Source organism: Coptis chinensis, chromosome 2, assembly GCF_015680905.1.
Source record: "Coptis chinensis isolate HL-2020 chromosome 2, ASM1568090v1, whole genome shotgun sequence".
Classification (NCBI taxonomy): Eukaryota; Viridiplantae; Streptophyta; class Magnoliopsida; order Ranunculales; family Ranunculaceae; genus Coptis; species Coptis chinensis.
This window is the reverse complement of record NC_141457.1, coordinates 102,365,626-102,485,187: the sequence shown is the minus strand read 5'-3', so window position 1 is coordinate 102,485,187 and position 119,562 is coordinate 102,365,626. Positions and strand designations below refer to the sequence as shown.

The following is a 119,562-nucleotide window of genomic DNA, read 5'->3' as shown; positions in this document are numbered from 1 at the left end:
TACCATTTTTAGTCGTTTTTCATAGTTAAAACGTTACAAGTGTTAAAAACGACTTTTCTGTTGTTTTTTGGGTTGGGCGTTTTGGGGACCCGACCGAATTGACCTGGACCCGAATTTGGCGGTTAAACTTAAAACTCATAATTGTTAGGATGTCTTAACTGTTTTTCTCCTTTTCTTTAGGTGTTTGAGGGCCCGACCCATTGACCCAGACCCGAATTTAGTATTTACTAGATTTTGAACCCGGCCCGAGATCTTTTAGGTATCTTTGGTGATGTAAAAGAAATACTTTATTATGATAGTTTTTATATTTAAAAAATTTGTGGTCTAATTCAAGCACAAAATGTGTATGGCTCTTTTGCGTAAGACTCCTAAGAGTATAAGCAACTAACCCAACCAATGAGGCAGTGACCCACTACTAATTTTACTATCATCACTTGAAATTTCCAAGTTGAAGTAAAGTTAACAAAAAAAAAAACTTTCAAAACCATTATACTTATTCTTGTGACTTGCATTGCTTGGAAAGATAGTCTGCAGCCAGATATGTCATCCATCCAAACCCCAAAAACATTGCATGAATATATTGTTCCAATTGCAGTTTTTTAGTACTGCTAACTTGTTTCATATGTTTGAATTGAGACTATTGAGAGTCATACCGGATTCGACTTACATATAAACCGACTTTAATAGCTGGCTTTAATGGGCTTTGGGCTTGGCTATTGTAATTGGTCCAAACTTAGTTGTTATTAGAGTGAAGAGTACGTGTCTCTTGAGTTAGAGCATGTGTCATGGTGTCTCCTATTTCGACCTTTTTTTGTGAAACCCGTGTCTAATTTTTTAGTTGAAACTTGAAATTGAGAATGAAGTTATTACTTCATTTCTCTTTGGATTAATTTGAAGTTATTATATTCTTTTTGGATTTTTAAATTCCTTTTATATTCTTCATCAGTTGCATTCGTCTCCTTCAACAGTTTTTCTTCGTTCTTGACAGTGTTATTGCAGGTATTTATTTGATATATTTGTTTTTAAATACATTTTTTAGTGCAATGAGTAAATCCGTTCTAGAGAATTGGTAATTGATTAAATATGTAGTAATGTATATTATATTGTTGCATTGTTTATTATTTCCTTGGAAATGTTCATTGACCATCCCACCTCAGCACCTCTTTAACTTGTCCAGTATTTTAGTCCACAGTAATGTGATATATGTAAGGGTTCGGTTGTGGGATTGTTTAAGTAACATTGGTGCTATGGGATGTTCTGATAAACCCATTCTTTTTTTTTTGTTGAGATTTTTAAACTAATAAGCCAGATAAGTTGTTTCTGTTCCTGTGTGCAGTGGGCCTATTATATTAGAGAAAGAAAATTTTGTTCTCCAATCTTTATTGTACTTGGTCATGTGTAATTGTGTATCACTATATTAGTGTATATCATTGTATATTTGCATGTATGTTGCTTTGAGTAATCAGTATACATGCTCGAGTTTCTACATTCAAAATAAGGTCAAATCATTAATGAGGTCTTATTCTCATATTTGAATGATTCAACTATATTGTCCAGATAATTTAGATATATATCTCAATCCCTGTTTAGATGTTGTTCTTAAAACCGCCACATACAATTGCCCATGTGTGAAAACTATAATAGATTCATATGAATTTCCAACCTGAATTTCCTAGTACCTTGGAAAGCAGTGGAGGGTGGTCTTTATGATTTTGGCAAATCTCATGCTATTGGTATTAGAATTTTTTTGTCAAAAAAGTTGGGAGATGTAACGTCCGTATTTTTAAAATACGTTTTTATCTATTTATTAATTAATTAAATTAATTATTTATTTAAAAATTCGTCGGATTGGACTCGGGGATACGTGGGCCTGGTTTTGGGCCCGAGTCTGTGTTGGGCTTGGGTTTCGGACCCAAGTATATAAACACATTGTTCTGGAAAATAGGGTTCAGAGAAAAATAAAATATTAAAAATGGAGGCAGAGCTTGAAGCTTGTTTGCTGGAGGTTGGAGCGCGACGATTCGGACTAGGAGGATTCGTCGAGCTGTTCATACAGGTGAGTAGCTATTTTGCTATTTCACCGGATTTATGTTTTTCGGTATCGGTGTATACTGCCTAAGATTTATGCCTATTGATACTGCTCATTTTCCTGTTGTATTGGACTTCGTGCCATTTGTATTATTAAACCTTGTTAAATTTCGGATTTGTTATAGAACTGTCGAAACTTTGGTAAAATTGGTTTTTGGAACTGTTCAAGCTTCGGAAGCTTGAAACTCCGACAGACGCTAATGGCGTCTCGTTTTGTTTGTTTTTAAATTTGTCGGCTTGAATGGGTTATTGTTGTTTTGTTTTGATTGAAACTTCAAGGACGCCAATGGCGGCGGTCGGATCGAGGGGACGACCGCGATAATTGTCTGTTGTTGGGCTGTTTTTGGATTGGTAGTTGTCTTGGTTGGGTGAGAATGGATGAGTGGGGGGTTGAGTGAGTGTTGGAGGTTGGTTGTTGGTGAATGGACGAGCTGCCAAAGCTTTGAGGGAAGCTTTAATGGCGCCGAACGCCATTACTGTGATACTGAGGGTTTGGTTTTTTTATGTGATTTTCGGGGTTGGTATTATTTGGTATTGTTGTGGGTTGTTTGATGATGTTGGAATGTGGATGGGGGCTGTTGAATGGTGGTGGAAGCCATTGATGGCGGCAGTAAACTTTCTAGATCTAGTTTGGAGGTAGGAGATGGAGTCAATAAATCGAGTTGGGGCGTTAATTAAAGTTGTGGGGTTTTTCACCCACACCATTTTCGATGTGTTTGTTTGGGGTGGCGTGTGGAGGTCGACGGTGGTCGATCCGGTGGTGGCAGTTGGAGAAGATGCACTGTTCACCGATTTGGGCCTTGGGCTTAGCTAGTTTAATTAGTTGGGCCGGATTCTATTTTAGAGGGTTGGGCCCGATTATGTTCTAAAGTATTGGGCCAGTTCATTTCTATTTTTGTTTGGGCCCTTTTCCTATTAGTTGATAACTTGTTATGGGCCAGTTATAATTTTTGTAATTTTGGACCGGTTTTCTCTTATTTTTGGACCGAATCACTTAACAGCTTTTGGGCCCGTTTCTAATATTGCTTGGGGCCAGTCCATTGGACTTGAAATAGATCTGTTTGGGTCTTTAAATGTTTAGACTTCCGGGTTCTAAGGTTTGGGCTTGGCCAGTTGGGTCCGAACCATTACCTTGGTCATGAGCCCATGAGCCATGCACCTTTGCCCTTAGCCATGAACCATGGCTATGACCCTGGACCTGTCAAACACGGAAACGACAGTTTGACTTTGACAATGATAGTTTGACTCTGACCTTGGACTGTTGACTTTGACTTTGACCATGACATGTTGACTTTGACCAAGACAGTTTGACTTTGACCATGACATGTTGACCTTTGACCATTGACTGTTGACTTTGACTTTGACCATGACATGTTGACTTTGACCAGGACAGTTTGACTTTGACCATGACCTGTTGACTTTGATTGTTGACCGTTGACTGTTGACTTTGACCGTTAACATTTGACTTTGGAATGTTGACTTTTTCCCATTTTTCACATATTTAAAAATATGGACAAATATAATAATAAAATATTGTCGAACATCATATAACGTTGTTTGTCATTATCGAATTAAGATTTGACGTGAGTAGTGTGTAAAGCTTATATATATTGGGCTTTGATTGTGGACTGTTTAATTGTGCTGCATTATATGTTGTAAATTGTATGGACAAATCAAATGCTAAAATCTTTATGGAAGCTTGTATAAATTTGGTGGTCATTATCTAATTAAGAATTGACGTTGATATTGTGACATTATATAATATGTTGGGATATATATATATAATGCAATATGTTTGGGAGAAATAAATGTATAAACACTCCATTATTATATATGTGAGATGCTACTATGAGGTAGTATATGATTGGTGAATATTTGCCTACGGGATTGTGGCTTAGTGCAATAATATATTGGCACGTGAAAGAATGAAAATAGTTATGAGATATATTCGAGACATTTCTAAATATTGTGGCTTAGTGCAATAATATATTGGCACGTGAAAGAATGAAAATAGTTATGAGATATATTCGAGACATTTCTAAATATTGTGGCTTAGTGCAATAATGTATTTGACATGCACGTGATATAGTGAAACGTTTATGAGTCATAAATGTATGACACCGAATAAATTACGAATCGAAAATCCTAGAACCCGACTACCACAACTCATGTGATCCATACCTGTGTGGTATTTAATATATAAGATGTTGATATATAAGATGTTGTATATATATGAGATGTTGATTGACCCATGTGTTGGGCAATCGTGAGCGAATAGTGGCTTGATATATAAGATGTTGTATATATATGAGGCGTTGATTGACCCATGTGTTGGGCAATCGTGAGCGAATAGTGGCTTGATATATAAGATGTTGATATATAAGATGTTGTATATATATGAGATGTTGATTGACCCATGTGTTGGGCAATCGAGAAATTTAATAGTGGCTTGATTATTCCGTTAAGAAAAATAGAACGATGATGCATAATATTTTATGCCGAATAGTGGCATTACTTACATAATTGCTTCCGTGTAAGGATTTACCTGGTGTGCGGCATCCCGCTCAGGGTGGTTATGCACGGAGTGGTTCATTATGTAAGGGGAGGCATGTGGATGTACATGTTCGGCATGTGGAGGAACTACCTGCCTTAATTATTGTATTTGAGTATGTTATATTAGTCATTGAAAGTTAAAAAACACCGGTGGAGGAACTAACTGCCGTTATGGATTATGTATATATTTGTATAACTATATGTTGTTTTAGAGCTACTCACACCAAAGCATTTTTATAATCTCAACCCGATTTGCATGTTTGCTTATCGGGTGTGTTCATTCAATGAACATAGTTGATAAGTTTTGACAGGGGTTTAGTGTTGAAGAAGAGTGGTTCTTTGCTTGTGGTTTCGCGTTAAGCGTTGCATCTCGTGGATTTGTTTTGTTTTCCCTTGAGCTGATATAGAATTTCAGTCTAGACAATGTTTTTGTATTTTCATTTGTAAATTTTATTAAAGAGTTATTGAAAGGAGAGTTGTAACCTAATCTTATTTGTGAATCTTTGTCATGAAGAAAACTGTTTAAGTAAAAAAAATTTATTGGGTTTTATTATCCGCATATTTAAACTGTTTATGGGTTTTTGGGAGTTGAGAGTCGTCACACCTCGGAGATCGAAGAGTCGGGAACAAATAAGGTTTTTTCCGAATTCTGTCGAAATTCGGGGTGTGACAGGAGAGTTTTTGGAAGTTTCAAGTCTTGCTGTTGTCAATCAGGTGGAATGCCACCCAGCTTGGAAACAGTCTCAGTTGCGTGCCTTTTGCCAATTGAACGGAGTACACCTATCTGTGAGTTATACGCTTTAAGAAACTTAAGCTTCTAACTTTAATATTATACCCCTCTTTGCAGAGCTTTTTTCTATATCTCATGGCCTTCACTTTGCAGGGATATGAACCATTAGGTTCCCCTAGTTCAACATGGCTAAAGAGTACGTATTGTGCGTAAGCATCTAAGATTAAGTATGGTGTCAAAGAAATTGTTGAAGACTCACTACACCAAAATAGGAAATCAGTAACGCTCACTTTTTTTAATTAGTAACAGTTTTTTACCGTGAGAGAGTTCCTCACACTTTATTACCGTGAGGAATGATGATAAACTGTTACAATTATTTTTTATTAAAATTGAATTAATTTGTAACGGTCTTTAGTTATTTTCTTACGAAATATATGCGCTGCTAAAGTGTGAACGGTTTAAAAAAAAATGGGAATTTAGGAAACAGGAAACAGGAAAAATATCACGCTCAAGTGAAGTTTTTCGCTAATTCACAACTCTCCTTAAGGAAAGAAACTCCCTTTCATTGATTCTCTCTCGAATAAATCTTTCTCAAATCTCCATCAATCGCCTCTTAAATCTCTTTCAATCTCTCACTGTTGTTTTCTGCGGCCGCTGTAAATACGCCTTCCTCTTCCGTTCAATTACCTAGGGTTTTCTAATTGGTCAGTCGCACTCAATTCTCTCTCTCGATTTTACTCCACTACGATGTAGGGTTTGCTTGGTCCGATTCAAATCCAAGTTCGATTCGAAAGGTTTTAAAAGTACGATTTTTACTTTTGGTTTGTGTGTTATTCGACTGAAGCTACCATCTTATGCACTCTATTGTAATGTGAATTAAACAACCCTTTATATGATTGGAAAGCAATGGAGGCCGATGGGTTTTTTGGTGGGTAGAAAGGATAAAGCGTGCATATAATCTATATCTTTGAATTCGGGATAGATCATTTTAAAGGATTTGCTGGATTCTGGGCGGTTCCTTCTGGTGAGAGCGTCTTGATGGCTATAGTTTTATTTATTTATTTTTTTTCCTGTCACATCTGTGGTTATTGGTATTTCTACATGCTATTAATTATTGTCGTCGTAATTGCACCAAATTGCAGAATCAAAGGTTGCTATGTTCTATCATTGGAAGGTCATATCTACATGTGGAAGGTGTAAGTGTTTCTTCTTTGGAGATATCAAAAATCCAGACTAGATTCTTTTTTTCTTTTGGTGGTAGGTTGGACCGAGGAAAGCCGTGTTTGATGCCATCTTTCAAGCCGTTGGAAGGATCAATATAATTGCGAAGACTTGGTATGTGTCTTCTTTGTATTTGAGTAACTAGAAAAGGATACTTACAAGGTGTCGAGGGATCCAACAATGAGCTATATGACTGGGCATGTATTCAAGAGTTGACACACTTGGATTTTAAAGAGGGGTTGTAACTGGGATGGGCAGTACTTCTTGTAGGTTATGTAGCTCCTTGCTACATGGCCTATTTATTGGATTATTATTACCTTGATCTACTAAAGAATTAGACTTTACCAATAGAAATATGATATAAATTCCACAAGCTGCTTCCACTGAAATTGATCTTATATTTCTCTTGATCATAATATGACAGGGAGTGATAACTGAGGATGTTGTTCAACTTAGGAAGGCCATCGCGGCACCTGGAATGGATGTCATTCAGTTTGGTAGTTATTATGTGCTTATGAACCCCCCCCCCCCTTCTTTTTTCCGTGTCTTGAAAGAGTTGAATCAATAATAATGACTTGAAGTTCTGTGTTGCAGTCCTCTTGTGCAACTTTTGGAGACGGCGAGTATAACATTAATTTGCCTCATAATCATGAGCGTAATCAAGTAGTGTACACTAGAACTCATGATAATGACACGGTGAGGTTTATTCTTATTATGATCTTGTTACCAAATTTCTGTTGATTCCTATCACTATCTAGGGGGGTTGCAGCTAGAGAGGAATAGTCTTTGGTGTAATATTGAACATGCTTAAGATTCTTATGTTATTGGAAAAGTTTAGAAAGGAGGTGAGTGGAATTCCTTTCGAGAACTTGGTAATCTAGTGCCAGTAGGCATTGTTTTCTACGGTGTTGATTTAATATCCTCCCATTTAAGGTAAGGTGAGCTATTGAGAGTGTTTTATGTGTCTTTGTGTGGTTCCTCTATTCTTTGTTCTATAGGTTGCCTTGCCCTACTTTTGAATGGTTCAATAAACTATCTTCTTTACTAAGAAGAAATGCTTGAACCCATTGGCCAAAATACCCAATGAATTTGAGTTTGGCTATCTACCTCAAACAAGAAGCCACAAATTCTTTATTCACAGAGATAGATGCAACTCGGTAGAGTATGTATAGTTACTCATTCCTCATTAACTTTTGTTACTTTAATTTGGTAGGAAATATTAATATGTTTTATTGTTACCACCACTGATTTTTGTTCAAGTCTAAACAAGTGCAATATGTTAAGGTGTGGTTGATACAATCTAGACTTTCTTATGAGAGGTTCATAGAATGTCTGAATGACCTTATCTGTGCTAACCTACCCCAGTAGTATAATCGAAAATGAATTTCCTCTATTCTTTTGGTGCTTAAGATATAGTCCAAGGCTAAATTACATTGACATGGACACGATGAATTTTCAAAAATCGAGGTATATCACATACATTATGTCCAATATGTGTCCGACACGGACATGTGGATACGTATCCAACACGGATTATTTTCAAAATATGGTGTGTCCATGTAATTTAGGTCTAAGGTTGATTGTCGGTTGTAGTCATCTTTCTTTCTGATTTATTGGTTGGAGATTTGTGTCAACTATGTAGTTCTAACCTTGTTTACACCATTTCAAGTCTCGGGGTTGGTGGGAAAGCTTGCAGCCTTAACATAAATCCATTGTGAGTATAGTTCCCATATAAAATAGCAATCTTTTCTTATTTAGTTATTACTATTATTTATTTATTTGATTTAATGAAGTTTCCATCATATTGATTTTATCCTTATAAGTAATGAAGTATCTCTCATTACTAGATGGGGATGATATATCTTGAAAATTGATTAAGGAGGCGGTATCTTCAGTGGCTCAAACTGCTATTGTTCCTATGCAAGATATCCTCGGATTAGGGAGTTCTGCAAGGATGAACATTCCAGCAACACAGCAACACAGGTAAGACTGTTGATGAAAAAAAAGAGCAAGTTTAGCATCCAAATATCTTTATGAAAGATTTCAAAAGAACATACAATTTTTAGCTATGTATATTGGTGTATATATATTCGAAGTGTGGTATCTCGGGTTGGAACTAATAGAGGTGTATAATAACACTGATATAAGTGGAAGTGATGTATATGTTGTTTTCATTTTAATTTTGGTATATAATTTATAATGTCTTTTTTATTCGAGGATTTATTATTTGACTTAACTGGCATTGGTCGAGATGGTTAAGTAGCTGCTTCTACGAATCAATATATATTTGAGTAGTTAGTTCTACAAGTCAATATATTATTTGATTTTCAGGTTATGACAGGATTTATGTATATGAAATGTTGAAAATACAGAGGAGATTCTGCCGAAATTTTTATGTCTTTCATTAAGGTGTCTGACAAGGTTATAGGGTTTTGGGGCGTTACATAAACTTTCATGTCTATACTATGTTTCTATTGCTACTAGTCTGCTACCATATTCTCTTTTCTGAATTCCGTAGTTTGAGTATAAGGAGCTACTACTTAATAATAGGATATAAGTATATATCTATACATGTTTGTTTTCTACTGCCTGACTCCTTTTTATATATTTCTATTGGTGTATAGGATGAAAGGGACTTTTCTGATGATACCATCCCAAAGTCATCCTCTGATGCTTGCAACTATTGAAGGTGCTAGTTCTATACAAATGACGTGAGAGTTTGAGTTTAAGGACAAGTCTCATTGATTTGGAAAACAATGTGTATTTTATTTGTGTCAAGTCCTATTTATGAAAGACGTTTTGGTGATGCTATTTTAATAAAAGATTATGTGATTGGATGTACTTGTGAGATTTCTTGTTTATGTTATGGACGATTGTATAATACCCAATAAGTGGGGGCATCTTTATGCAGGTTCAGTAGTCTCCCAAAAAAGGTGGTTTTGGGGAAAATTAATTTTTTTACATATGAAATAGTTTTGTAACGGTAGAAAACCGTAACTAAGCTTTGCAATGAGTAACACTTACGAAATAGCAAAACCATTACCAAAAGAAAATTAACCGTTACAAATTCTATAAATCAGTAACACAAAAAAACGTTACTAACTTTATAAAACCGTTACCGATGTTAGAAAATAGTAACATAAAAAAGCGTTACTAATTTTATAAAAGTGTTACTAATGTTAGAAAAGAGTAACACAAAAAAGCGTTACTAATTTTATAAGACCGTTACTAAAGAGTAATATAATTGAACAAAGAAAACTGTTAGCAAATATTTTCAGTTACGGAAAAAACCGTTACAATAAATAATTATGTAACGGTTCTAAACCGTTACGAATATTAATAACGAATTAGAAACGCCAAAATTGTGACGCAAAAAAACCGTTACAAATATTTTTAGTAACGGTTTCTGACCGTTAGGTATATACTGTTTTGGTATAGTGACTCCTGCACAAATTGCTCTTAGTTGGGGACTCTAAATGGGTATAGTAACAGTGTGCTACCTAAAAGGCATGGATGATGGAGAATCTTTACTGCTTTGATTGGTCGATTCCTGAGGACTCTTTTGTGAAGTTCTCTGAAATTGAACAGACAATAACTGATCTCTTGTAATACTTTTATGGAATTGTAGGTAGATTTTGTTCTTTGCGTGCTCTGACTACTTTTAATTAATCATTGCATGTTGTCCACTTATGCATATGAAGCCATTTATTATTTTTTATTATTCAGAAAATAGGATCCCAACATGTTAGTTATTCACTTGTGCTTATTGACTCGTCTTCTACTTGTTCGGTTGTGCTTTTGGTGGTGTTGTTCATAAAATTAATCTATAATTTCTAGGCATCAAAATTACGTATGTCATAGTAGGTAGTACTATTTATGTCTTGATGTGGTGGTCAGACACTATATATTAACTTTGTTTTTTGTTTCGTAGTAATTGTAAACTACCAAATGGTTGCATGACAATATTTTGATGCATTGAGTGAGAAGGTGTTGCAAAAGATTGGTTTGGGAATTGATACGCAAGGTAATGTCCATAAGGAGTCCAATTCAACAACCGACTTTATAACTTAGTTATCATTAAAAATGATTAAAAGTTTGGCTTTTTGTGAACGACTACCACGATCCTCGATTGACTCTTCTTTAGTTTCCAGTTCTTCAAAATCATCAACCAATTTGTATGACTATCAAGTCGGGTTCTTCTCCTACCTGTATCGAATAGAATATGCTGAGCAAAATCTTCTTCATTTCATATAAAATGAGCAAAATCCGTAGTCATCTGTCTCCCTTAGCTTGTTTGATTTCTGTTCTATTTTATTACATTTCATATATTAGAGGCCGGACCTATATTTGTATTTAGTCCAATAAAAAATGATTCTATCATTGATGTATCCGCAATTCAATATGGATGGATATATACCACATATATATATGCCTCTCTTACTCTCATTTTTCCCTATAATTTTTTTACTCACATTTTTTCATATAATTTTTTATTACTTGAACGATATATATATATATATATATATATATATATATATATATATATATATATATATATATATATATATATATATATATATATATATATATATATTTGCCTTATCCCTAAAGCTAATAAGATTTAAACTTTCCATATATATCAAGAGTTTCCTAATAGGAAATGCTTCATTTTGATAGATTTTACATTTAAAATTTTTACGATCTAATTCAAGCACAAAATGTGATGCTTTAGTTAAACCCTTCAATATACAAAATGTTTTAACTACGCATTTGGTAGCAACTCCTGACACCACACGCCCCAACTAATTCATCACAATTAATCTATGTAGGTACAAACTATAGCAAGCACTTATAGTAGTAATAACTTACAAGTTATAAGTACAAAATATTCAAGTTTTTTTATCTCCTCTAGTCCCCTTAATATTAAACTTGATAACTTAATTTGAAATTTTTTGGCCATCTTAACAATTAAGAGTCTCCTTGTGTATTTGCCCTACTCAATTTATCTTCTTTTTTATTTCCTTCTTATAGATTTTGAATAAATTATGGTCTTTTTCCAAATTACTGATGGTTGATCTCATCCCTAGCGGTATTCTGGCCACCTGTCAATATTTCAAAATATGTATTTATTTGGACCAAGTGTGTTCTATGCTCCAATGCGCCTATCATCATTCTATCCCATATGTCCCATTCCCCAAGCCCCTTTGAAGTCCAAGCAAAACCCCCATTTCCAGTCAAGGTTTTTGTGATGTTATGTCAAATGGATTCTATGTTAAGATGGAACCTAGACACATACATAACATAGTTTCTAGAATTTTTTTATGATTTTTTGACAAACGTACAATTACTCTGAGTCAATTAGAGAAATTATATAATATGAAAACACAAAACGGGACTCAATCATACGCTAGGCAACACAACTTCGTTTGCTTAATTTTTCTAGAGGTGATGATAGAAGCAAATCTAGGGGTGAAGCTAGAACTCCTAAGGCAGAGAGACAGTGTTATTATTGTGCCACCAAGGGTCACTTTAGGTATGAGTGCAGAACACTGAAGAGGGATAAGAAGAATAACTGTGTACATGAAGACATGGTAAAGAGGAACGGAAATGCAGGCCGAGATACTACCGCACTAGTAGACGATGATTTAGTGGGAATTGTGTCAGATTGTGGCGAGTGATGTCTTAGTACCTCATGCCAGGATATAGAGTGGGTGATAGATACAGGAACATCCTATCACGTCACACCGCACAGGGGATTCTTCACTATCTACAGCTATGGTGAATTTGGTGAGGTAAAAATGGGTAGCAGTAGCGTCTCAAAGATTGTAGGCATTGGGGATGTTCATGTAGAAACCAATGTCGGCTACACCTTGACACCCAAGGATGTAAGACATGTCCCTGACATTCGGCTAAGCCTAATTTCCGCTGGGAAGTTAGATGATGATGGCTTTCTAAACTCGTTTGGCAATGGGGTATGGAAACTGAGCAGAGGTTCCATTGTAGCAGCCAAAAGAAAGAAAACTTGCTCTTTTTACAAGACATAGGCTAGTTTGTGTAAAACAGAAGTAAATGCGGCAGAAGAAGAAGCTTCCTCTGAACTATGGCATAAGAGACTGTGTCATATGGGAGAAAAAGGCATGGAAATTCTTGCCAAGAAAAAGGCATTGCCAAACATTAAAGGTACGCATTTAAATAGATGCACTCACTATTTGGTATGAAAGCAACATATGGTATCTTTCCAAAGATTCCCGTCTCACAGAAAGGACAGTGTCCTTGAGCTAGTTCACACTGACTTATATGGTCCTATGAAAGTAAAGTCCCACGGGGGAGCTTTGTACTTCTTGACTTTCATTGATGATGCATCAAGAAAGATATGGGCATATAGTCTGAAGACCAAGGATGAAGTACTTGGCGTGTTCAAGACATTCCATAACATGGTGGAAAGAGAGACAGGGAAGCCTTTAAAGTGTATTTGCTCAGATAATGGGGGTGAGTACATAGGGTCGTTTGAAGAGTATTGCAAGAGTCATGGGATTCGTCATGAGCAGGTCGTTCCCAAGACTCCGCAACACAATGGTATACCCGAGAGGATGAATCGTACCATTGTAGAGAGGATGAGATGCATGATTTCTCACTCTAAGTTACCGAGAAGTTACTAGGTAGAAGCAATGCGCACAGCCATACATGTGATCAACCTATCGTTGTCAAAGTCTCTGAATAGTAATTATCCAGAGAGAGTATGGTCAGGCCGAGATGTTGATTATGGATACGTGAGGGTATTTGGGTGCAGGGCATTTGTTCATATTCCCAAGGATGAGAGATCCAAGCTTGACGACAAAGCCAAGTAGTGCATTTTTCTGGGTTATGGGGATAAGAAGTTTGGCTACAAACTCTATGATCCGATTAACAAGAAGGTAATCCGAAGTCGAGATGTTGTGTTCTTGGAAGACCAAACCATAGCAAACTTTGAGGATGGTGAGAAGCTAGAAACTTTCACTAATGATCTTGTTGATTCAAAACCAGATGTTCCTATTGTGGAACGTGCAGAAGACATTGAGAATGTAGAGAACTATGAGTTTGAAGCTCATGATAATGATCCTATTGCTCATGATGGGATAGAACCTATTGATATAGAAGATGCAGATGAAGTGCATGAACCACCACATGAGCAAGCAGAAGTGCATCCTCCTGTAGCACAAGAAAATGGGGCAAGGAGGTCTGACAGAGAGAGACAAGCTTCAACCAGGTATCCACCACATACGTATGTTTTACTATCTGATGGTGGAGAACCTATGTACTATCAAGAGACTCTTAAAGGTACAAACAAAGAGAAATGGTTGAAGGCCATGCATGATGAGATGGATTCTTTGCATAAGAATCACACTTATGACTTAGTTGAGAAACTGAAAGGAAGAAAAGTTCTCAATAATAAGTGGATCTACAAAGTCAAGCATGCGGAGAATAATCCACACCCAAGGTACAAAGCTCATCTTGTGGTGAAGGGATTCAGTCAAAGGAAAGGTATTGACTTTGATGAAATTTTCTCTCCTGTAGTTAAGATGACTTCTATCAGAGTGGTATTGGGTCTGGCCATAAGTATGAACCTAGAGGTTGAGCAACTAGATGTCAAGACAGCTTTTCTTCATGGAGACCTTGAAGAAAATGTCTACATGGACCAGCCAGAGGGGTTTGAGGTCAAAGGCAAGGAGCACCTAGTATATAAGATGATAAAGAGCTTGTATGGGTTGAAGCAAGCACCGAGACAGTGGTACATAAAGTTTGATTCCTTTATGGTTAAACATAGCTACATGAAGTCCGCTTCCGATCATTGTGTGTTTGTTCAAAAATTTCTAGATGAGGATTTCATAGTGCTCTTGTTGTATGTGGATGATATGTTGATAGTTGGCCAGAACATCAACAAGATATCCAAGTTGAAGAAAGACTTGAGTAAGTCCTTTGAGATGAAGGATTTGGGTCAAGTAAAGCAGATTCTTGGGATATGGATCACTCAAGATAGAAAGAGTGGGAAGTTGTGGCTTTCTCAAGAAAGCTACATTGAGAAGGTGTTGAAGAGATTCAACATGGATCAAGTGAAGCCAGTCAGTTGTCCGCTTGGTGGCCAGTTCCATATGACAAAAGAGATCTGCCGAAAGGGTGAGCATGAGTAGAGTTAGATGGAAAAGATTCCTTATGCATCCACAGTGGGCAGCTTAATATATGCAATAGTGTGTACTAGACCGGATATTGCTTTCGTCGTTGGTGTTGTAAGCCGATTTCTGCCAAATCCGGGTAAGGAGCATTGTGAAGGTGTTAAGTGGATATTAAGATATCTCAAGGGCATTTCCAAAGCGTGTTTGTGTTTTGGTGGAAGTAAGCTCTTACTTGAAGGCTACACTAATGCAGACATGGCAGGTGATGTTGACTCGATGAAATCCACCTCCTATTATCTGTTTACTTTTGCAGGGGGAGCAGTTTCTTGGCAATCTAAGTTACAATAGTGTGTTGCCCTCTCCACTACAGAAGTCGAGTATATTGCAGCCACAGAGTGTTGCAAAGAGATGCTATAGATGAAGAAGTTCTTCGATGAACTAGGGCTAAAGCAGAAACAGTTTGGAGTTCTATGTGACAGTTAAAACGCCATCCATTTGAGCAAGAATCCGAGTTTTCATTCTAGATTCAAGCACATACATGTGCGTTATCATTAGATTATAGAAGTACTCGAAGACAAATATTTGTGCATTGAGAAGATCCATACCGACAAGAACGGGTCGGATATGATGACCAAAGTCTTACCGAAAGGTAAGTTTGATGTTTGTTGTGCTACTGCCGGAATGGTAGTACACTACTCCTGTTGATTTGGAAATTGTATGGAGGTATCCACCCTCACTGTTCGGGAGGGGGAGATTGTTGGAGTTATCCCTCACATGAGGAAGAAGGAGAAAATCCAGAAGTTGATGTTTGCGGGAAAAAGGTTGAGCGCGCACGACGCTCAAATTGGCTTAAGCACAAGGCGTGCCCACCCTCATATTATTGGACTTTTGGTTTGAGGAAAAATCAGAGGGAGCGCGCGCTCGATTTTGCCTTGACAAGGGCACGCCTGCGCTTATGTCTATTTTCATAGTTTCTATTTTGCTACAGTAACCGCGAGATTGCAGAGAGATTGCGGTTTACTATATAAATAGCGAACATGGTTTTTGGGAAAACCTAACACGAGAAGTCTTACAGAGAAACCCAATTTTGAAAGATATTAAGATTGAGAGAGAACCTTTGCAGAGAGAAAAGCCTGTAAAGAAAGAGAGTGATCTAGTAAGGTGGAGAGACTTGAGAGGAGTGATTGTAATCTTCTTTCTCACGTTATAAAAGGATTAACTCTTGTAGAAGTAGGCACCATTGGCCTAACCACAGTACATCTTTGTGTTGTGGTATGCTTTAATTTTCTTAGCATTATTATTTGTTGTTGATAGTTGTTTAGAGAGTTGGGCATGCTAGTTTTAGTTGTAGTGAAAGTTTAGATACTTTGTCTGGAGATTGTTGTTGGTTCAAGAACAAGTTATCTTAGTAGTGGGGATCGATTGGTATCGTTATTCCCCAACACTTGGGACCTGTCCAATATTGTGGTCTGCCAAAAAGCAATCTACAATAGCCAGATAATCAACAAAATCTGATATAGATCATTTGCTCATACATCTGCTGGTTATGTTTGGTTGTATCAAGTTCGAAAGTCTTTTTAAAGGATCCTCCTCTGTTGTGGTGTGACAATTTAAGTGCTATTGCACTAGCTTCAAATCCCATATTTTACGCCAAAACCAAACATGTACGTGCGTGGAGGTAGTGACTATCACTATGTCAGGGATCAAGTAGTCAACAATGCCTTGCAGGTCAAGTAATGTGTGCACTCAAGACCAAATAGCAGACGTCTTCACCAAAGGTCTATCTACAACAAGATTTCCAGCTCTTCAACAGTTAGAAAACTTGATCTTTAAGTAATAATGTCAAACCGGTCAAAGTCTTCAGTGTGAACTGAACGGCTGAGCTGGATAGTCAGAGTCGGTTACTATAACTGTACTTAGATTAGTTTTTTATCCGTTCATATAAACACATGTAAAAACTTCAGTTTTCAGTAATGAGAATTATCCTCAATTCTATTCTTCTTCATGCAACAGTGAAATAGCATATTTTCTAAAAAAAAGATGTATATAATTTTAAACATATATTGAAAAATTCGGAAATTTTAGAAATCTGTGAGAATGATCCGAAGTATGTCAGAAAACCTTTCATTTAAGTATACACAGGTTTAACAAAATACAGTACATGCAAGATCAACATGTTTTCTTCATTGACAGATGTTATTTATTACATTTGTAGGCAGTAGGCACCATTGACCAATTTGATTGTTTAACCTGCCATCATTTGCTAATAAATCTATAAGATAATTTTGATATTAGCTTCATCTCGGCAAAACAGAAGTCACACTAGCTGGTTTCTCAATTTAGTGGTACTTCTCTGTCATTTGCCTTGCTAGTGCACTTACTGTTTTCCGGAGAAATCTTTCTCTGCTTCCTCACCCTCTGCAGTTGCTTCACTAGTGGCTTTACGTTGCCGTGCAACGGCTTTCTGCTTAGCATCATTTTCAAACTGCGTTTGGTACTCCAGCTGCTCCTCAAGTTTTCTTGTCATCTCGTCCACTTCCTCTGCCTTTTCCTTCAAGTCATCACCACCCGAAGTACCTACATTCTCCATATCTGGATGAGCATCTGAGGCCATATGACTGCATGATGATATAGGCAACAAAATCATAATAAGAAACAGAAGCATGCAAAGGACTTGAAATAGTAGAAAACGTGCGATTAAATGTCTTATAAAAGAGAGACTCTTACACTTGTTCTTTAGTAATCTGGTCATGGAGAATATGCTCATTATCACCAGAGGTCTGTGAAATTACAAGAAACGTACATTAGCCTGCATTGGTCGACCATTGAGAGAAAGGAGCAAAAGAAGAAGAATTAAAAATTAAAACCTTTAGCTGCGTTGTGTTTTTCTCTTTCTTCTTCCCCTTATTCTTCAATTTCTCTTGCATTTGTTTCAACAGATCCTTTCCCTTGGTGCTAGTCTCGTCGGCATCAGGAGTACAAATAGCTTTAGTTGCTTCCTTTACAGCATCAGATTGCTTAGATGCGTGTTCGTCCGCAAGTTCTTCTAGTTGTTGCTGGAAATATTGAAGGATGGAAAACTAATTAAGTCTGTATCGAAAGGTAATAAGACATGATAAAAAGCAGCGGCCAGAAAATCAGGGCAGGACCAGAATGCATGACTTCAGAATAATCAACAGAAGTAGACGCCAATCATGAGCAGCGAAAGGGGTGATCTTAAGTTCCAATTTCTCCATATCCTCTGCAGTTCGATTGATGCTTGTATCTTTGTTAATGAGCTGCGTTACAAGATAAAAGCACATTTAAAATGACATGGAATGTGCAATGTGCCTTTTGTTGGTTTTTGTTTAACAGAACAAAACTAAGTACCAAAAAACCCACCTTTAACTCAATATTTTTACTCACTCTCCTGACTGCTTCTATAATGCAAGTCTCTGCTTTATGGAGGGTGTCCTGTCTTGCTGCCTCACTATCTTCAATAATTTCCCAGTCACAAACACCAGCAGTGACACTATTCGGAATTTGCTCCTCTGCGAAATGTAGCGATTGTGCTTCTTTTAGAATATCGGTTATGACCCTCGGCTCAAAGTTAACTGTTTTCGGAACATCACTACCTGTCTCAAGTTCAGCGTACGCTTTTTGCCACTTCTGGAGTATTCTTTCATAACTTTGAGGGACATGTTCGGTGCTACTCTTCCTTTGGTTCTGTTCATTAAGACACACATCCCAAACTTCCTGCAAAGCTTCCTTGTACAACAAGAGGTCCCATTTTTCATCACATAATGCCTTTAGGCTGGCAATTTTCCCCTCAAGAGTCTGATGAAGTTCGTCTCCCAGACTTTTTCTTTCGTTAGTATTATATACCATCAATTCAAGTTGTCTCTCAGTGGACATCGTGATCATATCAGTTGAAATCCACTTCAACAAAGTATCACTATTTTCTTGTCCCGTGATTGCTTTATGATCACTATCGAGAGAAAATGTTGCTGAAGTATCATCTTCATCAGTATAGTTACTCTCCTCACCTTGTATTGACTGCATGTCGTAAAGTAAACAGAGTGAGTCGTCTTCAAGAACAATCCTTATGATCCTCACTTCAGTATGAAATCCCTGGCCGCTAGTGTTGAGTAATTCAATGGTGTCTTTCAAGTCAATGGTTCTAACAAACCGCAACATCTCAGACAGAAATTTAAAGATAGCTCGAAGTGAGGGAGTGTCTAGCAAGCAGATACAGAGATGTGTCTGGTCCAAGCCAATTTCCAAAAGCCTAGAACCAGGATGTAGACCCTTCAGCTTGTTCATAGTGTACTCAATCACTTTATTAACAAGCTCTGCAGTGAGAAAATCTATATCCATTATCATTTTAAACAGGAACCAAATTTTGCGAAGGAGAATCCCACGTTCAGAATCTTCAGTTACTGGCCATCTCTGTGAGACGAAATATCCTCTTGCCCACTGCTTGACATCATACTCAACTAGTTCAAACTTAGAATCATCATCGTCGCCACTGCGTCTTTCCTTCATATTTGATTCTTTCTCTGCTGATTGTACCCCAGACTCAAGTGCGTCTTGTGAAAAACTCCTGTTACTTGATCCTTTCTTACATATGGAAGATTGCCACTGCGACTGCTCTTCAAGTATCAACAAAACAGCAGAAGCATCTACAGGTTTCCATTTTCCATCTAAAATCATTGACCGCCAATCTTGGTCTACTGAAGATGGTAATACCTGTTGTGTTTTGCCGGTAGTCTTCCACCCAAGTGCTTCTTGACATGCCAAAAATGCAATTCAGAATCACCAAATGATTCATGACAGTACCAACACACCCAGAAGTTCCATGTCTGGTGATCTTTAGCATGAGATAAAGAATTTGAAATAATATCATGTGCCGTCTTTATAGAACTGAAATGAGCCTTGAGATCACTAATACCAACTTTAAAAGAACTCCATTGTTCATCAAGACTCAAAGAATTCCAGTAGTCTCTTATCCTTTCATTCCTCCTGTTCATACAATCTGTAATAAGTTTATTTATATCATTTCTCACAGATTGAATTCTTTCTTCAGCGGTAACAAATTCTTTATCATATAACAAACTTTCCTCAGCCGGATCATTGGCATCAGACATCTCACGTGCTCTTACACATTCTTGAATCAGTTCGCGACAACTTGTATTACCATCATTCGCAACCTCCAAGAGCAAAAAACATAGAAACCAAGCAAACTCTATAGACTTGGGAGACATTTCAACAGCCTTTCTTGCACTTCGGATTGCATTATTCATATACCTCTCTTTGAAACCAACGTCCATAGTATTAGAAGTCGCAATAGCTTCTTGAACTTCTGCTTGCATTCTGTAAAGATAAGCATTCTCCTCATCGCCTTCTTGTTCACGCAAGTCTTTCATGATTTTCATAGCTTTGTTGTGGCTACCTTCTTTTGCAAACTTAAGTGCACTCATTATCTTTGTAGCCTTCCTTTCATTTGGTGTTGGTTCTGATGATGTAGGATTAATTCGATCGCGTTGTGAAGAAGACTTGTTCTTTTTCTTCTTTCCCATTGTTTTGTTTTCTTGAAGAAGTGTTGATTCAGTTTTGAGGACGTGACTTGTTATCGTTGTCTTTTTTGGGTAGTTAAAACCGTTATAAAATTGTTAAATCGGTTTTTTCTGTTATTATTTGGGTTGGGCTTTTGTCGACCCGGATTTAGTAACTCTTATCACTCTCTGCCACTTATTTACAGTGAGCTTGAAAGCGAGAAGCTGTAACAATGGCAAGCTCATTTTCTGTCCCATTACCTATTATTATAAACACTTGTACCAGCTCAAATTACTCTTACCTCAATCCCCTTTTTGTCATTTCATCTTGCAAGAAACCGATTCGTCGAGGACAACTCATCATTATCTGCACTTCTTCTACTTCAAGTAGTAAGTCAGACATTTCTTCAAACATTTCATGTTCTGTTTTTTTCAACTCAAACTAAGAATATATTTGTTGTTTTAGGTGCTGTTTCTGGTGACGGTTTGTCCAGCAAGGACAAGAAGCTACTGTTGGAGAGATATGGGTTTGACTCCAAAGAGTTATTGTCGCAGTCGTCATCTAAGGTTTGGATTTTTAAGTCATTTTATATTCCATTTTGTGATTTTTTTTATTGTATTTGGGTGATTTTGTAGACAAGGAGAAGAAAAGGGGATGAGAAGAAAGGGAGAGGTAGTAGTGTGGTTCCACTAGAAGAACCGAAACCGCCTCGTACGACTCATAAGTTGCTTCAGGTATACTATTTTGTATATTATTTGTTGTGATTTTTTGGGACTACTAAATATATCTGTTTTGGTCATCAGTGTTTGCAATGCTATGACATATTTCTCTTGGTATGCAATGTATTAATATATTTCTCTTTGTGAGGTAGAGTGTAAAGATATTAATATATTGAGTCCAGTCAGCATAAATTTGGCAGGATATAACGATTTTGGTGTGATGTAGTTCTGGTGTAACAGTTTAGGTTGTAGAATATTAGAACAGAACTATGGCTTCTAAATGATCAAATATTAAAATTTAATGTTTTTTAAATAATTTTCTTATAATTTTTTCACGCACATACAATACGTACATACATGTCTAAGATCATTGTTCAAAGCAGCTCCCAAAAACTCAGGGGGATATCTTTGAACTCATCATCCAGTTCTGCATACTTCTTTGAAACTTGTAACCAATCCCAAGTATGTGCTAGTGAAGAAGCAAAGTTGGCAAGGGCATCAGCACCATAATTTGCCTCTCTGTGATTCCTACATACTGCATACTCAACAGATTGCAGAAGTAGTTTTATATCTTCACATGAGGTTGTGATGCTTAACAGAACCTTGACTTCTTCCTTTTGACACGTAAGAAGAAGGTGCAAAGTTGAGCAATCAATTTAATTCTGCTCCATTTTTTTATTTGTACTGCCTGAAGTCCAGTCTTAAGAGCAATGAATTCAGCTTCAATGACCGTAGCATTTGAAATTGGGAGAGCAATACCCAACAAAAAACGGCTTCATCGCATACCAAACACCCATCTCCCGCAGCACCACATCCATTTAAAGCGGACCCATCTATGTCTAACTTCAACGAACCTTGTGGAGGAGGCGTCCATCCAATAGCAATCTTGGTCTTGATGCCTCTTGCTTGTACTAACGTCCCTTCATGCATTAATCTCACTGTGCTTCTAATTCCTCTAAGAGTCCTCCTTGGGTCTTGACTTTTACCATTGAACCTTGCATCATTTCTAGCAATCCAAATGTACCACAATACAACTCCCAAACAGGTCAAATTCTGGTTTGGCTTCTCGGCAGTTTCCTCCAAGCAAGTGAGCATTTTTTCAAACCCCTGCTTAACTCGTGTGACTAGCCATTGATTCTCGCAAACATCTAAGTCCAATACCAAACCAAACTGCTCTAGCATAGTAACATTCAGTAAATAGATGGATTGAAATTGTTACACAGAGAGCATAGTTCATTAACGTAAAACCCTCGACTCAGTAGATGGTAGCACACACTGCATACACTGCCACAAGAAAAAAATTACTTAAAAAGGTAAATTTGCTTTCCAAATTCTGGGGAAAAGAGGAACTATATTCAAAATTAATCCACTCCAACATGCAAGTATAGGCCGATTTCACAGTGTATTTGGCATGTTTTTATTTATTTATTTTATATTTGTTTTATTCTATTTGATTTATTTATTTAATCGTTTTATTTAAAATTTAATGTTTGAGAACAAATATGCAGGAGTGTGAACAAATACTGTTTAATGTTTTTTGGGTATATTCATGGTTGACACTTTTGGATATTTATGTAGGTGTTGGCAGGAACGGCCCGAAGAAAGAAACTGCTATCACCTAAAGGAATGGATGTTCGGCCTATGATGGAAGTTGTGAAAGGGGCAGCTTTTGATATTTTGCAGGTATGGACTATAGATTATGGCTAAATATTGTAGTATCTAGTATGTAGGATCTCAATATTTTCATCTCGCTCAATGCTCAAAATCGATGGGAAAATGAATAAATACTAAAAAAAAGAACCGGTAAGACATAATTTAACTCGTGTCATTTCCTTAGGTTTCTGATTATAGGTGGTTTGGTTTATTTTCTTGTTCAGGTAGCTGGTGGTAATCCTGCTTCTTTAAGGCCTGGTCGCTGGCTGGACTTGTATAGTGGAACGGGATCTGTTGGAATTGAAGCGATCAGCAGGGGATGTTCTGAGGTGTTTTTCCTTAATCCACATTAGTATCTTCTTTATTATTTAGTCCTATCATGCTCATATCCGACTTTTTTTCATGAAATATTATTTCAGTAAGCAATTGAAGAAACAATTTAGCTATTATTGCTTCCAAGTTTTATTCTTCTTATTACTCGAAATCTGTAGTTGGCCTATTTTTGTCTGTTCCCTTGTGCTTTGATTCTAACAAACCTTACTTTGTCAATCCAATTTCAAAGTAGAAGTTTTTCACTTCATGTCATAAGCGAGATAAACTTAATAGAGTTCGAGTAATTTGGTTTGATAATAACTTTTGCGTAGAATATATGGATGTTTGCTTCGGTCCTTGACATTTGGCCTACTCTGACGCATGAATTATTTGCTTGCAGGCTCACTTTGTCGAGATGGATCCTTGGGTTATCTCAGAAGTTTTAAGACCGAATTTGGAATGGACCGAATTTCTTGATGCTTCAGTCATACATACACTTCGTGTTGAAACATTTCTGGAAAGAGCTGATAAATTTGTAGGTAAGTATCATTCATTTACATATCTCTTCTGATTCATACTGCACCAAATTCATGCATGACAAGTTCCACCCTCCTACAAAGAGGGGGTTAGCCAATATATATTGTCTGTAATTATCTAGTACAGAAAACAGAAATAAGAATGTAACCAAACTTATCAATCGAGGATCAAGGCCGGCACAATTTCTTTAAGACGAAAACGCCACCGGTATTGGTGTCCCCTCAGCCGTCCGCCTCGGGATGATACAACAGTGGAAGAGCAAGTCACTAGCAAATGACCAGCCCTGTAGGAACTCTCAGTACTCCAGATATGGTTTTTTGGAAGAGGAAAGGTTTTTCGAAATTTGTGTGTTTGATAAAATAGAAAGACTTTCTTTTATAGAACTTGCACTCGTAACTGAAGGCGAGAATCACTCCAGCAATAAAGCACGACCCTACTGGCTAGTTTTAATGTGCGAGAAAGAAGTGGAAACAGTTTTGGAAAGAAGACCAAAAGATATTTTCCGCAAAAACAAGCCCAGTACTTGCACCCACGCGAAGCCCAAATGGGTGGATTTGCACCCCCCCTGCGCGTGCGCACGCGCACTAAGGTTTTCTGGAGCTCCCACCTCCCAAGAGCAATGTTGCACGGACGCGGAGGCGGATACTGACGCGGTGACTCAGTTATATTTCAAAAATATAGGACGCGGACGCGACCTGGACGCGGGAATTAAATAATATATATTATTTTATTTTATTTTATTTTTAATAATTGAATATTATATAAACTAATTCATTTGTATAATAAATACTTGAATATTCAAAATAAACCTAATATGTAAAATTATGGCATACATGTAAAATCTAACTTAGCACCACTATGTTGAATGACCAAAATGGTAATTTCCCAAAAGTAAGGTCTAACACATATGTGAGAAACCCACATGCTTATCATTTAGCTCAAAAGTCAGCCGCCACACTTCAAACCTTCACTGTATTTCTCCTATATTCTATAGCATTTCTTAATGAGGAAAGATCGATGCAGTCCATCAACTCCATTGTTGTCAAAATTTTGTTCTCATAGCTAGATTATTTTCTTATTCTAATCAAAATATTCCATTTACTGATTTTATAGTAGCAAGTCACTCTTGAATCATCGACCCAACATAATTTGGATGAAGATTTGTGTAAATTTCGGTGCTTTGATTTCACTTGTAAGACTAAAACAACGATCAACACATGAGAAGATGGTGGTATTCTTTTTCCTAGTCATTTGCTCCATTTCTCTTTGGTTGACCTGCGTCTTGCCTGTAGTTGACCGCGTCCCAAATGTGTCCTGACCCGCGTCCAATGCAGTTGACTGCGTCTTGACCGTGTTGACCGCGTCGGACGCGGACACAACTCTTTACCATGTGCGTCCGTGCTTTAGAGCCCGAGAGCCCCCAAACCAAGGCAGCCTTGTGCACGCGTGAGCACCTCCTTATATCTGTCTACACTATCTCTCCATAAGGACACAAAGCAATATAAACTTAAGAGACTTAAGTTTAGAACCAATGTGGGACTAAAGTCCCCCACATTAGAGAGTAGTAGAGACATAAGGTCATGGGTTCAAACCCATAAGGACACACTTTCATTCAAGTTTCCAACATTGCCATCTATGCTTAGCAAACTAATAGCTACATATGTAACAACAATCTTACTTGAGGGAATAGACATTTTATGGATCAATAAAAAGATAGAAGTGTGCTTAGCTACCTAAACCAACGCAACGTCCAAGCGGTTACTGGAGTTTGATTTTATTTGTGGAATGCTCTCCTAATGGGCTAATACCAGTGTTATCAAAGTCGTACGATTCTCGACTTGAATCGTACGACTCAAGTTGAGTCGTAATCAAAAAGATCAAAATCGTACCAACAAATCATTAATAACAGAAATCGTTACAAAATCGGGATTCAAATCACAAAATCGTAGGAATCGGAAATAATAACGATTCCAATGATTCAAAAAGACAACAACAGTACAAATCAAGAACAGAAGAAAAAAGAGAAAGAAATCAAAGAACTTACAGGTAAGTCTTCTACTTCTTCTTCTTCTACTTCTTCTTCTTCTTCTACTGCTACTTCTTCTTCTTCTTCTTCTAATTCTACTTCTACAGTAAGTTTTTTTTTTTTCGGCAACTCTCCTCTTCTCAATCTTTTTTCTTTTGTTTTAACAAAGCCACTGAAGGGTTTTGTTGGTTTCTTATAATTTTATAAGACCTGGGTCAGGTCCATATAATTTTAGCCCATATTTTATTCCGAAAATTAAACCAATTTCAACGAAATTTCAGCTTTTTTTCAGAAATTTCAACCATTATGTCTCTATGTTTTCAGAAATTTCGAAAGTTAGAGTATTATTAGTGTGGAATAGAGATTTGGGGATTTCTCTTAGGGTTTCTACTTTCTTATACTCCAAAGCTTTCAACATTTATCTTAAGGTGAAATTCAAAGTTTCTTTTCTTATATTTCTTTACTACTTTAGTTTTCTATTTGAACATGACTAAGAAAAAGAAAGAAACCCAAGATGATGTTACATGGAAACATTGCACTAAAGTGGGTGATGGGAAAAAGGCAAAGCTTAAGTGCAACTATTGTGGGAAAGAGTACTCGGGAGGTGTTTTTAGAATTAAACATCATTTAGCTTGTACTCATGAAAATTGTTGTTGCATGTGCTAAAGTTGAAAGTGGTGTAAAAGAGTTTTTCTTTAAGTTGTTAGAGGAAAATAAGATGAAAAAGCAATTGTTAGGTGATGAGTATGATGGTGGAGATGAAGAAGGGGGTGCGGAACTTGTAGGTGAGAAAAGGAAACTTGCTTTAGATGCTTTTGCTCAAAGGTTTCAACCATTAAAAAAGAAATCAAGTGGTACTACAACTACCTTGAATTCTATTTGGAAGAAGCAAGATAGAGATGATCTTTGTGTGGATGTAGCTGGGATGTTGTATGCTAATGCTCTTCCATTTCATTTGGTCAAGAATCACTATTTTATCAAGATGTTGCAAAATGTTGCTAAGTTTGGGAATGGATTTAAGCCACCTAGTTACCATGAGGTGAGGACAACATTCTTAGTGAGAGAAGTGAATAGAATTAAAGTGGACTTGATGGGAAAATACAAGAAAGAATGGAATCTAAAAGGGTGTACTATTATGTCAGATGGGTGGACCGATGGAAAGAATCGATCAATCACAAACTTTCTTGTCAATAGTCTCAAAGGGACTTTCTTTCTCAAGTTTTGACACCTCGGATGAGACTCATAGTGGGGATTATCTTTTTGCACTTTTAGATGGTGTTATTGAAGAAATTGGAGAAGAGAATGTTGTACAAGTGGTAACCGATGGTGCTTCGGCTTATGTTAGTGCGGGTGCAATGTTGATGGAAAAGAGGAAGACAATATTTTGGAACCCATGTGCCGCCCATTGCTTGAACTTAATGCTTCAAGATATTGGTGAGTTGCCTACACATGTTAATACTATCTCAAAAGCAAGAAAAATAACGGTGTTCATATATAGGCATGGATGGGTTCTAAACAAGATGAGGAAGTGTACAAAAGGAAGAGAGTTGCTTAGACCCGGAGTTACAAGGTTTGCAACTAATTACTTGACTTTGAGAAGCATCCATACTTGCAAGAAGGGATTAAAACAATTGTTTACATGTCAAGAATGGCAAGATAGTCTTCTTTCCAAGAAAGGTTCTCTTGGGTATGATGTCCAACAAATAGTTCTAGCGGATGCTCGTTTTTGGGATGCCATCAAGTATTGCCTCAAGTGTGTGCTTCCTTTAGTGAAAATATTGAGACTAGTTGATGGGGATGCCAAGCCGGCCATGGGTTACATTTATGAGGCAATGGACAAATCAAGAGAAAAGATTTTGAGCAACTTCAAGGGAGTAGCAAGTAGATGTCATGATGTTTTGGAAATTGTTCTAAAGAGGTGGAACTATCAATTACATAGGCCTCTCCATGCGGCGGCATATTAACTTAATCCAACGTAAGTTAATGTCATGATGTTTTGGAAATTGTTCTAAAGAGGTGGAACTATCAATTACATAGGCCTCTCCATGCGGCGGCATATTAACTTAATCCAACGTAAGTTAACTACATAAGTTATATTTGTTTTAATGCACAAAGTAATGTTTTTCTTATGTTAACACTTATTTGGATTTTGTTGCATACTTTTTTTTTTAGATTTCATTATTCACCTACCTTTTTAGCCGACCATGAAGTTAAAAAATGTCTCATCCAATGCATTGAAATTATGTGCCCAACACCTCAAATGAGATTGAAGGTAGATAGACAACTTGAGAAGTTTCACAATGCGGAAGACTTGTTTGGTAGTGCCATGGCTATTCAATTGAGGGATAAGAAGCAACCGGCATTGTGGTGGGACACTTATGGAGGGAGTTCGTCCGGAACTTCAAACTTTAGCCATTCGCATTTTGAGTTGTACTTGTAGTGCCACCGGTTGTGAAAGAAATTGGAGTGTCTTTGATCATGTAAGTGAGAGCCAAACTTATTGAGTGTTTCAATAGACATTTAGCTATCTTTTAGTCTCTATGTCTCATAATGGTTTTGTATATTTTTAGGTTCATTTGAAGAAGAGAAATCGATTGGAGCAACAAAGACTTAGTAACTTGGTGTATGTAAAGTACAATCTTCAATTGGAAGCTAGGCAAGAGACAAGAGTTGAGAATGGAGACTCTTATGATCCAATCTCTTTGGAAGATATGGAATCGGATGATGAATGGATCACGGAAAAGGAAACACCGTGTCTTCCCACCGATAATTCATGGATGGATGTGCATGAATGTTTTAAGGTTGGGGAAAGTTCAAAGAAGAAAAAGAGAGGTAAAAAAGTGTAAAATTTCCTATTTAAGTCTTTCTTATAATGTTCTTTTAAGTAATTAAACATTTCCAATCTTTTTATAGGGCCGAGAGATTTAAGGTTGAAAGATAAAGGAAAGGAGAAAGTTCAAGAAGCTGAAAAGGAGAAAGAAGACACAAGTGAAGATGATGATGATGATGGAGTCGAAAGCGAGGAGGATGTGTCTAGCATGGATGATGATTGAAGAATATATAAATTGGGAATTGATGATTAGTGTCTTTTAGAATTTTGAGTGTGTTATGAGTTATGACTTATGGTTATTTAAGTCTAACTTAGTAGTATGTTTTTGTGGTTTTAAAAAGAAAATACTCTATGTCTATGGTAGAGATTGTCTTCTCAAACTCTTGTTTTGTTGTCTTTTGTGAGACTTGGTGATAAAAACTTGCTATATTATTGAGAAGAAGTAATTGAAAAAATCTTTGAAGAATCTAATTTCATTACAATGATATATTCATTTAGCTTCAATAGCATTACAACACTAGTTTCAATAACACATAAATTCTCTTTGTTGAAATAAACTATCTTTGTTGTTGATGATTTGATGGAATGGTCTCTATGTGCCTATATCCATTGTGAATGATGGAAGAACTATTCTCTGACTCTTCTAGTGCTGTGCAAATAAGAAAAAACAAGTGATTAGTAATTTTCTTATGGTATATTTATATATATAAAAAATTTACAACCCCTATATATAATATGGCTTGAATCTTACGATTTACGATTCGGTAAAAATGGAAAACGATTCCCGTTTCGATTCAGGAGTTGACAACATTGGCTAATACTCATAACCTTTATCCCTAGAATTATTTTTCTCTGATGATTTACTTATGCTGAGTGAAGCCTATTTCTCCCAAATTTTCCCTTTCTGTAGCATTTTGCAGCTCAATTATTTCCAAGTTTGTTCACATCATCGTAGTTTATTTCATCTTTCCAATATCTCTTTCTCGGGAACTTTATAGCCCGTACAACTAATTAAAGCTGTCAGCGGTATAGCCAGTACATAGCCAACATCTCAGTCAGTTTGCCTTAACTTGTAGCATGAGCACCGGTATTCTGACACTTAAAACTATCCTAGCTGATAAGTCTTGTCATACCTTTCGATTTTATAAATTCCCTTCACCGAAGGAAATTACACGAAGCTAGAGACTGGCACTAGAAACCAAACATGATTCCAATATGAATGTATTTTATCATCCCTCATGGGTTATTGCAAGATAAGCCCCTTAGAATTCATTTTAAATCAAGGAAACCTCCTTGAGGATCTCGGTGCAGCAGCCATACTTTTCTATTGGCTCTGATTTGGCCATGGAACAAGGTATAGCTCTGCAAGGAGTCTTTTTTCCCTGAAGGATCTTCAGATGCAGTCTCTCACACAGTACACTTTAACTTTGATGGGCTTCGACGGGCGAAAATTAAACTTAGTTGTGCATCACGCTGCCTCCTGATTCATTGGATGATTTTTGGCAATTATATTTTATGTTCACATATTTACAAGTGAATACTTGGTTTCATGTAGGTCAAAATGGATCATTTGATTACATTAGTGTTACACCTCCCTATACTGCAGTAGATTACAGTGTGTTGATGGGTCAAATCTCAAGCTCTGCTTTAGTTGGCGAAGATAGTTTCATAGTAAGTTCCAATTTCTTGCTTCATATAAACAGGACTTAGTGTACATATATATCTGAAGCTAAAATTCTCATCTGACCTGTAACGGACTAGGTTGTGGAATATCCCTCAAGGACTGACATGCTGGACACTTGCGGATGTCTAGTAAAGGTACTGCGGTAGTTTAATCATCTTTAGAGGCTACCTGAAATCTTTTGAATTTTGAATTAAAAACTTGTTGCAGATATCTGATCGACGATTCGGACGGACGCACTTGGCAATATATGGACCCAAGTGGGCACAGAAGAGGAGGAAATCAGACATCTCAGCGGGTACAATATTAAGAAAGTTTCAAGTGGAAAGCAAACGTAACAGTTTCACAGAAACATAACGCATAGTCCGTCTCATGTGTTTTTAATCACGTGTGCAAGACCTGCTGCATGAACCACGGGAATGCATAAACATCGATGTGTGAAGACGGTAAGCTTGCAGGTTGAGTACAGCTTCCATCACTTGTTAAATAGAAATGTCTCTTAAACTATATTCACATATTTAGTCTCCTCTAAAATGAACATGTCATTGCAGGTCAAAATTTATCTGTTGGTACCTGATCTTCTGCCAGACATTAATGCTGAATTTGAAGAGAGCCAGGTGTGAGCGGAGCTATACTTAAATAAATTAATTGATCTCAAGAAAATGGAAGATAGAATTACATATGGTTAAATCCATAAACGTGCAATACAGTAAGATGGACATCTTCTCAAAAGTAATAACTTATTAGCAGAAGAACATTGTCGATTTAGGATAGCAGTTATTCCCTAGGCCTGAAGAGATCAAAATTAGTGTTGTCGTAGTTGTCTGTTGCAGCATGACTGTAGTGACCATTTTGTTACTGTAATTTTGCACAATGTTGTTCTCAATTGTTTTTTCTTTAATATGCCATATAATTTGAAGGGTTAACTAGTATTACCCCACTAGATGAGCCAATTAGGATTCCCCCCCTAGATGGGAAATTAGGGTCTCCCCTCTAAATACACACAAAAAAAGTCAAAGTAGGTTGACCGATTTTTTTTTTTGTGTATTTAGGGGGGAGACCCTAATTTCCCATCTAGGGGTGGATCCTAATTGGCTCTAGTTCACCCTAATTTGAATACCGGGGATCCTAAGTTGCATTCTTGAAATAATTTCAGTAGACAAGGGGTCAGTCTCTGCATTTTGCTTTGTGGCTATAATATCTGGTTAACATAGTGTTTAATATTTTATTCCTCTCTAGCATGCCTACGAAAATATTTTCCGGCGTCATCAATCCTACCCTTGTTAATCACTCTAGCAAACACTGGAGTCACCAGTGCAGATCTTGGTTTCAAATCGGTTGCAAAAAGTAAATAACGTAAAACATCATCAATCCTTTCTTCTTTAAAATAAGCATCAAAGACTGTCATAAAAGTAGCAACATCTACCAATACATCGTCATCAAGCATCTCCTCAAAAAGCTTATCCGCTTCGGCTACCATCCCAGTATGACAAAGTTTCACAATTATATTATTATTATTATTATACCCCTCAGCATTCATAACAAACGCTACTGCCTTTTCATGTGTGCCCCTTCTTCTCTTGAGTACCCTAAGTGCGATGGAAACTTCGCCCATTCTAAACCAATGATTCACCATTATGTTAAATGTTTCACTACTCAAAATCTTACAAGATTTTGTGTGTGAGTTCAACATTTTTTCAAAGAGGGTAATAGCTTCTACGCTCTTGCCATACTTTAAAAATACCTCCAATAGCACATTGCACGTTTCTGCGCAAACTAAAAATCCGTGAAGATCTGATAATAGAGTCTGATACGTATCCATTGCTTCTTTCTCCATATTTGCGAGTGAAGTAGTAATCCATGAATGTATAAAAAATTCCTTAAAATCTCGTTAGAGCTTTCGAGGTCATTTAATTTAAGGTAACCAGAGATGGCATTGTTGTAAGATAAAGTGTCAACCATAACGCCACTGCGAACCATTTCATTGAGGTGATTGGCAGAAATTAGGCATCTGTAGGTTTCAGGATCACCCAAACGTTCAACCATAGTGAACGTTTTTGAAGAAACCGAGAGCATCGCAATAAGTGCTGCATAGGATACTGTAGATTTTAGGATCGGGAGCCAACTGCCCTTGTTCGTTGAAAATGAAAGTTGAAAAGCGTCACCACATCTTGGTACCGACCTGCGCAGTGCATGGAACGCAAGAGGAGGTTGCGGGTCCAGAGACAAGGAGTACCTCTTTTTCTAGATAAGACGCGCCCATAACCATAGCAGAAGCAGCTCGCCACCTTTGATTAAGGAGTGGAGTCGTTGGTGGAGGTTGATGGCATACGTGGGGGGTGAAACGTTAAGTCTGCTTGCCAATTGTGGCACGGTGGGAGGTGTGTGTGGTAGGAGAGGATGAGATAAAGTTTGATGAGCGGAGGGTTGGGAGGAGACGGCTGAAGATTCTTCTGGATTTTGGGATGGCTGAACTTTCAAGAGTTCTATCGTAACTAGTAAAGGCCCTTTTATCTCATCAGCCTGACACTGAAGGGTAAATTCAGTTTTCTTGCGCAACAAGAAAACCTGCCAAATTTGTAAGGAAGGACAAACAAAAAACCGTGAAACATAAACCCTATTAAATCTGAAATACCATGAAACATTAGAAACTTTAAATACTATGCCAATCCAATTCCATCGCCAAATTGGGAATTGTTTACACCAATTGTACATGATGTGATCATTTGCCTCATAAGATAACTAAATTATTACTTGTGCCAATGGTGCAAAAACCAAATGAGAGGGAGGTGGGGCAGTTAAACAGCAGGGACAATGGCTTCATCATTGCAGCAGATATCACATGGTTACATCCTCTCTATAGCAGCAGGGCTTATGGGTATTACTCCAGTTGGGGAGACAAGGGCATCCACAAGAACATCACTGGGGGTGACGGGAATGAGTCCGTCATCTAAAATCTGCAGATTGTACGACAGAGCAACTGCAACCAAACCAGTGTATATCAACCAACACAACATATTTTACACTAATAAAATACAAAATATTCAAAATATTAAGGTATAATTACCTAGGAGGGGTTGCTTCCATTTGCGCTCCAAGGAAAGCTCTTGGTATTTCTTCAGGAACGTATCATAATATCTAGGTTGATTGTTTTATGCAGAACAGGGAAGGTAAAAGTTAGATAAAAATTTCATTGTTGGACAGTGTAAAATAATATTATAACAAGTTGACAAACTGTCCATCCAAAACCCTATTCATGGAGGTTGTATTAGAAGGTGTCAAACTTAGAAAGGGAAAAACCCACAGCTACATGTCAATCTTTTGGTGTCCATAGCAACTACAAAGCATTAAAACATATGGCAGCAGTAAAGCACCATAGATTATCGTGGTTGGTCTCAAATCGTATGAGATTATCAGTTTGGAACTTCACATTGTTGACCAGACAAAGGAGATTGAAAGCAATGTATAGTGGTTAGTGGTTAGTGGTCCCTGTCTTACTACTATAATTACAAAGGATTTCTTGTCATCTCGATCTCCATACCCTTTGGGATGACACTACAAATGAAAGAATCTTACCCTCCACCGCGACCCAAGCGTCGTCCAGCTCTGTCAAACGCAAGTCCTACCAAAAGAAGGAATACATGGTTGGTTTCCAAGTACAGGATTTGGTTTCACAGTAGATAATCTCAAATAAAATAACTGAGATGATGTACCAGGTAAAAGAAGTAAGTCAACTGGATCATTTGCCTCCATAACTGCACCAAGAGAAATCCTTTAGATACAAACATGCATCCTGCTTTATCAGCCTTCACCAACCATGAACCCATAGTTAATTTGTAATTTGGAGATAAAACAATATATACAGAATTATAATGGAAAATGAAAGAGGTGAGTCAACATCACTGATTCATTGCGGTACGCATAACTTTGGTGCACATTCTAGTAGTAGTAGTAATAGTTCATGCGACGAAGAGAGTTAGATCTATCTACTAATATGGAATGGAAAACATAACCAGACAAAAAAACAATACTTGAGGAGTCTTCCATAAATTAAAAAGATGATAGAACTTTCATGCATAAGTGAAGTAGGAAGACAAGAAGGATTTATACATAGAAAGAAGTAGAGGTGTGGTAGTAACATATCATGGTGCGTAGGATTAGTGTGTTAGAATGACATTTTATCTCTTTCTAAGAGTCCATTGTATGACTACATGAGTGAATTTTATTACTATTTCATCATTACTAATTAAGTTTATCTATTCAATAAGTAGGGATACATGTCACGTGTAAAAAATCATCAGTGCAAATATTTTCTGGTGTGAACGTTTATATAGTAATATGTATATGAGTGGTTCCAGAGATAAACAAACTAATGACCGTCCGTGCACATATAAACTATCGATTAGGCTAATTGTTTGTGGCGATGATCTCCTAACTATATAATATAACCATCACCAGAAAGCCAAATCCGAAATTTTCATACCCATCAAACGTTGTTGAAAAATGAATAAATTTTGACTATTCACTACAAAAATATTTTTAAACAAAGACAATATTAGAAGAACAAAAAAGTACGCAGTTTTGCTAAAACATACTAGGTTTTGCTCAAGTCAAACTTAAGATTATACATGAATTATAAAATTTGGCCATTTACTTAAGGTAGAAGAAGGTAAAATTGTTAACTAGTGTTATCATAATCCGTATTGACCACTTCTGCATAGATAAACAGGGTACACTCAGTATAAAGAAGAAACGGGAAACAGAAAGAATAATCAATGAAGACCACATCTTTTAATGGATCCCATCACAATGAGAGAAGTCTTTCGCAAGTCATCTTATTCTGACGTGAGAATTTTATCTAACTTGGACATGAACTATTAGATGTTGCCAAAGTTGTGGCCCTATATTCTCTCTACAGCTGAACGCCATTACTTTTAGTAGGTTGCAAGAGCTTCTTTTCTGGTGGGCTTATCAGTGCGCCCAAAAAATATGAGTGAACTTATTCCAACCCTAATCATGACTATCAGAATAATGATATTGATCTCAAAAATAAATTTTCGCCAGGAAACTCCTCCCTCTTCACAGGTGGTGAAGAAAGGGTTAATACCCACTGCTTCATTGTTTTGGTATGAAAACAAGAAAACAAGCTCTGAATTAGTTAATAATGAATCAGAATTGATGACTACAAAGCCTTGGTAGCTCCGATGGCAGGGGAACACTCGGTCTTCATATACTCTGATCCAGCAAAATCAGCATTTAAACTAAGCTTCTATAATGTAAGGAATTCCAGTTAAGTATTGGTTCCTTCTCAGTTAGCGATTCATGTCCACTGTCCTAACTACGTCATATGTTTCCCGAATAAGCTCCACTACTTAAACAGTATGCAGCTATTGAGGAGTTGATGTTTGGAATGGCAAATAGCTACAACTAAAATAACAGAACTACAGAACAGCTCAAAGACATTTCAGAAATGATGATCTGGCAGCAATTTAGTCTATACTTTGTGTCTAGCCTTCAGGAGTGAGGTTGAAAAATTACCTCGATGCTGGACTCCACGCCCATTGTATGTTATATGTCAGCTTAAAATACATATATTTGTAGAAGCTATTTTCATCAATACAAATTTAAAAATACGACTCATATTTTTTGTTGTCTCTAAATTCTATATTTCATTCTATTTTGAAGCACATTATACACTACCTCAACTTTTTAGAATGGAATCTTAAACTTAGGAGCATCCAACTCAAAAGAAATTGGAAATGGATGGAGCGGTCCTAGAAATGTTTATACTATACTGTGAGGCTTGAAACATCCCATGTGGTACTATACTAAAAATCTCAACACGCTCCCTCATGTGTGGCATAACTTGAGCCTGAGACGTGGACTAACATACTTGAGCGACATAGAGTAAACAGGCCCTTTGGGCCAAATACTATAGCTTGCTCTATTATTATCTTAAACTTTGGATTATCGAACATTCCAAATTAAAACCAATTGGCAATGAGCGAAGCGGTCAAATGCGGGATTATACAAAACATCTCAACATGGAAAAGCTCGGAGTACTTCCAGTGTAAGCTGAAAGATCATGTAACCTTTGTCGGCTATCATGTGGAATAAGATGAAGAACTAATCATCTCCTTTCAAAGCTTAGATATCAACTACTTGGACATGTTAAATGATCCTAGAAAGCTAGAAGCAAAGGAAGAAAGACAAAATTTCTCAAAGAAACAAGTAAAGCAAATACGACCTCACTTTAAAAACATAAGTTTCGTGATCAGCAGTTAAGAACAGAAAATTGAAGCAATGCAAACACAAGGACTACCACAAGACCGTATAAGTTATAACTAAGATCTGGGTTTTGATGACAGAACGACAGAACCATTTCAACCACTAATGCTATCGGAAACCTTTTATTCACTAAAGCAAGCTTCTTTATTTAATTGGAAACTGAAGAACAAAAATTAAAACATAAGCATGAAAAGTCACCATTTTCACGTTGATTTCCATCAGGATCTACTACGCTTGGCTCTAAAATGCTCATCGAGTTTGCAACCAGATCCTCAGTACTTGAGATATAAAGCATTCTCATGTAGCTATTCTTATCCTCCACTCGAGGAACATAAAGCTTCTTCCGGATGTGTGCCCGACCATCTTGAAAAAAAGAAAGAGATCATTACAACACATCAAAAATTTCTGATATGGTGTTAGTGTACAAGATATATTGCTCATTGTAGGGTAATAGATATACTCTATGTGGTTGTGGAGGTGACTATAAGTGTCCCCACAAAGTTATTAACTTTTTGTAAGCTAAATGATTGCTGAATATATTATGTATGTAGATGGGTACAGTAAAATTATATTATTGCTAATGCAGAAGGAAGTTCGGAGAGAAAGGAGAGAGAAAAGAGAGTGTGGCCGAATTAGTTTTGACCTTCTCTCACACTTCTTATATAGGAAAAGTAGTCCGTTTACAGTAAGAAACTCTAACACATAAAACTCTAAGAGATACTAAAGAAACAATGAAGGCCATATAGAAAAGGTCCTGTGCTTCCTTTGATACTCTTTCTTCTTATATGCTTTCATATGGTATCAAAGCATTGTCTTCTTGCTCAAGTTTCTGGTGATTGCATTGAACCAACTGGTTCCATTTCAGCCCATAAAGATAGCCGTCAGCGTCAAGCAATGAATGAAGAATTCAATGCTCTGCAAAATTACGCACCTGGTCTCTAGTCACTTATCATCCTAAGATATTGTCGGATGTGATCGGGTTTATGGAATTAAATTAAGGTTTGATGGGTCTATAGAGTGTTATAAAGCTCGTCATGTGGCCAAGGGATTCTCTCAACACCATGATCTAGATTATGATGAAGCACTCAGTCCCGTATGAAACCAATAAGCATCCTCGTGGTTTTAACTTTTAAGTGTTTCTATTTCGCATCAGTAGACGATTGACCAAGTTGCTGTCAAAAATGCATATCTATATGGTGTTTCCTATGAAGATGTTAGCATGAAACAGCCACCTGACTTAACTGATTCCGCGTTCCCAAACCATGTCTGTAAGCTTCATAAAGCTTTGTATGGCCTCAAGCAAGCACCCTGAGCGTGGTTTCACAGGTTTAGCTCATTTTTACTCCAGTTGGGTTTTGTTTATTCAATGTGGAGATCTTACTTCTCTATATCGACTAAATTATTATCATTGAGTCTAATGTTGCTCAAATAATATCTCATATATCTCAGTTGAACTCTCATTTCGATATGAAGGATCTTGTTGGTCTTCATTTCTTTCTAGGAATTGAAATTCAGCCCTCTTCTTCTAGTCTCACATTGACTCAAACTAAGTATACTCTTGACCTTTTAAAAAGAGCCAATATGCTTGAAGCAAAACCAGTTTCTACTCCTGTTTCATTCTTGATCAAACTATCTGTTCGCTATGGAGATCTTATGCCTGATCAGATGTTGTATCGCAGCCTTGTAGGATCCCTCCAATATCTCACTATGTGTTAGATAACACGTGGTGTGGTATTGTTGCTATCTTTTAGTTTGATAACACCTGGAAATGTAGTTATTCCAAATTGTGTAGAGTAGTTATCAAATCCCATGGTATCAGTGACCGCGGTTTACACTCAATTTTTTTCTTCTCTGTGATTCAAACGATTATTGATCCCACAAATCTTCTTCATGGGAATCATGGCAAATCTCATAAACCCCATGGCAAACCCTACAAACCCCACCAACGTGAGAGTTCAAATCGACTCCTCAAGTCCCTATTTTCTGCATCATTCAGATAATCCTCGTACGTCTTTGGTTGCTCAACCATTAAGTGGTGATAATTTTGCTACTTGGAGTCGTGCAATGAGCACTGCTCTTAATGCCAAGAACAAGATCTGTTTTGTTGATGGCTCCAAGCCTATTCCATCACCAACCGCACCTGATTTTCAAATCTGGAAGCGTTGCAATGATATGGTAAAATCTTGGCTTCTTAACTCGATTTCTCAAGAAATATCTATTAGTGTTGTATATGCTTCATCTGCCGAAGATATATTGAAATAGCTTGGTGAGCATTTTGCACAAAGTAATGCTCCACTCCGACGCAACATTGCATTGTCTGCCCAAGATAACTAGTCCATTAAAGCGTACTATACTATACCAAACTGAAATCTCTTTGGGATGGGCGATCATCTCTTCTTGCTATTCCTACTTGTTCCTGTGGCACTTCTAAAGCACTCCAAGAATATCAACAACACGAGCTGCCAGAGTCATTTAACGCTATTCGCGGACAGATTCTTCTTATGGATCCACTTCCAGTTGTGAACAAAGCCTATGCATTGTTGCTGCACCTCTTCCTAATGTTGCTGATTCTAATGCCTTGGCAGTATCTTTTGGTTCCCAAAATGGGCATACCAACTATGCAAAACCACATGGTGGACCTCCTCCTCGTCCAACCTGTGAACATTGTGGCTGGGTTGGTCACGTCAAAGAGAAGTGCTGTGTTCTTCATGGTTATCCACCCGGTCACCATCTTCATCAGTCAGCAGTCATTCCTTCCAGCACTAACAAATCTACTTCATCTGGGTTCACTCCTGAACAGCACCAACAATTATTGAATTTACTCAAAGATGGAAGTACACAACCATCCTTAAAATGGCAGGTAATCCTATATGATGTAGGTCCATTTCAAAAACATTCATGGATTGTAGACACTGGTGCTACTGATCACATGATATTTGATCCAAGTCTCTTCCATTCTTTTACTCAAACTTCCAATACTCCACCAATCAAACTCCCAAATGGCACTAGTGCACCACTTACTCACATTGGTATTGTTCACCTCACACCTCTCATTCACTTGCATGATGTAATGTGCATTCCATCATTTAACTTCAATCTCATTTCTGTTGGTAAATTTACCTCTTCTCAATCATGATCAGTTAAGTTTACACATGATTCTTGTTTATTTCAGGACCTGTCGCAGAAGATGACGATTGGAGTGGCTAAACAACATGGCAATCTCTATTACTTTCAAACCTCTCCTATTTCCTGTATTAGTTCATCATTAAATCTAAGTACTTTTGATGTTTGGCATTGGCGATTAGGCCACATTTCTTCAAGTAGATTGAATAAACTTGTTGACATATATGAGCCTCTAATATATTAATAGAATTGACCCTTCACATAAATTCGAACTTATGAAGAAATTGACAATTTAACATGGTATCAGAGCCACTGATTTCTGAGAGGTCTCGGGTTCAATTCCTACCAGGTGAAGATGTCTAGTCCTTCTACCTGTGTATTTCCAGCGTGTCCCGCTGAGGGAGAGTGTTGACATATATGAGCCTCTAATATATTAATAGAATTGACCGTTTACATAAGTTCGAGCTTATGGATAAATTGACAATTTAACAAGTTGATGGAATTTTTACCTCTTCGTGTAAACAAACGCGGTTGTCTTTTCCATTGAGCAAAATCACATCAAGTGCACCTTTTGATTTAATCCATTGTGATATTTGGGGTGGTTAATCCACACCATCTAGTTCTAGAGCACGTTATTTTTCAACCATCGTTGATGATTTCTCACAATGTACATGGGCATTTCTTATGCGTTTCAAATCCAAAACACAAACCTTGTTCCGAATTTTTTTTGCACTTGTTCAAACACAATTTTATTTCAAAAAAAAAATTGCAATCTGATAATGGGGCAGAATTCATTTCCCTAAAATCTTTCTTTCAAGAGAATGGAGTTATTCATCAACTTAGTTGTGTTGAAACCAACCCCCCCCCCCAAACAAAACGGTATAGTCGAGCGGAAACACCTCTATATTCTTGAAATAGCACGTGCTTTACGGTTTCAAGCCAACTTACCTATTTATTTTTTGGGAGAATGCGTCTTAACAGTTATTCATCTCATTAATCGAGTACTCATTCCCATTTTCTCCAATACTACTCATGAACGTCTGATTAAGAAAACACTGAGTTATAATCATTTACGAGTTTTTGGTTGCTTATGATATGCATCCACCTTATCTCGCTCATGTGGAAAATTTGATCTACGGGAGCGCAAGTGTATTTTTGTGGATATCCCAATGGCCAGATGGCATATCGTCTTTACGACATTCGTATAAATTCCTTTTTTGTTAGTCAGGATGTCATATTTCATGAACATGTTTTTCCATTTCAAACTCTTAATACCAATGTTCCAGCATCAAATCCAACGCTTGTTTTGCCATTACCATTTTCTGAAGAACCAGTTCATACCCCATCTCCACCTTATTTTACAAATAACGAACATCCACAATCATCTAATGACCCACCAATTTCACAATATGCCTTAATAGAACCAACCTCACTGGATTATGTAAGTAACTCTTTACCTTCCACCTTCCACCTCCACTGAAGTGAAACGTGTTTCTCGTCGACCATCTTACTTACAAGATTATCATTGTTCAAATGCCATGTTGCCATGTCACTCCACGTCAACTTCAGCTACAAGTTCAAAGAAAGGGACTCAACATCCTTTGTCCACTTATATTTCATATAACAAATTGTCTCCCACTCACCAAAAAATTGTCTTAGCTGTGTCTTCTATTCCAGAACCCACATCATTTTCACAGGCAGTACGTGATCCTAAATGGCGTGAGGCAATGGCATGTGAAATTCAAGCTTTGGAGAAGAATAATACTTGGACCCTTACTATCTTGCCGAGAAATAAAATAGTAATTGGTTGTAGGTGATTTTTCAAAATTAAATATCGATCGGATGGTTCTGTTGAGCGCTATAAGGCATGTCTTGTTGCAAAGGTTTCACTCAGCAAGAAGGTCTTGACTATCATGATACAATCGCACCCGTTGCTAAACTTGTAACTGTTTGTTGTCTTATTGCCATTGCTTCTATCCGGAACTGGCCATTGCATCAATTGGATGTACAAAATGCCTTCTTACCTGGTGATTTAAATGAGGTGCATATGAAAATGCCTCATGGATTTTCCAAACAGGGGAAGCAACAGGTTTGTCGTCTCAACAAATCGCTATATGGCCTAAAACAAACATCTTGCCAATGGTTTGCAAAATTTTCAAATGCATTGAAGGATGTTGGTTTATTCAATGAAGACAGATCACTCTTTATTCACTTGGTCTTCCAATCAAGAATTCACTGTCATCCTAGTTTATGTAGATGACATTATTATCACTGGCAATAGTCCCGCAGCAATTGCCGATCTCAAAAAATTTCTAAATTGCAGATTTCACATCAAGTATCTTGGTGTTCTGAAGTACTTCTTAGGCATTGAAGTTGCACAAAGCAAGCATGGTATTTCCTTGTCGCAACGGAAGTATATACACTTGAAATTTTAGAAGACGTAGGATTACTCGGTGCGAAACCAACTCAATTTCCAATGGACCAAACTTTAAAGCTTAACAATACTGATGGTAAGCTTTTGTCTGATCCAAGTATTTACCGAAGATTAGTTGGGTGTCTTCTTTATCTGACAATTACTCGACCCGATATACTGTATGCTGTTAATTTACTCAGCCAGTTCATGAGCCAACCACGAAAACCCCATCTGGATGCAGCTCTTCAATATCTCAAGTATTCTCCAGGAGAAGGTCTATTTATGTATGCTACTAGCTCCTTAAATCTCACAATATTTTGTGACTCAGATTGGGCTAGCTGTTCCTATGCAAGACACTCCACAACTGGGTATTGCATCATGTTGGGCACTTCCCCAAAATCCTGGAAAGCCAAGAAACAAACCATGGTTTCTCGGTCATCAGCTGAAGCGGAGTATTGTGCAATGGTTTCAGCTGCTTGTGAAATCACATGGTTGCGCTACTTACTCAAAGACCTTGGTGTGCTACAGTCTCAACCAGCACCTCTTTTCTGCGACAACCAAGCGGCCTTGCATATTTCTGACAATCCTATATTCCATGAACGGACAGAACACATCGAGATAGATTGTCATTTTGTCCGTGACAAGATTCAAGACGGCACAATTGGAACTAGCTATGTTCATTCAGATCATCAAATGGTTACTAAAGCATTGGGTAACGACCAATTTCATGTGTTAATCCGCAAGTTGGGCATCATTGATATTCACACACCAACTTGAGGGGGAGTGTTAGATAACACGTGCTATCTTGTAGTTATTCCAAATGGTGTAGAGTAGTTATCAAACCGGTTGTATTAATATTGACTTGTGTATTCAATGCAAAACATCTCTACATAAGAAGTTCATCTCAACTTCACATTTAACACTATGAGACTACCTGATATTACTAATGGAGTAAAACGAGTTTACGCTAAGCTGAAAGGTGGAGTAGAAAATACCTTTTTGGTGATGACATAAAATGTCTGATAATATTTCTGACGTGTCGACTTCACGTAAAGCGTTACAGCTTATATATGCACACAATCTGTCACTAGCTTTATACCATGAGGACTCCAAAATGATCTTTTGTATTGCAGCATCTGAAAATAGAATTATTATGTCAGGAATCTGAATAGTCCCTAAAGAATAAGGGATGAATGGTTGGTGTTAAGTACCTTGTTCAGCTCGTTGTGTAGGACTCATGCCTTTCAATTCCTTGCGTACTTTTGATCGAACGGCTCGTTTTTTGTCAAAGATGGCATCGAGATTCGGGTCTTTGCTGGTCATTGTGACGAGGGATTCGGGAAACGAGCGTATTATTAGGCGAGGAGAGAAAAGGAGTTGTTGAGTTGAGGTGTACAATTTTTGGGTCATGGCTGCCAGTTTGGCTCGATGTGGTAATAGTAGCGGGGCCATTTGTTTTGCATTCTCATTTCCGTATCAAAACTTCCTTTTAGGACACTAATTTTAGCGTCTCCAATTGTCATGGAAAAAGAGCTAGAATGAAGAAAAGAACTAACGGCAGCGAATAGAAAGAAGTATCATGGAACACTAACCTTTATTTGTCACTGCAGTCGTCTCGTGTCTCTCTCCCTCTACTTTGTAATAATCTACTTACTTCAATGTTGTATTTCATTATTTATGCTTGAACTTAATTGGCATAGTATACAATAAACTATGTTTTTTTTCACTTTGGATACTATACAATTTTAATATTATTTTTTTTTGTTTTTTAAATCCTAGTAACATTACTACATTATAGTATTATACTATTATACTATTAAAAAAAAATCACTTTGATACTTGGAACTATTTCCAGTCATTTTGTGATGATGTCGTCACCGTCCTATATTATGTGTCCGACCATTTAGACATGTGGCATTATTTGTGTGAGTGAAACACACGTAACCTATTTTCTCATTCCAGACGTTTTTAAAAAACTTGAAATTGTGAGTTTAAAATGGTCTAACATTCTTCCTATTTTCTCCTCTATTTCAAAACACTAACTCTCAATCAGGGGCGGCCAGGGGGGAGGCGGCCAGGGGCAGTTGCCCCCTCCTAAAATTTTAAGAAAAAAAAAAAAAAATATATATACGTGATAATGAAATCCATGGCCCCTGGCATAAAAAATATTCAAAGTCCAGCCATCATTCCCACAATTCCACAATTAGTTTCTACTCTAAATAAACTAGCAAATAAATACTCCATCACTCGATCTCGTCTTCTCAGTTCTCATGCTCTTACAGAGTAACAGTCTGCGATCTCGTCTTCTCATTGCATTTAGACATGGTTATTTATGATTCGTGGTATGCTTATAACCTATTTAATGTTTTTGAGTTACAAGCTTATTTTGCTTACTATTATCAATGTTTGTGAAAGCTTATTTGACTAATTTAGAATTATAGAATTAATGTATGTGATTTGTTATAAGTTTTTTTGTTGACCCGAACTCCGCCCCCTTGGATAAATATCTTGGCTCCACCCCTGCTCTCAATACCACTTGCAAAATGTCCTCCACCTCTATCAATTTGAACCGTTCATGCTTTTATGGAGAGTCATCTTCTTTAGTAATGTCAAAGACGGTTGGAAATTTGGAAATAAGATTTTTTGGTTATGCAAATTACAAAACTCACAACTATGACTATTTTGATTGGGATGACAACATTCCAAAATCAACAAAGCAAATGTTCGTTGATTTGTACAAAGAGGTTGACGGATTGAAAGAAAGTTTTGAGGAAGCTAACATGAAAAAGGTGGAGTTGCAAGAAAAATTAAATCTAATTGTTGACTCTGAGAAAAAGAAGAAGATAACGGAGTTGAAGAAACATTTTAACCCCACTAACCTATAGCCTCCTAACATTTTCTAAGAGCATCTCTAGGTGGTAGTATAATATGTCATTTGAAGAAAAAGTTCGGAATTTCTCGGAATTCCATCTTTAGGTGGCCTTATTCACGGTCGCATCACCTGCTTGTTCGCATTCTTGTTCGCAAATTTGGCAATTTGGATGCGAATGCGGAGTGATAAACACCCAAAACTGTATTATAAAAACTTGTAGAGACATAACATTTCGGTCAATTTTGTGCTTAATAATCATGAAATAATCACATCTTCGTACTTTTTGCAAGTTGGAGCAACTAATGTAAAAATTATGATAAAGCCAGCATTTGAGTACGGAATAGGGAGTATACACATGCCTTCCGATCAAGCCCATGTGAAGCCCAACAAATCCGGTCTAAAGCTCAAAGACTCAAATAGTACAGAATCCAGTCAGAAACGGGATTACGTGCACATAAGCGCCAAACTTCCGAAGCTCATATCTATTGAACCAGGACTCCGAATGCGACGAGTGAGCTGCTCCGACGATCAGTGCGACGAACTTTAAGTATAGGCAGGAAGTTGTAAAAATGCCAAAAGACCGGACTGCCATCGGACCTCGCGACGTGGACCCACTAGGCAGGCCCATAAGATTTGATGAGTCATCATGCAAGTCAAGACAAAGGTGTAAATAATTGGTGCAAATTTGACACCTTGCATGAAGTTAATGAGTTGGTTGGATTTAGGTGATGATTATCTAAAAAAATGGAAGGTGTCAAATGGGGGTTAGTTGTGGATAAGTGAAAAATAAATGAGATGAGAGTGTTTCACGTGGGATAAGAGAAAAAGGCTCTCTTATGTAAAGGGGGCTGATTTTGGGAGTTAGCTAGCTTTTACTTCCTTGACTTTTCTTTTCATTTACTTCCATGTCTTTACTTTTAATTTTTAGTTTTTAGTTTAAGAAAAAAAAGCTTGTAACTTGTTAATGGAGGACTACACCTTCTAGTTCTTCAATAAAAACTTTTGTTTTCCTTAGGTAATTAGTGGGCTTTGTATTCATTTTCTTCTTTCTATCTCTTTTTACTTATCTTACTTGTAGTTTTAATCAAATCCTATGATCATGAGCTAAAACTCTCCCAAGGGGAGGGTTAATGATGCTCATGTGAGGATCAGGCTACAAATTTAGGATTCCAAAATTACTACTTAAAATACTTAGGTTCTATTTTTCATCCTGTCCCAAAATGACGAGAGATTGACAAATATCGATCAATTGTTGTAAAAGTAGAACTAGGAGTTGGAATGATATTTCGGAGATGAAATATCATTTCAATTCTACATGCTAGCATGATATGTTTAGAGATAGGTATATTATGTTAGGGATTTGAGATGGTAGTGACTGCTTCTAAAAGACTTATAGCTAGGCCTTGCATGAGTAGGATTAATCCTTCCCTATCTTTCTCTCTTTTCATTTAACTATAAACAAACTTACAAATTTTAGATAACTTGTGTAAAAAAAAAATCTATCTATCAAATCCTTCTCACTTAGTTCTTCTCCAAGGTGTAGATTTCAACCAGTGATCATTTAAATTCTTGTTTTAGAAGTTGGAACGAAATCCCTACTCGAACTAGATTGACATTCTAAAAGAAAAACATTGAGTAAGAAATTATTGAGTTTTAGCACGTAGTAAGTCAACTTCTAAAAACACTGAAAAGTGCTAAGATCAAATGGCCCGCCATTCTAAAGACCCAAGGACTGTGCTTTGCAAACCGGAATTGCTCCAAGGGGAAACCCCCACATCATCCTTTCATATATTTCTTTTTTTATGTTTTCTTTTTTTTTTTTTTAAATTTCCGCATTTTTTGCTCTTGATAAACATTCGGTTTTGGTTGTCTTGACAGTTCCAAATGCTAGGTCCTCGAAAACTAGGCTACAACAATCACTAAACTTACCGTGAAACATTTGATGCATTGTGCGCTTTTATTTTATTTGGTGGACTTGCGGGGAAGCTTGCGGGTTCCAAATTTTAAATATTTTTGCATGCTTCACATGTATGTAGTTATTATGTTGTAGTTAATGGACTATATTTTGCGTATTATGTTAGTAATATGCATGAATCATGTGAATACGTCTGTGAATATATATATGCGGTTAACTAGTCATGAATTACATATTAATGTATATATACATACAAATGGTATTGTTTTGCATGGTTATATATATATATATATATATATAGAAGTCACATGTTTAGCATATATATTACCGTATGAGTGGTTATTTGCATGTTAGCATATATAACTTAGGAGTTATACATAGTAATTAGGGTGTGTTTTGGTAATTTGGCCATAACTTTGGCTACGATTCTCTGAATCACGTGTGTGAGCTCAATTCGGAAAGATCTCGACGGCGCGCACGCTGTCACCACCCAGCTTTGCTCGGTGGAGGTCATTTTCGAGGTCAAAATCAACTGTTTTCCCCTCCAAAATCATCATTTTAGAAAATGGTGTTGTTTAATAAGTCGATTTTGTCATAAAAGAGGAGAACATTCCAACGAGGGTTAAAATCTGAGTTGGGTAAGTTGTTTCTAAACCCTAAGGGGTGAAGCTGCTCTCTATATAACACTTGCAATCTCAATGAGTATTGACGAAATCGAATTATTATACAATACAAAAGTTGTATTTTAGTCTAGGTAAAATACGTTGCCTGTTTAGTTTACGTTTTCACATTTTAGTATATATATACGTACGTATAATATTTTCACATGCTACCATATCTAAATACGTATGAGTAATTCAAATTTGCCTGTAACTGTAGATATACGTCTACGCAATATCGGTTTACAAATTAGTGTACATATACGTATTACTGATGTATATTTGTATGTACGTATAAAAATATTTATCGATGATACAATCTTGCTTATTGATAAGAGCCCAAAACTGTAGTTTTAACCCCTTAACAATCATACTTTTAGACCAATTATGTGAGTAATAAATAAGAGTTAACACTGATTATGTGTTTTTATGCATTTCAGGCAGTAAAGTCCATTATGTGCAGAAATGTGCCACTTTAGCGAGATAAAGGAGCAAAGGTCGGTTGCTAAGGAGTTCTGTGATTAAAGGCCAATTTTCAAGAAGACAAAGCCTCTATAAAGCCCGGTCAAAAGATGAAAAGTCAAAGTCCACGCGGCGTAAACAAGATCACAAAGTCAGCAGAACTTCCGAAGACCATATCTTTGGACTCAGACCTCAGAATTGGGCCTATCTTACGTCAAAACGACCGGCTCGGAAAGAGCTTTCCAATGGTCTAGGCCTTGACCCAATCAGAGGAGTAGAAGTGGACGAAAGTCTATTGAAGCCAAATCCAACTGAAGAGCCCTTTTCGGACTAAAAGAATTGGGTTTTGGGCCCGATTTTCCGGCCCAAAACATGGCTCCAAGCCCATGCACGATTTTTGGATCTGAAGCATATAAAAACAAAAGCTTAGCTCTTTGTTAATGGTAGCTAATTAGACCTAAAACTATAGATAATTCTAGATCTAGTTTTAATTGTTTTTAATTAAGTTTAGTTTCAATTCAATTCTTGTTTTAGATTAAACTCTTAAATCATTATTCTTCATCGATTAGATAAATAAAATAGTAGATTCTTGTTCATTTCGATTTTGTCATTTACAATTGTTTAGATCTAAATTCCTTTATTACTTGTTATTCATTTCCCAGTTATTACCTAAGATTTCAATTATTGTTTAGACAAATTGCATAAAGATAGAATTTTTATATGATGTCTAGTTTTAATTCAATGGGAAATGATAGTTGTATGAATCAAGGCTAAACCTCCATTAGAGGAGTTGAAGAAGCCTTGATGAAGCTTGATCTTTGTTAAACTTAGAAATCGTCGTGATAGTTATTCCACTCTAGAAATGATTAATTCACCATGAGAATGGGTTTAATCGCTCACATGCTAGTTATGAATTGGTAGAAATGCCATGTATAATTAGGGATTAGAATTACTATTTTGATATGCAAATCATTCAATTTGGATCACGACGAGTCTTTGTTAGTAGGATTAAGTTGACTTAAGGTGGATTCAATTCCCTTTGATTCTTTATCTAGATTCAAACCCTTAGCATTCTATCATTTCGTTATTCGTAACTTGTTAATTGAATTCACCTTGTAGTATAGAATTTCCCTCGTAAATCTCTCACTAGACTTATGATTGATTAGTTGATACGAAACCATCGCATGCTAAAGAACTAGGAATGGAACGAACTTCCTACTCCACTATATCTTAATTTGATTGAGAGTAGAACAATCTTTGATAAACTAGGCACGTAATCTAGTTTAGTTTTACTTACGTTTTGAGTTTTATCGTTCATTTCGTAGGTAAACTAGTCTTTATACATTTATCAAATGGCGCCGCTGCCATCTTAGTTCCATTTAGCTTTGGTTTCATAGTATAATTAGTCATTTTTAAGTCCCATTAAATCCACCCACCCTTGTTTGATTCATACTGTGGTTGTCCATTTCAGCATTGAAAAGTTCCTCGAAAAATTACATGGAGCGCACCTGCACCCAAACGCCTGGAACCCTGAACGCGACCTGCGCCCAAACCGAGCGCGACCCGCGCTCAAACACCGTAACTTGAAGTTACACGGAGCACACCTGCGCCCTCTGCTGAAATTGCCCGATTTCCTTAGACGCTATTCGTAAGCGAAGCAAGGAGGCATTCAGGTACTCTTTTCTTCCACACCTCGCATCTCCAGTTAGAGGTTTATACTAGTATATCAAGATTGTTTGGAGTGTTTTTGTCATGTTTAGACTTAGACTTGCATGAGATTAAGGTCTGGCCGGAGAAAAACACCGAACGTAATTAACCGTCAACGTCAACAAACACGTCTATCTAGTATACCAATCACTACACCTCTAGCTACTATTCCACACACCACACCTGACATAATGGCTGAAGAAAGAGAGACTCCTCTCTCTGACTTTTACAAAGCCTTGAGCGATAGCCCTAAATCTTGCATCGTTCTAGCAGACCCAGTGGGGGATTTTCGAATCCCCCCAAACATATTTAATTTGTTACCCGTTTTTCATGGTTCATGAAAAACCTTATCAGCACATGCGTAGGATTGAACAAGTCCTTACAACATTCCACCATCCTACGGTTGGTGCGGAACAAATTAAACTGAGTTATGTGAATAATGAATGGGGGTAGTTTCCTCTACACCACCATAAAGAAGTCCTTGACATAATGAATGGGGGTAGTTTCCTAAGTAAAGGAGCCTCGGAGGTTTACAAATTTTTAGAAGATCAAACTAAAGCTTAAATAATAATCAGGTAGTGATGATATCCCCGCTCTGCTAGTTCTTCTTCAATAGTTAAGGCCGCCGGTATGTTTGAGATGAAACCCGATCCAGAACTTAAAATTTTAATCGAATCTCTAATTAAAAAGGTAGAGGCTATTTCTGTTCAACAAAAGCCTATCCTCGTCATGAATGTCAACTCCAACCCATGTAATTTATGTTTGAGTCCTGAGCACCTTGACTCCTATTGTCCTCTCGCCTATGAACAACAGCAATCAGAGCAAGATAATGTTTGCTCCATTAATAGCTATCCTATTCCTAATGCCCCATGGAGACAAAATCCCAACTTCAGTTGGTGAAACAATCAACAAGTTACACCTCCAGGGTTTAATAACCAAAATGTTAGGCAAGTAAACAATTATAACCAAGCTCCACCTAGGCAAGGACAAGGACAAAGTCAGGGGAATTATAATAATTATAACAACCAAGCGCAACCACGACAAGGTCAAGCACAAGGTCAGGGTAATTATAATAGTTATTATACCAATAGAGATATCCTTCCGGTTAACAATAATAACTATCACAACCCACCCATAAATAATCAACGTGAGATAGTTCCAGTTGCACCACCTGTGACTACTACACCTACACAACCGGATCGTATCGACGCCTTTATACAGGTTATCCAACAACTTTTCCAATCAATGACTCAATCAAACCAACAGCTCTTACAATCCATAAATCAGGACATACAACAGTTAACCCAAGAGAAAGCCCAACCAAAAGGCGTGTTTCCAGGCCAAGCAATATCAAACCCTAAAACAGCAAACACAGCCTTTGAGGTAAACGGTAATACTAGTACGGAAACTACAACCGTAGGTGAGCTAAATGTCATCACCACTCTCTATTTTGGTAAAGTGGTTAATAACAAAGTAACTATGCATATAGTTACCCCACCAGTAGTCCCTACACCGGATATCGAACTAGATACCGAAATAGAAATTGAAGAGGCTACCACTGTAGAGGTACCAGTTAAACCACAACCTAAGAAATAGATACCCAAGGTTAGACATCCAGTTGAGCCATACGCTAAATATAGAGAGAAACCACCATTTTCCCAGAAATTAGCCATGCTAACCAGGGATACAAACTTTGAGGAGATTAGGAACGTTTTCAAAAATCTAACGATAAACCTTCCTTTTCTCGAAGCTATTAAAAAGCTACTTAACCATGCTAAGTTTCTTAAGGAGTTGTGTATTACTAGGCGTAAGACCAACATACCTAAAGACGCCTTTCTAACTGAACAGTTTCCAACTTTATCAGAAAATAATGAAATTGTTAAGTACAAGGACCCTGGTCATCCTACTGTAAAATACACCTTAGGAGAATCCCACACGACGACCGCTTTATTAGACCTGGGGGTGAGCGTTAACTTACTCCCGTTTTATTTGTATAAACAAATAGGTCTACAAGAAATGCAATCTACAAAAATGACGTTGTAGTTAGTCGACAGGTCTATAAAGTATCCTAAGGGTGTAGTGGAAAACGTGCTTGTTAAGGTTCAGGATTTCTACTATTTTGCAGATTTTGTTATCCTCAATACAGAAGTCGCTAACGACTCTGTACCGATCATCTTAGGGCGTCCCTTCTTGGCAACTACCAACGTGCTTATAAATTGCCGCGATGGTAAGATGTCCTTATCTTTTGGACATCTTTCTGTTGAGGTAAACGTTTTTAAAATGATGAAACAATTACCAGAATCGTCTATAAATGGGGAGGTTAGCATGATTGAGAGCTTAGCTCAAGATTATTTTAACAACACATTTCCCGAAAACCATATGTATAAATTCCTTTCTTTTGGAACTTCAGATTTTATAAATGACTCCTACTTAGAGGAAGTCAACACCATCCTTGAGTCCACACCAATCGTAGACCCTTCGGTTGCTCCTTATACTGAGTATGAAGACTTAATTGTTACCTAAGCAAGTATTCATTACACAAGATGAGGACCCTGACGAAACATCTATTGACTTTCCTTCCACCCCAGTGCTTAAACCTCTTCCCCCGGAGTTAAAATATATTCAACTTGATCCAGATGGTAGTCATCCAGTAATTATATCTTCTCTGTTATCTAAGGATTAAGAGACACGTTTAATCAGGGTGATTAGGGAACATCGGTCTGCGATTGGTTGGTCCCTAGCCGACATTAAGGGAATTGACCCTAATGTTTGCACTCATCGTATCCATTTGGAGGATAACGCCAAGACTCATGAACCTCGGCCGCTTGAACCCTACCATGAAAGAGGTGGTTAGGGAAGAAGTCTTACGATTACTCGATGCGGGTATCATATACCCAATCTCCGATAGCGAATGGGTAAGTCCCATTCATGTAGTTCCTAAGAAATCGGGGGTTACCATGGTATGTAACGCTAAGGGTGACTATGTTTTCACACAAGGTCCTATGAAATGGAGAATTTGTATTGATTACAGACGGCCAAACTAGATAAGATAGTGATTCTACCTATACCACGGACTGTCCGTGATATTAGAGTCTTTCTAGGCCATGCAGGTTTTTATAGGCACTTTATTAAAGATTTCTCGAAAATAGCTAGGCCTTTAACTAATCTGCTTTTAAAGGATGCCATCTTTGATTTTAATTTTAACTGTAAGCAGGCTTTTGAAACTTTAAAAGCCGCCCTAACCTCTGCACCAATTATACAGCCTCCCGATTGGTCTAAACCTTTCGAACTCATGTGTGATGCTAGTGATTATGCAGTTGGTGCTGTCTTGGGACATAAACTAGATAATAAGTCCACTGTTATTTATTATGCTAGTAAAACCTTAAATGATGCTCAACGGAATTATACAACTACTGAAAAAGAATTCTTATCTGTCATTTATGCTTTAGATAAGTTTCGTCCTTATTTGGTTGGTTCTAAAACTTTAGTTTACACGGACCATGCAGCCCTTAGGTACCTTCTTGCAAAGAAGGATGCTAAGCAGAGATTAATCCGATGGATTCTTCTCCTGCAAGAGTTCACATTAGAAATAAAGGACAAAAGAGGGGTCGAAAATGTAGTTGCCGACCACTTATCTAGACTTACAAACGACGATGATAGTGATTTTGAGTCCATACCGGACTCTTTTCCTGATGAGCATCTGTATATTATTTTTTCAGCACCTTGGTATGCTGACATTGTAAATTATTTAGCGGCTGATGTTATTCCTTATAATTGGTCAAGAAATGAACGTAAGAAGTTCTTGGCCAGAGTTAAGTTATACTACTGGGATGAGCCCTACCTTTTTAAGTATTGTGCGGATCAGATTATTCGTCGTTGTATTCCCCAGTGGGAATATAATGAAGTTCTATCGTTCTGCCATGACAAATAGTGTGGTGGCCATTTTAGTGGAATGAAAACAGCCGCTAAAGTTCTTTAATATGGATTTTATTGGCCTACCATTTTTAAGGATTCCCAAGTGCATTGCAAGACGTGTATTCGTTGCCAATAACTTGGGCGAATCACGAAGCGTAATATGATGCCATTAAACCCAATCATGATAGTAGAAATTTTTGACGTTTGGGGCATTGATTTCATGGGTCCCTTCCCTGTTTCCCACGGTTTCATTTATATTCTAGTTGTCGTGGACTACGTGTCTAAATGGATAGAGAACATGGCTTGCCATAGCAATGACCATAAGACAGTGGTATTTTTTATTAAGGGGTACATTTTCTGTCGTTTTGGCATTCCTAAAGCCATCATTAGTGATAATGGAACACATTTTTGCAACAGAGTTGTTGCATCTCTAGTGAAAAAGTATGGAGTTACACACAAGGTAGCAACTCCTTATCATCCACAAACTAGCGGACAAGTAGAAGTTTCTAATAGGGAAATCAAAAAGATTTTAGAAACAATCAGAAATCCCGATAGGAAAAGACCGGTCGGAAGCGTCTATCGGATGCCTTATGGGCGATATGGGGCGGCTTTCAAAACTCCTTTAGGTATGTCTCCCTTTAGACTTGTATTTGGGAAACCTTGTCATTTGCCCGGATTGAATTATAGCACCGTGCTCACTGTAAATTATAAAAAGCCTTAACTTCAATATTGATGAAGGCGGTGTTAAACGCAAGTTGCAATTGAATGAGCTTGAGGAAATCCGTGAAGCGATTCTTACGATCTCGCATGAAGGATTATAAAGCTAACATGAAACGTGTTCATGATAAGCAAATCTTGCGCAAAGAGTTTGTGGTCGGTCAAAAGGTCTTGCTTTACAACTCCCGTCTACATATTTTCCCAGGGAAACTAAAAACCCGTTGGTCTGGTCCTTTTCTGGTTACTGAAGTCACCCCTTACGGGGCAATCACCTTGGTAAATCCCAAGGACAACAGTTCGTTTCAAGTTAATGGTCAACGGTTAAAACATTTTCACGAACTTCTGTCCCCTGATGTAGAGGAAGTCCTTTTATAGGACCCTATCTATGAGGACTGACCTTTGTCATTTGGTGTACTTCCTTTCACTTCCATATAGTGGTAACTGCACCATTCAAGTAACTGGGCTGTAACGCCCGTATTTTTAAATACGTATTTTTTCTATTTATTAATTAATTTAATTATTTATTTTCAAAATTCGTCGGATTGGACTCGGGATACGTGGGCCTGGTTTTGGGCCCGAGTCTGCGTTGGGCTTGGGTTTCGGACCCAAGTATATAAAAACTTTTTCTAGAAAATAGGGTTCAGAGAATAATAAAATAATGAAAATGGAAATGGAGAGAGAGTTTTCTTTGGAGAGGTGGAGCCGACGGTTCGGACGACGAGGATTAAATCAAAGTTTGTTCATCGGGTGAGTAGCTATTTTGCTATTTCACGGATTTTTTAGTTTACGATATATCGGGGTTATCTTGCCTAAGATTTCTGCTGATTGATACTGTTCATTTCCTGTTTTATTCGACGTTGTGCGTGTTGTATTTATTAAACTCTGTTCAATATCGGTTTTTTTTCAAACTGTTGAAGCTCGGAAGTTTGAAGCTCGGCCGAGCGTTAATGGCGGCGATGGGCTTTGAACTTAAATCTTATCAAGTAGTGTTGCTTTGAACTTTTGATTTGTTGAATCATTTGTAGCTCTGTTCCGCGCTCAACGCGCAGCTAATGGCGTCGCGAGGAAGCGCCCAGCTTTTATTTTGAACCGTAGTAGTAGATTTACGGTGTTGCGAGGTTGGATTTTGATTGTGGGATTTTGATGGGTGAAGGGGGTTGATTAAACTGTGATTGGGTTGTGTAGTGCATGAATGTCGGGTTTAGCACGGTCGATTGGGTGCTGGCGAGTGTGGTGGAAGCTTGGAGGCGTTAATGGCGCCGGGGGTTGGGGCTGTTTTTTAGTATGATTGGAGTGTTGGGCTTTGCCTAGACTAGGGTAGAGTGTTTGAGTGCGTGGGGGGGCTGTTGTATGCGGGCGGCCAAAGCTCCAAAAAGCCATTAATGGCGGTCGAATTTCTAGATCTAGTTTTTGTGATGTTTGGATTGTATGATTTGGGGTTTTCGTTTTCATTAAAGTGGTGTGGGTTTCTATGAGGAGTCAAACCGCTAGGTTGGATTGGGTGGCCGATTGGAATCACGGTGGTGGTCGGTTTTGGTGGTGGTGATGGGTGAAGAAGATGAAAACGAAGACAAAGTCGATTTGGGCTTGGGCCTTAGCTGTTTGTTTGGGCCGGTTTAGATTATTTTATGTGGGCCGAAATCTAATATTAAGTTTTGGGTTGGGCCAAAACTCTATTGGTTGATTTTGGGCCCGATTTTAGTTGGTTTTGTTTAGGGCCTTTTTCCAATTAGTCTATGGGCCAGTTTCCTTTGTTTTGTTGGGCCAGTTTCAGTTAAATTTTGGGCCGAACCCATTTGTATTTTTTTTGGACCAGTTTAACTTAAGTTTTGGGACCAGTTCTAATATTAGTCTATGGCCCGTTTCATTTGTATTTTTGGACCGAACCCCTTAACTGTTTTGGGCCAGTTTTCTAATATTGCTTGGGACCAGTCCATAGGACTTAAAATAGATCCAATTGGGTCAGGTAGAATAAATAAGTGGACTTTTAGACTTTCGGGTTCTAAGGTGTGGGCTTGGCCAGTTGGGTCCGAACCATTACCTTGGTCATGAGCCCATGAGCCATGCACCTTTGACCTTAGCCATGAATCCTGGCTATGACCCTGAACCTGTCGAACACGGAAACGACAGTTTGACTTTGACAATGATGAATTGACTTTGACCATCGACCGTTGACTTTGACGGTTGACTTTGACTTTGACCAGGACATGTTGACTTTGACTTTGACCATGACATGTTGAGTTTGACCTTGACCATGAGGTGTTGACCTTTGACCGTTGACTTTGACTGTTGACCGTTGACTTTGACCTTTGACTGGAAATGTTGACTTTTCCAGTTTTTCACATATTTGATTATATGGATAAATATAGTAATAAAATATTGTCGATATTATATAACTTGGTTGGTCATTATCTAATTTAGATTTGACGTGAGTAGTGTGTAAAGCATATATATATTGGGCTTTGATTGTGGACTGTGGACTGTTTATTTGTGCTACGTTTTATGTGTATATTATATTGACACATATAGTAATAAAATCTTTGTGGAAGCTAGTATATATTTTGGTTGTCATTATCTAAGAAAAGATTTGACATTGATGTTGTGTATTTTTAACACGTGATATATTGAGGTGTTAGGAGACATTATATTCCTAATAATTATAATAAAGATGTATGCGATACGTTGAAGCATTGTGACATGATATAATATCTTGGGGATAGTTATATTAATGCAATATCTTGGAGAAATGTATATACACTCCATTATTTTATATGTGAGATGCTAATATAGTATCGGTGAATATTTGCCCACGGGATTGTGGCGTAGTGCAATAATATATTGGCACGTGAAAGAATGAAAGTGACTATGAGATATAATTGAGATATTTCTATATATTGTGGCATAGTGCAATAAGGCAATTGACCTGCACGTGATATAGTAGATATGATTATGAGTCATTAATGTATGACACCTGAATAAATTACGTAACGAAAATCCTAGAACCTGACTACCACAACTCATGTGATTGGCCCTTCTGGCGTTTCAGTTAATCCGAATGGCCTTCGGCTGCCCCTCCGGGCGTTTGCGAATAGTGGCTTGATTATTCCGTTAACAATTATTCCGTTCGCAATATAGAACGATGATCGCAATATTTTTTATGCCGAATAGTGGCATTACTTACATAATTGCTTCCGTGTGAGGATTTTACGGTGTCGCGGCATCCCGCTCGAGTGGTTCGCACGACGGAGTGGTTCATTATGTAAGGGGAGGCATGTGGATGTACATGTTCAGCGTTGGGTAGCGATTGTGGTAGCTAGGGAAACTAGGTAAGACATAGATACGACGTGCTTTTAGGGACACGCAAAGAAAGCTTGAATTAATATAATTATGGTAATATGTTTGTTAATGATGTATATGTAGATAGATGATTATATATGGTTTTGCAGAAGGGTGGGTCAAACTAATTACTTGGGCAGAGACGACCCACTCTGTGATTGAGCATGAAATGAGGTACGTATATAATACGTTTGTTTGGTTATTTGTTTAGTTAGAATCTAAGGCGCCTCGATGGAGGAACTACATGCCTTATTTATTATGTGTATAGTTTGTTGTGTGTTAGTGGGAAGTTAAGGCGCCTCAGTGGAGGAACTACCTGCCTTAATTATTATTCTTAAGGATGTTGTATTAGTCGTTGAAAGTTAAGGCGCCTCGGTAGAGGAACTAACTGCCTTATGGATTGTGTTTATAGTTGTATAAGTATATGTTGTTTTTAGGGCTACTCACACCAGCATTGTTTATAATGCTGACCCGATTTGCATGTTTGCTTATCGGGTGTGTTCATTAAATGAACATAGTTGATAAGTCTTGACAGGTTTAGTGTTGAAGAAGATCGGTTGCTGCTTGTGGTTTGCGTTAGCGTTGCATCTCAAGATAAGTTTTGTTTTCCCTTGAGGTGATATAGATTTTCAGTTGAGATAAGGTTATTTGCATTTTCATTTGTAAATTGCTTTTGGTAATGAAGATGACTGTTGTTTAAGTCAAAATTTTTATTGGTTTTTAATTATCCGTATATTTTAAACTGTTTATGGGTTTTTGGAAGTTGAGAGTGTGTCACACCTCGGAGATCGAAGAGTCGGGGAACAAATAATGTTTTTTCCGAATTCTGTCGAAATTCGGGGTGTGACATGGGCCTTCCCTATGGAGTGTGTGGCTGTAAGTACCGGATCCTAAATCCACGTTTCACATAATTCACGTTTTCCACTTTTGCATGTTTTCTCGGTTTTTGAGTCATGTTCCTCTATGGGGTGAATTTTGTATTTATTGTTTTTCGTTTTTCTTATAATAAACTAATAAAAAATAAAAAATAAAAAAAATAAAAAATCGAAAATCATAGAAATAGCAATCCAACAAGTCTTGGGAATTTAACTTTAAACGACCCACATTTAAAACAAATTTTGTGTTTAAAAATTTGTTTGGGGGTGGGCAGTCGGTCTTTCCATTCGGATTGCTCGAACTTTCTATTTGTGTTGCTTAGGCTCATTAGTCGTAGTTCATTCGGGTTGACGTTATCTATAACTTAGATTTCCTTCGTTCGCATAACTTACGTCACACACGCACTTCAAGACATTTTTCCACCTTCTTATACGTCACCCATGGTTGGAATTAAGTGTTTTATGGATCATTGGATTGGAAATTCTCTACTGATCATTTCCATAACTCATTCGCCAAAATCGGACCAGTAACGAAGCGGCAAATTGAATTTGAAATTGCGCGAAATATCGAAAAAGTTCGGAATTCGAATTGGGCATGGGCCCAAACCGCACGCACATGCGTGGCACATGCGTGGCACATGCGTCTCCTTCCTTCCCAAAACACAAACAATCGGTTTCCTTTTCCATCCCGCCAGTTAACAAGGTTTAAAGGAAAACCTAACAACTAAAAATGAAAAAAGAAAAAAAAGAAAAAAAAGAAAAACAAACACCTATTTACACCACGCCCACTGTTAACCACCAGCCCGAGTTCTCTCAAACAAATTTCCCAAACCACTGAAAACAGCCGCGAATTCAAGCTTCCAACCTGCCACCGTACCCACCATCGCCACCACCATTGTTTTTAGTTGTTTTTCATCAAACTCGCCTCCTCCACCATCTACAAAACCATTGTTTGTTTCAAAAACTTCAATGGCGCTACGACGAAGAATTTTGCCGAGCACACGTTTCTTCTTGACCGACGGCAGCCATTTTTTTACGATTACGGAGATGATTAGGAGGGATTAGAACGGACTGTGGTACTCAACTGAGGAGTTCTATCACTATGATTTGGTAGAACAGTTTTATAAGAAGCGAGAATTGGAGGGGGATAAGATTTTCATTAAGGTAGCAGGAACGAGGAGGGAAGTAACGAGACAGTTGTTGGCTGAGCTGTTAGGCGTTACGCTTGGAAGCAACCTAGAAGCCACCATTCAGGAATCGCAGTATATTAGAGTTCCTGCTTTGATTAAAGATACTGTCGTGGAGGGTGAATACAATACGAGTTCTCATTGCGTCCGCCAGTCAAGTCTGAGAACCAACCAACTGACTGTAATGTCAGCGACATCGGTCTGCAATGTCTGCACGTTCTCTGGATTTTGCAAACGAATAAGTATAATTTCTGCATCCTCGATTTAATTTTTAATGTGATTAGAGGAGTGGGAAAGAGCATTACGCCTCTTCCCGTATTAATCACTAAGATCATGCTCTCATTTAGAGCTGTCACAAAATCTGCTCCTATTAAGATCAAATTTCATTCTAATGCAAGTATTTATACGGATTGCATCCAAGAGACTTGGCCATTGTCTGAAGGAAATGTAGTTGAGTTGGAGGATGAAATGGAAGATATGACATGTTTGGATGAAGATGCATTAGATAGTTGTAGTTCTAATTTAGAACACACGCAAGTGTTGCAAACTGGCTTACGTTGTGTTTATGGTATTTGTGAAGATATCTGAGATAGACAGATTGTAGTTCGAAATAAACAAACGAACCTTCAGACGATAGTTGAAATGCTCGGAAGGGGTCAGGAAGATATCTTGTCTAACATGGAGACTATCCACCAAAGATCACCAAGCCCAAGATCAAGATTTTCGGATCGAGATGGAAGCACAAAGACTTGTTCCAAATAGAGATGCTACGACGCATGCCACCCTTGGAGGATTTTGTTTCAGACGAGTCTAAGAGGCATGAGCATCGTCGCCGAAGGACAGATGGCTTAAGTCATTCTTCATCCCAGGACCAATCTCCATCTCAGGGTCCATCTTCATCACATGGCTAGGTGTTCACCATCAGTTTGTGTTCGCTGTTATTTCATTGTTTTTATTGTTTTATTAGTTGGATTTTAATTCAGTAGTTAAATTTAAATATTAATTTGTTTGTTTTATGTTGTTTGGATTTAAATTTTTTTAATATAATTAGTTATTTTCGAATTGTGCGTGTTTTTATCATTAATCCCACCTTCCTGAATTGTTTGGGGGTGGTAATATTTATACCGAGCATAATTCGTTATATGATCATCTTCTGTAAAGTTGTCTTGGAGTAAATGTTGAGAATTTGGCCGATATTGGCATATCAATGATTATGTGTGGTGGTAGCATGAAATCTAGGAGAGTTTAGAAGTTACTATTCTAAATCCAGTATAAAAGATACCAGGGTTGTTATAAAATCAAGGATATGGTTTGTTTCCGTTTTCGGGTTTGGAAATTTTCTATTTTCAGAAATTGCCTTAAACAATTTGGCAACTTGCCGATTCGTTTTGGAAGCTCAGAACTTATTTAAACTTCCTTCATTCTACACTCACAACCCACACTACACCCCACCATCATCTCTCACCTTTCACTCCAAGCTTTTCCTTCTTTTTCCTTGTAAACTTCGCTTCAAGACTTACGAAGCACTCGCCCTGTAGACCTTGTCGAAATTTTACTCGAGCGCTTTTGCTTCAAGTGGAGCTCACTGGCGCCCGACCTCCGTAAACACGAAAATTTCCAATTTTCTCGGGGTTGTTCCGAGGATTTTGGAGCTGTTCCAAAGAGTAGTTGAGATGACATCTCCTATAGTAATACCCCTGAAACAGTCTTTTCAAGACGTGTTGGGAACCGAGACCTATGGACATTGGTTCAAACAGGATCCTGCATTAGGATGGCGCCATCTACCGGTAAGTGATGACGATTCATATTCAAAGACAACTTGTCTTTGCTTATTTCTACTTACGGCGCGTTAGTTTCTATTGTAATCAGGATGGAGAACAAGAATTCTCCGTCGTAGTCGATGACATGACACTAGAATTTAATAAATATGTGGTAGCTTTAGTTTCGAGATTACCAATACCTGATCCTGTTCACACATGGGGATATATGACCGAAAATGCATACCTTTATGATTATACATATTTCCATGAGTATTATGGAGGAGGGGTATTTCGAGTAATGGACCAGGGGCGATATAGCATTGCCCTTGGTAGCCTGTCCCTAAACGTAGGCACCACCATGTTATTCATCTTGATGAATATTTTGGGGGAATGGCAGTTCACTTCTGCAAACACTACTGATGGTGACATTTTCCTCGCTTTAGCTGAAGGACGTCGCCGATATGACATTCCCCGAGTTTTAGTCGCTAGTTTTAAGAGAGCCCAAAGCATGAGGCGTAAGTATCTTCTTATGCCTGTTTTGGTAAGCCGCATCATGCGTAGTTGTTTACCCTCAGATTCGTGCCCAATTCACGCAGATTGGAAAAGGGTTGAAGTCGTGAGACCCACCAATTGGGTGGTTCGCTCATTCATAATTATGATTTGGCGGGATGGCGGTGCAACCTCCTTTTGGTTGCCCCGTACATCCCATCAGACATAATAACACTTAACAGGTTAGCATTAGTAGATGATAAATGGCGGCAAGCTTGGCAAGTTATAATGGCCTGGCAGGATGCGAAGGAACCTCATCTCTTTGATGAGGAGGAGGATGCTTAAGTGGGAGATAAGGTAAGTTTTTAGTTTTGTTATTGTCTGCTTATGTCCCAAGCAATTTAATTCTGTTAACCCCATAATGGGTGGAACTCTTATAGAGTTGCGTCAGTTTTCCTTCCTATATTAGTATGTTCTACTCTTGTTTTGCAGATGTTCCAGAATTTCACGCGTTTCCATGGTATTTTCCTACCCTCGTTATTTAAAATACTTTGAGGACAAAGCATGCATTTTGTTTGGGGGCATAGAAACACGTGTAATTAAGGCATCTGTTAGGATATAGATATGTATAATATGCACTTGTTTTCTAGTTAAAATTTTAAAAAATTCAAAAATTTAAATAAATAAGTTTATGTTATACACTTAGGAATATTGGTATTGTTTTCTTTCTCTATGCTCTTAATAATCTAGAAGTCTCAATGTAGCTTTTGCATTAGAATAATTTTTAGAAACTTAGGTTAATATGTATGTAATAATTTTTGCATCTATAAATATATTACATGAGTATCTATGATTGTTAGCAAGAAGAAGTTTCAAATCTAGGCTAGAGTACTTATTCTACAAATCCTTTGAGAATATAGCCTAAAGCCTTATATAAATTGAAACATTTGAGAAATGACACAAGGGAGAAGTAAAATCCGGATAGAAAATCACACGCCCCACTTGCTTGATCACTATACCATATCCTAAGCGAGAATTTAGGCCCTCTTTGGATCGATATAGCCAGAAAATTCAAACCTATGAATTATTTTCCGCTAGTAAGCCCTTCCGAGCCTTTCTTTAGCCTTCCATAAACCACAATTCCTTTACCCCGTTACAAAAACAAAACAAAATAAAAAATTCAACTTACCCAATCTAGAATAAGTCTGAGAATAGAATGAGTGAAGAAAGAAGAAGAGAAAAACCTGTGTAAACAAAAATTAGTTAGTTGTTTCAGGAAAAGAAAAGAAGTTTCTATCCAAGGAAAAGAAAAAGAAAAATAGAAATAAATAAAAACTCCAAAAATAGAATAAAGGGGAGTCAAAAGCCAAAGAAAAGAAAAAGAAAAAGATGGCTAAGGATGGAAACAAAGTGTATAAGCAAAAGTAAATAACAAGATTTTCTCTAGTTACATAATATGAAGACTCTATTATCTCAGACTTGTCCTTTTTGAATATCCATTTCCTTCCTTCTTAAACCATCTCCTAATCCCCGTAACACCTAATAAAGACCTCTAGCTCAATTATGAATAGGTTAGTGTTATGTCAAAACGACCGGCTCGAAAAGGGCTTTCCAATGGTCTAAGCCTTGACCCAATCAGAGGAGTAGAAGTGGACGAAAAGTCTGTTGAAGCCAAATCCAGCTGAAGAGCCCTTTTCGGACTAAAAGAATTGGGTTTTGGGCCCGATTTTCCGGCCCAAAACATGGCTCCAAGCCCATGCACGATTTTTGGATCTGAAGCATATAAAAACAAAAGCTTAGCTCTTTGTTAATGGTAGCTAATTAGACCTAAAACTATAGATAATTCTAGATCTAGTTTTAATTGTTTTTAATTAAGTTTAGTTTCAATTCAATTCTTGTTTTATATTAAACTCTTAAATCATTGTTCTTCATCGATTAGATAAATAAAATAGTAGATTCTTGTTCATTTCGATTTTGTCATTTACAATTGTTTAGATCTAAATTCCTTTATTACTTGTTATTCATTTCCCAGTTATTACCTAAGATTTCAATTATTGTTTAGACAAATTGCATAAAGATTGAATTTTTATATGATGTCTAGTTTTAATTCAATGGAAAATGATAGTTGTATGAATCAAGGCTAAACCTCCATTAGAGGAGTTGAAGAAGCCTTGATGAAGCTTGATCTTTGTTAAACTTAGAAATCGTCGTGATAGTTATTCCACTCTAGAAACGATTAATTCACCATGAGAATGGGTTTAATCGCTCACATGCTAGTTATGAATTGGTAGAAATGTCATGTATAATTAGGGATTAGAATTACTATTTTGATATGCGAAGCATTCAATTTGGATCACGACGAGTCTTTGTTAGTAGGATTAAGTCGACTTAAGGTGGATTCAATTCCCTTTGATTCTTTATCTAGATTCAAACCCTTAGCATTCTATCATTTCGTTATTCGTAACTTGTTAATTGAATTCACCACGTAGTATAGAATTCCCCTCGTAAATCTCTCATGAGACTTATGATTGATTAGTTGACACGAAACCATCGCATGCTAAAGAACTAGGAGTGGAACGAACTTCCTACTCCACTATATCTTAATTTGATTGAGAGTAGAACAATCTTTGATAAACTAGGCACGTAATCTAGTTTAGTTTTACTTACGTTTTGAGTTTTATTGTTCATTTCGTAGGTAAACTAGTCTTTATACGTTTATCACTTATTCGTATAGCTATACGTATGAGTAGAGTATCTTTACATGCTACTGCATCTAGTATAGTATGAGTAGATCGTATTTGTATGTTTGTATTTTCACCCTTGCATAAATCGTAAAAAAAAAAAAACCTTTCATAAATTTTAATTCCATAACTCTTAATCATATTCCAACGGTGTCTAGGAAACTTGACAGATTGAGGTTACTTAATTAGAACCGTGCTTGCAAGGAAAGCCTCTCTCATATCTCTCTTGTGACCTGGCTGTTGGTTTATGCACACGTATTCCTAGCTTCATTGCTACGTTAGCAGCAACTTAGGCCTACGTTGTTCAACTCTAATGATTGAACATAATTATAAAATTCAAGTAATAATAAGTTTCTTCTGTCAATTAGATCTAAGTTTATGCTTGCATGAGATTAAGGTCTGGTTCTACTAAAGAATTTGAACATACTTATCGTAGGAGAAAATACGATAAGTAGTTGCGTAAGTTCTCACCTCCATAAAGTTCTTCATCTATTAATCAACAAGATTCCTTGTCACATTTTCCGTCATTCATTATGGTCGAAAAATCCAAGAAATTGAAAGCCCCTTTCGGACTTCTATACAGCCTTACAGGAAAGACCTTCTTCCTGCATCAAACTTGAGGACATTGTCGGTGATTTTCGAATTCCGCCAATCGTTTTTAGTTTGTTACCTATATATGTATCATGGTTTGGATCATGAAAAACCGTGACAATCATCTTCGTGAGGCTTCAACAAGTAGCCACAACATTTTCACCATCCAAAGCCTCTAAGGAACAACTCTTTGCTTTGGTTGAACGTTTCCATTCACTTTAGCGGATAAAGTGTCAATTTGGCTAGTAGGGCAACAGCCACAATCCATAGACACATGGAATAAACTTGTTCAAGCTTTCATGCTTCAATTTTACACTCAGAAGAAAACTACTGAAATGCTTTAGAAAATTCAATTCTTTCGTCAAAATCCTCATGAATCCTTTACGGAAGCATGGAGTCGCTTTACTGATCTTCTTTTAGAATGTCCTCATCACCAACTAGACAAAGTTGTCCTTGTTCGTTCATTCTTTAATGGACTTTCTGATCATCAAAAAGAAACTTTTGATATAATGAACGGCGGTTGCTTCATGGACAAAGGAGCTACTGAAGCATATACTTTTCTTGAAAAACAAGCGAAAAAAGGTACACATTAGGGTAACACTGATTCTTCTAGGTCATCTAAGGATAATGTTACAAAAGCTACGTCTATTTTTGAGGTAAAACTCGATCCCGAGTTGAAAAAGCTGATAGAAACCCTCACTAAAAAAGTAGATGCTCTTGCAGTTCAAGTAAACGATCAACTTCCACAACAGGCCATGAACGTTAACACTTCCCCATGTGTTCTATGTCTTAGTCCAGACCATCTCGATGCTTATTGTCCCTTGTTACATGCTACCCTTACCCAAACACCGGAGGAGGCATGTGCATTCAACATTCCTAATGCACCATGGAGACAACATCCAAATTTTGCTTGGCGCCCGAATAACCAACAATTGGCTCCTCCAGGTTTCGCCAATCCACCTATTCGACCAATCAACAATTTTATTCCATACCGCCAAGGAAATAATCAGCAATACCAACAAAGTCAAAATCAATTTCAAAGTAATTCAAATGCTAACTATTAAAACAACCGCAACCTTGTTCCAACCAATCCAAATTCTGGCTATAATCAACAACTTCTCAGCAATAATCGTGAACTAGTAATTGTTGCACAACCTATACCTCTTGCTATTGATAGGACAAGCGAGACGTTCTTCCCTTACATGAACCAACAATCACAAATCCTAACATCTATCCACAATCACTTCAACAATTAGCGCAAGACAAGAGCCAGAAAGGCGTGTTTCCTGGCCAAGTAGTTCCGAACCCTAAGACAGCAAACACTGCCTTTGAACTCACCATTATACTTGGTACAAGAACTCCAACCCAAGGTCAGGTGAATGCAATCACTACTCTTCGATCTGGGAAAACCTTTGACAATCAAATCCGTATGCCAGATGATCAAACAAAAGATACCGGAGGTTCCAAGAATCTGTTTTAGATAATAAACCTACGATGGAAACACCAAGTTCAACAACGTCACAATCTAAAAAATTGGGAAACGAAAAAGTGGACCCTTATGCCAAATTCTGCCCTAAGGCACCATTTCCTGCCCATTTGGCAAAGAATAAACCGGATGAAAACTTTGATGAAATTAGGGAAACCTTTAAAAATTTGACAATAAACTTACCTTTTCTCGATGCCCTAAAGCAATTACCAAAACATGCAAAAATTTTGAAAGACATGTGCACCACAAAAAAAGAACAAATGTGCCTCAACAGGCTTTCCTTACTGAACAGTTTCCGTCCATCACTGAATACAATGGTATAGTAAAATACAAGGACCCCGGTAGACCAACAGTTCCATGCACATTAGGTGATAAGTATACGGCTATAGCATTACTAGACCTAGGAGCTAGTGTGAACTTACTTCCTTATTATTTATTCAAACAACTAAGTATACATGAGCTTAAACCTACCACGATGACTTTACAATTAGCCGATCGATCCATTAAGTATCCGAAAGACATTGTGGAAAATGTCCTTGTAAAAGTCCAAGATTTCTTTTATCCCGTAAATTTTGTCATTTTGGATACAGAAGTTGCTTGTGACTCCATTCCTATCATATTAGGGCGTCCATTCCTCGCAACTACTAATGCGCTCATAAACTGTAGGGATGGGTCCATGACCATGTCCTTCGGAAATCTTTCGGTCGAGGTTAATGTGTTCAAGTTGATGAAACAAATTCCAGAGAATGATATTGATGGTGAGATTAACATGATTGACACCCTCGTACAAGAATATTTCACAAACTCTTTTCCTGAAAATGAAGTACACCAATTCCATTCTTTTGGCGGTTTTGAATTTGATGTTGATGATTATTCAAAGGAGGTACATGAGTTTTTAGAATCAATACCACCAATTGACTCTACTACCGTCCTATCAAGCGACTTGGACGAACATAAATCTGTTTTCTCTGTGGAAGACAACTTTCCTCAAGAATCTTTAATACCCACTCCTCCCACCCCTGACTTAAAGCCTATTCCTTCGGACTTAAAATACGTACAATTAGATCCAGATGGTAGTCACCCAATTATCATATCATCACAATTGACTGCTGATCAAGAATCACGTTTAATTAAGGTCATTCAAAAACACCGTTCTGCTATTGGATGGTCTCTCGATGACATTAAAGGCATTGACCCTAATGTGTGCACTCATCGCACACATCTTGATGACAATGCCAAGACATCACGTGAACCGCAACGTCGTCTAAATCCAACCATGAAGGATGTGGTATGGGAAGAAATTTTAAGGTTACTTGATGCATGTATTATTTACCCCATCTCAGATAGTGTTTGGGTAAGTCCAGTCCATGTTGTTCCCAAGAAGTCTGGAATTACAGTTGTGCGAAATGATAAAGATGAATGCATATCCACTCGCATTCCAGTGAAGTGGCGAATATGCATTGACTATCGAAAACTTAATGCAGTCACTCGTAAGGATCATTTTCCACTCCCATTCATTGACTAGATACTTGAACGGTTAGCGGGTCATGCATTTTACTGTTTTCTTGATGGCTATTCAGGATATTTTCAAATCGTCATAGATCCTGCTGACCAAGAAAAAACAACGTTCACCTGCCCTTTTGGTACTTTTGCATATAAACGAATGCCATTTGGCCTTTGCAATGCACCCGTACATTCAACGCCAGTATGCTTCATATCTTCGATATGGTTGAACGTTTTATGGAAGTTTTCATGGACGATTTCTCATTATATGGTAATTCTTTTGATAACTGTTTATCAAATCTTGAAAAGGTTATAGTACGTTGTGAAGAGAAAAATCTCGTTCTTAATTGGGAAAAATGCCATTTTATGGTTACAAAAGGAATAGTACTAGGTCATATTGTTTTGAAGGACGGAATCGAAGTCGATAAAGCAAAGATTGAAAAATTGCTTCCTTGCCTATACCAACTTCAGGTTTATAAATACGTGCATTTTAGGACATGCGAGGGTTCTATAGGAGATTTATTCAAGATTTCTCAAAGGTTGCCCGACCTTTAACAAATCTCTTACTTAAAGATGTCGATTTTTGACTTCACTTTCGATTGCAAACAAGCTTTTGAGACCTTAAAGTCCGCCTCGACTACAGACTCATAATTCAACCACCGATTGGTCTAAACCTTTTGAATTAATGTATGACGCGAAAGTGACTACGCTATTGAGTTGTCTTTAGGGCAACGCCAAGATAACAAGCCAATTGTCATTTACTATGCTAGTAAAACTCTTAATGACGCTCAACGTAACTATACCACCACCGAAAAGAATTTCTAGCAGTTGTATATGCCCCGGATAAGTTTCGTCCTTACCTAGTTGGTTCTTCTACAATAGTCTACACTCCACCATGCGGCGCGCTATCGTTATCTATTAGCAAAGAAAGATGTCAAACAGAGGTTGATCCGATGGATCCTCCTTTTGCAAGAGTTTACTCTAGAAATTAGAGATAAAAAAGGTTGCGAGAACGTGGTAGCAGACCATTTAGCATGACTCCTTAATGATGTCAATAATGAGGCCGAACCAATCTGCGATTCATTTCCAGATGAACATTTGTATTCCGTTTTTTCATCTCCTTGGTATGCTGATATAGTAAACTACCTAGTTACCGAGGAGGTCCCTTCATCTTGGACTTGAACGGACCAGAAGAAGTTCTTATCCACTGTGAAATTTTATTTTTGGAATGATCCCTACCTCTTCAAGTATTGTTCCGACCAACTGATACGCCGTTGCATTCCCGACTGGGAACATAATGACGTGTTATTCTTTTTCCATGAACAATCTTGTGGTGGTCATTTCAGTGGTAAGAAAACTGCAGCCAAGGTCCTACAATGTGGATTTTATTGGCCAACGCTGTTTAAAGATGCACACGAGCATTGCAAAGCATGCAACCGCTGTCAGCAGCTAGGACGCATTACTCAACGCAATATGATGCCCTTAAATCCAATTTTAATTGTAGAAATTTTTTATGTATGGGGCATCGACTTTATGGGTCATTTTCCAAATAGTCATGGCTTCCTATACGTACTAGTAGCTGTTGACTATGTGTCAAAATGGATTGAAGCGTTGGCATGTCGTGTGAATGATCATAAAACGGTCGTATTTTTCGTAAAGGAACATATTTTCTCTCGATTTGGCGTTCCCAAAGCTATAATTAGTGATGGGGAAAACATTTCTATAATAATTTTTTGAATCATTAGTAAAGAAATATGGAGTTACTCACAAAGTGGCAACTCCGTATCATCCTCAGACCAGTGGCCAAGTAGAAGTCTCTCATAGAGAGATTAAATCAATTTTAGAAAAGACAGTTAATCCATCTAGAAAAGACTGGTCTCTTCGATTATCTGATGCCTTGTGGGCATATAGAACAGCTTTTAAGGCACCTATAGGCATGTCCCCTTACCGCCTCGTTTTTGGTAAACCTTGTCATCTTCCACTTGAACTCGATCATCGTGCTCTATGGGCTATCAAAAGCCTAAATTATAACACCGATACGGCAGGCGAGAAGCGAAAATTGCAGTTAAATGAGCTTGAAGAGATTCGGAGTGATGTCTATGATCTCTCGAAATCCTATAAAGCCAACATGAAAAGAGTGCATGATAAGCACATATTAAGAAAAGAATTCAAAATTGGTCAAAAAGTTTTGTTGTACAACTTGAGATTACACATTTTTCCAGGAAAACTAAAAACTCGATGGTCTGGTCCTTTCACTGTCTCTGCTGTTACCCCTTATGGGGCTATCTCTTTGAAAAATGTAAACGATGACAGTGAATTTCAAGTAAATGGCCAACGCCTTAAACATTATCATGAGTTGCGTTCTCCAGATGTCGAAAAGACTCTTCTCAAAGATCCAGTCTACAAAAACTAAAGATTCGCTGGTGTATTTCTTTCTAGGTGTTTAAAACAAGGAAAGTACAGCATTAGGGTAGCCGGGCCCTCTTCTATTTTCTTCTCTCAAAACTCCTAGAGTGTGTGGTTACAAGCGCCGAAACCTTAGTCCACAAAAACTTTATTTCAGAACTGAGTATAAATGTCTTCTGTTCATCGAGCAAACGTGCCTTCTGGTAAACAATGGGTACCAAAAATTTCCCAGCCTTCCTTCTCTTCCCTTTTCTATTCTCTTCCTCGCGAACTCCAGCTCATCATTTGGTGTAAATCTCACCCATCTCGAATAGGTAATGGTCGCAGTACTTTTGCTCGAAAGCGACGTGCGCGAAGGATGGGGTGGTATATGAATTGTCAAACACCTTTCTGTCCAAGTCTTGATTTACTATCCGATATGAACTGGTATAAGGTATATTATTGTCTGACACCAGCTCAGCAGGATAAACTTCGTCGTCATCCCGTTGCTCCCATAGGGTGGGATTCGTCTTGAGGATCTGACGTTAAAAGACTCACATTCGTCTTAAGGATCTGACATTAAAAGACTCCACATGTATATACTCATGTATTTCATTTTCACCTTTGCATTGTGCACAAAGAGAGTCGGGATGAACAACATCGGATAGTCCCACGTTCGCACAGGCAATGGATTTCACCAGGCCAACCTCGAATAGTTTTCTATTTGATGATAGTTTGGGGCGGTTTGAGGCTATACCATATGTACTAATGGTAATATTATTATTAGAACATTGCACATTGGTCAAGGATGGTACTGTCCTGAACCCTAGGCCCTCAAAACATAAAGGTTAAGCCACAGTCTGGCTGGATTGGGTTCGCCCCAAAGCCGACATGACAATTGCCTGATTTTACTGTAATGATTTTCTTCTTGTAGTCCGGTGTTGTTGTCACGTTCTTTTGTATAATGACACATACATCTTCCCTTGTACATTGCCACATTCATCTCCACTTGTACATTTGTATATAAAAAATAAAAAAAATAATAAAATAAAAAAAAAAAAAAATAAAAAATCCATGGCCCCTGGCATAAAAAATATTCAAAGTCCAGCCATCATTCCCACAATTCCACAATTAGTTTCTACTCTAAATAAACTAGCGAATAAATACTCCATCACTCGATCTCGTCTTCTCAGTTCTCATGCTCTTACAGAGTAACAGTCTGCGATCTCATCTTCTCATTGCATTTAGACATGGCTATTTATGATTCGTTTGGTATGCTTATAACCTATTGAATGTTTTTGAGTTACAAGCTTATTTTGCTTACTATTATCAATGTTTGTGAAAGCTTATTTGACTAATTTAGAATTATAGAATTAATGTATGTGATAAGTTTTTTTGTTGACCCAAACTCCGCCCCCTCTGGATAAAAATCCTGGCTCCACCCCTGCTCTCAATACCACTTGCAAAATGTCCTCCACCTCTATCAATTTGAACCGTTCATGCTTTTATGGAGAGTCATCTTCTTTGGTAATGTCAAAGACGGTTGGAAATTTGGAAATAAGATTTTTTGGTTATTCAAATTACAAAACTCACAACTATGACTATTTTGATTGGGATGACAACATTCCAAAATCAACAAAGCAAATGTTCGTTGATTTGTACAAAGAGGTTGATGGATTGAAAGAAAGTTTTGAGGAAGCTAACATGAAAAAGGTGGAGTTGCAAGAAAAATTGAATCTAATTGTTGACTCTGAGAAAAAGAAGAAGATAACGGAGTTGAAGAAACATTTTAACCCCACTAACCTATAACCTCCAAACATATTCTAAGAGCATCTCTAGGTGGTAGTATAACATGTCATTTGAAGAAAAAGTTCGGAATTTCTCGGAATTCCATCTCTAGGTGGCCTTATTCATGGTCGCATCACCTGCTTGTTCGCATTCTTATTCGCAAATTTGGCAATTTGGATGCGAATGCAGAGTGATAAGCACCCAAAACTGTATTATAAAAACCTATAGAGACATAACATTTTGGTTAATTTTGTGCTTAATAATCATGAAATAATCGAATCTTCGTGCTTTTTGCAAGTTGGAGCAACTAATGTAAAAATTATGATAAAGCCAAAGATTTAAGCACTAATAATAGGAGTATACACATGCCTTCCGATCAAGCCCATGTGAAGCCCAAAAAATCCGGACTAAAGCCCAAAGACTCAAATAGTATAGAATCCAGTCAGAAACGGGATTACGTGCACAGAAGCGTCAAACTTCCGAAGCTCATATTTATTAAACCAGGACTCCGAATGCGATGAGTGAGCTGCTCCGACGATCAGTGCGACGAACTCAACGCATAGGCGGAAAGTTGTAAAAATGCCAAAAGACCGGACTGCCACTGGACACTGCACGTGGACCCACTAGGCGGGCCCATAAGATTTGATGAGTCATCTTGCAAGTCAAGACAAAAGTGCAAATAATTGGTGCAAATTTGACACCTTGCATGAAGTTAATGAGTTGGTTAGATTTAGGTGATGATTATCTAAAAAAATGAAAGGTGTCAAATGGGGGTTAGTTGTGGATAAGTGAAAAATAAATGAGATGAGAGTGTTTCACGTGGGAGAAGAGAAAAAGGCTCTCTTATGTAAAGGGGGCTGATTTTGGGAGTTAGCTAGCTTTTACTTCCTTGACTTTTCTTTTCATTTACTTCCATGTCTTTACTTTTAGTTTTTAGTTTTTAGTTTAAGAAAAAAAAGCTTGTAACTTGTTAATGGAGGACTACACCTTCTAGTTCTTCAATAAAAACTTTTGTTTTTCTTAGGTAATTAGTGGGCTTTGTATTCATTTTCTTCTTTCTATCTCTTTCTACTTATCTTACTTGTAGTTTTAATCAAATCCTATGATCATGAGCTAAAACTCTCCCAAGGGGAGGGTTAATGATGCTCATGTGAGGATCAGGCTACAAATTTAGGATTCCAAAATCACTACTTAAAAGACTTGGGTTCTATTTTTCATCCTGTCCCAAAATGACAGAGATCGACAAATATCCGATCAATTGTTGTAAAGTAGAAATAGGAGTTGGAATGATATTTCAGAGATGAAATATCATTTCAATTCTACATGCTAGCATGATATGTTTAGAGATAGGTATATTATGTTAGGGATTTGAGATGGTAGTGACCTGTTTCTAAAAGACTTGTTGCTAGGCCTTGCATGAGTAGGATTAATCCTTCCCTATCTTTCTATCTCTTTCATTTAACTATAAACAAACTTACAAATTTTAGATAACTTGTGTAAAAAAAAAATCTATCTATCAAATCCTTCTCACTTAGTTCTCCAAGGTGTAGATTTCAGTTGTGATCATTTAAATTCTTGTCTTAGAAGTTGGAACGAAATCCTTACTCGAACTAGATTGACATTCTAAAAGGGGTTTTAAATGTGGCGTACAACATTGGAATGCGGGTTTGAAAATGTGTCGATGATAATTTAGATAAGAGAGGTGGGCCTTATATCATTAAATGTTTTAGTAGTTGGGCCTTATTCAAGATTCAAAGTTACTGTAGTTCGTTTATTGTACTCATTGGATTGAGTCACTTGGTTTGTAAAGGCGAACTACTTAACTCAATCATAGGTGTTTTAGTATATAAAGTTGATTTGTAGATTTTTATTTAATTTATTTAAAACATTATGGTTTGCTTTGTCTTTTTTTTAGTTTAAAAAATATAGATTCTTTAAGAAACGTCCGAAGTTTCCTTAGACATACATAAATTCCGCTTCTTGTTCTTTTTACAGTTTGTGATAGTTTTAATTTTTTTTTTTTAATATATATTTTTTTTTTTTTTTTTTATGCAAGCAGTCCAAGTAAAATTTTATATGATGAAATACTATTTCAAGAATGATGAGTAAGGAGGAGCCAACAAAGAAGGGTCAAAGGAAAAAATATAATGGGCCCGGATTTTAACGCCAAGGTAATGGAAGGATATATCTGAAAAAATAAGTTGTTAAAGAGTACTTGTTTGTGAACATAATATCGAAAGAGAGAAAGGGGGTTGAGTTGAAGGAGGTGTAATGGGCTAGGAGCAGAGGTATGGCAAAAACTATAGTTTAAAGCGTTATTTTTTTTATTACTTTTTGTTAAATATGCTATATTGGGCTATTTTAACTTAGTCATGGTAATTGTCTCGTGCAAGAGTTATGCAAGACTTTGTATACATATGATTTTTAAAAGACGTTTGAAATAACCCTCAGTAGAAAAAACGTTTAAAAAAAAGTAGTAAGAGACAAAAGAGAGAGAGAGAGATGTAAAAAACTATATAATGGTTTGATGCATTTTTTTTTTTTCTCATATGAAAAAGGCAAGGGTGAATTTGCCGAGGAGCATATGAAGCATAAAGCTATGGAAGAGTCTTCAACACGCGTTGAGCGTGTACATGCTCTTGGCGGGATTGTCTAAGCATTTCAAGTGTTCCGGAACTAAATAGAAGTCGAGAAGCGTCGGTCACTTAGTTTTATAGATGGGGTTGTTTGGGATGGGAACAATGATATGATGTTAGTTGGCTAATTACTAATGCTCAAAATGGATTGACCTCTGTATTTTTTTTTTTTTAAATTTATTGACTTTCTTGTTAGATTTATAAAGTAAAATGTTTTGTATAGGTTCAATTGTGCTTGATGATGTGCGACGTCGGTATCAAGAAAAATTTAGACGCGTCTGAAACGTCGATTTATTAGTTTAGTGGTCGATCGATGAATGGCTGGATTTTGGAACCCATGTTGTGAGGAGTGTTAAGAAAGAAACCGCGGGCGGACCACAAAGAAAGGTTGCAACGGTGGTTTGCCGAGAGAAATCGTCATATAGTTTAGATAGAGAGAGCTCTAAATAAGTATCATCAACGTGTTGAAGAGCTAGAAGAAAATCGATGATGCGAAAGGTCCGGGTAGAGGCCCAAGAGTTTGATCTCTGATGGTCCGATGGAAATCGCTTGCAAAGTGAAGCACAGATTGACATGTTGGAGACAACGATATGTAGTTTAAAGGAGGAAATTGTACGGCTGTAGTTGAACGCAAAGGATAAGGGGAAGGCATAATTACAGATGGTGTGTTGAATAAATCTAAAATTCGGAATTTCCTTGTAATATAATGGAATAAGTTGGGTAATTATGCTTTCTAAAATGCGTAGACTTAGGAAGATTTTGAAATCTTTGAGTATGGTTGGCAGTAAGAATTTGGAACAAAAAAAAGATCAGATGGAGGCATAATGTAGATAAGCTATATGTTTAATAATATTTAAATTAGTATATTTTATTGATAGGAAGCTCATGTACAAAGGTTGCTAGAGTTGATCACAGCAAAAAGTAAGTTAAAAATAAACATATGTACATAAATATTATTATAACACGCCGAGCTACATGACTTGAACAGAGTAAAATCAGTAGCATTTATTAGATGGACCTAGCGGCGGATGGAGGTAGGCGTAGTAGCATTTCGTTCTCCATTTTACAGGCGAGTTGTGAGGAATTAAAGATAAAGACATAACACGGGTGACTCTTCATACATGGGTGTGGGCTGCAAAGGATACCAAAAAAAGTAGATGAAGTTAAATCTTCTTGGTAACAAACAGAGGAAATGAATATTCAAATAATGTCACACAAATGTGTTTGTTGTTTATTTACCGAGTATTATGTGCTTTTCAATTTTTTTTTTTTTTTTGCTACTTGTATTTCAGAGTTGTCCTTGTCAGCTGAAGCATCTTTTCGAACCATTTCAGAAGTTGCAAGCTTATAACCCTATGTTTGTTAAAAATGTAGCATGGTTAAAGTATTGACAACAATTACTGTTTAAGAAAAGAAATAATTAATAAATAAAAGCATAACCTCACCGTCTCAACAACGTGACTATCTATGTCAGTTTCTTCAGGGTAAACTTTGTCGATGGTAAATGATTCAAAAGTGTCCTTAGCACTGAAGCCATTGATTTTAACTTGGAATATGAAAGATCTTCCTTCAATTTTTTGGAGTTATTTGGAAGTTGCATCAGGACCATTTTGCTGTATTTTGTATAAGACATGTTTCAACTTATAGTCAAAAGATGTATTAATAAATTGTGAATTAACTTGCCTTTTGTATTATGTCCAACTCTTCAACCGACTTCATTAGCAAGGTTTCAGCATGCTTGTTGAAAGCGACAAAAGTGGTGATATCGGAGAAATCATTCACACACATTCGAAGTTTATACCAACTTTGAAATAAGAATGTGTTGAAGGATGTTGTCGGATACTTAAAGGGAAAACAGTTCAAAGACGTTAGTTTAATTTCACCCACCTTTTTTCTGTCTCCATTTTACATTTGGAAGAGGGTTTATCAGAGTCACTTTGTGAGATAGTTATCTTACAACGTTTGCAGCAATTGTAGAACCAAATAACATTGTATACCTTGTCTATTATGGCAGCACAAGTATAGCTTGATCCGTTTTGTGATTCATCTCTTCCAAGCTCCTTTAATTTAGCTATGGTAACTCTTCTATTTCTAAGTAGTTCTTCTTTAGATAGATTTTCAGGGGGACTCTCAACTTCAACGGAAATATATGTACCTCGGAAGCTAGTTTGTACCCAAGAAAGAAAAGCGCATATCATAATGGGAATAGAAAAAAAAACGTAAATGAATTGCATTTGCATAAATATGCATAGTAATTGAAGTTAAAAAAATTGCACCCAATGTAACACATATATTAATAGTTCTAACGAATATAGTGTATAGTTCTAACGAATATATATATATATATATATATATATATATATATATATATATATATATATATATATATAATTCACTGTGCATGTATTCGTAACAACGTCAATTTCCAGGTTTATATAGATTTTTGTTCCGCTAAAAGATGAAAGTGTAATTTTGCCTACAAAAAAATGTAGTAAAACACCTTTTTATTGGATGGAATTCCAAGTGTAAAATAAATTTGATATTAGCTGATATTTGATACCAGCATAAATTGTCAACAATATAAATGTATATTTACCTTGATAATCTTTTGCATTCAGCGAAGTGGCTATAATGATCACATTATGCTTTGTAATAATGTCTTCTGGAATTGATTTGCCGATATCACCCCACAAAGCAATTGTTATTTCGGTGCTACTAAAAATTTGGAAGAATTCATTAAGTTACAACAATACATTTGATTTGTTAACTAAAGATATCAATGTTTAACTCACTTCTTATCCATGATCACGATCTCTTGTAAATTTGTTCTGATCGATTTTTCTTTTTGCTTGCCAACTTTTTTAATACACCAATAACATCTACGTGTTGACGTCAAAGGAACATTAGAACTTCTGGCATTTAATTTCTCTTGTGAAAAGAATGTTTAATCTAATGTGAAAATATAAATTAGAAAAAATATTTAAGTTTAAAGCTGTAATATATAACCTAATAAAAGAGTTTTTCGTTTAGACCTTTCTTGAAGGTTTTTGAAGTCAATGAAATTGAACTTGTGTCTTGCAATTTCAGTCACTTCTTCATCAATTGCTTTTATTAATGTTTCTGGTTTAAAATGAATCACAAATGGATGAACTACCGGACGATAGGTTGTTGCTAACATCACATCTAAACGTTGAATGAGGTAGATTTTGCCTTCTTCTATCACTTTTCCTTTTGCAAATTTATCAAAGGCTTTAAAGTTTTCCGATGCCAATTTTGCATGTACGTGAGTTCCCTATGGATAAAGAAAAAAAAATTTATTTCTTTAAAAAATTATCTTAAATCTAATGTGATCGATTACCTGGGCATCTAATAGTAAAAAGTCTCGGCTTAAAACGTCGTTGTTATTCCAGTGAATTGACTCCCACATTCTTGTTACGCGAACTTTAACTTCCCACTTGTATGTACCTGTATGGAGATTAGCAAGAAATTGACATGCTTGGGATGCCATTTGATAATGGTTGGTTGGGGAATAAGTTTTCTGAAGTGGTTTCGACGGGTTTTCCCTCTAAGAGAAGGTATAACTTTAATGAACTGATAAGAACTTTAAAGATAGGGTTGACAGATTATATAAGTTTGCTGAAGCAACAAAGTAAGTTAATATTGTTTATATGTCAACGTAATACAACTTAGAGGATTATTAATTCTTAAAAAGACAAAGGACATGTTTTTTGTATAATGAATCTGTTGGCTACTTACGTTAAGCTTTAAATAAGTGTTGTAGATATGCAAATTTAAGGGCTGGTGGTGATAAGAATGTGTGGTACAGAAATGTTTGATCCTACCATTACTATGCAACCAACCAACTTGTTTTTTCCAGTTTTTTTTTTCTCATCTATACTATTATTGTTGGCTATTACCATGAATGAGTGGGGGGTTGTTGTGTAACTTGTGCATGATAGATTTGATTGACACTAATTTTGTTTGATACAGGCAAGCATTATGTAATGTATGATTGACAGGGATGATGTCCCACAATGTGGCAACTTTTTAACAATTCTTTTGATGGTGACTGGAAAATTAAGACATTAACTTCATGTACGTAAAATTTACTCCCGCCCGTGATAAGAATATGTGGCTCAAAGCTGCTTGGGCCAGTGCTTACGATGAAATAAACCTAGTTTTTTTTTTCATTTTTTTCGTTATCCTCCTAGTCAAAGACTCTAACCATAGCTTCGTGGGGGTGGTTAGCTATCAACTGATGATGTTTTTTTAATAATAAATTTGTTCTCAGGTAACGTCAACATCTACATATGGGCTGATGTAAATTTAGGTGTCGTCCGTAATAACAGTGTGCGGCTAAGAGTTGAATGATCCCACTGTCACTATACAACCAACCAATTTAGTTTATGCAAAGTTTTTTTTTCTCCCATACAATCTTTTCGTTGTCTATATGGCCCACAATAATTGCGTTTGATATAAAATAACATTATTTAATGTGTTACGCACACTGATGTCTGTTTACGTTGTAGCTATTTTTTATAGTAAGTTGTTTGTAGTTGTCATCAAAATTCAACTATTGTACATTACTGTTGTTATTTAATTTAAGTCTAATTTAATCAAACTGTAAAGGTCAGACGAATTATCGAACTAATATTTTTAAGTGACACTAAAAAAAATTTAATAACTAACGGATATTTGTATCTCTTCAGGGCGTTTTAACAATTAGTCAATTCTAATTTGGTGATGTTAAATTGTGAACATATACGAAAGAAACCTACATTTGAATCACATTGACAATAATAACATCCAAGTAAGAGCCATATTAGACTCGACTGGTATTTCAACTACGCCAAAGCCGTACTATTTTTAAGACAAATATATAGTCAATATACATTATTGATTTTTTCTTACTTTAAGTCTAATTTAGTATACCAGTCAAGCGGAGCTCAAATGTCTTAATAAAAAATTAATCTTAAATAAAGAAAACAATTAAATGTATAACGGATCTATGCATTTTTCTACCTCGTGTAAACTATTAGTCAATGCTCATTTGGCGATGACAAAAGTTGAACACGCACGAAAGGAACCCAAATGTGCACCCCATCAGCAAGCTACTTACGTTAAGATTTAAGTAAGTGTGGTAGATATGCAAGTTCAAGGCGATGTCGTTCTAATAAGGTGTTGTCCCGAGCTGTACTGTTCGATCCAACGATTACTATGCAACTAACCAATTTATTTTTTTCAATGTTTTTTTGCTCATCTATACTATTATTGTTGGTTGTTACCATGAATGACGGGGGAGCTGTTGTGTAACTTGTGCATGATAGATTTGATTGACACTAATTTTGTTTGATACAGGCAAGCATTATGTAATGTGTTATTGACAGGGATAATGCCTTACAATGTGGCAACTTATTAACAATTTTTTTGTTGTCGAGTGGAAAAGTAAGAAATTTACTTCATGTATGTAAAATTGACTCCTGCCCGTCAGAAGAATATGTGACTCAGAGCTGCTTGGGCCTGTTCTTACGATGCAATCAACTAATTTTTAATTTTTAATTTTTTCGTTATCCCGCTAGTCAATGACTCTAATCATAGCTGATTGGGGTGGTTAGCTATCAACTGATAATGTTTTTTTAATAATAAATTTATTCTCATGTGATGTCGACATCTACATATGGGCTGATGTAAATTTAGGTCTCATCCGTACTAATACTATGTATGGAAGAGTTGAGTGAAGCCACTGTCACTATACAACCAACCAATTTGGTTTATTCTATTTTTTTTTTCTCCCCTACAATCTTTTCGTTGTCTTTTGGAATGAGTTAGCGAGGTTGGTTTGTATCAATTGTGTATGATATATATGGTTGACAATAATTTTATTTAATATAAAATAGCATTATTTAATGTGTTACGCACACCGATGTCTGTTTACGTTGTAGCGACTTTTTATAGTAAGTTTTTTGTAGTTGGTGTCAAAATTCAACTATTGCACATTATTGTAGTTATTTAATTTAAGTATAATTTAGTCAATCTATAAAGGTCGGATTTAATTATCGAGCTACTAATTTTAAGTGATACTAAAAAAAATTTAATAACTAACGGAGCTTTGTATCTTTTTAGGGCGTTTTAACTATTAGTAAATTCTAATTTGGTGATGTTAAGTTGTGAACATGTAGGAAATAAATCTACATTTGAATCACATTAACAATAATAACATCCACGTAAGAGCTATACTATACTCGACTGGTATTTTAACAACGCCAAAGTCGTACTATTTTTAAAACAAATATATAGTCAATATACATTATTATTATTTTTTTAAAATTTAAGTCTAATTTGGTATACCTATCAAGCGGAGCTTAAATGTCTTAATAAAAAAGTAACCTTGAATAAAAAAAAAACAATTAAATGTATAACGGATCTATGTATTTTTCTAACTCGTGTAAACTATTAGTCAATGCTCATTTGGTGATGTCAAAATTTGAACACGTACGAAAGGAACCCAAATGTGAGCCCCATAAGCAATAGTAAGGTGCGCGTAAAAGAGTATAATTCAACAGTGTCTATGTGAGCGTCCGGTTTAATATTTTAACAAAAAAATTACCTATAGCACAATTACTGTGTGGCCTCATAGAATGGTAGTTGGTTTGGACTAAGATGAGCATATATCAGAATTGTTGATATTTTACATACTGACATTGATTTGCTTGCGTAGGCTTCAGTTTGGGTAATCATTTTGACAACCTGATCCTTCAATAAGTTTAATTTAATTTCTTAAGGACTGTGATATTTATGGATGATGTGTCTCCGATAGTTAAGCTTCAAAAGTTGAGAAATTGTCCAAGTTAAAAAATAGCAAGATATCTTATGAAATAAAGTTTTTACAATCTCCTTTTAGAATGTAGCTGGTTAATTAGTCTAAGTTGCTCAGTCATGAAGAACATCATATGGATCAAACAAAAACAAACCAACTTGTTTTTTTCAGTGTTTTTTGCTCATCTATACTATTATTGTTGGTTGTTACCATGAATGAGTGGGGAGCTGCTGTGTAACTTGTGCATGATAGAATTGATTGACACTAATTTTGTTTGATACAGGCAAGCATTATGTAATGTGTAATTGACAGGGATGATGCCTTACAATGTGGCAACTTTTTAACAATTTTTTTGTTGTCGAGTGGAAAATTAAGAAATTTACTTCATGTATGTAAAATTGACTCCTACCCGTCAGAAGAATATGTGGCTCAGAGCTGCTTGGGCGTGTTCTTACGATGCAATCAACTAATTTTTAATTTTTAATTTTTTCGTTATCCTGCTAGTCAATGACTCTAATCATAGCTGAGTGGGGTGGTTAGCTATCAACTGATGATGTTTTTTTAATAATAATTTTATTCTCATGTGATGTCGACATCTACATATGGGCTGATGTAAATTTAGGTCTCATCTGTACTAAAACTGTATAGGGAAAAGTTGAGTGACCCCATTGTCACTATACCCAACCAATTTGGTTTATTCTACTTTTTTTTTTCTCCCCTACAATCTTTTCATTGTCTTTTGGCATGATTTAGCGGGGTTGGTTTGTATCAATTGTGTATGATATATATGGTCGACAATAATTTCATTTAATATAAAATAACATTATTTAATGTGTTACGCACACCATGTCTGTTTACGTTGTAGCGACTTTTTATGGTAAGTTTTTTGTAGCTGGTGTCAAAATTCAACTATTGTACATTATTATAGTTATTTAATTTAAGTCTAATTTAGTCATTCTGTAAAGATCAGACAAATTATCGAGCTAATAATTTTAAGTGGTACTAAAGAAAATTTAATAACTAACGGAGCTTTGTATCTTTTCAGGGAGTTTTAACTATTAGTAAATTCTAATTTAGTGATGTTAAGCTGTAAACATGTACGAAATAAATCTACATTTGAATCACATTCACAATAATAACATCCACGTAAGAGCTATACTATACTCGACTGGTATTTTAACAACGCCAAAGCCGTACTTTTTTTAAAACAAATATATAGTCAATATACATTATTATTTTTTTCTTTTAATTTAAGTCTAATTTAGTATACCTGTCAAGCGGAGCTTAAATGTCTTAATAAAAAAGTAACCTTGAATAAAAAAAACAATTAAATGTATAACGGATCTATGTATTTTTCTAACTCGTGTAAACTATTAGTCAATGCTCATTTGGCGATGTCAAAATTTGTACACGTATGAAAGAAACCCAAATGTGTGCCCCATAAGCAATAGTAAGGTGCGCAGTAAAAATATAATTCCACAGTGTCTACGTGACCGACCTATTTAATATTTTAAAAAAAAATTAACTATCGCACAATTACTGTGTGGCATAATAGGCTGGTGGAGTTGGTTTGGGCTAAGATGAGCATATATCAGAATTGTTGACATTTTACATACTGACATTGATTTGCTTGCGTAGGCTTCAGTTTGGGTAATCATTTTGACAACCTGATCCCTCAATCAGTTTAATTTAATTTATTAAGGATCGTCTTTGTTTATGAATGATGTCTCTCCGATAGTTAAACTTGAAAAGTTAAGAAATTGTCCAAGTTAAAAAATAGCAAGATATCTTATGAAAGCAAGTTTTTACAAACTCCTTTTAGAATGTAGCTGGTTAATTAGTTTAAGTTGCTCACTCATGAAGAACATCATATAAATCATACAAAGTATCCTTCTAGGCCATTTTCAATTGTTGATAAGTTCTGAAAAGTAACCTAATTTTTTCGGAATCATTTTCAAAATATACTGCAAGGATAAAAGCGTTGTGGTAAATATAAAAGTTTCAAATCATATCTAGAGCAGGGAAAAAAATGTTTAATCTGTACAGAAAAATGAGTAAAATCGTTAAACTTGGTTGTTGGATTTTTGACTGCTCTACGTACACAAGCAAAATAAAGTGATGTTTGGTAAAGGATGGTTCTTCTTTGGGTTTATATTGTATAATAATAAGACTTGGTCGCTATATAAATTAAACAATATACAGAAATTAATATATGTGTATAAAAAGTAATATTTAAGTTGACAATAGTAAAACGACTTGTTACTAAACACTGCAAGAAGCTAGGATGTCGTTGTAGACGACATTTCGAGTGTAAGTTCCAGGAAGACCCTTGATTGTCCCTTTTTTAACTAAAACTTTCGTTGTCGTCTGTGATACTCCTCTTGATAAAGCAACATAGAGCTGACCGTGCGAGAAAACATGATCGGACAAATAGACCCCAACATTTGGAATGGTTTGACCCTGTGATTTGTTTATTGTCAGAGCAAAACTTAGCTTAATAGGAAATTGTTTCCTAGTCATTTCGAATGGCAACTTTGCATCCTGAGAGGGGCACGTGGAATCAGGTAGGAAATTCGATCACCTGTAATTTCCAGTGACAATTTCTGCATCAATTACATGTGTGTCAAATCCTCTGCATATTAGTCTTGTTCCATTACATAGGCCATTTTTAGGATTCAAATTTCTCGTCAGTATAATTGGAGCCCCCAACTTTAGCTTCAATTTGTGAGGAGGTATACCACTCGGACAGATTTAATTCAAGTATTCCTGCTGGTATAGACCACGAGAGTCATTCTGAACTGAATCAAAAGAGTAATATGTGACTTCTTCACCGGGAAATAGGTCAATTATTTCATCATTCAATAGTTGGACAGTATCATTCTTAGGAGTTTCTATCGCCCTACTAATCATGTAATCTTTGTTACCAGCATTTCTATCTAATCCTGGAAAGATTTCATTTATAAGCTTAAGACGTGAATGCTCATTCTCCCACGGAATGACAATATCTTTGGGCAGTTCAATGATGTCAGCATCACAAATAATTGGCTGAATCCCATCGCCGATGGCCATGAGTAACTCTGCAAAGGCTCGGTCATTTTTAGCACGCATATTTTCCTGTAGACGTAACACACGAACTTGCTCCCAAAGTGGAGAACTTGTTATGCATGCATCAATAGTCTGTTCCCTTGTACCACGAGGAACAACCGGCAACACGACGAAAATCTCCACCCATTACAAAAACTTTCCTCCAAATGGTAAAATCATGCGTAATATCTCTTAAAGTTTTCTCTAACGCTTCAAAGCGCATAACGATGTGCCATCGTAGCCTCATCCCATATCAGTATACTCGCCTGCCGTAACAAACTGCCTAAATTGCCAGCATTGCTTATTTTGCAAGTGGAAGTGGATGTAATTGGAATTGGGATTTTGAACCTAGAGTGTTGTACGACCTCCAGGCATCATGATAGCAGCAATTCCCGAGGTAGCTGTTGCAATAGCAATTTGTCGTTACTCGAGTCTTGCTAAAATTGACTTATATAAGTATGTTTTAACCGTTCGCGGGGCCATCAACAAAGTATAGACCACCATTCTTCTGCTGAACAGAACTAAGAATCTGGTCAAAAGCAATCTTTTGTTCTAGGTTAAGCTGACTTATAGAAGAAAGATCTTCTGAAGTAACGGGAATAGAAAGTTCTTCTGTGACCAAACTTGATATATCATCTTGGTCAACCTGATCAAAACGCATCTGGGGCAAATCATAATCTGAAATTGACTGTCCATATTGTTCTAACAACAACTTAAGCTCGCTTAGCAAACGATTTGTCACATAGGTTGTGTTAAAACTCCCTAACGCGTAATCTTCAGCCATACAGCTATTAAATTCATTCCACAAATCACGCACTCCGATAGGATTACAATAAACCAGAATTGTAACAAATAATTGCCGTAGAGAACATGGCATTTGCAGTCTGGATGCTTCAAGCAAACATTGACGAACGTCACTGCCTCTTTCTAGCAGCCCCAATTCCTCAGCAGCTTCTTTGAATGTAGGGTATAAATTAGATCCAACAGTGCACAAATATTCATATGATGTTGGGCCTTTGACATGGTTCACCAGCATCCTCAAGTAAAATCTTTCACCTTCCATAGGGGAAACTGCAAATAGCCTTCCAATGACACGATTTTGGCCAGCTCTTGGTTGTCAATGCTTAGTTGACTTATCCCACACATAATGCTCAGGAATTTCATGATAAAGATATTGTCTAGCAACAACGTCCATGCTATTCAGACGGAAAAAATCGGTTAACATCGTGCGAGAGTTCCTATCATCAGCCAAAACATCCTCAATCAGCTGGTTACCTTGATAGGTTATTTCATGCATATTTTCCATGTGGACTTGCAAAGAATATACTGACGGGTATATTTGACTTAGTGGAAATTCAAAGATTCTCCAAAGGGCTTCTTGCGGGCAAATCCAACGGCCATCTACAAACTGCTTTATTTCATCTTGTTCATCTCTATTTGTCGACATAACTTCCATCGCTACTCGGTATGACCCCTTGTAAATATATTTGTACAAATACTTGACGCTTTTAATACTCAAGCATATTTCGACATTGATATGGCAGTTGTACTTTTTCAATAACCATAGATTATAAGGAACAACCCAACGATTATCTACACGATAATGCCGACCATGATTCTTAACAATAGCAAAAGCGTTGTTGTCCCGCCTCATATATGTAGCATAAGAAAAACTGCCTTGATTAGTTGTTGAAATTAATTGTTTTGGGAAATTTTTTGAACACTTTCGATCTCTCATGTAGACACAATTAGGATTAACATTACCGCACGGACCATGCATCATGTGTTTAATAACAATCTCATATAGTTCTGCCTCAATAGCCGGATCTAGAATTTCTGCTCTAACAATCTTATCGTAAGCATCTGCAGTAGTTAACTTGTCAGCCTCATCAAGGATTAGAAGGATGTGTGCATGCGGCAACCCTCTTTTTTGGAATTTGACTACATGAACATGTGCTGCCACTTTTCCAAGGATTCCTTTAACGAACAGATCATTTTTCAACTCTTCCAGCTTTGCACGGAAAATCCTGACTATCAAATCTGGTCTATCATTTGGAACCTGGCCTTCTAACAACTAAGCTTCGATCTCTGACCACGATGGATTGCATGTCATTGTGATAAACAAATCTGGTTTCCCGTACTTTTGAACCAATGTCATAGCATCATGATATCGACGATGCATGTCACGGGGACAGCCCACAAAAGTGGCAGGCAAAATTGTTTTGCGACCGACATTGCCTTCAATTTAAAATAAAAAATGAATTTAATTAAGGTTTTCCATTTGACTAAATTTTAATAAGTTTTTAAATTCAAAGTGTACCTGAATGAAGTTCCCCCGAACTTAAAGAGTCTTGCAATCCTTGATAAAGTTCAGCCCTTATTTCTTGTTGGTGATCACGTATCCACCTCAATCTTAAAGTTGATATTTTAACATAGTTGTCGAGTATGTATTGTTGTAGAAGACGACCACTACGGAGCAAAAGAGAAGGATCATCTGGGCGAATCTAATAAGGGAATTAGAAATTAGTGGGATCTAATTGGGTCAAAAAATATGTATATATAACATAATATTATAAAATGTTAGTAAGAGGCTTACTTGTAGCAAGTAACAATAAAATTGTTGACATGTAAGTCGGGCCCTATTGGAACGAAACATATGTAAATTCCATCATGGACTGCCATGAGGGAGTAGAAGAGGATACTGAAGTGGATCATAATAGCCTGCAGTGTCTGGCACATTTTCAAATTCACCAGAAATCCTTTGGGCTATGATGTCGCGTTCATTAAGGTTACTTGGATCTTCACTACCAACTAAAATCGCAGCTACTTGAGAAGACGTAGGAATACTATATTGATGATTTCCGGTTGGGTTATCTTTAATAACGAACATTTGGTGATGCTAATCGCGTTGCGATTTAATCATCGGAAAATTTGGACGTATGGATTCTCTTTTAAAACGTTATGGATGATAGCCAATACCCGTCGGTCTAGTACTCCATTTTCAGCCATCCGATAATCAAGTTCGTGATCTGTGTCATATATATACATTTGTAGAAATCTGGGTCTGTGTCCTGGACTTGGTAATAGGCCACCAATACGGTGATAAGTAGCACCCCGAGCTTTATATGTGTAAATTCCTTCCCTACCATCAGCGAGCGCATCATCAATGTCAACGCCCATAGAAGTGAAGGAAAAAACATGGTTGTACGCACGTATGTTTTTCCTAAATTCAACGCCGATTGTTGATTGAGATGCCTATAAATTAATCAAATCAGTTAGCGCTACCATAGGAGGTAAACTAATTGTCCCATTCGAGCAACATAAACTGGGTGGTTCAAGATTGAATAATTTTGCTCGACATTTAGAACAATTCCAAGGTGGTGGCAAACGATGTGTTGCTACAGTAGAAGAGTCATCATAACCTCGAGCGCAGTTATGATTACGCCTTCTTCTAGTCACAAAGCATGTTTGTCGACTATTCTTAACACCACCTGAGGCAACATGCTTTCGATAGTTAATATACGTATTACATAAACCAAGTAACTTAATGCAAGTAAATGGCTTATATATATATTCTTAATTTAAGTAGTGAAGTCAACCTTGCACAGCGACAGAAGGTTCTCTTAAACACGCGTTGTCGCCTCCAATTCCATCAACATCTATTACAGCATAAGCATTTCTTAATGAATTAGTTGTAACCATGTCTCCATATTCGTGGTCAACATCTGTTTATACAAATAAAAATAAAGTTATACACGATATGTGAAGGAAAAAATATTGAGTAATTATCAATGCAACCATAAGTTTAGATGTATAACCTACAAAAGGCTCGCCGTCACTGTCACTAATGTTATTAATGTCATTCCGATCTGGATTGATGGTATTGATATCATATTCGTCAGGAATTTCATCAGCATGGATTCCTAGAACTTAACAAAGTTACATTTTATTTTGTAAGTACCACGGTATAAATGGAATAAATCTTTTATCAAGACATAATGGAATTGAAATTGCAACGGAGTAGTTGGTAGAAGGGGGTTTAGCATTACCGTCATTGCTTGCACTTGCGGCTGCAGTTGACGTTGCATCGATAACGCTGGAACCATCGCTTCCCAAGTTCTAAGCATATTGTTGCATATGAGTCAACCTTCTTCGCTGTGTAGTACGATCCACACAGAGTAATTGATCGGAAATATTTCTAGGTTGAGGTCGCAGGCGAGTTACCCTCTGAGTAATGCACCTGTTGGAGAGTAATGATACATTATAATTACTGCTTGCACTACCTGATCTATTTGGTGCTGCTTCAATAAATTCTGAAACTTCGTTTACCAAGTTGCGAGGTCAACCATCACAAACCAACTGGTTTGCCATATTTCTTGTTTGGTGTTGTACCTGAGTAACCATCTGAGGCATTAAATTGTTGGAGTGCAATGATTCCTCGGTGGGAATCAAGCGATGAGCTGCCCACGCTATACGCATGCGGTCTCTTTGAGCAGTTATTGCTTCATTTCTTTGTCATCGCATTCATTGGTAATAATTTCTTTGTAAACGATTTCTTCTCTTGGCTACTTGTGTTGAATCCATATTAGCTCGCCTCTCTCGTTCTCTAATCCGCCGATTTCGCTGTTGTTGTCGTTGAGCACTATCATAACTTTGGATATCTAAATTCAAATTACTTCCATTCAAATCCATATGTTAATGTTAAACAAACGGCAATACAAAGTAGAATGATTCAAATTTCACCGTGTATCTATTTTACTAATGTTTAAAAGTGGAATACGATTAAAAATACTTGTGTACCTGAAATTGCGTTGGAAACAAACTTCAAAGATTTGGTGACCCGAGCATATGAGTTCAATTGTTTCTCGTTGAAAACAATCTTGCTCTGATTATCCACAGGACAGTGTATGACACTAACGCTGGCAATAAAAATCCTACAGGTAAAGGGCAACAAAAATTTCATTACGTACCATCTTAAAGTAAATTTCCCAATTGTTAACGTAAAATAGTCATATGAAAATAATATAGCATATCCAACTAATAAATAAGTATATAAATAATTAATGTCTCATAATGCATTTGATTAAAAAGAATAAAGTCAGACTGTAACCAGTATGTAGAGTGGTTAAGGTGAACATGTTAGCTTTAGCTATTCATCATTTTTTTGCGTGCAATCTGTATGTGATGTAGTAATACAATTTAATAACATGCCAATTTTAAGGTGCTACATAGTCAATAAAGCAAAATGCCTAAACAATATTGTTGCCAAAACTATTATTGAAAAATCCTTTTAAGCTATTGACTGAAATATTGTTAATGGCAAGTCAAAAAAAAAAATCAATCTTCAAACAAAACCCAATATGCAAAGCAGCTAAGTTTGATATGATAGTTCATCAATTTGAAGCCACAAAATACAATTTATCAACGCCCACACTCTAATTTTTTTTTAGGAACAAAAAAAGCTATGGTTCTATAACACGTTACATAGTTCATTGTAACATAATAAATATTTTATTGTACCTGATTAATGCACTATGATCATATATAGTTTTTTTTGCCACAATATACTATAACGTTTTTTGTACCACTTTTGTATTAATGGGTACCAAAATTCTATTCAGGAAATTTGGGCAAACGAACCGAAAATTACCTGAAGACCACAGAGGTCAATATTTAGTTTAAAAAACAGTAAAAAAAATGTTAAAACAACAAATGCCAGGGATTGAGTCAAGTAATTTTCCGTTTCAGTTTACCTATCTAAATGGTTTTCAAAGTTGATGAATTAAATTTGGGTAGTTCAAATCGACGTCAAACTGTATTGAAATGGTGGTAAAAAGCGAACCAAAACTGCAAAAATGAATTCATTACAATTTAAATAACAAAAGAGCTAGGAAAAAAAAAAAACAAAAAAACAAAACAAATTAGTAGATGCCTGGAGTGTTTGACGATTACAAATAAACATTGTATAGCATCAAAGGTTTTTTTTTTTGTTCTGTATAAAGCAGTTTAACGATTTTCTTATCAAACATTTATTACGAATGCTGCGCTGAAGTGAGGCGGAGGCAAGTATTTAAAGAGGAAAGAAAATAATGGTGGGGATATTAGAAAAACTTTAAATTCTTTCCACAAGAGAAGTTATAGCCACTGAGTTATGCATTTAAATGGGGTCCCACAAAAGGCTTTTAGAAAATTAAACAGACACTTATCGGAACAAACAAATAGACTAAATAGGAAAAGCAGGTAAGACTCAAACTCATGTCTAATTTGCACTGCTCAGATGCGTTAAACCCTGTAGAGTGGAGCCAAGCATAAAAGAGGCGTACATTTGATGATAACTTCAGAAATACATAAAAGCCCCTCTGTATATGCACTTAAATTTTACTAAAGCACAAGCTAGAAATGGAAAGCAAAAAGTAAATTACAATGTTGTCCCTTTGTTCGCCAATGGATTTTTTTTTTCTCGACATTTAGTAAGGGCAGCACGCGGGTCTAAAAAGGCTGATCACTTTTAACGTGCCAAGTTATTTATAGTAGTAGTGATATATGCCAAGGACAAGTTAAAAGATAAAAAATATGAGTTTGAAATATTAATCCCAGGAAACTGAGAATCTGCAGAAAAACTGATATCTAAAGGAATGTCCCAACACCACATAACATCTATGCCCGGGAGTCCCAGGACCAGACATCTGAAGGGGCAACAGTATTTGCACCCCAACTAAACAGGACTGTTTTCCCTTTGCAAGAACACAATCATCAAGCAGCACTGAAAGTTTTAACAAGCAATCCTCTGCTAAAGATTTCTTGGCAACGACTCAGAGGGTTCGGCATAGAATACTGTTATTGCATTGACCTGGAAATTCCTTGCATATCAAATCCTGATTTCGTGAAGTCAGTAATTCAGTATATCTCACTCTGAATTAACATTTAACAGAATAATTGGAAAAAATTTACTTGATTTGCCAACCGTGAGAAACAGTTCTTTACAAGTTGGTGCGTAATACTAATACATTTTCTTTGCTTTGTTTTACTTATTTACATCAAACCTTGTCAACACATGAACCACTTACAAGAAACCATCAGCCTGCAACATGCCAGGATACACAAATGATATTATCTGTCCTAACGACTTCAGTGAGGGTTTCAGAGATGTATGCTCTTCGGCCACTACAAAAGAACAAAATAGATGGATATTATCATTGGCAACAAGAGAAACATTTTTCAACCATTATACTATTTGCACCCTGAAGAGGATTAATACCTTGCACCAAAATTTTGAATTCCTTTGAGAAATCCTCAACACGTCCAAGCACAGGTCTAATTCCACAACTCTGTGCAACACAAAATTCCAAATACAAGCTTTTCTCCAACATTTGCAGCATCAAAAAACAAAAATCCTGAATTTCGCACTGCATCTGCTTTGACTTGTTGGTCTGGCACAGTTCACTAACAATAGCAATTGCTTGATCCTGCAATACCACAAAGAACACAGATGTTGTAAGAGTTAGTAAAAAGATACAAATTTTCATGTTAATATTCTACGTCAGCCACAATAATCTTAAAACATTCGCAGTTTTTATTTCCCCCCTCCTTTTCACTAGGTTGACCAGTGAAATTTGTTATTTGATGGCTGCAGTAAATTGTTTCTTTATTTGAAAAACATACAACCAAGGCTATGGAAAAAAACATATATTTTTTCTTTTTCTTTTTCCCATCAGCATTCATGAAGTATATATGTTGGAGTGACTTCTACAGTGGCCAAGTATATAGCTTCAGTTCCTTTACATCTTGGTCTAGCACCCTGAAAAGTGTAAGAAATAAAATCATTCTACATCACCTGTAAACCATGCAGAATCTCAGGCATAGGAAGTTCGGGAAAATGTGCAAGATTTATGAATCCCATTTCCTCTGCCCTGTTGGCTGCTTCAGTGGCTTGCAGACAAAGAAAATTCAAAACAAGAACTGCAATTCTATAAATCTGAATTGTGACTACATCCGAAAAATGTGTGTGAGAAACCAAATCACTTTGAGCTGTCTGATCCGCGCAAAAGGGAACTAACACAGTGCTTGAAAATACAGGACTATGCGTTCTAGGCACGCACCCAATACGCAAAAGAGAAAACCACCCATGTTTGCAGTTAATAAATGAAGGTTTTCTGTTCAAGTCAACCTCCTCTTTAAGTGCCGGAGGGCACAGGAGAGGTGCAGTCCTGCCAGAAGATTCCGCAATGCACTGAGCTCCCCTGCTTATGTAAGCTAAAAGATGAATACTTCTCTCTCTTATCTGTGAATTCATTTCCTTCATTGATTTAAGCCACGACTTCCGATGTTTTGCAGCTACGCAGATGAACATGAGAGTATGCTCTATTTCCCTCAGAGCAGTTAGAGAAGTGTGTGTCTTCTGAGTCCGAGCTCTTTTTTTTCCATGAACATCAGATGGAAGATATGGAAGATCAAGATGATATAACATTACATAATCTTTCTCAGATAAGAAGTATGGTATGACAGTGTCCACGAAATCAACACATGACAAACTGCCTCCAAGAGAATATATCATTGCTGTGACAACAGTCAAGCCAAGTCCCCATATATGCTGACGCTTTTCATCTTCACCTGTTGAGATTGGAACCCCACTTCCATCTTGAACAGAAAAGGCAGTCTTCTGGTCCAATAATATATTTATTAGCACTTTAAGAGAGAGAAAAAAATTAGCAGTTTGAAGAATCTCTGCCCCTCCTCTAATTCTTGCAAGGGTCAAAAGAAATTTCAGAATTATTGGAACGCATGGGAAAGAATCCCTTTCTCGAAGCTTCTGAATGACAAGTTGCAACCTTAGATGCTTCTGAATAATGGGTAACCAAGTACTAGAGGTCAAGAAACCATTCAGTATTAGGTCCATCAAAGCCACTGAAAGATTACAACAGTCGACAATTTCCGTACAGCTGCAGAGAATTGGTAACAGCCCCAGACACAGGAGAGAAACTTCAGTGAAGGCTTCAGCAGATTTCTTATCTTCTTTTTCTTGAAAACTTGAACTGGACTGAAAGCACTCAGCTGACAAGAGAAGTGCCAAAAGAAAGAAGTTCATGATCGCAACAAGTGCATCCATTGATGGTACTATGCTGCACAGCACTCTAAGGCTGGTAGCTGAAGTTTTCAAGACAAGTGCAAATATACATAAAAGAGAGCAGCCTGTTTGTTTTCCCTGAAAACCTTTTGCATAATAGTCTGATTAAACAGAGAAGTAATTCTGCTTGTGCTCCAAAGAAATTGATAATATCTGCAGAAGGTCCCACAGCAGAAACTAATGATTCTACAGTTGTCTGCAAACATTTGCATACACCTTCAACGCATGAGCTAAGGAGTGTCTCAGACATCCCTCTACCAATTGATCCCGTCTTTATCTCAGTCAACTGCAAGAGCATGGAAAAAGAGAACAAGAAAAAAAAAATCAATGCATACTTGCATTCGAGATTTGACTAACATAATAGTTTCCTGTGACAGAAACATGTCACTCGCACAAATGAAAACTAAACTAAAATCAACCAACCAAGACAGCATCACCAGATCAACACAGTACTGAACCAAATCCAGTGTATAAATGCGTGAAAATAATATGAGACAGTATCTACAAATGATGTGGACGGCTCCTTGAGAGTTTAGTAACAGAGCCGGGGACGAATCATTTCTTATGTGGTGGGAATTATACCCCATGAGTATAGCCCTAAGTGGGGTAAGCGACTGGCCATGAGTGGTGATGGTAGGAGCAAACTTAACTTCCAAAATGATTAGGAAGCTGTCAAATTTTGTACCATATACTAGTCTCAAGGCCCTTACAACAAACAGGTTTCATTGCTAATGTCTATATTTATTTCTTGATTTTCCTCTCCACATGCCAAACTAAAAACACGTGATAGTGTCAAGTAGAGAAACAACGAAACCTTGACCGCTTGTCCATGGGAGGTCAAGATGGTTCTTATAAAGGTTTGTACACTTGCAACACTGTTATCTTAACAGTGCATGTGTTGTGCACATTGTCAAGACAATGAACGGAAGAAACAAACAACATCGATTTTTGCTCAGTGGACGAGTGGTCAGGTTGTGGTGTTTCAACGTTTCGTCATGGGACACACACCTACTCTAGACTGAAAATAAGGTGAGATGTACCATAATGCATGTCTGTGTACTGTGGGGACTGCTCCATACAACTGATTATATTTGGTGCATGTGATACACTGGTTTTTATTTCGGAAACTTACATTCCCCCCATACACAGATAAGATGGTTGTCAATGCCTTCAACGCACGAAGCTTGGAACTCAAGAAAAATGACATCAAGTTTGCATCTTGCATGTATGACAACATCTTTTCCACTATCACTTTCGATGCCTCCCACTTCGAATGGTCCCAGAACGGTAAACCCAGATCTTTTCGTATGCATACAAGGTCAAACACATAAACATCACTGACATGACCAAGAAAGTCCCTTTTATAGTTGTGCTCGGTCTGAGAGAAATTCGACTGCAGCAGAAACTGGGCAAGCTCTCTGAATGGTGGAGAATTCATCTTACGACCCTCTAGTTCACCTTGTAAATGATAGTAGAGATCGCTGAGTATTAAACTATTCAGCTCCTTACCTCCACTGCAGTCAGAAAGAGATGAATTGAAGAAATTGGATGAAGTAACAGAACAAACCGAACCCAAAGCATAGCCAAACTGAAATGTTCATAGTATCAAACTACCAGATAAAATTGAAAGAAACACTTCAAATGAGGGATCATAGCAATATTAAAAATAGAAATGTTCATAAATGCTTTATCATTTTCTCCAGACCAGCCTTCTGATCCCCCATCCTCCTGGACCTGTTAGTTAACTTCTTCTCACCGGCAGAGCCTACCTTCTTATTTATGATTGGGATTGTGACTGGACTAACAAGAGTGTCACAAAGCACAACTTCCAATAGATCTTGGAACTCAAAACATCTTGTTATGATACCAACAGATATTATACGATTTTCCTTGTTCTTTGGAATATTTGATTTCATCAACTTGTGTAGAAACAATTACACCTTCATATTTAGAAATAAATATTTATTGCCACCCCAATAATACTTCTTCCACTTCTGAATTTCAGATATGCCATTCACATTTATATATACATCCATCGCATGTAAAGCATGTGGGAGCTGATCAGAATCTGAAATCATTAAACTAGTGAAATCTAGGTCAACCCTAAGTTCAAATTCAACTTTACGGGAAACCATATCATTCCGCCCGGGTGAAGGAAAATAGGGTCCTTCAGTAGAAATTAGGCCATGTAAATTGTTTGGCCAGAAATAAACAGGGGAAAAAGCTTTTAGTCGGAGTTCAGAGGAAAAAGATAGTACTATTAATACATGTTTGTTACTCGATCCAAACTGGGCTGATTATCCAAACTCGATCCCATATAACAAGCATCAGTATAATTTAAAATGACTAATCAGGACAATGCATTTTAGAACTAAATTGTAGTAGCATAAGAAAATAATAGTTGGACTGACAAATTATGTGGCACTCTACCTGTAACCACGCTGTGAATATTGAACTAGAAGTTCAGAAAATGCAGGTTGCCCGCATAACTGTGATAGAGAAAATTAGAAAAGACTTAGGCTTAAATACTCATTTAAGGAAACATCTAAATCTGATTAGTTGAATAAGCAACTAATTAATGTGTAAGGATGCCATATCATTGCAAAGACAGGAAGTATACCAACCTCCTTTGAAATGTATTGAATCTTCCTAAGTAATGATAAAGACAAACTCCCAGTGTCTCCAGTAATTACTTTCTCCATCACATGCACCAGGAACATATTTGAGGCGATCTGAAAGCTCATTTACATAAGCTCAACACATCAGTAAATATACCACAAACGAAAATAATACGAAAAAATATTATTACTCTACAAATGTACATACTTCGCGGACCCCTCCATATCTGGACACATGGCACTTCAACAAGTATCAGGGTCATTAAGACATAGACCACTCAATCGGTCAGGTTTGAAAACATGACCGCCAGATCAGACAAAAATGTGTGCAGCATATGCCGACAAAATTAGACTGTTGGTCAGCAACATGAACAGATTCAGGTTCGCCTAGTTGACCACTTGACCCACACCATACCATTCTTTTGGACTTTTGGTAGGTGGACCAGCAGTTTTGAGCCAGATCAGATACACCAGGTTCCACTCTTGTCCTAATCTCCAATAGTGACAATATTACCCATTCCAATTCCAAAGAGCACATTTAATTTTTATTTTTATTTTCTTTGCATTCCTATTTTCTCATTTGCATACTATTTCTAACCCCACAAGAGTGGATCTGCTGTACACAACTGGTCACTATTGTCACGGAAGAAAATCCTACAAAATTTACAGGAAAAGAAATGGAAAATACCAAAACAACAATATGGATTAACTTCTTTGGGTTGAGTTGAGACTTGAGAAGAAGAACAGTTGGAGGAGATGTAAGGTAATGGGAAGCAAACATGCGTCACCATGTCGCAGAGAGGCGTATTAGTTTATAAAAAATAAAAAATAAAATCGGAGAAAATAATATATGAAATTTAATAATTTATTATACTCGTACAAAATTCAGTGCCTTTTCTTTGTAATTCAGATTAAATATTATTTGTTAGAAGTAAATCCGTCTAGCTAAGGCGAAGATATGCAAACCAAATGAGAACACACTTATACATGATGTAACTGAGAGAAACAAAAGCATAAAAAATGGGGGACTTAAAAGGGTACCTTTGCTTGAAAAAGTATTTCATTGTCATATTCACAAGATGCATATGACTTGATCAGGTTTTCCATGGCTGTAGATTCACACCACGCTAAAACTATATTCTGTACATTGGCTGGACTAGCAGCTTTAGATTTTTCAGAAGTCTGTTCTATAGAAGATTCAGTTTGTAATAGTTTTTTCTCTAAAAACAAGTCATATGCCATTATTTCTATTACGGCCGATTGACATTGATACTTGTATGCAAGGCTTGGTGAGTCATTTCCAGTCAAATTTCGATGAGGATCTTTGTTGCTTGCAACTTCGAAAATGGAGCACAAGGACCTCCAGAATACTTCTGAGGTTCTGAACAATTCCAATATTTGCACATACTGAGTAGTCCCTTTCCATAGTACTTTTAGGAAGATTAGCACATGCAGTAGTAAATGGGGGTGGCTGGAAATAAGAAATTATCAAATAATGCAATCACATTTTCAGGGATAAAATCATACAACATAGAATAAAAGATAAAGCAATCATCAGCCTGGCAAAATAACAAACCTCTCAATAAAATCTTTTGAGCTTTGGACGTAGTGGAGTAATGCATCTATGATATTTATTTTCTTCAACTCCAATGACTGTAAAGAGACTTTCACTGGCGGCTGTTTAACAACGTTGCCATTACTTAAAGGAGTTACTACAGTCTCCTTGGGCTCTATTATAGATACAAGAAAAGCAGGCTGCAAGAAAGATTCGTAAATATTTCTGCATCCCTAGAAAAATTAAGAGACAGACATATCTGGAAATTCAAAATGACTGAAACTGAATTTGGAGGTAATTTAAATAAGATCTTAATCCATTTGCTCTTTGTTGGGTGCAGGGGGGATTCAGCTTAAAAAGACAGAAAGACACATTTCGAGAGGCACTGTCTTTGGAGTGACAATCAAAAGTCTATTCAGTGTTTTCTTTTTCTTTTCTTTTTTTCTGAAACAAAAAACACACATTGAGGCGTGCCTCAGAGCCTCAGAACCATTTTTCACATCAAGAGGTAGTACAAGAAGCTTACGCTTCTATGGTATGAGGTGCTCACCTTGAGTCTAAGCACTAAGGCGTATTAAGGCTATATAGTATCCCCACATTAACCCTCCACACCCCCTCAAATATTCAAAGAAACTTTACATCATTCTGTGTAGTCTGATAGTCTCTAAAGCATGGACACGGCAAAAATTTCACTGTGTCGGTGTCGGACACACGTCAGACGCGGACACTTGTCCGACGCAGCACATGCACGTCCCACGTGACAGCAGTTTGGACGTGGATTGGACACATCATGGACGCAGATTAGGACTGAAATGGAATAAAAAGAAATGAAAAGCCCAAAAGTACAATTAAACAGACTTCATAAATCGCCTCCAAAAGTCTGCAAAGTCTCTCGCCCCCAACAACCACTCTTTTTATTGTTCTTGTGGTTTTGAATCTTGATAAATTATGATATATGACCTAAACCCAATACTACATAAATACAAATAAATTTTTTAATTTTATTTAATATCTGCATCCTTGCTGTGTCAGTGTGCTACTTTTTTAAGATATGCATGTGTCGCCGCATCCACGTCCGTGCTTCATAGCTGATAGTATACCCACAAAGGGATAACCTATAGCCTCAATAGTTATTAAGTTTGTTTTAGTTCTATTAGTCGTCGGACATGTTGCAAAGCATATATTTCGTTATTCAGTTTCTTGAAATTTCAAGTTTTTTTCCTTTTTCGACTTTGAGGGATTGCCTTAAGCCTCTAAGAGGCTTGGCACCTCAGGCTCTTTTGTGCTTCTCAAAACAATGATGATATTGTTCCTATTGTCAACAACATGATTGTGATTAAGCTTTAACTCTCTGTTTTCACGTATAAGTAAAAGGATAAGTCTGTTAGATTTCTTTTTACCCATCATGTATTGTCAGTTGTCTTGTTTGTGTTGGTTTCACTGTTGCCTTCATTCTTGATATGTTCCTCAACTTATTTCTTATCATTTTCATTCATATGGATGAGTTAAGAACCTTTTCATGTAAAGTTTGACGCATGAAATATCTCTGGTAAGAGCAAAATATGCAAAACAGACCTGATGACGTGCTGCAGATGTGAGAAGTTTCAGAATAGCAACAAATAAATCTTCACTTTTAGGTGTTTCCTCGCTCAAGATGTCATAAATTGAACATCTTAGATTTGTTACCTGTAGAAAAACCCCAAAAGAATTAAAACGAAAATTAGACGATAGCTGTATAACGAATTTTCCAACAGTGACCACAAACAAACAATAACAAGGGCAGTAAAGCAAGTTTTCAAGCATGTCATACCTGCTTATCATCTGACACAAGGGAAACATTCCCAAACTTATAAGGTTGTGTGTTCTCCGCTATAACGCACAACACCGATAGAACTTTAGCAGCACCTACTTGTATTGCCTACATGTACAATTCAAAATCCTTCAATTATAACCCAATCAGACACCGGGAAATGGAAGGCCACCAACCCAGAGAGAGAGAGAGAGATGGAAAACAGCGGCAGAGAGAGAAAATGAAACAAGGAGAAGTCAAGAAGAAGCATACATTCTGCATCAAAGAACACCTCTACCCACCGAAATTAAATGATATAGGCATATACTATTCGAGAACACATGGAATTTTTCAAAAGCATGGGCAGCTTTAGACATGCATCATTGTTGAGAGATAGTGCTCGAATAGACCAGAGAACCGTTTTGTAATGATAACTTGCGGGTCATGGAAAAATAAGTCCTAATATGCATGTGTATTGGTGTATAAGACTGCTAGTGGCAGTGAGGGTGTCTACACGGAAAGAGGCGGGAAGGGGGGAGACCAAATGTGTATTGGTGTATAAGACTTCTTTACAGCATAACCATTAAGCAGTTCCCACTGAATGTCTAGCATACTAGTGAAATATTCACACCAAAATATCTCTGCCTACCACAATTAGTATTAGGGTTAATTAGTGTGTTACCTCCCCCACACACACACTAGATGAGCCAATTAGGATTCCCCCTCCCTCCCCTAGAAGGGCCTCCCCACAATACACAAAAAACACGGTCAACCCAAGTTGACTTTTTCGTGTGTGTACTTGGGGAGGGGGGAGACCTAATTTCCCCATCTAGTGGGGGGAAATCCTAATTGGCTCATCCAGTGGGGCAGTAATACTAGTTAACCCTTAGTATTACCCCAATAACAAAAGTATAACGTAAACATAAAACTGGCATAAAATTATAAAGGTTCTCTTACTTTCACATGTACTTGCGAAAAGAGTAACTTGTGCTTTTATTAAATGTGATGCATGACAATTATGTGTAACATGGCGTAAGAGAATATTTAGGAAGCATCTTTTCTTTAGATTAGGATAAATACGGATGTTCTAGAACAGAGGCATTATCTTTTTATTGTGTATAAAGAATACTCTACGTTGAGATACATATTGCAATCCCGCATCGCGAGTTTAAAGCCTTGTGAATTACAATATAATTATCTGGGGACACTCCACTCATTGCCAATATGTTTTATGTTGGATGCTCCAAAAATTCAAAATGGTAGTGTGGTATTTCAGTTTGGCCCAACGGCCAGTTTCTTTCACATTAAATGTTAGTCCACGTGTTAGGCTCAAGTAACGTCATGCGTGAGAGGGCGTGTTCTCTACATTGTATTCCGACATCAAGAGTTTAAAGCCTTGCATAATAGCATGTAAGTTCCTAGGACCACTCCCGTTATTGCCAATTGGTTTTGAGTTGGATGCTCGAAAGTCTAATAAGACTATATACTAAGATCATTAGTTAGTATTTGTAGAGAATAAGCATCCTATGAGCTACGAGTACTAGATCAAATCCTCATATTGAGGATATTTCATAATATATGAGATCTCATAGTATAAGGAATATTTCATAGAAATATCTCATAGTATATGGGATCTCTTAGTATAAATAATATTTCAAGGAACAATATAATAGATCTTATAGTATAAGGAATATTTCATTTATGGTAACGTTGTAACAAGGTAACAATGTACCTATTAATATATGAGATCTAAAAGGTTGGGTATTCATCTCAACCATTCTTCTCTTTCTCATTCTCTCTCAATACTTTTCCTATTTACTTTTTCATTATCTGTTGATTTCTTTTATTCCATTCATCATATATAACTTATGCATCTAATACTGAAATCAAACACGGTATCAGAACATTAGATGTATCAATTATTCCCTCAAAACAACTCGTATGTAAAAATATTTATCACACTAATATGAAACCCCAGATGTAGTTCAGTTTCCAGTTATTCTAGTATCATCGTTGTTGACCCTCTCTTCATCGATTTATCTCTTATCCAAGTATTCAAGGGTGTTTTTTTTTGTGATTGAACCTATCCAAGAAGATATATCATAAACTATTAAAATGGTTGAAAAGGGAACAGAAGCGAGTAACGGAAAGTCACAAGTGATCAACCAGAAATTTTTTCTTCCCCAAATAACTTCATGCCATGGGGATGACATCAGTGAAACTTGAAGGTACATCTAACCACCTTCAATGGGCAAAGGCAATAGAGGCTTTCCTTACAACCAAAGGGAAACTGGAGTACTTAACAAAGGAAAAACCAACAGATAAGTCTAATGACTATGGCACCTGGATCAAGGAAGATGCACAGATCAAGACATGGTTGTAGAACAGTATGGAGACATCCACTGGAAATAATGTGTAGTTCTTGGAAACCTCCAAGGTAATCTGGGATTTCCTAAAGGATTCTTATTCGGCCGAAAAGAATTCATCTCGCATATTTGAGTTGCATGAAGATATTTTAAAGATGGAACAAGATGATAAAACACTAGGGGCATACCATGCTCTTCTGCATGGCATGAGTGAGGAGTTAAATGTATATCATCCTCTTGTGTTAGACCTAGATGCTTTGCTCAAACAACAAGAGGGCTTCAGAGTCTCGAAATTTCTCTCGGGTTTGAGACCTGAATTTGAAGTAGTTAGATCTCATATTCAAGCTGAGAAATCTCTCCCTATGGGTAAGAAACACATTTTCGTATGTGACAGATCAGCTCTAGTTGGGACTTCTAGAAGTCGCTATAATAACACTCTGGGAATAGGTCGTGGTTGCGGAAGACAAGTATCAGGTAGAAATGGACGTGGTAGAGGCCGTGGAAACTCCAATTTTCAACCATGTCAGAATTGAGGGTTATCCAACCATGCCAGTGAGTTTTGTTGGGATATTGTTGATAGACCTGCCACACATCATGCTAATCAAGCATCCACCATAAGGAATATTATATTGTTCCTATGAAATATTCTTTATACTAAGAGATCTCATATACTATGAGATATTTCTATGAAATATTCCTTATACTATGAGATCTCATATATTATGAAATATTCTCAATATGAGGATCTAATCTAGTATTCCTAGCTCATAGGATGTTTGTTTATTCTCTACTCATATATTATGAAATGTCCTCTCAATATGAGGATCTAATCTAGTATTCCTAGCTCATAGGATGCTTATTCTCTACAGTATTAATGTTCTCAATGTTCTCTATTCATATGATCATATGCAACACAACGATTTTCTACTTATCCAACTTTCATCTAAAACTTTAACAGTGAGCATTTAAGCAATCCAAGAAAAGGATGGTCTTCCACAAAAGTAGATCTCTACGACTACGAGCAAAAAAACTCATGCCAACTCCGTAGACAGAGCTCGATGATAATGTTTTTTATAGGACAGCTACAAATTCAAAGTCGCACCAAATTACCATAATCTGAATATCTAATGTAAATAGGATTGTAAGTCCGTGTATTACTATAAATAGAAAATGCTATTTACATGATACAAGCTTTCTCTTAAACGGACATATTCGTGGGCAGCTTATACAGTGTCTTGAACAACTTTTTAATTTCCGCTCATCAACTTGTTTAACGGACAACACTATATAAGCTGCTCAAGACACTACATAACATGTCCGTTTTAAAAAAACATGTTGCATCATAATCACATACGCAAATATATATAACGTTAGTGTCAACCGCTTATGTGAAAACAAAGAAAAATATAGGTTTCACTGTAGATAGCTCTTACAGGATCCCAGAAATAGGATGTCAATGAAATGACAGCTGTTACAACCGGTATGGGATTGGTCGTAGATGACAACATTGCTTGGTGAAAAACTGGCATGCTGAAAGGAGTATCCTGCAATGTTCCAGACCAGGAATTCAGTTCAAAATTGAATAATCAAGTAGAACATGACAAACCATCTGCAAATTGCAACGAGAGAAAATATTGAAAATATGCACATAATTTTAAAGAGCGATTAAAATAAGGGGAAGAAACATTGTGCAACTTTCAAACCAAATGTATGCTACCATTACCCACTAGCTAAAGAGAAATAAAAATATCCAATTAAATTGTTCACTATCCCTGTGATGCCTTTATCTTGACCCCTAAACCGATACCTTAATGACTCAAGTTGAATTAGGCATTAACACTTGAGCAAAAAAATTCAGAAATATTTCTACTTTATTGCTGGTTTCCTTGCAGTGAGTATTTCTCAATGACACAAAGCTAATCCCATGGCTAATTAACACTGACACAGTTATGTGAGTCGGTGCCCGACACTGGTACCAAGAGCCGAATATGACACCTGAATATAAAAATTATAAATATACATGTGCCTATAAATACAGAATATACACGACGAGGGACCCCCATGAAATCCGTCCTCTATAGTCCTAGCAGGCAATAGGTTAACCGCATTTTAAGAATAGTTGTCAAAAAAGAGATTCATACCATCCAAAAATTTGACCAAAAAACCAAAATCTACACTCCTACTAGAAATAGATTATTGAGAGCTTTATGAGATTCAGATCTGGATTAAAAAATTTTATATGATGATTTCCATGGTATGTAGAACTTATTGAAAGGTTAAATTGTCCAGGCTCCAGTGTGATCAACTGTGGGCTCCATAAGTCGGAGCAGGAATTGTGAGCAAAAACAGAGAGTATGTTCACTCTCATCCATTGTTCTTATTCGTGGGAGGTCTGGTGTTATTTTGTTCATCAATTTTGAATAGTGTTGTCCTTCATCGGTCAGTGAAGGAGATGTTACATTCCTGGGTTCAGAGAGCTCATTCTTCCGTGTCGATAAGGTTGTGGACTATCATAGCATTTGCCGCTATGTGAGGCCCTCTCTGGCTGGAGAGGAACATGAAAAAGTTTGACAATAGATCTATATCAGTGGAGTAGGTGATTATTTCAATCAAAGTGCCAGGCTCCAGTGTGATCAACTGTGGGCTCCATAAGTCAGAGTAGGAATTGGGAGCAAAAACAGAGAGTATGTTCACTCTCATCCATTGTTCTTATTCGTGGGAGGTCTGGTGTTATTTTGTTCATCAATTTTGAATAGTGTGGTCCTTCATCGGTCAGTGAAGGAGATGTTACGTTCCTGGGTTCAGGGAGTTCATTCTTCCGTGTCGATAAGGTTGTGGACTATCATAGCATTTGCCGCTATGTGAGGCCCTCTCTGGCTGGAGAGGAGCACGAAAAAGTTTGACAATAGATCTATATCAGTGGAGTAGGTGATTATTTTGATCAAAGTGCCGATTTCCCTTTGGTCAAAGGTTTCACAGATGTGATACCCCATTTTTGGAATCTGAAATCATGCTTATTTTTCTTACTTATTCATGGCCTCGAAACACAGCTACACGAGCAAGCATAACTTTCTGTAATAAGCCTTTTTAGAAAACAACATACAACACAAAGTTCACACAACAAGCCATGATAGAATAGGGAACAAAACGACAACACATTTAACATAATTGTGAACCAAATTGTAACACACCTTTGGAAAAGCAGTGAGCATAGCGAATACAACATCTAAGGCAGAACATACAGACATCCGTAATCCTTCAATTTCCTCGACTTCATAAAGTCGGCTAAATTTAAGTTTCTGTTGAAATGTAAGTTGTAATAGTAAGTAACTTTTTCTTGTTGGATAGGAATGTTGTGTGTCTCTCAAGGTTTAGAGGGGTATATGGCATACCTCTAATGTTTCGGTAGTTATACACATTATCCGGCAAAGTGAGCTGTGGACAGAAGAATCCGAGAGTAAACTGTCCTTAACAATCCCACCCAGTTTCTCTGAAGTTGGGACTGCCATGACGCATATCTTCATCAATTCCAATACCTACTTCCACATAAATCAATATGACGTCAAGAAACCCACAAACTCAAAAGAATATTACCACATAATTAAGGCAAGAGGCTATAGTTATATAATAACCTATTGAAAAAGAGAAGAGAGAAAATGTGTGAGGCCTTGCTTAGTTTCGGACTTCTCTCACACATTTATATATCAGAAGATAATACACATTATAGGATCAAAACATCCTTAAAAATTCGGGCGCAGCCTAGCCCCTTAGATGCCCTCTGGAAATGTCCCATGGAACTCCCAACAGTTATCAATTTCCTTGGAAATGTTACAAACATACAATAACTTAGTCTAATGCAAAGTAAAAATGACATTTCACTAAAAGAAACTTTTTAACAATGCAGAAATCAATGCAGCATGTAGAGACTTGTGTATCTAAAATATAAATCCTTTTTGGTGGAGATGACTTCTATGATGCTAGTTAACATGATAAGATGATTAAGCTTGGATAAAACAAATTTATCACCAAACAAACAGCCCCCAGAAAAATGAGAACTAATCCAGCAAATTGACATAATCTTCATCCACAATTTCTCTTTTCTTACCTCAACATGGAACAAAACCAATTTATAACAGAAAGAAATGAAAGAAGTTTGAGGATATACTCCTCAAAATGATCTGTGTGTAAAACGCCTTACACGTGTAAAAGTAACACTGGCACACAAGAGGCATACACCTCATTGGCCAAGATGTATCGAGGCATAAATTTTCTAAAGATGCACCTATATCTAAAGTTTAGCAGCACACTCCAACTCTTAAATCTTTTTAAATGCCTTTAGACCTTCTCTTGGGTATTTAATACATGTTAAGGTATCCTAGAGCAGATGGTGAGATTTCAAAGAAACATCAAGCACAATGATATGAATATAGTTTTCTCTCCAGAAGAATGTGCTGAATTAATCATTCTTAAGCATTCAATAGTGATAAGAATCGTTTTTCGTTGCGATCTGTTTTCTTGGAGATTCTGGTCAGCTTTTGAATTAGTCCAAAGCTCCATGGGTGTGTGTCCTACAGTTATTAGAGTGTTGGGATCTTGATCCTTTACTGCATCAAGGAATCGTCTTTATTGTACAGAGCATACAGATGGAATCAAGGAGTATACAAGTTGTCCTTTTGAGCATCTTGGAGTGAGATGGGACCATCTATGGTACTTAGATATTTGAGGATTTTGGTCCCACCGCCCCACTGTTTACACCTATTCTGATTGTATTTATTGTTTGATTTTTTTCTTACTTTAATTTCCTCGACCTACTTTGCCTTTTCAATGTTAATAGCAGTTTGTTTTCATACTGTAATCTGAATCTTGTTCCACAGTCAAATCAAAAAGTAAAATGGTATTGTTTGCAATGACAAGTAATGAATAATGGCTACCTTTAGTGTCACTTTCCAACGAGCATGCTTGACCCTGTATTTCCAAAGTTCGTGATTGACAAAAATATATTGAAGGGAAAAAACCACAAGAGCCATTGAAACATCATCTTCTGCACCAGTTTCCACAAGCTGCTGCGTGAAGTCAAGCACTGCAATGGAAAGAAACAAAGTATTCAGGAGTGTATAAACACAATACTTAGGCATAGTACAAGTATATTATCGAAAAAAAAAAAAAGGCATAGTGCAAGTACAAACAAAAATGAGCAGGAACTAAACTTGTAATGAACAAACTTAACAAAATTGATAGAATTCAAGCAAAAAAAAATACAATATATGTCTCATGAACAAACATGCAGGAGTAACCTACTTTAACCATATGAATAATACTCTACTTCCATAAATTAAATATTTGCAAACTCAAAAATTCTCCACATTTTCCAAAAATTAGAATTTGAGGGTTTTAAAGAGGTCCTTGGGTCCTTGACTAACAAATTAGTGGCCCAATTAGTATGAATCTCTTAATCTGTGCCTATTTGCTATTATGTCAACTATTATCTCAATTAATTATTTAACTGACACGTTTCACTTGTTTGACGAGAGAAGTTTTGAAAGACGGATAGACAACGAGAACGGGTAGGCAAACATTATTTCATCAGTATGGGGACGAATTTCAATTGTGATAACGTATAAACAGAATTGGCAAGTGATGGCTGAATCGCAGCCCAAACACATTCCCAGCCCTCAAATACTGATCCTACTGGATTCGACTCCTCTACACCCTCAACTCCCAGCCCTCAAATACTGATCCTACTTGGTTCGACTCCTCTACGCCCTCAATGACCACAGTGCATCCATCGAAGCATTCTTCGACCTAATTTCCTACTAACTTTTTTTTAATAGCTAATCTATTCCCTAATCCCTTGAGACCCCTTTCCCCTGTGAAGGTGGGAATCAAACCCAAGCCTTGACCTGTTCCACTGAACACCTTCAGTCACACCATTGTACTGACTTTTGAGACCAAAAGACGTGTCATTTTCTTCAAATTCTTTCCACAATGCATTAAATATCTTCCTATTTGGTTCCCATACATGTAACCATCGCATCATATGGATGTCCAAAATAATGTCACAAGCAGAGGTATGTACGCGGGCATCCATGAAATAATATCAAAATAATGTTTCCCTCAAAATGTCATATGTGAAACCATGCTTTGCCTTCTGCCAAGGAGTAGCTTCCTTGAGAAGCTCAGACATTAGACTCATAAGATTCTAATGACCACATCAGAGAAGGCTCTTAAAAATTAAGATAAAGAGGGAAAGCCACTTCACAGAGAGATATGAAGGTTGATGTATTAAGAGATTAACTGTATTTGAGGGAACAGAATTCAAGGTTCAGGAAATTGTAATCCACCTCACTGGTGACTAATGATTTGAGGGGTCACCTTGAGAATATCCCAAACACATATGTTACTATAACCATATGCGGTCAGGGGCAAAGTGTTAGGTTTCTTAATTAACACCTTAGGCTGCCGTTGACAATAATTTGCAATTATTTTCACTAACATTTACCACCTCATAGGCACCTTTCTAAAACCTTCTTTTGTAGTTAATATTCAACTCTAGAGTCGTTTTTAAAACATTCTCGAGCATGGTGGCCATGTTGCGACTCTTGTATGTTTCCTAGAAGATAAGGCTATTTAACTGCCAACCCCACCCCCTTTTTCTTTTTGACTGGGAAAAACTGCTCTTGAAAAGCTAGTAAATTAGTAGATCGCCAAACCAACTCCTGAGTGAAGGATAAAAACGAGAAAACAGATCAAAAAATTTTAAAACAATAATAATAATAAACAAATAATAAAAAGTACTGTACATATAATTTGACAGGGAAATTGAAATATAAAAAATTCACATATTTGAGTTTATCAACAGTATACCTGAAAGAGTCAATGAGCAGCAGTCTTCAGCCTGTTCACTGTCAATTGAGAGCATTCTTGCAAGTCCACTTGAAAGCAACCACATACCACTGGGGGAAGGAAGAAAACACTGAAATATTTACATTCAGCCCAGTATTAAAACCTTTGACTAACTCAAGTCTCCCTTCAGATGGAGAACTGAAGAAGATAGACTAAAACACTTCGATTCAGATATTACTTGTCTCCAACTCTAAGGAGGAGACAAGTATAAGAGAAGATTGATTCAAAAACGAAAAAGTTTCTGATTTTACTTTTACACTAAAGCTCAGTGATACAGATCATACAGTGATGAATGATGGTTTGACAGTGAGACTAGTACATAATGTGTGAAGAAGTATATATGGTCATCCAATATCAGAAAGAGAAACTCAGACTAAGCTCTACGAATACTCTTAGCAAACTTAGCAGATTCCATGGTATTCTATGACATCAATCATCTGAGCAATATTAAAATCATAATAAAACCCATGTATGGGCAAAGATAAAGTTTTCACCAAATACTCACCTTTCATTTGGATACACGTCAATATCATGCTTCTTCACGCCCAAATCAAAGATATTTTGCTTCAAAACCACCTCACTGACATGAGATGGTGAGCTAGAACAGCAGAAAAAGTGAGAATTACTAAATCTGATATAATTTCGCACAACAAGGGCATCTATATAGAGAAAGTAGTAAGAGTGTAAGACATGCATGCACCACTGTGGGTGCATATTTCCTAGAACATTACACAATGTCATTTTAGCATTGAGTTCATCACAACACCAACTTTTTACATCATAGTTTCCACACGTATTTTATTATTAACCTCCTATATTTGGTTGCTTCAAAACACACTACCACGCCAAATGTCTCGATCAAGAGAGACCAAAAGAAAAATTCAGCCAAAATAGTACTACGCTAACACTAAAATCATAGAACATTTTAACCATATGACATCTATCTAAGAGCCTAAAACGGATAAATAAAAGTGACTAATGCAAATAACCCACACAGGATAGTTGATCAATTTGAGTAGCTATTATTTAGTTGGGGAAACATATTGAGAAGTAGTCCACTGTGTTGTTCTTGTTGATCCTTAAACTTTCGTATTTCTGCTACTTCCCTTTCCTTTGGTGAGCCCGTCCCCCCAACTCCTAATTTTGTTGTAATAGCCTAAGTTATATAATCAAAAATAAATTTAAGTAAAAAATAAATAGCAACAATGATGATACTAAGAATTATAGCAATAATAATAATAATAATAATAATAACAACAACAGCAATTGTTATAAGTAAATAAAGGTATCATATAAAAATATATAACTGGTGCACGTATTACTTACCACTTCAACATCTTCGCCAAAATACTGACACTTGTGGACATCACTAACACACTCCTAAGATTAGGTGACAAATTTTTTACCAATGCGCAAATGATTTCAACCACATCTACCCTGCAATCCAGGATGATTATCAACATAATGACAAACACATAAGCAGGTTATATCTTAAGCTGCAAAAATTAGAAATAATAACCCTATGATTGGCCACTAAAACAGAGAACTATTTAGTAGAATCAGCTTCCTACCGCATACTCTTCTCAACATGTCCCTTTAAGCGTGATGTATGAACAGAGAATGAATTATCAAAATCCATCAAAGCGGCACAGACAGCCTACAACATAATGGTTCTCATCAGTTCAATATATAATTAATTAGAGTAGATAAAAAGTAAAGTATGATCACAATCACAATTTTCAACCACATATTACATAGACTGATGGACTTGCCATAATGGTATGATCGCTTTGGTAACAGGTTATCCATATTCTAGATATATTTGAGAAGGCTTCTAGACGCTTTTCTACGTTCCTTCGTTTAACTTCTATCATTAGCACAAAGGAGAAGAGAAACCAAAGTCGGAGGGTGTAGGCTTAAGCATATTTTGTTATACTTTTCTCCTCATTCTTGAAAATTGACAGTCTTTTTTTCCTTTTATTTTTTCCCTTTTGATCGGTAAAATCAATTCATTCCCTTAATATTTACAAGTTCAAAAGAATTACAAGCACTGCGCCACAGTAGAAAGACAAGGCCATCAACAACACTTCATCTTCCAATTGTGCGCCTATTGCACAGAAAATCTGCTAAAGTCAACAATCTGAAAAAGACAAGAAGCACATGCCCGACGAATGGAGTCTCCTAGACCAAGGCAGCTCTCACTATATTACGACAAATAAAGCGGCATTTTGTTTTGTCATATACTAATAATTCTGATAGAAAATGCATGCTACTTTTTACAAAATCCCTTCAGAAGCCAGAAGGACTTTCAAGTACTTTCAATACTTACTTAGTTACTTCTAACTATAGAAATGTAATGTAGTCGACCAACCATGTAAAATGAATGTCCAGATCATTGTGAGCACAAAAGAGATATAATAAATTAATAAACTCCAAACAGAAAATTGTATATCTATTCATACTAACTGTTTAGTCAAAAGCCTCAAGAATGCACGCAAATAATTACATAAACGTTAAGTGCATCAACAAGTCACCATAGGTTTTCTTCATATGCGTCGATACTACTATATCATAATAACGAGGTTGCTCAATCCTAAGTTTGAATTTCGTACTATTCATAGATATTGAATAGTATGAATTTCGTTCAAGAAAAATAATAAACACTTTACCTTGTTAGAAGATACCAGTCGACATAGCAGGTCAAGTATCAAATGTGTTTCCTCATAATGGTTCAAGTAGAGATGTCGAGCTAAACGCAGAAGCAACACAAACACTCCAGATTGCCTATACTGCACAGCCCATTAGCACGAGAAAAGATCAGTATCTAGAGCGGATATACAGAGAGTGGTATATAGAAAAAACATACATTCCCCCATAATGAAGCATACAGGTTATCAACTACTAGAAACAAGTTGGCAATAATCAAGATGAATGGCCAATGGTATTCTTGTTTGAATAAATGATATCAATAAGGAACCTATGTTCTGGACCAAAATTTTGTGTACCAGACGAACGTAACCAAAAACTATAATCTTGTCGAGAACTTCCGACAAATAAAGTATAATATGAGAAAAGATGAGAAATGTGATCCACTGATATATGCAATTAGCTCATTGAAAGCGTAGTACAATCGGAAGAATACAGAGAATCTCAAGAGAAAATGTAAAGGTGAGTACATTTAGTATAACTTCAAGTGTTGTCCAAAAGCTCAACTAAAAAAAAGACGGCTTAGATGGTTCTTTTATTCACAATGACATGGGTAACAGTAACACAATTCTTTCTTTATTGGTAAAACTAAAAACTTTATCAATGAGAAGGACACTATGAAGGTCCACCTCATGCTTCCATAAACCCTGAATTGGATATGGATCAGAATTTATCTATCCATAGCTTTGAATCCTTGATCTATACATTTAACATTTCCATCATCACCAATAAAAACTAACAGTTGTAACAATTTCAGTGACCGCACACTTTTTGAATTCATGTGTTTTATCTCACACCGAGTACTTTGTATTTTAGTATATAGAGAACTTATCCACCCATAGCTTTGAATCCTTGATCTATACATTTAACATTTCCATTATCACAAATAAAAACTTACAGTTGTAACAATTTCAGTGACCGCACACTTTTTGAATTCATGTGTTTTATCTCACACCGAGTACTTTGTATGTTAGTATATAGAGAACCAAGTAACCTTGGGCTCCATAAAGATTGGCATTGACCTGATTATATTCAATTGGGTCAATCTAAACTAAAGTCACAGTACGATTCAAATATATTTACAGAATTAAGATCCAAGTCAGATCCCAGTCTAAAACCAAAGGAAAGATTGTTCTCGATATGGATATAGAAACACTTGATCAAATTCCAATCATAAACCTAGTATAATCATGTCAAAACTAAGCACCGAAGACTACGGCAAACAAGATTTCACAATTTTTCCCAAGCACACAAATTCACGGATCAATAAAAGCCAAAACCAAAACATAGGGAATATTAACGTACCTCCCAACGAACGAGGACAGTACTTCTACCACAGACTTTCACTACATGACCACGTGTTTGACTAGGAATGAGCAGATCTTCTACCTCAGGAACACGCAATGCTTGAGGAGTCATAATAGTTTGAGAAATGTTTTCTATACACATATCACCAGGAATCTCGAACAACGATGATATACCAATTGACTTATCCAAAAAGTTATACCTGTTAGGCAGGGAAAGAGGAGAAATAACTTTTATTCTACGGACCATGATATACTATAACAGATTCTTCAAACCTTGCTTTTTTCTACAAGATATATATAATATATGAAACAAGCTATAATAACCAAGGTGTTGCTACAGCAGTCTGTGTCACTGAAACTAATACAAATTCAGTGTCCTAAATGCTTTACTGGAAAGTTTCTAGCTATATGTATAATACATCAAGCCAAATTATGGAGAAAGAAAAAAGTATGCCATAACAAACTCTCATCATCATCACCTTGCCCTAATCCCAGCGCTTAACATGAATTCCCTTTTTCCAAACTTTTCCTTTCAAATCCACCTCACCTGTTATATTTAACTTCTAAAATCATTTTTACCACCCCCATCACAAATTAGTTTTGGTCACCCACTCTGCCTAAATTACCTTTCGTCACTTTGACGATAATGAAACAAGATGTACAAAGTAGAAAATAGGATAGAAGTTATCTGCCATAGTAGAGAAGTAGAGAATTTACACTTACACACATTCTGCGGGCCAAGTTCCAACACAGAGAGCTGACAACAACCGAACAAGTTCCATATTTCGAAATGGAAATTCAACTTCAAAAGTGTCGAGAAGACACCGAATTGGACCATCGACAGAACTGTCTCTATCCCAAAACAGACTACAAAGTGACTCCTGCCACAGACGTACACAATGACCTCTAAACGTGAGTAGAAATGTAAAGATGTAAATGTTCTTAGAATAGTATAAGAGATGAATGATGACTAACCTCCATTCTGTATATTTTGCAAATGATGTCCAATATTAAACTAAGAGTACCATCATCTAGCTGTAATACAGACAAGAAGAATGAGAAAGCAATTTGTACGTGCAACATATGCAGTTAAAAGCACAGGTGCAGATTCAGACTGGGCACAGGCCTAGTGAGTAGCGAAGCATTACTTAAGGGGCCGAGAGTGTGGATAACATCTAGATGCGCTTTCGACAGCATATAAGGTCATTCAAGAAAACGATCAAAACTAAGTGTTCTGCACAGGAAAGGCTATAAAGTCAGTTTGGGTGTTCAGATGTCACTTTTAGATAAACACTTTCACTGATTTGCTCCCTGTGTAAACCAGAAGCTGAACCTATTTGAATTATCCCTCCTTAATTTATGATGAACCAAACAGGATATATAGAATCGGTGAGTACAAACTTTCACAAGCGGGCTTGGAATTACCAGTTAGAATTGCTTTCTTTTGTTGGGCGACCTACTTATTTAGAATGCAAACTATTAAAAGTAAAATTAACAGATAAATATTTAATTATTGAGAGTCGAAGTTGGATCTCTAGGTCTTTAGCCATGCACAAGGCCACCATTCCAATGGCACGTGATTGTAACGGAAGGGCGTGAATAGTCTCTTTTGTTACATGTCCAATGGTGCATTATGCTTGGGATTTATTTTTCTCTATCCTTTCACAAGCCTTATACGCCTCCTTTGAACATTTAATTTAGGTGGCTTTAGGTGAGGACATTATTTCAAGGCTATATGTTTAGCAAAGCACCGAAGCATCTACTAGAAGTTAGTATAGGGTTACTTTGGAAGGAAAATCAATTGAGTCTTTGAGCAATGTGAAGTAGACTTTCACAAGTAATGTCATTCTTTGTTTTGCTTGTGATGTTATCTATTGCTTACATCGTGTCCGAAAACGACCAAAAAATATTTTCAACTGAAACCAAAAATCGAAGAAAATTACCTGTTGAGTAATATCATAACATGCAATAAATGAAGAAACAAGTGTTCTTAGGACACTCCGGTAACCAGTAACAGGGCCCTGCAAGAGAACAAGACAAACATAATTTTGTCTGTGCAACATACATGCCATTCAGAACCCAAGCCTCTGTGCAGCATTCATGCGAACACATTGATATACACATCTGGAGGTACTTACGCAAAAGGGCCAAAATACTGACAAAGGAATTCATGAGTTCCAAATGAACTGTCAACTAAGACAAACATTATTCATTAATCATTAGTGATAGAGGACCTGCAGGTATAAATACTGACATTATAAGAACTATCATGTCCCCCACTACCCACCAAATTCACAAGCTGGGAGGACTCATACTCTTAGTCTACAATGAACTTTAGTTGCAGCTCGTTACACTTGATGCCACGGCAATCGTTGACCATAAATCCATTATCTCTTCCATATAGATAGGAACAAAAACACTTTTCTTTGATATTGTTGGAGCATCTTTATGTAGATGTCAAAGTGGTAGCAAACCTGCCAAACCACCAAATTTCACAAAAAACCCAAAAATCATCTCTGGGTCGATATCAGCCAGGTAGCATCCACAATCAGGTAACGAGTTCGGTAGCAACTATGTTCCCAAGTTTGTGGATGTGAAGCAACTTAACAAGTGTCGTGTTGACTTTCTAAACCAAAACCCAAGCATTCTATCGCAACTTTACCAAGAGAAACATTTTTCTAAAATATTAAAATAATAATACAGGACCCAGTTTATCAATTTTTGCTAGATTTGTGGGTCCCCATTTGTTACCAACTTTGCTGCCCACCTAGAGATGCAAGACAATTTGTTTTGTACCCACCTAGAGATGCTCTTAGGTGCTTTCACAATAATATGGCATTATGCAATTCTATTTTATTTTATTTATTTATCGATAAAACAGTATTATTGACAGTGGGATTATGAAATTACAGTTGAAGTCTTAATAGAAGCACAGTTAAAAGTGCCAATGTTTGCACCCTATTAAGATTGCGCTCACTAAACAAAAAAAAATAGAGTTACTTAAATGTTTTAGTAAATCAGTATGTTTATCCAATATCTCACACTCTTTGAACCAATGATAAACAACTCACATTTTCAAATATTAATCCCTTTAATTTTTTTTCTTTGTTGATAAATAGTACTTCAATTTGTACACTTTTCCACCGATAAAAATAGGCTTAGTTATACAAAAATCACAACAAAGGCTCGAAGAAATTATAACAAATAAAAACCAATATATACTCGTGAAATTGACTAAGGTAGATACTACGATGGAGTGGAATATTGACATAGATAGATACACTAAACGAAGAAATAAATAAATAAATAAAAGAAGAAAAGAAAAAGACAACTTACGTCAGAATCCTTGAACATATCACTTTCAAGAATTTGAAGAATCAAACTTAGTGGTGCAGCCTTGAAGGCTTCGTGAACATAAGCAACATGATCAATATCCTGAAGCAATCATATTAAAGGTTAGGTTGCAAATAAATAAACTGATTGGAGGAGAGAGAGAGAGAGAGAAGGGGGGGGGGGGGGGAGGTCAAGAGACCATGTACCATAAGCACAAATTGATCTTGCTTTTCAGGGAGTGCAGAAATTAGACAGATGAATACCGCCCATGCCATAATCAAGGGACCTGCTTCTTGTGTATCAACAGCACTTAAACTTGAAACCATGGCATCCATCTCTTGGATATCAGTATATGTGAAGACAGAATGACCCTGCCTGATCATAATAAAAGTTAAAATCAAATAGAATGTTAACCCACAATACACCAAACATCTATTGCAAACAATACCAATTGGTCAAACAATAAGAAATAACTATTCGCCAAAACCTGAAAGGTACTTCATCATGGACCATTTGAAGAAGAATTTTCAGGTTCAAAGCTTCAATAAGTATAAGCAGAAACTGAACTTTGGAGTGATCAAAAGAACTTTTTTCTTTAAAAGATAACCCTGTCCCTTGAAATTTAAAGGACTTTGATAGTATTTCCTGAAACACAGTGCAATAAAGCAAATATTGAGATGAAAAGAGTGATAATAGATCAAGCAAGAAACTAACAAAGGAATAAAAGAACTACCTTGTAAAGCGAGCAGAGGTTTTTCCATTGTTTGCCGTCACAAGTGCATAATGATTCATAATACATAAGAAAAAGAATGTCCAGGGCCAATTTATCTTCAATGAGTATCTCCTCTCCCCAAAGAGTGACCAGATCAGCTTCCTGCAGAGCACGCCCCATGATGCCTGTTCAAATACTAAACATACATGGATATCTGGGCACTTACAGCAGAAATAAGTTGCTAATTGATCCAGGAGTGATTGGTGATTAGGCCTAGTAATCGGAAACTAATTGGGCCATGCCAAATAGGAGTTTTCCCTCCTCCCAGGTAACAAATGACACTTATGGAACACATACCTACTAGCTTAAAAAAGAATACAGTTGAAGTGAAAAAGTATCAACAATCACTATAAAACAAAAGAAAGTAACAAATTTCTTAAGTTTAACAAAGCCTCAAAGTGCAAGCATAGCCTCATTGCAACACAGTATACATAAGTCCAATTAGAAAGACCAAAACCTCAAAAACACAAAGAAGTCTTGTTTTAGGCTTTTAGCATACAAAAATTCTCTACTTCCAAATATCGAAGTTGAACTGTTAAAGTTGTGGGCTTTAGGTTTTTATATGTCTTGGTTTTGGTTTTAATAGTATAGCATCATGACACTAAACCCAAAACAAAAACAAAAACAAAAACAACAGTCACATGACACTTCAAACAAAGTAAGTTTAACAAGCAAAAATAAATAAATCAAAGATCACTACAGGAGTTTCTGAACTAATAGGGAGCACTGCATATTAGGCAGATAACTGTTGGATCCTTAAATATATATGACTTTCCGGAATAGCTTAGTAATAAATTGAGGTTTAACATACCATGTTCTCCAGATGTTTGGAGAAGCGGAGATCTTGAAGGACTGTTGGTAACTTTCTATCCAACCCATCAGAAATTAGCTTAGACGTCTCTTCAATAATGACATTTTCGTTCTGGGGTATATCTTCAATATATACTGCATGCAAAATTATGAACTACATCAGAAACAAGATGGTTTTTTTGTCTAGCTTCTATGTTTTGCAGTGCGATATCTTGTCACACCTTCTACATAAAGAAGGCAGCAAATTACAAAGATACAAGTTGATAGAATCATGGGCTTACACGAATGCATGATAATCTGCCTGGTGCACTTCAGCAAACACTGCCTCTCCATGTGGTATTCAAGCAGCATCTTCAAATATTACAAAGCAGATGAAAATGTTAGACCGAGAATATAAAAGGAAATACTGTTTCCTACGGTATATCAAGTAAATAGTCAGTAAAACAACATCCACTTGAAAAGAAAACCAAATAAGTAATATCGTTCGGAAAATAGGACATGCCTAAAACGCTACAATTTCTATTGCAAATCATAACAATAAACTTAACTAAAACAAGGCAGATATAAGTAAAGTAACAAACCAAATGAAGTTTAATATCTGCAGCATGCTGGACGAACCGTGTGACTATAATGTAAGACTGCACCTCATCTAAATCCTGTAAAACAACATTGGGAGATCATTTAATATAAACAAATAAACAAACAGAACTGCAAATGAAAAAAATATATGAGGACGTGTAAAATTACGAAACTAACCGCAATACGACTGAGTTCAAGAGCTATGTCTTTCAACTCAGCATCAATAATAAACTTATGAGAACCAACATTAACTACATTAGAATCCAAAGCAGATCTAGATTTCTGATTCGGTGGTTTAAACATTGAAACTGTTTCGAGAAACCAAACGTGGTTGCTCTTTAACTTCTTCGTCTGAAATAAATAAAACAAAAAAAGTAATTAGACAAAAAAGTAATTTTAAATTGGGAAGGAAAAAAGACGAACAATTAAATACCAGAGATTTTGGAATGCCGGATGAAGAGAGATAAACGTTTCCGAGTTCTTTGAAAATATCAGTGAATGAGTCGAAGTAAAGTGACTCGTCGACGGATTTAGGGTTTGCTGCTTGATCAATAGCGGCTGCAGTTGTCGCCATTATCTGAGACGAGAGGACGGTTTTTCGCCCGCGTCTTTTTTTTTTTGGCTTCGAACAGTTTTGGGTTCTGGGATTTTAGTGAGTGTGCAAGTGGGTCTTTATAATAGGCTCAAAATATCGCCGATATATCTCGGTAAATTGGTACACCGATATCAATATTTCTGATATATATCCACCGAATATTAAACTCTTTTTTCCGATATATATCGGAATTTCCGATATGAAATTTTATATCGCTGATATACTCGATATTTTTTATATGAGCGGTATATATCAGTTGATTTTTTGACCATTTTTTAATATAAATCCGATATTTTCAATATTATATTTCCAATATATCCG

At 36.7% G+C, this 119,562-nt stretch overlaps 5 protein-coding genes, 2 long non-coding RNA genes and 1 pseudogene across 14 annotated transcripts; 3 read left to right on the top strand and 5 right to left on the bottom strand.

Annotated features, from left to right (window-relative positions):
• Positions 1-7,014: 7,014 nt before the first annotated feature.
• On the top strand, positions 7,015-9,427 carry LOC147519806 (uncharacterized). Its single transcript, XR_015214294.1, has 4 exons — positions 7,015-7,089; positions 7,187-8,306; positions 8,440-8,575; positions 9,217-9,427. It is a non-coding gene; the product is annotated as an uncharacterized LOC147519806 (long non-coding RNA).
• Positions 9,428-16,852: 7,425 nt separating this feature from the next.
• LOC147519805 (uncharacterized) lies at positions 16,853-19,566 on the bottom strand. 4 transcript variants are annotated; one of them, XM_086591349.1, is made up of 6 exons: positions 18,357-19,566; positions 18,124-18,272; positions 17,892-18,020; positions 17,610-17,798; positions 17,470-17,522; positions 16,853-17,360 (listed from the first exon to the last, which is right to left on the bottom strand). In XM_086591349.1, the coding sequence occupies exons 1-6, from the start codon at positions 19,432-19,434 to the stop codon at positions 17,120-17,122; spliced, it is 1,839 nt and encodes a 612-aa protein (XP_086447475.1). In that variant the 5' UTR covers positions 19,435-19,566; the 3' UTR covers positions 16,853-17,119. The 4 variants fall into 4 exon arrangements, with proteins under 4 accessions (XP_086447475.1, XP_086447473.1, XP_086447474.1 ...); XM_086591347.1 differs by having other exon boundaries at positions 18,124-19,566; XM_086591348.1 differs by having other exon boundaries at positions 18,148-19,566.
• An 831-nt stretch (positions 19,567-20,397) lies between these two features.
• LOC147519803 (methyltransferase) lies at positions 20,398-30,961 on the top strand. Of its 5 annotated transcripts, none has more exons than XM_086591354.1 (10): positions 20,402-20,666; positions 20,743-20,843; positions 20,913-21,011; positions 22,575-22,679; positions 22,874-22,978; positions 23,362-23,500; positions 29,910-30,025; positions 30,111-30,172; positions 30,246-30,481; positions 30,587-30,961. In XM_086591354.1, exons 1-8 carry the CDS (start codon positions 20,510-20,512, stop codon positions 30,165-30,167), a joined length of 879 nt encoding a protein of 292 aa, XP_086447480.1. In that variant the 5' UTR covers positions 20,402-20,509; the 3' UTR covers positions 30,168-30,172; positions 30,246-30,481; positions 30,587-30,961. The 5 variants fall into 5 exon arrangements, with proteins under 5 accessions (XP_086447481.1, XP_086447482.1, XP_086447480.1 ...); XM_086591352.1 differs by having other exon boundaries at positions 20,410-20,666; positions 30,116-30,172; positions 30,246-30,493; XM_086591351.1 differs by having other exon boundaries at positions 20,411-20,666; positions 30,116-30,172.
• Positions 26,018-27,603, top strand: LOC147519804 (uncharacterized; annotated as a pseudogene).
• A 1,694-nt stretch (positions 30,962-32,655) lies between the features above and the next one.
• 5-FCL (5-formyltetrahydrofolate cycloligase) lies at positions 32,656-43,507 on the bottom strand. The gene is made up of 7 exons (XM_086591346.1): positions 43,071-43,507; positions 42,855-42,995; positions 36,522-36,686; positions 33,749-33,790; positions 33,612-33,657; positions 33,103-33,173; positions 32,656-33,015 (listed from the first exon to the last, which is right to left on the bottom strand). The coding sequence occupies exons 1-7, from the start codon at positions 43,309-43,311 to the stop codon at positions 32,882-32,884; spliced, it is 840 nt and encodes a 279-aa protein (XP_086447472.1). The 5' UTR covers positions 43,312-43,507; the 3' UTR covers positions 32,656-32,881.
• Positions 43,508-84,451: 40,944 nt separating this feature from the next.
• LOC147519801 (uncharacterized) lies at positions 84,452-84,808 on the bottom strand. Its single transcript, XM_086594191.1, has one exon. The coding sequence runs from the start codon at positions 84,806-84,808 to the stop codon at positions 84,452-84,454; it is 357 nt and encodes a 118-aa protein (XP_086450317.1).
• Positions 84,809-86,562: 1,754 nt separating this feature from the next.
• Positions 86,563-87,657, bottom strand: LOC147519800 (uncharacterized). The gene is made up of 3 exons (XR_015214293.1): positions 87,381-87,657; positions 87,105-87,288; positions 86,563-87,022 (listed from the first exon to the last, which is right to left on the bottom strand). It is a non-coding gene; the product is annotated as an uncharacterized LOC147519800 (long non-coding RNA).
• Positions 87,658-91,720: 4,063 nt separating this feature from the next.
• On the bottom strand, positions 91,721-119,279 carry LOC147519799 (uncharacterized). The gene is given in 33 exon segments (XM_086591345.1): positions 91,721-91,948; positions 92,043-92,250; positions 92,619-93,922; positions 93,924-94,194; positions 95,041-95,422; positions 96,339-96,397; positions 96,533-96,640; positions 97,568-97,997; positions 98,103-98,281; positions 99,657-99,767; positions 99,892-99,999; positions 103,670-103,780; positions 105,428-105,535; positions 105,629-105,772; positions 107,168-107,316; positions 109,101-109,189; positions 109,645-109,737; positions 110,466-110,576; positions 110,711-110,796; positions 111,809-111,928; positions 113,151-113,352; positions 113,876-114,033; positions 114,128-114,187; positions 115,096-115,173; positions 116,489-116,587; positions 116,692-116,860; positions 116,973-117,130; positions 117,219-117,359; positions 118,069-118,202; positions 118,349-118,418; positions 118,649-118,723; positions 118,824-118,997; positions 119,080-119,279. Coding segments are annotated over 33 exon segments (5,931 nt in total). The 5' UTR covers positions 119,221-119,279; the 3' UTR covers positions 91,721-91,847.
• Positions 119,280-119,562: the final 283 nt, after the last annotated feature.

Coding starts and splice junctions, on each gene's coding strand:
- LOC147519805 (XM_086591347.1), bottom strand. CDS start 19,434: ATGATTTTAGATGGAAAATGGAAACCTGTAGATGCTTCTGCTGTTTTG. Junction 17,799..17,891: donor TTCTGAAGTCATGCATTCTG/GTCCTGCCCTGA, acceptor CAATATTTCCAG/CAACAACTAGAAGAACTTGC. Junction 17,361..17,469: donor CAGATTACTAAAGAACAAGT/GTAAGAGTCTCT, acceptor ATCATCATGCAG/TCATATGGCCTCAGATGCTC.
- LOC147519803 (XM_086591352.1), top strand. CDS start 20,510: ATGGCAAGCTCATTTTCTGTCCCATTACCTATTATTATAAACACTTGT. Junction 22,680..22,873: donor CAGCTTTTGATATTTTGCAG/GTATGGACTATA, acceptor TTTCTTGTTCAG/GTAGCTGGTGGTAATCCTGC. Junction 22,979..23,361: donor TCAGCAGGGGATGTTCTGAG/GTGTTTTTCCTT, acceptor ATTTGCTTGCAG/GCTCACTTTGTCGAGATGGA.
- 5-FCL (XM_086591346.1), bottom strand. CDS start 43,311: ATGGCCCCGCTACTATTACCACATCGAGCCAAACTGGCAGCCATGACC. Junction 33,791..36,521: donor TGGAAATCAACGTGAAAATG/GTGACTTTTCAT, acceptor CTCTTGGTGCAG/TTATGGAGGCAAATGATCCA. Junction 33,174..33,611: donor CGCTTGGGTCGCGGTGGAGG/GTAAGATTCTTT, acceptor CAATCAACCTAG/ATATTATGATACGTTCCTGA.
- LOC147519801 (XM_086594191.1), bottom strand. CDS start 84,808: ATGCGTGCTAAAAATGACCGAGCCTTTGCAGAGTTACTCATGGCCATC.